At 41.0% G+C, this 104,768-nt stretch overlaps 2 long non-coding RNA genes across 3 annotated transcripts; both read right to left on the bottom strand.

The window, feature by feature from the left end:
• Window positions 1-33,303: 33,303 nt before the first annotated feature.
• LOC128312394 (uncharacterized) lies at window positions 33,304-68,189 on the bottom strand. Of its 2 annotated transcripts, none has more exons than XR_008291669.1 (4): window positions 40,311-51,061; window positions 39,272-39,468; window positions 36,009-38,753; window positions 33,304-35,761 (listed from the first exon to the last, which is right to left on the bottom strand). It is a non-coding gene; the product is annotated as an uncharacterized LOC128312394 (long non-coding RNA). The 2 variants fall into 2 exon arrangements; XR_008291668.1 differs by lacking the exon at window positions 40,311-51,061 and adding an exon at window positions 68,053-68,189 and having other exon boundaries at window positions 33,305-35,761.
• Window positions 68,190-75,925: 7,736 nt separating this feature from the next.
• On the bottom strand, window positions 75,926-94,924 carry LOC128312395 (uncharacterized). The gene is made up of 3 exons (XR_008291670.1): window positions 92,477-94,924; window positions 91,753-91,807; window positions 75,926-88,208 (listed from the first exon to the last, which is right to left on the bottom strand). It is a non-coding gene; the product is annotated as an uncharacterized LOC128312395 (long non-coding RNA).
• Window positions 94,925-104,768: the final 9,844 nt, after the last annotated feature.

Here is a 104,768-nt window from a genome sequence, read left to right on the forward strand (position 1 = left end):
GACGTTGGAGGAAAATAAGGACCTGGGTCAATTCTCAGCTGCATGGAATATCTGCCCCCTTGAGGCAGTTCACTGCCAGTTCAAGTACAAACTTTGAGATAGTTCAGGTAAATATGGGATTTTACCTTTAGAAGGACTTGGAAACTTGTTTGAGGAGATGGACTAGGAGTAGATACTGCATTTTGACCATCAAAATATAGACTAAAACATTAATACATGCACTACTCGCATCCCTCACCCTGTACTTCTGATCTTCATCCATTTTGACCCATCCCAACCCCAATCCTAGGAGTGTACTTGGTGTCAGGGATCAGGCACGGCTGAGCCCGTTCCCACATTCCTTGGTACATGATGTATCTAAAATAGTCAAAGTCAGGGGCGCCTGGGTGGCTCAGTCGGTTGAGCGTCCGACTTCGGCTCAGGTCATGATCTCACAGTCCATGAGTTCGAGCCCCACGTTGGGCTCTGTGCTGACAGCTCAGAGCCTAGAGCCTGTTTTGGATTCTCTGTCTCCCCGCCCTCTGCCCCTCCCCTGTTCATGTTCTGTCTCTCTCTGTCTCCAAAATAAATAAAAACATTAAAAATTTTTTAAAAATAAATAAATAAAATAGTCAAAGTCATAGAAACAGAATGGAATGGTGGTTACCAGGGTCTTGGGGAGGGCAAAATGGAGTTTTTCTGTTCTGCAAGGTAAGTTCTAGACATCTGCTATAGTTAATGCCATAGTTAATTAAATTTTAATTGTTAAAAATTTGTGAAGAGGATAGATCTCATATTAAGTATTCTTACCACAATAAAATCACATAAAACTAAAAAGCTGAAATAATTTATCACATTTAAATTCAAAAGGGCCTTCCATCCAAGTGACAGAGTCACTTACCTCAAATTACCTGTCAAAAAATAGTAGCTTCATAATATCAGTTGCTCTTAGTACTTCAATCTCTCATTTAGTCCTGGGAACAGTCATGATAGTAGTTAAGACTGAAAGCCTACGGTGTGTCAGGCACTATGGTTAACTCGGTGCATACATTATCCCATTCAGTCTTCTCATGGACGTTCTTTCACAAAGAAGGACTGAAGCACAGAGTGGTTGCATAGTTTGCCTTGGGTCTCACACGTGGTGTGTGGTGGAGTTAAAACTGAACCAAACTGACTCTAGAGCTCATGCCCTCCTTTCTGTCTGTGTCTTGAGTGATCATTCCATGTATCTGAGCCCGATCTTCCAACAGTAAAATAGGGTTTATTTTGCCTGCACAGAACATCACTTATAAATGCTTTCGGGGTGATGGAAAGGCAGAGTCTAGTAATAATGACAGATGCAACCAGGCATAACTGCCAGCTCTGGTGACATGTCTTCACTTCAGGTACCCGGTCCCAATTCGGGCCAGCGTATATGTGTGATGAGCTGAGGACAACGTCTGTAGCAAATGTCTGCACCCTAATCCCACCTACTAATTCTTCTGCAATTTCCTGAGAGGTAGAAATGTCAGATTTGATTCCCACAGCAGCTGATTATTTCTCCATCTGGAAAAACAGAAATAGAGTCAACACTTTTTCTCTAAGGTAGAGATTCATTTAAAGCAACCATTCTGAGGGCCCTTTATCTCTGTGTTTCTGGCTGAACAGCTGCTGTAAGTCATGGTCTCAAACTTCTTAATTTTTATTTCATCAGAGCGGAAGAAACACTGGAAACAAAGAGGAATCAGGGAGGAACGCAGGGGGAGATTTCTCACTACATGAGACACACAAATTCTGTGAAATTCTTAAGGTCAAGTGCAGCCTTCAGAGTGACAGAAGACCCGTATTTCGACAAGCAACGGTTTGACTGTGTTGGGGGCAAGTTACATGAGGTCCCACCTCACCTCACTGTCTGGTTCTGGGATATTCCAGGAGACTACCATGAAAGTTTTTATTACAGTTTTTTTTTGTTTGTTTTGTTTTTGTTTGTTTGTTTCATCCAAACCAAGATAGGTTAAACTAACACCCTGACAGAGGCAAATAACGTGTTTGCATACATAGCAGGTAAATATCTGCACATTTAGAATGTTCTTCACACATAAATGTTTAGAAAATTAAAGAACAAACCTTTAGGAAAAGTAGCTTGAAACCAGACAAACATTCGGGCAAGGTCAACACGTTAGCGTCTCTATAATGCCATTTGTTTAATAGACAAGAGATGGTTGACACGGCTCTGTGGTCATTCTGGAGCCCTCCACTTGTCTTTCTTATCTGCCAACGGGGACAGGTCTGCTTCGGTACATTGCTGCCATTTCCAGATGCCTGGTGGTGTTTGCATAATGGCTAAGAGTCTTCTGTGAGGAAACCGTTGTGATGCCAACCCCTCAGCACACCAGAGGGCCATTATTCAGTCAGTGCCCCGATAAGGACGTGGCCAATCAAGCGAGGCTGGCATGTATGGTTGTGGAGTACAATGATGCCTGAGTTTTTAACCTTCCTTATCCAAATGCCCAGATTTCTTTTTGATGAGGTGGTGAGGGAGTATCCTCGATTTCATTTAGCCGTGATTAAGGCCTTTGGCAAAATGCTAGACGTTAGCACATCGAGCACTTTATGAGAAAGACCGAATTACGATTTCCTCACTGCCGGCTGTAGTTTCAAATTCCCAGTGGCATCTATTTTTCTCCATCAGCCTTCATAAGCTTCATTACTTTAAACCCTTTATTATTGTCTGAGATAGAAGGCCAAATCTAGTTCCTCAGGCCACATTAACACTTATTTTAAACGCCTGTTGTTAGAAGGCACATACCACCGTTATACTGGCCCATTCACACCACCATCGTTAAGGTTGAGGCGCGGCTTCTATTTAAAACACAAAGCAAAACACTGTCCTAGTTCAGGCCACCATAGCAAACTACCATGGACTGCGTGGCTTATAAGCCACAGAAATTTATTTCCTCAAGTCCTGGAGTGACAAGTCCAAGGTCAGGGCTCAGGGCAAAAACCCTTCCAGGTTGCAGACTGCCACGTTCTCCTCGTGTCCACCTGGCACAGAGGGAGGAAGCAAGCTCTCTGATGACCAGTACTAAGTACCTCTAACACCTCCTAATCCCATCCCAGGGGCGGGGGGTGGGGGGAGGCGCCAGCATCTCAACATATGAACTGGCGGTGGACACACGCGTTCAGTTCACGACAATCATACAAGATGGTGTCCAACGGTAAATTGGTTGACATAGATTTTTGAAGTCCGGGATTACTGGATATAATTACAGCTGACATTAGGATACTAAGAGGGGGAGAGAGTATTGAATGTATAAATGTAGGATGAATAACCGAACTGACTAGAATCTCTCTGCTTTTTATCATCACCATGAACTAAACATTCTAAACAAGGGCACTGATAAAATATACCTCCCCAGGGGAAGGAAATACTTTGTTGTCCCAAGTGCCAAATGGTTGCTGTGGTTACTAGTGAATTTTAATAATAAATATGTGAGCTACAAATTAACCCATTTTTATCACACTTCTTTAACAATCATGGTCTACATGGAAGTCACGTTTGGGGGATTCCCAATTATACAGTTTTCCCATGACATTGGTGCCGTTGGAGCTACAACTCTGAACTGTGTAGTTGCTTCAGACGCAGTTCATGCTTTCTCTGTTCTGCAGAAGCTGCATTGAAACGATATATATGGAAAGACAACACAGTGATGGTAAAGACTAAGAAAATGAATCGAGTTACTTCATTTTTGTCATTCTCTGTGACCATTTGGAATTTTCTCTTTATTTGGGTTTAAATTTTAATACTGTGAAGCAGTTTCAAGTGTGAGGGATAATATTTTTGTTTAGTAAGAGCAAATGTTGGTACAAGCAGAAAACATTTATAGAAGACATTACTGGATTTGAATGACTTTACGATGGATCATGTGTCTTCCTTTATAATTGTAAATATTTGTCCTAAAACTAAAGAATGAACCAAGGGATGCCTGGGTGGCTCGGTTGGCTAAGCATACGACTTTGGCTCAGGATATGAGTTCATGGCTTGTGAGTTCAAGCCCCGCATCAGGCTCTCTGCTGACAGCCGGGAGCCTGGAGCCTACTTTGGATTCTGTGGCTCCCTCTCTCTCTTTGCCCCTGCCCCACTCACACTCTGTCTCCCAATCTCTCTCAAAAAATAGATAAAAATTAAAAAAATAAAACTGAAGAATGAACCTAGAAAATGAAATGTTTCCTCAGTGGTATGATGTGGTAGTTATCTAACCTGCTGTGTAGAGAGGCACCTGTTAGAAAGTGATCTGCTCAGGGGCGCCTGGGTGGCTCAGTCAGTTGGGCGTCCCACTTCGGCTCAGGTCATGATCTCGCCATCCGTGAGTTCGAGCCCTGCGTCGGGCTCTGTGCTGACAGCTCAGAGCCTGGAGCCTGTTTCAGATTCTGTATCTCCCTCTCTCTCTGACCCTCCTCCGTTCATGCTCTGTCTCTCCCTGTCTCAAAAATAAATAAACGTTAAAAAAAAAAATTAAAAAAAAAAAAAAAAGAAAGAAAGTGATCTGCTCAGGGTGTCAAATTCAAATGTACTGGTCACGCCATTGTCTTCAGTGTTTTTCCAATTACTGAGTTTGACAAGGTGAATCTCTTTCACTGCAGGGAAAACCTGAAACTCCATTCTAGCTAATACTGATTGTGGCGAATTAACCGAAAGGTAAGGGGAGTCTTTGTGTTAATGAAATTTGACACTGCATTTCCAAACTGATTTCTGCAAACATGACATATCTCCGTAGCAGGAAGACCTCTTGGCAATGAAGCCATTTGGTGATCTGGGAAGTGGCATCTTGTCTCTTATCTTCTGCATAAAACACTGTTACAATCTGATGCAAGCTAGGCTCAATTAAGCACCGTCAGAGCTCACCAAGGGTGACTTTCTGGGCAATGTGCAAATTGCTTCATTCTCCAGAATGACCATCCAGATCTCTGTCTGTAAAATGGGGATGGTGATATTTCTCTTTGTCTTGCTTACAACTGCAGCCAGGGACTCGTGAACAAATTTCTCTAAGCTAACTTTGAGCCCTTAAAACTAGACGCCTGTTTGACTAAGTATCGAACTGCACAGCTTAGAAAAAATAGTTTCTTGGAATGGTGTGAATGTGAAAGAAATAGGATTCCCCGCTCCTTTGGTTATCCAAATGACTGGAATGATTCAAAATTAGTAAAGATCTTATTTCTGGAGAGATCAAGATTTAAAATGATTTTTAATCTGGTAAAGATTAAAACACATTAAAATATGTTTCACCCTTGGTTTTCTGTTAACCCAATGCCACACACTCTTTCTGGGAAATGCTCTCATAGTTTTTGTTATCAACTGTATGCCAGTGACTCTTAAATCTGTATCTCCAAACTTGATCTGTCCACTGAATCTTGGACATATTCATACACACACACACACACACCTGCAAAACATCTTCTCCTGGCTATCTGTGGGCACTCAAAGTCAGCCAGAACTATTTTATTATCTTTCCTCTGTATCCATTCTTCTAGAGTTTTCCTTTTTTTTAAGTTTATTTATTTTGAAATAGAAACAAGGGAGGAACAGAGAGAGAGGGGGAGAGGGGGAGAGAGAATCCCAAGCAGGCTTTGTGCTGTCAGCACAGAGCCTGATGTGGGGCTCGAACTCACAAACCATGAGATCATGACCTGAGCCGAAATCAAGAATTGAACACTTAACTGACTAAGCCACCCAGGTGCCCCCCTTCTAGCGTTTTCTCAGTTTCCAAGACCAGCTGATCCATCTCTTAGGACAGAACTCTGGGACTCACACTTGGGAACTCCTTCCCCTTCCAACTAGTCTGTGGCTGAGCCTTATAAATTTATTTCATCAAGATCAAGTTTCTCCAAATCCCTCTCTTCTTCCCTTCCTGCTGTCCTGCTACTGTCCTCTTTCCACATAATATCTTCCGTCCACATAATATCTCACCTGGATCACTGTGGTCGCCCAGTGACAGACCCTCTTGCCTGCTATCTTGTGTTCCTCAAACTCAAGTCAAAGCACTCTAGAATTATCCGTCTACACCCAGATCTAATCAGAATGGTCTCCTAACACCATTTCTCAATAGAGACAGCACTTGCTTGTCTGGAAACGTGTGTGTGAATGTTTGGCTATCACAATGATGGGGACAGAAGCCAGAGGTTCCAGATGTTTTGTGACATGTGATATATCTTGCCCATAAACACAAAGTACTTGTACTGTTTTAGTATATGCTGATATTTCCCAGCAATGCATCTACTTTGCACTTTGCTTTATTCTGAAAGATAGCAAATGTTATTTAACATTTTAAGAAATCACGTCACTGCAATGTTCTCGTGGCATTTGAGTCATTGGTATGATACACCTGTACCAGTCTGCGTTTGGAGCTGTCACACGTCCTATTATCCCATGTTTCATTTAAACCACTCAGTTTCATCGTGTTTCTTAATGATATTATATTCAAAGACTTACATCCTTAAATACGTATTACTTTATTACAAGTTAATTTTCTTGTATTTTTTTCACATCATGGTAAAAGCATTATATTGATTTTTTAAATTAAGGTTGCAGATAGCTTATAGGATCTGCAGATTTCAACACAGTAAATAGGGGTGTTTGTAAACATCCATTGTAATTCACAGAGACTGTGCCTGGTAGGGATGAGACCCTCTGTCTTACTGGAGGAAACCCGAGCCACTTTTTGAAGGCAATCAGTGCCCTCCACGACCAGCCACCTATTTCTTTTTTTTTTTTTTAACATTCATTTATTTTTGAGAGACAGAGAGAGACAGAGCATGGGCAGGGGAGGGGGAGAGAGAGACACACACACACAGCATCCGAAGCAGGCTCCAGGCTCTGAGCTGTTTGTTAGCACAGAGCCCAAAGCGGGGCTCAAACCCATGAACTGCAAGACCATGACCTGAGCCGAAGTCGGACACTCAACCGACTGAGCCACCCAGGTGACCCGACCAGCCGTCTATTTCTCCAGATCCGTCTCTTATCAACAACCAGCCCCTCTTGCTATTTCATGATGAAGCTCCAGTAGTACCGACTGCTCATAATTCTCCAAGGCACAAGATTGTCTCTCGTCATCTGCCTTCAATTATGCTTTTATGGCCTAGAAGACCTTTTCTCCATATTTTATTTGGCTAACTCCCACTCCACCATGGAGACATGTTCTCATTAGGGCACCGGTACAGGCTGCACTGATTGCACATCATCCCATATAGCAGGCTGAAAGTGCTTCTCTTCCAGTACACTGTGAGCCCACTGAGAATGGTCTCTGTTACTTGCCTTGTGATCACCGGTGCCCACGCAGTGCCCCACAGCAGGCAGATGTGCATGTGCCGAACGTGCATACTCATGTGTGTGTAGATGAATGAGTGCATCTGTGAACAAATGTGAAACTATTACAGAAAACAAGATAACAATAAAGAATCTCTCATACAATAAGCAAGAGAGGCAGTGGTCTCCTCGATATAATCAAATTGACAAGCCCCATCCTACCAGATCCAGACATGTCCTTCTAGAAGCTTGGCAAAAAATGGGCAGCAACACTGTGGCACAGATGCAGAGCAAGCTGAAAACATATGCAGTGCTCCTCATATCAAACTTCTATTTATCCTGCAGCCTGAACCTTCTAAAATAAAACATGTATGTTTTCAAACGATACCTCACCATTGCCTAAGCCTTACTTAACGTTGACCGGCCAAACAAACACACTCAGGTTGGGTTTGTGAAATGCACGGACCACATTAGCAGAGAAGTGGTCATCTCATGGCACTTGAAAGATGGTTCTACTCAAACGATGAGTCACCATGGCTCCAAACTGTCTCGTGCAAAACAAAGAGCCAGTGGAAAAGCCAAGAAGGACATGGAATCAAGGAATGAGACTGGGAAGAACAACTTCATATGATGCCTCCAAATAGAAGCTGCGGGAGCCATCACCCAATGGGCAGTGGTAAGGAATCACTCTCTCACAGACAAAGCCTTGTGTGAATTGGGGGCCAATAACTGCCCACACGGCACTTGAAGTAGGTAAGTCCAAACATCTAATAAAAAAGAACCCTGTGTATCTTGTTTCTAACTGTTAATATCACTGAACTTATTTAGAAGAACATCACTATAGGGCCAAAATCTAACTCTATAATGGCCAGCTACTTAAGAGGTCATCCACAAATGAGCAAACAACAAAAAATCAACCCCTGACTCAAAGAAGCCATGCATAAGTCTTAGGACAGATTAGAAAAAATAGAAATTTGCCAGTAACAGAAAAACACCTAAGAATAGATTCCTGCTCCCCACCCCCCAAAAGTCTATAAATAATACTAGCTTCACCATAAGAAAATTTAATTGAGTGTTTTCTTGGAGTATCATGCAGTCAGACCATATCACTGATAGACAAAATTTTCTCATTTCAACCCAGCATTTCATGTTGACATTATGTAGACAGAGACTGAGGAACAGGAACTCTACATAATAACTGCTAATCAATTAGTTTTCCTGAGACTTATAAGGATTATACACCGTGCATTGAACCTCCTTTAACATAGTGTGAATACACACATAGCCAGAGAAAGTTTGGGTGTAATGTGAACTTTCCTAAAAGACACAAGAGCAAACAGAGGACAAGAGATTTGACCCAGGATGTAAAGAAGACCATGGCAACTGTAAGGGGGAAAGGTCAAATATTAACTCTTCAGTCTTTTATCAGCTGTATGGTTTTGAGAACACAAGATACCTGCAAGAGTATTATTTAAATAAGAGTCATTTGGTCTAAAACTAGTTTGATTATATGGCCATAGAAAAACAATTTTCGTATTTGAAGCAAGTTTGAGAATTAAAAGCAGAGTCCAAGTGATTTCTGAGATACTCAATCTTAAAATTAATGCAAAAAAATCAAAACCAAATCATCTTTCCAGTCCATGAAATTAAATGTAGAAAGTGTCGTTATACATTTTAAAATATTCCAAGCAAAAAAAATTTTTTTTTTAGAGAATTTCTTCGCTGAGCCATAGTCAGATTGGTAGGAAAATGTGTTTGCAAGGTAGACATTAATCAAAGAGAGAGATGTCTGGGGAAAGAGAACAAACCCCTCAGAATTCTAACGTGGTCAATAGAAAGGGATAGGTGACTTGTGTCGATGGTTTCACAGCTAAATGGCTAATGAAGGTGGATGGGTAAAGACAGAAGATATTCTCTCTTAAATGACATCATGAGCTAAACTGCACAGCCTCAAAATTCAGATGTTGAAGTGCTAACCCCCAATTCCTCACACTGTGATTGCATTTGGAGACAGGGCTTTTAATCAAGATAAAAGGAGGGCATTATGGTGGGCCCAAGTCCAATATGACTGGTGTCCTCATCAGAAGAGAAATTAAGATGTAGACATGCATTTGCACAGAAGAAAGACCACACGAGGACACAGCAAGACGTCAGAAATCTTCAACCTATGTGGAAAGGCCTCAAAAGAAACCAACCTTTTCTGGGCTTCCAACCCCCGGAACTCGGAGAAAATAAATTTCTGTTGTTTGAACCACGATGTTTGTGGTGTTACTAAAGCACTATGTAGCTAATAGGCCTGTTTTGATAAAAGCTCAGTCAAGATAAAATATTAGTGAAACTCGTGATACAGTGCTCTAGACTCTCTGTACTCAGAAATGGCGATTGGTCAAGGTTAAAGTATTACTCAAATCAGTGAGACAGAATGTCTACAAATAATCTCTTTTTATTGTAAAATTATTTAATGTCAAAACTAGTATAATGCTTAGATTTTATTTTCAAGGAATGTGTGTAAATTGGCTAATGTGAAATATTATTATCTGTAATCCAAAATATTAATTGTATGACTTTCATGTTAAGATTTCTAGAAATGCCAGAGCCTCAAGAAGTCATGGATATTTTACATATGCATCTTTCTATTTATACATATTCAATCCCACATTCTCTCTGCTCTCTGAAATGTACTCCATAATGGCAAAATTCCAGCAGGCCCTTGCCCAGACCAGGGATAAATATACAAGGATCAGAGAGAAGCCTGGAACTTTGCTCAAAGGAAATATAAACAATAGCTGTCACCATGTTATCAGCAATAACAGCACTTAATAAGTGTTCTTAATATTAAATATTTATTATTTACAACAACCCCAACACACAATTGTTCAAGTGGTATTATTTTTTATAAATTGAGTTAAATAGAGTTTATTTCTAAAATTTACTGCACTTGTTTCTTTTAAATTTATGTACTGTGTTCGCCGGAATATTTTAAATATGTATATGTGGTTTGCACTGAATTGCTACAGGATAGTGCTGATCTACAAAATTGGGTTTCAGGCTCAGGTTGAAGGGAGATGAGATTTGACAGGAAAGGAGAAGAAAAGAGACAATTTTTGAAGAATGAAGTTTTTCCTTGAATCTAAATAAGAAACTGAAGTTTGAAATGAAAGAAGGAGGGAACTTATCAGAAGAGTACGGAAATCAATTCTGGGAAGGTTGCCCAAGAACGGGGAGGGTCGGCTGCCCTGGACTTGAGTGAGCAGACCTAGCAAAGCCCTGAGAAGGGCACCGTTTGGGAACCCAAGGACTGTGGGAGAGCTCAGAGGTCACCTGACACTCACTTGATCAAAGACCTTCTTTAAGTCACCTCGGATACATTGCCACCCTTATTTTCCATTGGCATCTGGTGGGGGACTCATCTGCATCAAGCATGTCAGCTATGTACTGCCCAGCAGAAGCGACACTTACATGGGTTGTAAAATTTGGCTCAGTCTTCCCTCACACCGGATTTCATGATCTTATGGAAAAGGTGACAGTACCTAGATGACTGGTTGATGGTGAGAAGTTACCCACTTGTGCCCCGGCAGCAGAGGAGAACTGAGAAAATCAGCAGTCCCTGATTGGTAAAAGACCTAATGACATCCCGGCTGTATAATCTCTCAGAGCTACACTCATTCACACCATGACTATGTCGACATGACTTCCAGCTTACTGAATGTAAAAGGAGTTCTTACGCCTCTAACCAGGTCCCTCCAAAGCCCAGCGACTTGGCTTTACTACTGTAAATCCGACCATTGAACCATTACTGAAATGGGAATGAACATAAACCCCCAAAGTCACAACTGCTTGGGAGGTGAAAATATTTCCCCTCCATGCTTCTCTCTGCCTCCTGGAGGGCCAGCCATTGCCCTTGTTGATGGTAGGGACAACACCTGATATTTATATTCCTTAAATACTCACCCTAATGCCCATGGCCTATGTGATGCTCCACAAACATTTACAGAATTCAATGGTCACGTAGACAAACCCAATTTCAAACTGCTACTCTCGCTCAACAAATTCCCAAACCATGCTTCTACAGAGAATGCCAGAGTATTAACACAGACTGAGACCCAAAGAAAGCCTCACTCTTTAGACTAATCTAGGCAAAGTTTGCCTTGTACAAAACAACTCTAGTGCCTACACCTCAGTACCTTTTGCAGGGAACACTCCTGGCTCTTTACCTTAAAAAATAACTGTCAGTCTAGCTGAAACTTGCCTTGTCAGTAATCAAGTAGCTGAGCTACATACGAGCATTCCCATTTTCACCTTATTTAGGACAGCAGAAACTAACACTGCAGGTGGAATCTAAGCTACAGAACGGGGATTCTCCACCTTGGCACTATTGAAATGTGGGGCCAGAGAGTTCTTTGTTGGGGAAGTTTTTCAGGGCACTAGAAGATGTTGAGCAGCAGCCCTGTCCTCTATCCACTAAATGCCGGTAGCATCCCCAATTCTGACAATCAAAAATGCCTCCAGACATTGTCAAAGACCCCCTGGGGAATGAATTCACCCCTAATTGAAAACCACTGCAGTAGAGAAAGACAAGGTATAAAAGGAGGGTATTTTCTTGCACCACGATCTGAAAAAAAATGACACTAAATAGGTAAAAGGCAAATGGTCGCTAAGCAATAGGACGTTATCACATTGATACTCTGCTTTTTAAAATAACTCTATCAAAGCAAAGTATAAGATTGGCAAAAAGAATTACACCATATAGGCGGATCAGTCAAGCAATGGGTTACGTTGGGCCATGTTGGAGTTAAGTAAAGAATGGAGTTAAATGTACGGTAACTTGATGACACCTTTGCGATCACCAAGAATCCATAGGTTTCAGGAAAAACGAACTAAAACTCATTCACTTTGGATTCATAATAGAAGTTGGATTAGCACAGTTCAAACAGTCCTACCCACACTTTATGATTTAAATGCACTTAAAGTTTCAAAGACCTAAATGCACAGCCAATTTATTTATAGTACTTTATAGTACAGAAACCCAAACATTGCAAATTCTGCTTCTGGTTCATGATTTTAAATGAATTCCAAAGTTTCTAACTTTGGGCAAAAATCTCAGGTTACCACTGCCAGGGTTGAGAAAGCCTTCGCATACACTACAGCAACTTTTTATGGTACGCTTCATCTCCTTCCTTTTTAGGAACTATGTGTACGAATTCACCCACCTTCTTACAAGTCCCTGGAGCCACTGCTTTCAGGGCTTGACCTGTCAACTGGAAAATGTTAAGTCATTTCTCCCCTCATTGTACTAGGTTCTTAATAATATTCAGCTGTAAGGTATAATTTGTAATTCCAGACTATGAAGTCCAAATGATGTGTGCAAAATACTCAAAACTTATGAAGAATGGAAGTGTGTGGCTCTCTGTTCAGAAATTATTAAGCATTTCAAGAAAATGGCTGCAGAACATTAAACCAAGCATGGGCCCCTAGCATGGGAGGAGGCTGTGCAGACCTGCATGGGTCTCAGGCCATGTGCATGGCATTGAGGCAGCTTTGCCAGTGATTTTCTGTGCAGCCGTGGGGAGGACCCTTACTGTCTGCACATTGTCCCCTACCCAATGAAAACACAACATGGAAAATGGTACCTTTTTCATCCAAGTATGATGAGTCTTAATAAAATCTGCTACTTTCATCCTGGTCACATTTGGCATGCCATACTCCAAGGGCTGAGCTAGAATATTCATCAACCTATACTCAAACCATTATCATTTCTGCCCAAATTCACTCCACCTGGGTTACATTAATTTACCTTCCAAATAAAGGAAGACTTAGACAGGGTGTCTACGCTATCAATGTATTAGACCTATAAAGTAATGAGAGCGGACTGCATAGGCCACGGAGGAAAAATCCAGTCTCATTGTTGTGCAGCAGGGCATAGACAGATATCATTTTTTGTAGTCAAGGATTTCTCTGCCAGTGAGGGTTTTTATCATAGAGAAAAATATGACTGAGAATTGAGAGGGGCCCCTATCATGTCCGTAAAAAGCCTACTTTGAAAAAGTATAGTTGCAGCCACTGGCTAAGGAGTATAATATTATGTGAGCTTATGGAATTGATAAGAAGAGTATCAGAATTCAGAAAGCTCGTATTTCTGAAAGCAGAGGGGAAATGCTACCCCAGGCTCTCTTCGGTGTTTTATATATACTCCTTTGCAGGGACCTACGAACTAGAATTTAGACCTACTGTAAAGTCTCTTACATCCCTAAGCGTGGATATTGTCTTAATCAGCTCCAGCTGCTGTAACAAAATACCATACACTAGGTGTTTATGCAATAGACATTTGTTTCTCATGGTTCTGGAGGCTGTGAGTCTGAGATCAGGATTTTGGCAGTGCCAGGCTGGCAAGTGCCCTCTCCTGGCAGAGACAGGATGCTCAGCTCTCTTTCCTTCTCATACGGACACCAATCCCACCAAGGGGGCCTCACCCTCATGACCTCGTCTAACCTTAATCACTTCCCAAAGGCCCCACCTTCTAATGCCCACACTGTGGTAGGATTTCAAAATACAAATTTTAGGAGGACACAAGCATGCAGTCTATTACAGGGATTATCCAGAGGGAATCAGACTTCTTCCTGTAATGCTTTGGAAGGAATCTCTCAGAAAGGTCAGGGATGACGGGGCCATTTGTAAATGGAAGTCTTAAAAAGTGGACACAAGCTGCCCAAGGAAGAGGCATAGGTGTGGGCTGAACATTGGCAGGAAGGATGGCAGGAGGCCGCTCCATTGCGTCGGTCAGTGCTTGGTACCCAATGCAACCCAGACAGTTTGAAGATACTCCTTTGCAAGCCAGCTTTGACTGAGTGGCCCAGGAATGGAACTCTTGATTTCATCAGTCCCTTTCATTTGGTTCTGAAGAGTATGTGGAGCTAGCTGTCCTCCAAGAGATGCATTTGATGTTCAAAGTGGAATATCTCAGGCACAGTCCCTGGGAAACACACACATGAGCCATAATTCAACACTAGCTCAGGGCAACTGGTCATCAAGAATCACTCTTAAGAAGGAATTTAGGTCCATCTACTCACGTATTGGAAAGGGTCAAATTGTCTTTTGCTACCTCCTCATACACTAGGAAACTTGTGGGGCTGCAGACGTAGCTATCTAGGGGAGCAAACTGAACATCTGGGACCAGTTAGAACTCCGGGGCGGGGGCAGGGAAATGGATGTTTTTGCATTTATTGTTCCAACCATTTCATTTTGTGCTCATTTTTCTGTATTACTGCTTAGGCTTTAAAAAGATCTCTTCCATTTACTGTCAGAGATTAAAGAGCATCATGATATTAAAAGTGTGATTTGACCAGATACGTGTCATAGGGACTGGTCTGAACAAGAACTGAGGTGTCTCAAAGCATCAATCCATCCCACATAGAGGTCGATGGACTGCCCATCCGTCAGCGTGCATGAAGGCTACAGATGACAGTAGACATGCTTCTTTGTATCAGTGCTCTGGATTGTATTGATTCACAAGACATACCTCCCCTGATTAAACTCTCTCAGCAAACAGCACTTTGCCCTTTACTCTGAATAAAAAACATGTGAGGGAAAAACATAATCACAAAGTTAGAAAACATTAAAACTGACAGGTCCTCTCAAATTTCTACCTCTCGATATCTTTATTTTTATTTAAAAAAAAATGGATGGGCACCCAATGGCCAGTAAAGAATCACACAGTGGGGAGCGCCTGGGTGGCTCAGTTGATTGAGGAACCGAATTCAGCTCAGGTCATAATCTCATGGTCTGTGAGTTCGAACTCCGCGTCGGGCTCTGTGCTAACAGCTCAGAGCCTGGAGCCTGCTTCAGATTCTGTGTCTCCCCCTCTCTCTGCCCCTCCCCTGCTCACTCTCTGTCTCTCTCACTCTCTCAAAAATAAATAAACATAAAATATTTTCTTCAAAAAATAAATAAAAAAATAAAGAATCACACAGGGGCGCCTGGGTGGCTCAGTTGGTTGAGCATCCGACTCTTGATTTTGGCTCAGGTCATGCTCTCATGGTTCAAACTTGAGTTCAAGCCCTGTGTCAGACTGCTCTGACAGTGTAGAGCCTGCTGGGGATTCTCCCTCTCCCTCTCTCTTTCTGTGTGTGTGTCTCTCTCTCAAAGTAAATAAATAAAATTAAGAGAATCACACAAATATTAAGTGGCAGACCAGAGACCAAATCCCAAATATCTCTTCAATCCAATATACTTCCCACATACTAGAACTGAGAGCCCTAACATTGCTAGTAATCTTAATACAGAAGTATTGTTTTATGTTGCAAAAATAGTGCTTTCTCAAATTTCTTCAATATTCCATTAAAACTCACTAATAGATAAATAGGTAAGAAACAAGGGTTTTGACTCTCTTTTCCTCAATCATAGGGTCATGTCAATTGACCTTCTCTGCATTTTCCAAATTTCTCTCTCATGCCCACTACCACATCTTAGTAAAAATCCTCATCATTTCTATTCTCCACTATTTCCCATCACCTTACCTCTTTGCCCCTCTCCATAGCCTCCAGAGTGAACAAAATCCCTTGTGTAAAAACACATCCATGGCTCCCCTCATGTCCAACCCTCATGTCCAAGATGGCTGCCTTTTTAGCCTCACCCACTACAACCCATTGTACATTCCAGTGTAAACACATGGTCCACTAGTCACAGGAAGGTTCTAGGCTTCGCTCATTGTGTCCTTCACGAACTCCCTTCTTGTCCTTTACCTCAACAACTGCTTTTCATTTCTTAAGAAAGCCTGTGCTGTCTATGGGCCTCCTCAGTGCATGGTGTTTTACCTATATGCTCCCCAAACACCTCACCTGCCTGTGAACCTCATCTGGCCATCATTGATTTCTGAAGTATCCTTCCATCACAGGGTGTATTGCCGGCCCTCTGTCTCTCTCAATGCTCTATTCCTCCATCCGATTTAACACTAGATGGATGTAAAGACTTTGTTTCTTTACTGTTGTATCACCAGCCTGTAGAAACATGCCTGGGACAATGTACATTTTCAATGTTAAAAATCTGTTTCATGAATAAAAATTAGCGACAATATTTTTAAACTAAATACAAAAATTCCCATTTGTACTCTTGGAGAAATATTCTCAGCTTAATTTGTTTTAACAGTTTCAGGTCACAAAACTGTATGTTTTCTATCTTTATTGCTTTTTTCCTAGTTTTTTTTTAAGTATGATTGCCAAATAAAATTGTACACACTTAGGTACATGATGTTTTTGTTTTGTTTTCTTAAAGTCCATACATATACATTGGGAAATGATTGTTGCCTTCAAGCTAATTACATACCCATCACCTCACATAATTACCTTTTTTGTATGGTGAGACCATTTATGATTTACTGTCTAGCAAATTTCAAGCATACCATACAGTATTGTTAACCATAGTTACCATGCTATACATTAGATCCCCAGAACTTATTCAACTTATAACTAAAAGTTTGTACCCTTTGACCAACATCTCCCCATTTCCCCCACCTCCAGCCTCTGGCAAACAATATTTTCCTCTCTGGTTCTATGAGTTCAACTTTTATAGATTCCACACATAAGTGAGATCATGTGGTATTCATCTTTCTTGTGTCACTTAGTATAATGTCCTCCAGATTCATCCATGTTGTCACAAATATCAGAATTTCCTTTGCTTTTTATTCCTGAATAATATATAATATTTCATTGTGTGTATGTGTATGTGTGTGTGTGTGTATATATATATATATATATATATATCACATTTTCTTTCTTTTTTAATGTTTATTTATTTTGAGAGAGAGAGAGAATGATCAGGCGAGGGGCAGAGAGAAGGAGACACAGAATTTAAAGCAGGCTCCAGGCTCTGAGCTGTCAGCACAGAGCCCGACATGGGGCTCAAACTCAGGAACTGTTAGATCATGACCTGAGCCAAAGTCGGAGGCTTAACTGACTGAGCCACCAGGCGCCCCTGCATTTTCTTTATATATTCATTCATCACCAGACACAGCCTATTTCCATAGTTTGGCTATGGTGAGCAGTGCTTAGTAAACATGGGAGTGCAGATACCTCTTGAGATCCTGATTTCATTTCCTTTGGATATATAACCAGCAGTAGGATTTCTGCATCCCCTGGTGGTTCTATTTTAATTGTTTGAGGAACTTTCATAGAGTTTTCCATAATAGCTGTGTCAATTTACATTCTCATTAACAGTGGACAGGGTTCCCTTCTCTCCACATCCTCAAGAACACTTGTTATCTCTTGTCTTTTTTATAATATCCATTCTAATAGCTGTGAGGTGATCTCTCACTGCAGTTAGAACATAGTATTTTTCATCGAAATTAAAATTTTTTATACATATTAGTAAGCACATTCTGGGTTCCTTCTTCTGTTTCAATTCCATATTGTTTCAACTGAAACAAAATAATGTTATGTTTGGACAGCTGCAAATACAGTAGTAAGCTTCCTGCTAAGACACTATCGAGAAACTGCGAAAGGAAACTATACCAGAAGAGCGATTTTATGGCATCAAAGAATTCACAGTCTACGCTATCTGCTCATTCTTCCAGTTCAAGTGGGCAAAAAAGCTCTTTTACCAAAGGATAATTATGAGATGAATTTCCTCTCATTGTCCCTATACTTTACCACTTTTGATAATCACACCCAAAAATATCTCCTGGTAATAAGAGAAGGATAAAAGTAACAAAAGATTTCGTGTAGAGGACAATTACTTTTCTAAGTTTTTCCTAGAAAAAAAATGCAGTGCTTCGATTTCTTCATCTTTTCTATTCAGGTGCTAGAATAAAAAGAAGTACAATGATCAAATAACTTTCCATTGCCTTTCAGTCTCCTTTTACATTTCTTCTGGCACTCTTCGTATAATGGCCGGATACACTCTAGAGATTATGGGTGATGACAAAGTAGAGAAAGTCGTTTAGAATAAAAGTAAAACAGGTACTATTCTCTGAAGCAGTAACATGAAAGCAAATGCAATTTAGGTGGCAAAATTGTTCAGAATCTAAAAATGCTATTCTGAAAATTAAAGAAATTGTAAGGACTGTGCACTCATAAATGTTGGTTGAATGAATTCACTTTTGAAAACCATTTTAAAAATCTTTTTAAGTTCTATTTAAATGGGTTGTAAGTGTTACATTCTGGGCACAGAGAACCATTTATAAGCTCAGTTTCAAGAGTCAACTTCTAGAAAATTAAAAACAGGTTCAAGGAATGAATTTAAGTATCTGCTAGAAATTTAGAGACTCAAGCTTTAGAACAAGGGAAAACCAAAACAATTGACATAAATTTCCATAAGGAAAACTCTCTAAGAAATAAGGGTTTTAAGAGGCAGCCATGTCCTTTGCCATTTATTTCTCTCTTTTAAAATATTTATTTATTTGTTTTGAGAGAGAGAGAGAGAGCACAAATGCTAGTGGGGTAGGGACAGAGAAAGAGTGAGAGAGAGAATCTCAAGCAGGGATCCTGCCCTGTCAGCACAGAGCCCGACGTGGGGCTCAAACTCATGAACCGGGAGATCATGAGCTGAGCCGAAATCAAGAGTTGGAGGCTTAACTGACTGAGCCACTCAGGACCCTTGCTTTTTGTTTCTGTAGGAGGCAAAATATTCAGTGGTCCCAAGCAGGTGTGAGGCAAATTCAGCCTAAAGCTTATCTGAGGAGTAGCAGAAAACAATTCTAGGAAAAACATATTTTAGTGGCCAGAGTTTTAACAATGTAAAGAAGGGATCAATTATGGAAGGAAGACATCAACCCAAAAAAATTCAGTTAAATCTTCTCTAACCCTATAAAAAATAAGCTTTATTTTGGGAATACATGAGTTAAACACATCAATGTAGATTAATACTAAAGCCTATTTTATTTGTGTAATTGTTATTTTTCCAAAGCTCATTCTAAACATCACTGTATTTTTATAGATAACAACACCAAGAAATCGTATGGTTTTATATGTACCAAATTTTATTTTTGTCACTTTCTTTGGCTAAAGTTTTTTGTTATTGCTAATTATTGAGCTATAGAAAGTAGGAATTCCTTTGCTTATTTGAAACTGGTGTTTTTTAGCATTATGGGAAACCCTCATGAAGGAAAGGTTTACCCTTCAAACTTACAGCAGACAGACATCTAGGGTAAGATAGAGACCTGTGACCCATGCCTAGGGTGGTGAGTGTGTGTGTGTGTGTGTGTGTATGTGTGTTTCAATACTTTATTTACACACAAAGATTCTCCTTTCCTGTTCCAGGGTGAGCTCTTTTGTAAGTAGTTGGCGACTATAAACAAACCAACAATGAGATACACTTACCTATTTAATATGACTCCCCATGTTTCCTGGGAACATATGGGACAAGCAGATGATTAAAGGATAAAGCCACATGGACAGGAGGTGTCATAGCAAAGGCTTCAGTAGTGTTCAGCCAGAGGGAGGTCTACAAAGGGCAGGTCCCTTGGGGGCATGTGCATCCCTGCCCCTGGTGGGGGGGGACCCACCTGGCCCATAAAGCCCAAGATGTGGTTGGCACAGGAGTGGCCGGTACACTGAGCTAAAATTTAGGCTTCTTGTGCTGATGCTGTCAATTAAGACTCCTTTCCCAAAATAATTTGGCGAACAGAATGAATGCAAATCAGTCTTCTAACAGCTAACTATTAGACAGTTTTACCACCCACTCCTGCGTGCTGCTATTTCAGAGCTTGGAGGCAGAGGGAGGCCGTTGGAGGATTACATAACACTAATTGTGTAGACAGGCTATAATTCCGGAGGTTTCTACCTCCATCCTTAGAGAACCATTTCCATAGTCAGCCCGTAAGAAAGCAATAAAGTGGTCTATAAATAATGGGGTGATAAGATTACTTCATAAAGGAAAAAGAGAGAGAGAGAGAGAGAGGCTTTCATTTACTCCTATACATTTACTTTCTTCATAGTTACACCTATAATTTAAGAAAATTCATATTGAATCTGCCATTTTATGATACCAGTATCAATTAGATTGTGGCCTGCACTTCCTGCACCCAAGCTCTGGTTTCTGTCCCATACCTCCCACTCTAAGCCATCGTCTCAGTAGCTGAAGAACATGCTCACCCCTGCAAACAGCCAAGACGGTTGCTGGAATCCCTAACTACCTTCCAATGTGTATAAATGACTCCCAAGCTCATGGTCACAGGGAATGCATCTCTGTATCCACTTTGAGGATTTAATATACTAGGTCCTAATAGTGAGCAAATGCTCCTGTGAGATAATAGAACAAATTCAAATAGGAGTAAAAACCAGCTTATTCATAAAACTGTCAAGATGTTGATGAACATATTGACACCAGCCAAATTTATACAAGATAAAGCTTTCCTCCCAAAGTGGCCAAAAATTGAACACCTGCTTCAAAGTCAAATAAGGGGTTGGAATCCAGCCATACAGTTTTGAATTCATGCATTTGCCTATTTTTTTTAAGCACAAGGACACTGCAGTGAACAAGACAGAGAAGACCCTTCATGGATTATGTGTTCAACCATTGGTAAAAGGAAGAGAGAGAACAGAAAAAAGATCAAATCATTACCGAATAGAATGACAGATAGTGATAGCTATGATGAAGTCAGCAAAAACCAGAGCAGGAAGTAGATGGACCAGGAAGCAGGTGGGTGCCTGGTGAACTCCATTTGGAGAAGTTTGCCTCTGAGCTGAGATCTGGATATGGGGATCCAGCAAGACCTATGAGCATCTGTGGGAGCACTGAGAGCAGAGGATCCACAGAGCAAAGGCTCTGACAAAGAGCATGGGCTGGGCTGTGTGCTCCAGGAGCACCCAGAGGTCCGGTGGGGCTGATCAGGCAGGTGAAGATGACAGTGGTCTGAGATGGAGTCTGAGGGCTGGGCCCACATGCCCATGTAGGGCCTTGCAAGCTCTAGCAAGGAATTCAGAATTTTTTCCAAGTGTGATGAAAAGCCATTGCAGGCTTCTGAGCAAGGGAGTAAGATTCAATGTAGGTTTCAAAAAGATCAATCCTTACTGGATGTCTGTGCCCTAATCTTCTCCCCTTATAAGACAATTACATTGGATTAAAGCCCACCCTAATGACCTCATTTTACCTTAATTACTTTTTTAAAGGTCTTTTCCTCAAATACAGTCACATCCTGAGGGTCTGGGGGTTAGGACTTGCACGTAGACATTCTGAGGGGACACAAATCAGCCTATAGTAGGGTATCCACAGAGTTATAATGAGAGATGATCATGCCTTGAACTAAAGTGTTGCCATGGAGGTGGTGAAGCCTCATTTAGAACATATGTGAAGGTAATCCCAACAGCCTTTGCTGGTTCTTGGATACATTGTGTGAGGGGAGCAGATGGCTTCAAGATTGGGGCTGTGGAAATGATGTTAATGGCAGTGCAGCTTTCTAAAGCAGAGAAATGTGGAGAAGGATCAGGTCGTGGAGCAGGGATTGATGAAAAATAAATCTCATGTTCTGATCTGGCCATGTCGACTTTGAGATGCTAAGGCAGCTGTCCAAAGTCTGGAGGTGGGTGGAGGGGTGGGAAGCGGATGGGCCAGAGATATAAATTTGTGATCCCTGGGGTAATGGATCATGTCTCAAGCCATGGGACCACATGAGGTCATTCAGATAGAATGTAGCTGGAGAAGAGGCCTGGGCACTGCTGCCTTTGAAGATTCAGCTATTTGGAGAGTGGGAAGAGGAACGGGACCATCCAAGAAGCATGAGAAGTGAGGAATATCCATTCGAGAGGAAGAAAGAAATCAAGGCAGCGCCTTGGGAGCTGAGCAAAGAAAAGGTCCCAAGAATGAAGGAAGAGTGATCTGCGTCCAATGCTGTGGAGACTGAGTAAAAGAAAATGTGGTTTGTCAGCATGGACCCTGTGGTTTGAGTAGGGAAAGATGAAAGCTATCTAAGTACTTTTACACATTGTGTGCACTGAAAAACTCTCAGCACCAGGATCCTTTATACATTCTATCCCCACCTCACCCCTTCAATCCACCCTGAAAAGAGAGTTCAGAGACAACATTCACCAGCAGTCCAAGTACTAGCAGGGATCACTGTGGGCCAGTATCTCTACATAAGCAGGAGTCATCTGAATCCCACACAAAACCCAGAGCTCAATTGTGGTAGTGGTTATACAGGGTGATGCTAGACGAAGCTCAGGCTCTTAAAAGGGACAGGGTGAACAAAGAAAAAAATAGTTATTGTCAGGCTGTACATTTCAAAGATTCAGACTAAAGGGGAGTAGAGCCAAGCTTGATCATAAGCCAGTCACGCACCAGAGTGTGCAAGTGGCCTCCAGGTTTTATGTCTGCATACGGCACCCACTGTACTTAATAAAGGTCCTTGATGACCAAATCCTGATGATAAAACAGTGAAAGTCGCAGAAAGCTCTTTGATTGCACTCATGTAAGAAGTACTGCAACATTTTCTAGGACTTCCTTAAAGGAACCAATGCAAAGGCAATTTTTAGAAGCCATGTTTTAACATTTTATTGAGATTTGTTTCTTATGGAATCACAGGGGATTGCAAAACAAAAAAAAGTTCACGGAGGTCCTTCCTCCAGCCTCCCCACTGAGAACACCTTGCATATCTAAAGTGCAATACTTAAGTCAAGAACTTGGCATTGGTACAATCCATAGAGTTTATTCAGGTTTTATCATGTACACATGCACCCCCGTTTGTATGTGTGTGTATAAGTCCATGCATTTTTATGACATGTATCACCCTGTATAACCACTACCACAATCGAGGTACTTTCTCTTGTCACCAGAAGACATCTTCTCATTGCCCCTGTACAGGTGCACCCATACCCTTCCCCCCACCATCCCTGACCCCTGGAAACTGCCAATTTGTTCTTTATGTCTAAAATTATGTCATGGGTGTTACATCAGTGAAATCATGCAGCATGTATCCTTTTGATACTGACTTTCTCCATTCAGCACAATTTCTTGCATTTCATCAGAGCACCAATCAACTGTTAATTCCTTTTCACTACTGACTAGTATTCCATGGTTTGCATAACCATTTACCCATTGGACATTTGGGGTGTTGACCATTATGAATAAAGCTGATAAAAACATTTGTGTACAGTTTCCTGCATGAAAATAAGTCTCCATTTCCCCCTGATAAATGTCCCCAAAAAGCAACTGCTAGGTCACATGCTAACTCGATGATTCATTTTGAAGGGAAGGGAACTGCTGATGCAGAAACCACTTTTAATATTATCTCACTAAATAGAAACTGATTTTGTGGTGCTACCATTTTCTTTTTTCCACCTGCTAAATATTTCTTTCTTTTTTTTTAACATTTTTATTTATTTTTGAGACAGAGAGAGACCGAGCATGAACGGGGGAGGGGCAGAGAGAGAAGGAGACACAGAATCGGAAGCAGGCTCCAGGCTCTGAGCCATCAGCCCAGAGCCCGACGCGGGGCTCGAACTCACAGACCGTGAGATCGTGACCTGAGCCGAAGTCGGATGCTTAACCGACTGAGCCACACAGGTGCCCCTGAATATTTCTTTACAACCTCTACAATCCTAAATAAGTTACCCTTCTTCAACTTGTGCCTTGACTATTGCGAGGGCCTGCTGATTATCTCCCTGCCCCTAGTCTGTCTTTGTTCCAACAGTCTGGAACAATATCTGGAAATGGACTTAAAATGAGGAAGGGGTGATATGAATCTGCCAGTCCCTAATGTGGCTTTAAGAGCCACAGTTCATCTCTCCAATTTCAATTTCACCATTCTACCCCAAACTCCTGCCCTTGCTCTCTAAATCACTCAGACCTTTTGATTCTTTGACAGAAGATATACTCTCTCACCACTGTAGACTGTGCCTACTTCCTGGAACATCCTTCTTTGCCCACTTGCACTCTCTACCAACTCATTTGATAACTCTCATTAATGTCCCAGCTGACAGCTTCCTCTGGGAAGCCATCTCTGACCCCTAAACCTATGTCAAATGACTCCTTTTGTGCCTCACTGAAACTTAGACTATGGTCCTTATTAGAGTTTATTTATTTATTTATAGTAAAAGAGAGAACAGAGGAGGGTCAGAGAGGGAGGGAGAAAGAAAAATCACAGTCTCCACACTGTCAGCACAGAACCCAATGCAGGGCTTGAACTGACAAACTGTGAGATCATGACATGAGCTGAAACCAAGAGTCAGATGCTTAACTGACAAGTCACCCAGGCGCTCTCTTATTACCTTAGTGCCTGCTTATTCATCAATATCTTCCACTAGACCTTCACTCCCCAAAGAGGCAGCCACTACTCACAGGTGACTACTGGACACTTGACATATGGCTAATCCAAATCAAGATGGCAGTGTAAAATATACACCAGGTGACATCAGCAAGATGGCTGACTAAGATACCCCTCATCATATCCCCTTGTCAACAACAGCAATCTGGCATCCACCCACAGGCAAAATTGCCTTTGTAAAAATTGTGGGAGCCAGTACCGGAGGCCAAGGGACCCGGGTAAAGCCTTGCCCACCATGTTTCTGGTAATCTTGGTCCCAGCTGTGCACTCTGCAGTGGTCTGTGAACTTGCCTCAGACCCTCTCAGATGTGGTCCAAAAGCCCCTGGAGAACAATAACTTTGACAATCGCCCACAGACAAGAGAGTCTTTGTGTAAATCCACCGCAGTGGAAAAGTTCTAGCACAAGTTTATAGCAAAAAAACTTCTGAGTTTGGATGCATTGCGGAGAGAAGATGAATAGTTTGACTTTACCCATGTCACCCCTCTTCCAAAGAGGTGGAGCTCAGTGCCAAGAGAGCCATTATCGGTCCATGATTTCTCCCATGGAGGAAAATAAGCATGTAAGTTAGTGACCGGCTTTCCCAGCTGTGAGAGACGCTGACAAAGAGCATGTTTCTCTTTCTTCCCCATCCAGAGTACTGAGTCATGAGCTGCACAATTCAGGGAGGGCAGGAGTAGCTGGGAGAAAAGCCAAAAAACAATTAATAAGATGGTATTAGTAAGTCTGTATCTATTAATAATTACTCTAAATATAATGGATTATATTCTCCAATATAAAAGAATAGAGTAGCTGGATGAACAAAAAAATAAGGCCCAACTATATGTTGCCTACAAGAAATTCACTTCACTGTAGGGATACATAGACACTCAAAGTGAAGAGACAGAAAAAGATATACCACACAAGTAGAAGCCAAAAGGTACCTATTTATATCAGACAAAATAGACTAATTCAAAAGCTGTAACAAGAGACCAAAATGGTCATTATATGATGATGAAAGGGTCAGTTCATGAAGAGGATATAAAAATCATAAATGCATATATAACCAACATCAGAGCACCTAAATATATTAAGCAAATACTAACAGATCTGAAGGGGAAAATAGTCAATGATACAATAATCATACGGGACTTCAGTACCCACTTTCAATGACTGATAGATCATCCAGACAGAAAATCAATGAGGAAACATTGGACCTGAACTACACTTTAGACCAAATGGACCTAACAGACAACTACAGAACACTCCATCCAACAGCAAGAGAATACACATTCTTCTCAAACGCACAAGGAACATTCTCAAGGATATATCATACATATTAGGTCACAAAACAAGAAGATTGGAATTGCACCAAGTATTTTTTTCAAAAAACAGTGCTATGAAACTAAAATCAGTAATAGGAAGAAAACTGGGAAAGTAACAAATATGTGCAAATTAAACAACATATTAATGATCTATTAACACTTAATGGATCCAAGAGGAAATCAAAATGTAAATCAAAAAAAAAATATCTTGAAACAAATGAAAATGAAAACATACCAAAACTAATGGTATGTAGCAAAAGCAGTTCTAAGAAGGATGTTTATAGCAGTAAACACCTACATTAAGAAAAAAATAAAGATCTCAAACAAACAACTTAACATTATATTTCAAGGAGTTAGAAAAATAAAAACAAACTCAGACTAAAGTTACCAAAAAGAAGGAAGTAACAAAGATCAGCACAAAAATAAATAAAATAGAGACCAGAAAAACAATTTTAAAAATCAACAAAATTAAGAGCTGTTTTTTTTAAAAAAAGGTGAAACAAAACTTTAGCTAGACTAAAAAAAAAGGTTAAGACATTAATAAAATCAGAAATGAAAAAGGAAACATTACAACTTATACCACAGAAATATAAAAGTTAATAAGGGACTATTATTGACAATTATAAGACAACAAATAGGACAACCTAGGGAAAAAAATAATGAAGGCCAAGAAACATACAACCTGCCAAAACTAAATCATGAAAAATTAATGAAGGCCAAGAAACATACAACCTACCAAAACTAAATCATGAAAAAAAAAAAAAATAGAAAGTCGAAACAAACCAATAAGAAGTAAGGAGATTTAATCAGTAATCAAAAACTTTCCAAAAACAACAATAAAATCCCAGGACAAGATGGCTTCATGGGTAAATTCTATCAAACATTTAAAGAAGAATTCATCACAATTATTCTCAAACTACTCCAAAAAAATGTAATAGGAGGCAACACTTCCAAAATCATTTTATGGGGCAAGCTATACCCTAATATCAAAGCTGACAAGAACACTACATTAGAAGAAAACTACAGGCTAAAATCCCATATGATTATAGATATAAAAATATAACAAAATATTAACAAAATAAATAATACATTAAAAGGATCATACACCATGACCAGGTGGGATTATCCTGGGGATGTAAGGATGTTTCAACATACGCAAATCAATAAATGTGATATACCACATTAAAAAAAATAAAAATAATATAACCAGCTGAATAAATGAATAAAAAGCATTTGATAAATTCAACACCACTTCAAGATAAACACTCTCAATAAATTAGGTAGAGAAGAACATACCTCAACATAATAAAGACCATATATGAAAAGACCACAGCTAACTTCAGACTCAATAGTGAAAGTTTGAAATTTTTTCTTCTAAGATCAGGAACAAAACATGGATGCCCACTGTCCATTTATATTCAACACAATATTAGAAGTCCTAGCCAGCTCAATTAGGCAAGAAAAATAAAAGGCATCCAAATCGGAAAAGAAAAAAATAAAAATGTCTCTGTATATGATTTTACATTTAGAATATAGTAAGTACTACACACACACACACACACCTGTTAGAACTTATTAATGAATTCACTGGGGCTCCTGGGTGGCTAAGTAGGTTAAGTGTCCAACTTTGCTTAGGTCATGGTCTTGCAGTTCATGGGTTTGAGCCCCATGTTCAGGTCTGTGCTGACAGCTCAGATCCTAGAGACTGCTTCGGATTCTGTGTCTCCCTCTGCTTCTCCCGTGCTCACACTCTGTCTGTCTGTATCTCTCTCTTTCTCTCAAAAATAAACCTAAAAAAATTTGTATAAAGTTTACAAAAAGAACTTATCAATGAATTAATCAAAATTTCAGGATAGAAAATCAACATATGGAAATTAGTTATTTCTATACACTAACAATAAAATATCTGAAAAAGAAATAAAGAAAACAACCCCATTTATAATAGCACCAAAAACAATGAAATATTTAGGAATAAATTTAACCAAGGATGTGAAAGATCTGTACACTGAAAACTCTAAGGCTTTGATAGAAGAAATTGAAAAAACACAAATAAATAGAAATACAAATAAATCTCCTTACTTATTGGTTCGTTTAGTTTTTCTATTTTTTCATGATTTAGTTTTGGTAGGTTGTATGTTTCTTGGACTTTACTCACTTTTTTCTAGGTTGTCCAATTTGTTGTCTTATAATTGTCTAATCCATTCTGAGCATAGATCAGAAAAATTAATATTCTTAAAATGTCAATACTACCTAAAGCCATCTATAGACTCAAATCACTTTGTACCAAAATTCCAGTGGCATTTTTCACAGAAATAGAAAAAAAAATAATCTCAAACTTTGTGTAGAGCCACAAAAGACCCCAAATAGCCAAAGCAATCCTGAGAAAGAAAAGAGTTGGAGACATCTACTCATGGTTTCCAATTATATTACAAAGTTATAGTAATCAAAACAGTATGGTGCTGGCATAGACCATGAAACAGAATTGAAGGCCTAGAACTAAACCCATATATATAATCAACTAATATTTGATAAGGGAGCTTACTCATTAAGTGAAGAAAACTGATAAATGGGAAAACTGAAATCACAGGTGGAATAATGAAACTGAACTCCAATCTTATACCACTCCCAAAAATCAGTTTGAAATGGGTTAGAGATAAACATAAGACCTGAAACCACACAGCTACTAGAAGAAAACAAATGACAAATATTCCTTGACATTTTTTGGATATGACACAAAAGTACAAGCAACAAAAGAAAAACAAATGCCATTGCCAACTGGTAAAAGAGCAAACTAAAAAGCTTACGCACAAACAAGAAACCATCTAAAATGGAAAGGCAGCCTTTCCATGGAACAAAATATTGGCAAATCATCTACATGATAAGAGGTTAATATCCAAAATATATAAGGGGACCTCATTCAACTCAGTAGCAAAATAACAAATAATCTGATTTTAAAATGGCAGAGGACCTGAACAGACATTTTTCCAAAGAAGACATAAATGACCAACAGGCTTATGAAAAGATGCTCAACATGACTAATATCAAGGAAATGCAAACCAAATCCACAATGAGACGTCACCTTACACCTGGTAGAATAGCTATTAGCAAAAGGACAAGAAATAACAAGTGTTAGGGAAGATAAGGAGAAAAAGGAATCTTTGTGCACTATTGGTGGGAATGTAAATTAGAATGGCCATTATGGAAAACGATGTGGAGTTTCCTGAAAAAAATAAAAATAAAACAACTACACGATGCAGCAATCCCATTTCTGGTTATAGGTCCAAATGAAGTGAAACAATCTCAAAAAAAAAATCTGATATTTACACTCTGTTTGTCACAGCTTTATTCACCATAGTGAAGATATGGAAACAATCTAAGTGTGTGTGTGTGTGTGTGTGTGTGTGTGTAATGGAATTTATTATATATTATTCAGCCATGAGAAAGAAGAAAATCCTGTCATTTTTGAGAACGTGGATGGCATTGTTCTAAGTGGAATAAGTCAGACAAAGACAAACACTGTAAGATTTCACTTATATGTGAAATCTGAAAAAGCCAAACTCAGAGAAACAGAGAGTAGAGTAGTGGTTACTAGGGTTTGGGAGGTGGGGAAACCTTCAGTTAGAGGATGAATAATCTCTGAGGATCGAATTTACAGTATGGTGACTATAGTTAAAAATACTGTAGTATATACTTGAAATTTGCTGAGATAGCTGATGTTAAATTTTCATACACACACACACACACACACACACACACACAATTATGTGAGGTGATGGAGGTTAATCAACCCTATTTGGTAATCATTTTGCAACACATAAGTGTATCAAATCATTGTGTTGTATACTTTAAACTGCTACAATGTTATCTGTCACTTATATCTCAATATATAACCTGGGGGTAGGTTCAGAATTCTTCATTCAAAGTGGCCTGCAATAAGAACAAAGATTAGAAGAAAAACTTAAGACAGAAATAAAATTAGTAAGACTTAGAAAAAAAATCTGGTATATATATACACCAGATTTTGAGGGTTTAATGCCAAATAAAGAGACTATGTCAGTGATAACACTTTAGGGTGTATATGGTTTAATAAAATATACAATTTAATTTATTTTACCTCTTTTGTTTAAGTTCTTTTTTAATGTGGCTACTGCAGAATTTAAGTGTACTTAGGTGTCTCATAATATGCTTCTATTGAACACCCCCACTCAACTAGTACCTCTTTAGGAATATTTTTTTTTCCTTCACCAATTTTTACCCTGCACCGAGCAAAGTCCCTGGATATTTAACAAATGAAAGAAAGGGAGGAAGGGAGTAAGAGAGGAAAGGAGGAAAGGAGGAAGGAAGGAAGGGAGGGAGGAAATGAGGAAGGATGGGAGGAAGGAAGGAAGGAAGGAAGGAAGGAGAGAGAAAGGAAGGAAGGAGGGAGGGAGGGAGGGAGGGAAAGGGGGAGGGAGGAAGACAAAGAATCAATCCTACATTGATGAGATTTACAAGACTAGGAATGATCCCATGTATATAAATTAATTCTTCAAGGGCAGAATAAGTGATTCTTCCCTTTCATTTACCCCTCTGCCAGAAATAAATTGACAAGCAGCTGATTTATTCAGGAAATGGAACCTAAAAGATGCTGATAATTTTGCATTGTATCTCCAGGAAAATTAAGAAACTATTCCTTTCTTGAAAAGATTTGGCAAAGTGCATCGCAGAGCTGGATTGTGAAAATCTGCCAAAGGTTTTTGTCAATGTGGGCAGAAGCCTCCCTCCCATGCAGCTGGGTCTCTATTTGATGATGGCACACCACTCCTGGAGTGCCAGGGTCCACGCCTCAGCCCGTGGGAGCCAGACGCCAATGGGTTTCTTAAATGCCAGAGGTGACTTTCCTCCCATTGTTCCACCTCTCCTGAGTTATTTTTAAAGAATAATGAACTGAGATGACTCACCCACAGCCCTGCCGGAGAGGAACAAACTGAAGTGGCATTAATGTCTGGTTTGCGGAATCAACTTTCGAGAAGAAGCAACCCTCCTTGTTTCTCTGCCCCTTTAGCAGACTTTCCTTCCACCTCTGTCTTCAACTCTAGTGAAGGACTCAGCCATCAGCAGGGACAGTCAAGATGAAGGAGACACACAGACTTTCTCTCCTACTTTTCTTTGGGTTTGAGAAAATCCTAGTGACCGTTTCCCATTCCTGTTTCTCTATCCCTTACCTGGCAGATACTTCAATGTGTTCATGAAACCACTTTCCTTCGGCTGAGCACACAACTGGCCGGCATGCCCCTGTCTGTCTTACAGACAGGAATAGTCATGTGATAGCTCTGGGCAGAGAATTTGGGCAGAAGTGATGGTTCCTCCTTTGAAGATTGACCCATGAGGCCCTCCCACAACAATCCCGCACTCTCCCTCTTTTTCTCACCTGCCAGCCAATGCAGAGATTCAGGGCACTGGGGCTCCTGAAGCCACAAAGCAGAAGTGACCGGGTCCCTGATATACTACATGGAAGACTGCTTGTTGAATGCCCACATTGTCCTGTTACACGAGCAAGAAATAAACTACTACTACTGAGATTTGGAGATAGTTTATTATGACACTAAGCCTACCCTATAAAAACCTCTTTACCAAATTTAACAGAGGTAGTGGGAAGCAGTATTAGGTCATTGGATCCTACCATAAGATTCTGATAATTACATGACAGCTAGGTGTTTTCGGGAATCTGGAAACCAAAAGAAGTATAATTTGGTCCCCTGGAAATTTTCTAAAAAAAAGGACCATAATTTGTGAAAGATTGACCAAGCCCCGGTTCCATAAAAGAAGTCTTCGAATGGCCACAAAATATAACAGCAAGAGATGGTCCCTGGCCCCAAGGTGCTGATAACCTAGTAGGAGCCATCTTATAGCCATTTATACAAGTACATTTATTACCTAGGTGTTTTCACTTCCAAAGTCCCTATCATATGACAAGTAAGAACAAAATTATAAGCAAAGTGCTTTCCAAAAACATGAGCAGGTTGCAAACTGAATTCACTTACATTTCAAGCCTGCTGCCACCCTCTCCACGCCATCTTGCAAGTGGAGAATAAATGCCAAAGAATCGACACCAGGAAGAAGAGAGGGAGAGTCAAGAGGAGAAAATCCTCAGTTCAGTAACTGGCTTTGATTCCTCGGCCAGCTAACCCTTCCCAGAATGTGAGTAATTGTATACTTCTGTGCTTCCCTAACTTGAGAACTCCAATGGATTTTTAAGAATGCTACAAAAGGGGTTAAATGGCTAGATCATGTATGCCCAGCCCAAAATAACAGAGTTTAAAATCCAGGCTAACTCCAAAGTTTGCATTTCCATTCCAGGGCGGTAGTGATGCCTCTTTACTCTCAACTATTAGCAATTTCCGTACATTTTCAGCCATTATCCTCAAGGAAACCTACTGTTACTTGGCATTCTTCTTTAAGGAAAGTGTGGGTCCAGCACCCCCTCGTGCATTCAGGGCAGCCCAATCTTTGCGTTACTGTTCCTCACACTAGAGTAAGTAATTTTAAGTGATGCTGCCCAAGGCTACATTTTAGTCAACTTAAAGGGTTCCCCATTCGCTGATTACAAATACTGAACTTGAGCTCACTACACAGTTGAACTTTCTATTGCATCTTATCTTCTATTGTAGGCTCTGTTTCATGATTTTAAAATCTTTTCCCCAGTATCTTCAAATAGCAAATAGCAAAGAAATGTTTCAGGCAGCAGGAATAAATTCGTGACCACTAACAACTGCTAGCAAAATTGCTGAAGGCAGAGGGAATGTGGGGATATTACTGAACTCTCATTGAGGAAAATAACCAAAGGCAGAGGGGGAGAAAGCCAAGCAGGAATCAGAGAGAAGTCGTTTACATGTCGGTTTTTCACTCGAAGGTGAAATGCTTTACCTTGTTATTCATCAAAGGAACACAGAATTACTTTACACTGGGAAGTAAAGGTAGAACAAAGGCAGAGGTTGCTGTGGATCTAAAGCCACATTAAGCATGGCTCTCTGAATTTGTAGGGCACAAATGCACAGAGAAATAACGTTGAGTTGTTAGTGCCTTTGATTAACCTGAAAAGTTATTACTATAAATGAGTAAGACAAGACCAGCCCACAGTCTGTTTCACCCTTTCGTGCACCGAGCCCCAGGAAGTGCCTGGGCAGGGCCCAGAGCCTGTAGGACGCTGGCTGAGTATGCTGTCCAGGCAAACACAGAACTAGGGGAGTTAAGCTTGCATCCAACCCTGGGTCTTGGCTTCATTATAACATAAGAGACCTGGAATTGATGTTTGTTGTTAGGGTTCACTTCAGTGTTAACATCCCATGACTCACTATCAATTCATTTGTTTCCAAATCCAGGAAGACTCTTTTTTTTTTTAATATATGAAATTTATTGTCAAATTGGTTTCCATACAACACCCAGTGCTCATCCCAAAAGATGCCCTCTTCAATACCCATCACCCACCCTCCCCTCCCTCCCACCCCCCATCAACCCTCAGTTTGTTCTCAGTTTTTAAGAGTCTCTTATGTTTTGGCTCTCTCCCAATCTAACCTCTTTTTTTTTTTTCCTTCCCCTCCCCCATGGGTTTCTGTTAAGTTTCTCAGGATCCACATAACAGTGAAAATATATGGTATCTGTCTTTCTCTGTATGGCTTATTTCACTTAGCATCACACTCTCCAGTTCCATCCACGTTGTTACAAAGGGCCATATTTCATTCTTTCTCATTGCCACGTAGTACTCCATTGTGTATATAAACCACAATTTCTTTATCAATTCATCAGTTGATGGACACTTAGGCTCTTTCCATAATTTGGCTATTGTTGAGAGTGCTGCTAGAAACATTGGGGTACAAGTGCCCCTATGCATCAGCACTCCTGTATCAGGAAGACTCTTGCTAATGCTCATGAATTACATGTTTTCATTCACCTCTCATGGATTTTCTGGAACACACCTTCAATGGCTATGCTAAACTGCTTTGCTTTCCCTTGTTTTAACGACACACTTCTTTGCCCTAGGATCTAACCCTGTGTTGCTTGCTAATTCATTGGGCTTCTCGTTAATTATAGAGGAGAAAGCTGCTTTGGTTGAGACCTTGGAATTTGGGGTCTAGTTGGGTCTGCAGAGTCAGCAGACATCTCACGTCTAACATCTTTCCCACGCGGCCACCCCTCACTCACATCTCTTTCCAATACAAGTTCTCTCCAAGCTCCCAAATTCATCACCTAAGAAAGGGACCCAAAGGATTCCTTACTTTTCGTGATGGTTCTACCACTGTCACTCTAAAGACCACTCTATTGGAAGTCAACACCACCTGCTCCAACAACCCCGTGTGCACCCCCACTCCGTCAACCTCCCATCTCTCAGAACCCTCTGCGGCCGACGTCTCTACTTACTTACTAGAGACCCACAAGGGGCATTTGGCAAAAGTACTAAACAGGGCTCTCCGGTGAAATGTCCTGATCGTTCAGTATTTTTAAGAAGTACTGATACAATTCTTATGACCAGGTAGGAGATGCTATTGCTGTTGCTGTTGCTGTTGCCTTAATAGTCTTAAGGACATGTGGGTTAGCTTGCTCCATACCAGCTGGTCAACCTTCTGTGAGTTCTGTAACAAGCCTAACGCATACATATTCAAAATGAGGATAATAGCAGCTTCCTTCTCATCACTCTCCTGTGAGAACTAATGATAGAAATTGCTGACCACAGCATCTCATGTCTAATCACACACACCCACCCTCCGCTCCCACCTGCTTAGGAAGTTCCAACAAGGACCTCAGGCCCCAGTCATGTGCCTCCCACATCCCAGGCTGGTAGTCTCTGTGACTCTGAAGAGCTCCAGTCTCTCTCAGGTTCTATAGGTAAGTCTACACCTCAGTCTTTGAAAAGCAGGCACCAAAGTCTCAAGAGAGAGAACTGTAGAAATAGAATGTAGTGCTGAAAAGCACAAGTTTGTGGTCAGCAGGGATTTCAAACTGTGGTTTTGCCAGTTAAAGCTAACGGGCTTTAGACAAACTACTTAATGTATTTTTTTTAATGTCCCAGTTTCTTCAACTGTAAAGTGGTGGTTTATGAAAACCTGCTTCAATAAATTGTAAAAATTAAGTCAGGTATTAATATAAGTAGCATTTATCGGGCATAAAGTAGATGCCTGCTAGGAGGTTGCTGATAGGCTCAATGGCATACATGTTTGGGAAATATAATTAAGAATAAAACCTTTCAACAAGCTCGGAACCTCTCCACAAAGGTAGAAGAGAAAGAAAACAATTTTATAATTGAGTGACTATTAAGGCAGAACATTATATGCATCACAGATATCTCCCTGGAAATTGCAAAGATGAAAGAAATCCCACCTTTGTATATCCAAGCAGATACAGCCCATTGCATATATGTTCTCGAGAGAAACACTGACTAGTCCTCCAGGAAGAGGATGCGACACACCATGGTCACAAACAGCTCATCCTAGATTCACCTGGTAATGGGGGTGATTGTCCGCGTTGGCTAACTGGCTTTGTGCAGAGGAAAAATAAACTTCTGTCTTCCTATCTTCATAACAGGAGGTCGTTTGGCAACTTGGAGCAAGAAGCCCACCAAAGTTAGGCTCCTACCCTCCCACAGACACCGGGAGATGGCTGCATTTCGGAAGGGTGATTTCCGGGTCTTTGAGAAAGACAGTCTTGGGTCATGAAGCTGGCTGGAGTCTTACTTAGTTGTTTGTTGTTTGTTTGTTTCCATAATACCATTTATCTCCTATGGTTGGTTTTTTTTTTTTTAAGTGTATTTATTTATTTTGAAAGAGAGAGAGAGCAGGGGAGGGGCAGAGAGAATCCTAAGCAGGTTCCACACCAGCAGCACAGAGACTCAAATGATGCAGGGCTCAAACTCACAAACCATGAGATCATGTCTTGAGCTGAAACCAAGAGTCACACACTTAACCGACTAAACCACCTTTTTTTTTTATTTTAATTTATTTTAATTTTTTTTTAACGTTTATTAATTTTTGAGACAGGGAGAGACAGAGCATGAATGGGGGAGGGTCAGAGAGAGGGAGACACAGAATCTGAAACAGGCTCCAGGCTCTGAGCTGTCAGCACAGAGCCCGACGCAGGGCTTGAACCCACGGACCGCGAGATCATGACCTGAGTCGAAGTCGGCCGCTCAACCGACTGAGCCACCCAGGCGCCCCTTAAACCACCCATTTTTAAAAAAGATCTCCATACATTGTAAAGAGACAGGAAAACTGCTTACGAGTTTTCTACGGTAAAAGCTCTAAAAACGGGACGTAGTAAATCTCTCCTCATATTTTCAGCAGAGTATTAGCCTCTTAGTTAAAAGTCTGCATTTGCTCCGACAACGGGTTAGCTCTAAAGAGGAGGGGAGGCCTCTAAGAGGAAAGAAGGGAAAGAAACTGAGGTCACAAGCGGCGAACGGATGTATCACCAGTGTGATGGCCTGACCCGGACGGTGTAACAGATGCTAAGAGTTGTCTGCCGGCAATTAAGAAAAAGAGAATTCATGCAAACCAGCATTGTTGGAAATAAAGACAATAGGGAAAGTGGCGTGGATAATGTTCAGTAACAGTTATAACTGCTTCCTGTGCCAAGCATTAGATTCCGTGCTGCTGAAACCATGGTGCACAAGGTCACCATGGCCGCCTCCTCGTGCTGAGTGGAAAGACACCACAAATGCAACAATGACAATGGATTTATTTGCTGCAGGACCATTTTGCCGAGTTGTCTCGGCTGCTTGAAAGCAGGGTGAAGACCTTAGTGGTGGGTGTAGAGAAGACTGAGGTTAGATCAGACCTCGAAAATCTCCAGGACCAAGAAGCAACCAAGATTCTTGTATTTTCAGAGATATCCTTTTTCCTCTAGCAGATCTGACGTCAACAAAAAGCCACTCTGACTGCGGACTGAGCTCAATGTACTTTTCTGTTACCAGGTGAAACTCAGTTTTTGGTCTACCTGTGAATGATTTAGTAACATGCTGCTTAAGTAGCACAAATTAGACAGAATTTACCATGGATATTTCTTTTTTTAACATTTATTTATTACTGAGAAACAGAAAGACACAGAGCATGAGCATAGAAGGGGCAGAGAGAAGGAGAGACCCAGACTCCCAAGCAGGCTCCAGGCCCTGAGCTGTCAGCACAGAACCCAACGCAGGGCTCGAACCCACAAACTGTGAGATCGTGACCTGAGCTGAAGTCAGACGCTTAACCAACTGAGCCACCCAGTTGCCCCTAGCATGGATATTTCTAATAAAAATTTTTAAGCTTGGAATTGTAACTCTTAGACATGTTTGGCTGTATACCCGGTCTATATTTTTTTGTTTTTGGTTTTTTAATTAATGTCAATATATTAAGCTAGCCTCACTATTCAAGGCAATCAAAATGAATTGCAGTATCATAGGCCCACGGGCACCTGTATCCTTGGATAACTGGGTATTTGATGTTGTTCCCATAATCAATTGTTCTTACAAGAGTTTCCAAAATGCCGCCAAGTTGTGCTACTTTCTAGATGCCTGATTATTATACCTTCAATCATGGCAACATTGAATCACTGACTTGGTTTACTTTCTGTTCCTTATTGGGATCTGGCACGACATCAAAGGGCAATCAATAAAACAAGCTTACGACGCTTAAGACACTTTCCTAAGATCCCAGACTCTAAGAGCTGACCCCAGCTTTCAAGTCCAGAATGTGAGTTCTAACTATCACATGAAGGGCAAGACACACAAAGGGGTCACTGTGGTCCCGAACTGCACACTAGCCCCCTGGTTAATGCTGCAGTCATGTTGTTCCCCATTAAAGGTCTCTGGTCAGTACTCAGTCTCCTTCTTTCTGACCAGAGGCAAAGACAGCTTTTCACTGTTACATCTTTGTTTTTGCCTTGGCTCATGAAGGTTCATTGACAAAAGGGTTTTGGTTTTGTTTTTGTTTTTTACTTCCCCCCCCTAAAATAACTAAGTGGCATTGAAAACATATTTAGTCTTTGTCAAAAGTATATTCTTCAAAACATACATTTTATATTTTTAAAAAACATGGTATTAACACTAGGCTATCTTAGTGAGAGTACTCAATCAAGAGTCAATGTTTTAACCTAAGTTATAATATTCACTGCCTGCTTAAGTCTGCAAGATTTTATTTAGTGTCTCTGTTAAACGTTTTTGATTTCTAAGATTTGTGTCTGTCGTATACTAGTGTTGTGAATTTTGACCATGAAGCTGAACATTTGGTGGAGGCTGAGACTATGTCTCTTTTTATATTTATGTCATTTATGCCATCAAGTAACTCACCTGCCGCATGACAAACGCACAGCCTATGCTTGCTGAATGAATGTTAAAATAAGGCATGCTAGCCGCAAAGACCAAAGGAGTGAATGGATTTGAGTACACCCTGACTATCACAAACTGACACGTACCTGCCAGGTATTATTTTGAAAAGCATTATTGTGACCTGTCAGGAGAGGACATGCCAGTGGACCAGAACACCAAAACGTCTCAAACATACACCGCTACAAAAGGGGGTCCATTTCTTCGCGGTGATTTGATTTACATATGAGTTTACAAAGACAGTTGGAACGAAAGACGTGTAAAATGGCTTTCTGTGGTTCAAGTTCTCCCAACTCTCCGTTCTCAGAGATGAACTGAATCAGGATGCTGTCGCACCAGCGCTTTCTCACTGGCCTGCGCTGGAGCCTCAGAACTATCAGTGGCACCCGGGCTCAGAATGCTCACTGATTCCTCCTTCCACAAGCCACCTGCTAGGAGTACGGTTCTCTGCTTCGGTATATCGCCTCTTACCTGCGTGGGAGCTGCACTTCACCCAGCATCTTATGAATGATTCTTTTACGTGCTTGCTTCCCAAATTAGATCCCAATAATCCTACTTCTCTTTCCATACTGTGTTGGTGTTTATTCGTCTAGATTTAAAAACTCACCTAAGTAAAAGAAAAAAGAAAAAAAGGAAAAAAAAGAAATCACATACATAAGATAATTGCCAAAAGAACCCAAATTCTTGATATTATAAAACTGAGACAGGGGCGCCTGGGTGGCTCCGTCGGGTGAGCATCTGACTTCGGCTCAGGTCATGATCTCACAGTCCATGAGTTCGGGCCCCACATAGGGCTCCATGTGGACAGCTCAGAGCCTGGAGCCTGTTTTGAATTCTCTCTCTCTCTCTCTCTCTGTTCCTCCCCTGCTCATGTTCTGTCTCTTCCTCTCAAAAATAATAAATGGTATTAAAAATTTTTAAAGCATAAAATAAAACTGAAACAGAATCATTAGTACCAGAGTGAGAAATGTAACCTGACTTCACGTTGGAGGTGTTCGTCCTTTGCATTTAAAAGGGATCTCACAATTGGGCCTCAGTTCTGTAGACTAACTCATAATTATGCTAAACCTTTCATCAGCGCATCCATCACAGAAGGTGAGAAAGCATCCCTTTCACTTCGTTTACCAGCATTCAAGTACTCCGGTATAATTCCACAGGCAGAGTGGGTACTCAAGAAGCATATGGATGGATGAGGATGCTTACTGCCTCTGCCATAGGTGCATCGCAGGACCTGCCACAAAATTGTCACATGACTTCTCGAAAGCTATAGCCAGCCTTGTCTTCGGACACATTCTTACAGAGTATGAAATGTGCCATGATCTCTACACAGAAAGAGAAATGGGAATGTGATATATAAGATAGGGAGGAAAACTTCTTTCTTTTTTAATTACCTCCCATCTCTAGTGAGGAGGAAAAGGAAATGAAGGGTAACACCTCTTAATACGTCTCTTGGTATCATCCTTGCTCTTAGGTGGAACAGACAGAAGTTCCACTCATGCTGTAACAAATTTAAAGGTAATATAATTCCATAGTCAACAAGTGCAGAGCAAATCATACTACAACTGTACTGAATTTTTTATGTAAGATAAGAAGAAATATATACGAAAACAGAAAACAAAGTACAAATACACCAGCCCACACAGAGCTGACATGTTATAGGAATAAAAATCTGATCTTTTGACTTTTAAGGACCAAGACTTTTAAAATGATGCTATGTTTTGATAACCATATGACAAGGTATGGAAATCAATCTCATATTTCAGGAATAGACATTTTAATATCCAAATCATTCTACAGTATCCCAAGTGAGTTGATAAAGGTGTTGTGCTTCCAGCCCCAGGAACTTCTGGTTTCACAAACTTGCAACTTTTTATAAATATTTGCCCAGATCCAATGGAAATGCCTACTTTAAAATGAGCTTATTAAAATCTTTATGCCAGCAGACCCATGGATTTGTTCCCACTGGGGGATGACTAGAATTGTAATAAGTTAAATTTCAGGGGTTCACAGTTTATAATCTTTTTCTTATGCTTCTCTACCCTAAAAGCATTTCTTTCCATGTGACAACATAAAAGATACGTTAGGTGTATTAGCCAGCTTTTGATGCAGTAACAAATATCTCCCAAATCTCCGTGGTTTACAACAATAAACATTTATTTCTCACTTGTGGCTTTGTGGTTCGACTGGAGGCCACGCTCCAGGGTATGAGCAGAGTTCAGGCCTGTTTTCTGTCTGCCCCATTCCACAATCCAGGGTGAGGGAGAGGAAGGTACCTAGGACATGATCTTTGCATGCAGAAAACAGGAGGAAAAAAACAACAAACCAAACCACACAAGCACATTTAAAGCCTCTGCTCCATCCATCATTTTTCAGTCATGCACGTTCCAGAACAAGTTCCATGACCAGGCCAACATCTCTGTGGCAGAGAAGCATAGTCCTCCCCCTTGGGGGAAGAGAACTGGGCATCTTTAGAAAATAATATAATCAAGCACAATTTGCTCCTAAAAGGTTTATTTAATTATTCATTATTAAAAATTTTTTTTTGAATGTTTATTATTTACTTTTGAGAGAGAGAGACAGAGCATGAGCAGGGGAGGGGCAAAGAGAGAGAGGGTGACACAGAATCCAAAGCAGGCTCCAGGCTCTGAGCTATCAGCACAGAGCTTGATGCGGGGCCCGAACCCACATACTGTGAGATCATGACCTGAGCCGAAGTCAGACGCCCAACCAACTGAGCCACCCAGGTGCCCCTATTTATTCTTTATATCTTCTTGTTTGCTAATCAACCAGAAATATGTTATACACTTCATTTCAGACTGCTTCCCACCAAGGCAAAGAGACAAACTCATTTCTCCTACAATCTCATTTAATGCTTACGGCATCTTAACAAGGCATCCACTTACAAGGTGATCTCTGAGTCGTGCTCGCTGGTTAGATGTGTTTTTGGTAAGTGGCTGGGTCAGAAGCCCCAACCAGGGCTGTCTGACTCTGGCTCCTGTGCTGTGTCTCTCCCCTGTATTGTGTCACACTCTCACCGTATCACACCATCCTCGCACTTTACCCCAAGCCAGAGCCGACGTACCTGGACCATCACCCCTTGGATTTGTTACAATGCAATAAAAGACATTCTCTTGTACTCGCCACAGATTTGTCACATCTGCTCAGAGACATACAACATTGATTTAAATATTTAGTGATAAACAGAGCAGTTAAACCCAACACTACTTGCCAGAAAACTAAATATGCCTCTACGTAAATTCCAAAATACGTTTTTACTACTTCTGTCTTTATCTGCACCGCATTTTTTCTGCCTGAAATATAAGACTAGCAGAGAGTCTCAAGACCAAATTTAGCTTGATTGCACTTTCTGAGATTGTGACAGTTGCAGAGAATTCAAACTGCTGCTCTAAACCCTGAGTTATAGAATTCTTAGTCCATGTGTCAGGACAGATTCTTATTTAGTCTTTCCCTCTCTCTTCAATATTGGAAGAAATGATAACCAGATCATAGAGAAAGTCCTTTTTATTCACTCCATCCAAGTCTGGAATGTACCGAGTTCCCCTAAATCAGTGGTTTTATTAGCAGTGGAATCCTTTCTTCAAATGACATGTTACAGTGTGAGACACTTTCCGAATCTTTTTATGTGGACCAGAAAACTCAGGCTGCTGTTTCCTTTGCCTGCCATGACTCTTATGTCCTGGCTCCCTCTATACAAACTTAGAAGCTCAAGTCAGATGTTTTGGCCCCAGAAAAAGAAAATAGCCCCTTCTTCATATTTGCTTATATTCAGCAAGTTTGGGACATTTCACAATATGCTACGCCCAATTCTATCTTGCTTATTTCCAGTAGCAAACATTCTCTTTCTTCAAGGTAAGAATAGTTTCCCATTCACCAACATAAGCTCAACAATCCCCATAGGATCTAGTGTGGAGTAGGCTAGATGTCATCAAAGTCATTTGAATGGAGTATTCCCATATATGCTGAAATGTGGCTGACATTCTGGGCTGGGCCATGTCACCTTCGGTGTATTACTGGAAGTACAACCTGTGACCCCATTTTTCCACCAGGGAAACACTGATCGGTGCCCTGTTGCCCTTTAATTTGCAGTAAAAATTGATAGAATCCTCCTAACATTAAGGATTACAGAAACACTAGGAAAATGTCGTCAGCACTTGGAGCATTTGGTATCAGAATATGTCTCTGCCTACTTGGCATCTAATTTGTCATTCTGTCTGTCTCCATGTTAAAATGGAGCAGGCATTCGCTAAACTCATACAGGATTTACGAGGACTTTTGTTCAATGTGTTCCTTTGCCATTCAGTGGTTTAGCGTCTTATTTTAGGAACAAGCTCCTTGTAATCAACAGACTGTGCAAAGCATCAGCAGGAAAAAAGAAAGGATCATGAGGAGAAAGCAGCTATTTAAATTTCCTGCTATAGGAGTCATGTAAAACTGAATTTATGGTGATAAGTGCACTTTCTCCAGAAAACGCCTTCACAAACAGCACATCGCTTCCCGAGGTGACCAAGGGTCCAGAGGAACCTGGTAGCAGACCCGCCAGACTTCAGGGGCAAAGCACGAAAAGACCGCCCACGCTCATTTTAGGGGTGTACCCATGCGTTGGGAATGAATGAACCGCAGAAGAAAATTCTGGAAACTTCCAAGCTACTTTTAGTGCCATACATTTTGGAAACGAGAGAAACAATGTCTGTCGTTTCCAGAGTTAGCGATCCCACATTGGTGCAGATGTTGGAACACTGTTAGTCAAAGGAGAAGATAATCGCGTCTAATACAATGTAATTAATCGAATTAAAAACGTGTTTTACGTTTCCAAATAGATTTTCCTCTAAGGTGTGTCAGATCTAACTCAGCAGAAGATTGGCTCTGGCACCTACGTTTGTTACAACCAAAAATGACCTAAGTGCTTCTATCTGCTTCAAGCCCGCCATAGTGGTAACAGGTGCGGACTGAGCAGCTTGGGGCCGGGTGAAGGACCATGTCTGCAAGGAAAACCTAAAATTAATCTCTCTGCTGTACGAATTAACCTGGTAATCTGGTGGGTTCAAGTGGGGGATAGTGGATAGAATCTCCACTCTCATATGCTTTATATGTCATGCCACTCCTTGCCTTATTCTTTTAAAAAAAAATTAATGTTTATTTTTGAGAGGGAGAAAGAGAGAGAAAGAGACAGCGTGAGCAAGGGAGGGGCAGACAGAGAGGGAGACACAGAATCCGAAGCAGGGTCCAGGCTCGGAGCTGTCCGCATAGAGCCCGACGTGGGGTTCGAACCCACGAACCCTGAAATCATGACCTGAGCTGAAGTCAGACACTCGCTCAACCCAACTGAACCACCCACGCTCTCTGCCACTCCCTGCTTTAAACCCTCCATACATGCCTACTAATTTCCCATAGGATGAAACAGAAAATCAAACTATAATCCCTAGGGAGCCAAAATATGAATACCAGGTTTTAGTTTTTCCAAGACATTTTAATAACAAGTATTAGGGAAGGTCCTGATCGTAGAATAAAGCACATTCTTTTAAATTAGCTTTATTAAATGTTAATAATTTATGTTCATTTTTCTTATTTTTCAGTTGACCAGTGAATGAAACCTTTGACATAGAACCAGACCTCCCTCATCAAGGGCTCTTTGCATATAGATGCTGGTGACTCACACACACGTCTGTCGTCAGCCAGGCTTTGTCCTGAAGCTTCCAGACACCCGCCCAAGAAGAGAAGTACTTTTCCACCGGGATGTCTCACGGTATCTTTAAATCAAGAGTCAAAAACTCAAATATTTCCCCCCCCCCAAGTTTTCTCCTCCCACGTTTCGTGGCTTAGCAGGTGGTCCCGCCATCAACCCGGGTTGCAGAAGCACTTGTGGTAGGAGGGAGAACTCACTTCCTCTCCTCCAGGAACAAACCGAGCTGGTTGCTCCCTATCAACCTCTCCTCCCAGCTGCTACCACCCAGGTTCAGGCCACCAACATCTGTGACCTGGATCACAGCAGCCCCCTCTCCACCAGCATCACCGTCCACAGAGCCGCTCCCCTAAAATCGACTTTTGACAACACCTTTGTATCTTTTCAATATTAACTCTTACGATAGGTTTGTAGGTCATGTTGGGAATTAATACTCTCGCTAAAGTAAACAAGAAGAATCCCTCCGGGGTCTTACCTACTCCTACGCACAAGCTTCACCAGCAACACCCTGGAGCAATGGCCTAGGAAGAAGTGTTACTCTCGGAAGAAGGTTCCACAAGGAATATAGCTAGCGTGATTTTTCTCTTCAGAGCCAGGAAGACTGTAAACTCCGTTGAACAATAATTCAATGCTTGCTTATTAAACATTCACTATGTTAAAGCATATGAAGAAAATTAAGACACAGTCCCCAACTTCTGTGGGTTCAGGATTTAGAGGCACACACCCCCCCCTAAGAGAAGACACATGGTTAGTGCCAACATATAAATGAAAGCCTCCCAGGGGATCTAGATCTGACGGGTGGGACCACGGCAATACCATCTCCATCAGGAGGTAAGATTCCAGCTGGCTTTAGAAGAGCCACAGAAATCACCATCTTGCACAAGACATCAGAAAACTTTTCTTTCTTGAAGCACCAGCAAGGACCCCCTTCTTGGGCTCTAAAGGTGACTCTTCAGGGAGTGATACAGGGGCATCTGGGGTTCTCAATACCACAAGAAAGGGGTGCACCCAGGACATCCACTTGTAATACACGGGGGACAACAGAAGTGAGCAGGGAGCCCTGGGAAACCACAATTGTCCCATGTGGAAGGTGAGTCCCACACCCAGGCTTCCAGGCTGCAGGAAGTGGGGGGGGACACTCTGCTGTAAGGAGGAGAGGGGGGCCAGGGCCACCCTGGGGGGGGGGGTGTGATTCACACACAGACCAGGGCTGTGCTCCCACCAACCAGGCCTCCGGCCCAAGGAAATCCCGACAGACATTGGAGCCTCTTCTCGGTCTTCGGGAGTCTGCCTTCCTCGGAACAGGAACAGGCTCCGTGCAATCAGGGGGTTCCCTCATGGCCGCCCAGGTCCCCTGTCCCCAGGCCACCACACCAGCCTAACTGCACAGACCCTCCAGATGAGGGCACAGCAGAGCTGGCTCACTTCCCCTTAAGGAGCAGCTGCCTTTGTGTGACTGGAGGGATCCTGGGTCGCACAACAGAAAGTGGCTTTGGGAAAAAAGAAACTCTCGTCAACTGCAAACCTCCTTCCCGACTGATATCACATCACACTCTCTGTGTATTAACAGCCTGTCAGATTGTATTACAGATAAGGTCTGTTTATTCTCAGGAAGATGTTTGAGATGGTCTGGAAAAAACAGATAAGGGGGAAGCTCCTTCTTAATTACAACTGACCTACTAAGCTCCATGGATTTCCTGTCACCTCCCTTCCAGGTCGCCTTTCTTCTAACAGCCTGGGCACCACGGTCCCCCCCGCACCTGCAGAAGCTACCTGGGGAAATCCGCGTGCCCCAGCTTGCCCGACACACATCTGGGAGGAGACCCAGAGGTCAGGGCTTCTGGAAGAGCCGTGGAGCTGGAGCTCTGAGCAGGTGACACGCACAGCACAGAAGGCACAGCACAGGGCGAGCTGGCAGCGCCTTCCCCATGAGGCCGCTCACCCCTCAGTGGCCCCAGGAATAGCCCTGATGGACAGCCACTGAGCCAACACTAGGTTTGGGCTCTGAAGTGTCTCTTCGTGTCCCAGCTCTCCTGTCTTCAGCCTAAAGGGCCACCCGAGGCTTTGTTACCTGACACCCGGAGCACAAAGTGCCCAGGGGCAGTGCCACAGAGAGAAGCATCCCACAGATCTACAAGCCGGGTGGCTGTTGTGGCTCACGGGGAAAACACACATACACTCACGCACACGCACACACATACCCCAAAGTGGGGAATTCGCCATCATCTCTCAGCCCTTTCATTTGTTGATTCCCTGTTGACCAAGGTGGCCTTGCTGTTCCCCTCAGCTTGACCAGCCTTCACACAGGCTCCTTCCAAGCTCTAGGCCCTGCCCTGCCCTCCTCTTCCCTCTTGAGTATTATCTTTACTTATTTATTTTTTAGAGAGAGGGAGAGAACACAAGCAGGGGAGAAGGGTAGAGGGAAGAGAGATAGAATCTTTTTTTTAAGTTTATTTATATTTATTTTGAGAGACAGAGAGAGAACTGTGAGAATGGAGGAAGGCAGAGGGAGAGAGGGAAAGAGACAATCCCAAGCAGGCTCCTCACTGTCAATGCAGAGTCCAACCTGGGGCTCAATATCATGATGGTGAGGTCATAACCTGAGCCAATATCAAGACTTGGATGCTCGGGTGCCTGGGTGGCTCAATCGGTTAAGTGGGGGACCTCGGCTCAGGTCATGATCTTGTGGTTCGTGAGTTCAAGCCCCATGTTGGGCTCTGTGCTGACAGCTCAGAGCCTGGGACCTGCTTCAGATTCTGTGTCTCCCTCTCTCTCTGACCCTCCCCCCACCTCTCTCTCTCTCTTTCAAAAATAAACATTAAAAAGAATTTTTAAAAAATAATCATGTTCTACATCAAGTAATAACTACTTTAATCATTATATTATATGCCCTGTTAAAGGCAAAATAAAAATAAGGTTTTTAGGGGTGCCTGGGTGGCTCAGTCGGTTAAGCACCTGACTTTGCCTCAGGTCATGATCTTAACGGTTCCTGAGTCCAAGCCCTGTGTCGAGCTCTGTGCTGACAGCTCAGAGCCTAGAGCCTGCTTCACATTCTGTGTCTCCCTCTCTCTCTGTTCCTCCCCTGCTCATGCTCTGTCTCTGTCTCTCAAAAATAAATAAATGTAAAAAAAAGAAAAGAGTCGGATGCTTAACCAACTGAGCCACCCAGGCACCCTGAAAGAGAGAGAATCCCAAGCAGGCTCCACGCTCATGACTTGAGCCAAAATCAAGAGTCAGCAGCTCAACTGACTGAGCCACCCAGGTACCCGTTCAGCATTTACGTTTTAAAAAAAACTTATAATTGCAAATGCCCCTTTGAGACATAATCTTTTTAAAAGCCTCGTGTCTGTTTTACAACCTGGGGCTGCCTTTTTCAGGGACTTGGGTCCCTTTGAAATGTCATCATCAAGGAACATAGCTCCCCCATCCCCCAGGCTCTGTGGGAAGACAAGAGCCAAAGTCAGAGGCACCTGACTGAGCTGTAAAACTACCTTCTGACTTGAGCACGTTCATTTTTCCTTGGGGAAAGCCCAGCTGATGAACACGTGTGGCCAAGGAACCCCCACCCTAGCTCTTAAATCTGTCTAGCCTTTGTTTCAGGGGAGTTCAGCTCAGAACGAGTCCTGGCCCCCTTTCTGTTGCAGGAGCCTTGAACGAAGTCTTCCTTCCATGTCGAACTGTGGCCAGTGCAATTTTTGCATTGATGCTATGCAAGGTTTTAGAAGTTGAGATATCGTATCCTCTACAATTTCTTGGAAGAACAAAGAAACATTTGCATTACAAAACCAATTGTGTTGGTTTATATGAAACAAGAAGAAAAGGGAGACTCTTTAAATGAAAGCAGACTTTTTTTTTCTAAATAAGAGAGAACTATTTTAAAATGTCTACATACTTTCAGGATGGCTCCCAGCTTGTGAAATGAATACACAGGATTGTGAGCAGATTCCTTGGCTAAACTTGGATTCTGAAGGGCATAGATCTGCCAGGTTCTGCGAGGAATCAGGTGCACTTTGGACAGTCTGGGGCCTGGGGCTTACCTGATAACCCCGCGGCAGCCCCGGACACAGCTCTTGCAGTCACCGCCAAAGTACCCGTGAAAATGCGTAGAAGGATGAAAACTAAAAGAACATTCGCAAAACAACCAACAGGACCAGCAGTTAACCTGAGTGAATCTGTTCTCAGTATCGGAGGAATGGCCACTAACTCCAAAGGGAATCAACATAGATGAAGAAAAGAATAAAGTCAGTGGAAAACACTGGCTTTTCGGCTGGCAATGCTGGCTTTGTCTGCCGAGGACAGAGGAAGACGGTGTCTGCCCTTGGCGTCGGCCTCCAGCTCTGAAGCAGAGTCCACAGCATCCCGAGGCCAAGAAGGCCTTCGTTCCGGAGGTCCTACTGCTAAATCCTCTCCAGCATTGTGCTCATGGCCATCACTGCCTTTTGACTCCAACTCAGATCAAAGGCCACGCATCTTCCTGGAAAAGGCTGGGACAAGGCAGGACACAGGGGCCCTGCATTCTGGTAGTGTGGTCTCTCACAAAGACACAGGAGGGCAGGGACAGGAGTAGGAGCGGCGGTGTGGGCATCACTCGAAAGTGATAGTTGTGAAGAAGAGAGAGTTAGGAGGGGCAGGATGATTTCGTCTCCTGAGCTGGTTTTCACAGGACCTAGCAGGGCTCCTAGCTGAGGACTATCAAACAGGCTAGAGAGAGCATGACCCAACCACATGCATGCTGGGTATGTACGGGCCCTGAGAAACCCCTCTGGCCAAGCTCCTAAAGAATGTATTGCAGGATATTTGAATATCAAACGTGTGAAGTTCAGGAGACAGACAAGAGGAGACTATGCGGGCGGACAGGTGCCTGGACACACGTACACGCATATACCGTGTGTATCCGGGGTAGAACTCAAACAAGTTGCTGTTTCTGATGAAAAAGAGAATTAAAGTCCTTGATGCAGCGGTGCCTCTGGGTTTCTTGGCCTCCGTCCCGCCCTGCCTCCTTTTCAAAGACACGTGCTGTCAACCTGCTCCTCCGGCTGGTCTGCTTCTCTCTACCACCCCTCCTCTGGCTTCCATCACCTGTTGTTGCTTTCTTGCCTGGTGCTAACTCCATGTGGCTTTGCAGATCAAACCTCAACCACAGAATAACCATCTTCTTTACATCTCTTACTTCAAGTTACTCAGAAAGACGGCTTAATTAGTCACTGACCAGCCAGTGGACTGGACTGTGTGTTTCACAGCTTGGCAGCTCCAGACCACAGGGTTGGGATTATACTTCCCTTGTCAAGCTGAGCCACACCACATAGATGATGAGGTTGGAGAGAAACTCTGGCCCATGCCATGCCCTCTGCCTCACTGTCATTCATGACAGGAGACGATCAAAAGACATTCTCAAGGACGCACACGTTGAGAAAATACTACCCACAAACTATTCCTGAGATGCTTTGGGGAATAGACCCTATCAAAAGCAAGTGCACAAAAGTTCAGTAGGCACATCAGGAAGACGTCTCTGGAGAAACGACATTCAGGCTGACACCCAGGGAATGGGAGGAATGTGAGGGAAAGCATTTCAGGCTGAGAAAAAGGCATATGTGAAAGTTGGATGAAGGTTGGCATATCTGAGAAACTAAAATATGGCATTTACGAAGGGACCAGACATGGAGTGGCCCGAGGGCCATGGGAAGGAGTTTAAGGAAACTTGTGGTGCCCTGTGAAGATGAGACTTTAGGGCTGGGGGGGGCGGCGGAGACAGGGAGCCACTTAGAGGGTTGGCATCATCCAGATGACATTCACGGTCAACCACACCAAGGGTGCAACAGTGGGGATGGACAGAAATAAGCAGATACGAGAACTACACACTATAAATTACTTGAGACAGAATTGAAAGCACTTGCTCACTAACAGTTTGGATGTGGAGGGTGAGGAAGAGAGAAATCAGACAGCATGGTTCGTTCATACTAAGACATGATCTTTCTCCAATTTTACCACCTCTGGAGTCACCGTGCATCTGAAATGACTGTGTCTGGCACAGGCACAGAGCGGCTGCTGTTGCCAGGGCTGCACAGCCTACTCGCAGAAGGCCTCCAGGAGCTGGGGAAACGCCCGGAGACAACGGTGGGCTATGACTCACCTGCGCACCATTGATTGGATGATGGTGTTGTGTGGACCACAACCACATGGGGTCTGGAGACCCAGGAGACTGTGGCTCCAGGATGTGAAAGAAATGAGGAAATCCTTACATTTATTTTACATACATTCTTATTTGTTACATACAGTAACATCGGATTCTTTCAACCTGTGTTTCTAAGAGATCTAAACAAGTTTTTAATCACTATGCAAGAAAAATGCTAAGTGACAAGATGCCTTTGGGTCACAGTTCGACAGGCTTCATTTTCCTCCTTTCTGACTGGCACACAGACTAATGATCTAGTTTAAGAGTCATGGTATTTTATATTTGATGGACCAAGGTAACTCCTAAGTTGCTTGAATAACTGGGTATATGATCGTGTCATTGACTGAAGTGCAGGAGACAGAGAGACCTCAGGACACCAGAGGCGGTCACAAAGTCTCTCCGTTCACCTTTTGAAGTTAACGTCACTCTAACATGAAAACCTAAAACAGATAGAAAGACCTAGGCCCTTTTACTTATATGAGAGAGGCCAACACTCTAAACAAAATACTTACAAACCCAAATCAATAAAACATTAAAAATACATTACCCTGTGACCAAGTAAAAATTTAAGGACAATAGATTATTCCAAAATACATACATATAATGAATCATATCAAAAGATCCAGAAAGACACTTAGAAAAAAATATGATAAAATTAAAAATATACTCCTGGAAAAAAATTCTTTTGGGAAACCAGGAATTGTAAGATGCTTCTTTAAACTGACTATTATTAATAGCCCCTGCTATTTAAAACTCTTTTTGAAGTTCTAGCAAATTAGCAACATGTGAAACAAAATAAGAGCCGTAACTACCAAAAGCAGGGGGAAAAAATGCCTGCACACCATTTCAAACAGATTCGTGTCATGACAAGGACGAAGAGAGGGAGGACAGGGAGAAGAAGAAAAATAAATGCTTACTGAAGACTTATTATTTGTAAAACAATATGGTAACCATTTCATATATACCAGTGTTCTTCAACCTTCCCCAAATCCCACAGAGTATATTAAAAATAATCTCTTCGAATTGATAAAAATGTTCAGCTATGCAGCTGAACCAAAGAAGAAAGAACAAAATCTCTTCCTATATATTGGCAATCAACTAGTAGAAAACATAATAGCAGGGCACCTGGGTGGCTCAGTTAGTTAAGCGTCCTACTCTTGATTTCCGCTTAGGTCACGATCTCGTGGTCATGAGACAGAGCCCTGTGTGGGGCTGCAACCTCAGTGTGCAGCCTGGTTGAGATTCTCTCTCTCCCTGCCCTCCCCCACTTGTTCTCTCTCTCTCTCTGTCTCTCTCTCTCTCTCTCTCAAAACAAATAAATCAACATAAAAGAAAAAGAAAATGTAATAACAACAACAACAAAATCAGTTTACAGCAGCAACATTTAAAAGAAAATACCACTGAGTAAGCCTAGTAAAGAAATTAGGATTCAAAACCTTTATTTAAAAATACTTGAATACAAAGAGAAGCATACTGTGACTTGTAATGAGAAGGCAGCACCATGGAAGAATAAGGATTCCTCCCCAAATTAATTCACATAGTGACTTTACTACCAATCAAAATCTCAATATGATTTTTAGAGAACATAATAGAATGATTATCAAGCTGATAAGAAAAAGGCCTGCATGTTAAGAATAGCAAGGCAAATTTTAGAAATTAGATGAGGGGGTAGTTTCCTACCTTATATTAAATATTTTTAACATTACAAGAGTTATGCCCAGAGTCACAGATAGGTAAATATCATAAAATCAGTAGCTCAGAAAGAAAATTACTGTGAAGTTAATTTAAATTACTTTTGTTTCTTTTGAAACCATCAAATACTTGTGCGCACCTATGGAGCAGGTGCCGTGTCAGCTCTGGGTACACATCAGAAAACAAGAGATGCGGTTCCCAACTTCGTGAGTCTCTCTGTCTAGTGGCAAAGATAGATAGATAGCAAACAAGGGAATAATAATATATAACTTAGAATTTTTAATGCATGCTGTGAAGGAAAGAACAGGATAGAGGAGACCAAAGTAACGGGCGGGAGAAAGAACATGTTGTACGTCAGGTGGTTGGAGGCCGCTGGTGCTGGTGACCTTGAGGCAGAGCCATGAAGGACAAGGAAGGGGCGAGATGGGTGGAGGGGGGGAAGAGCTTTCCAGGCAGAGGAGCCAGAGCAGGCCAGCACTTTGGGATGGAGCCAGCGTGGAGCACTTGAGGAGGGAAAGAAGCCATGTGTGGAATACACTGAATGTGTCAGGGGACATCTCCATAAAAGCTACCACTGAGTGGTGTGAATCAACACACACTTATCACTCTCAGTTCGGTTAAAACTGCTCTCATTCAGGTCTTCCTGGGCTAAAACCAAGGCATCAGCAGGGCTGTTCTCCTTTCTGGGGCAAAGGGAAAGCACTGGTTTCCCTGCCTTTCCCAGCTTCTGGGGGTCACCTGCACCCCTTGGCTTGTGGCCCCTTCTTCCGTATTGACAACCAGCAAATGGGGTTGTCTTTCTCGTGTCCTATCGCTCACTCTTTGCCTCTCTTCCACTTAGAAGAGCACCGTGGTCACATGGCCCTGGGAATCTGGGAGAACTTCCCTCGCTTAAGGTCAGCAGATGAGCACCACTCATTCCCCTTTCCACATCAACTAATGCAGTCATGGGTCCCAAGGATTAGGACGTGGGCATCTGTTGGTGGCATTATTTTGCCAATGACAGCATTCAATGCCCTCATATCAACTCAAGGAGAATTTCTCTGTCTCTCTGTCTCTCTCTCTCTCTGTTTTTCTCCTTCATCCAGAGGATAAAGGTATTATCTTATTTTCCTTCCTTTTTCCTTTTAAATATTAAACATTACACATGTCTTACATTGTAGAAGAAGGTGAGTTACCAGACGCAGGTAATTCTGTTTGCAAGGAAGGAAGGGGAATGAATTTTGGATGTGCAAACAGAGGTAAGCTGCATGCTGTGCTTACAGAGTCGGTAAGAATACTCTCTCCTGGTTATCAGCAGCTTTCTTTTCAGAGACTTGATGCTCGGCTTCACTACACCAGGAATTCTTCTTGATGCTAAAGGAAAGTTTGAGGGCTGATTTGTCTTTTTTTGTTTGTTCTTTTTTTTCTAAACAGGACAAGGCATATACACACAAACACTTGTTTCTTCCCAACCTAATTCCTCTTTCTGAAGTGGCTTCAATCCCAGATTGTTGACTTCTAAACAAAAACTAATCAGTCTCTGGCAGGAAGAATTCTGCATCCCATCAGGGTGTGACAACACTCCCGGGCAACAGTGGGGAGCTGGAAAACAGTCAAGAAACAAGAGGTAAATGGGAAAGCTACCTGAATGCTACTAACAGACCCCTCCAGACACCTGCACAGACAGCTTTAGGGTCACCTCAAGACCACTTCGCTTGTCCCAGCCCGGATAAAGCATGGCAGGCGAGGAAGCCCAGCCTGGGATGGCATTGGCTCCACATGCTGGGAATTGGCCTGCTCTGTGGAGCCACGATGGAACCCAAGAAAGCTCACTCAGGAAAAGTCAGCATTTAGCAGTAGTTGCCCACAGACAACACCTGGACAGGACACCCAGTCAGAAACGTTGATAGCAACGCTAACTTCATTTTCCTCAAATTTCCGTAAAGGCTGTCTCTGATTTGTCCATTCCCACACTTAGACTCAACTCCTAGACAGAAGAGGCAGGAATGAATATGGGCTCTTTCCAGTTTTCTAATCTCTTATAACCACCTAGCACCTGACCTGTTGGTGTCTGCTTTCTCTCTTTTGCGCTTTTTGGTTTAGTCTATTTAGCTCTTTCTCTCTGGCTGTACTATTCAGAGAGAGGACTTAGCAGCAGTAAACCATAATAGCTACCAGATATTAGCTACGACTATGTGCCTGCCTTTTATACACAACATATTTAATTCTTCTCAATAATCCCTAAAATTAAGTTAAGTCAGAACCAGAACAATGGTGTTGGAGATGGGGGAAATGAAGCGTTCTTAGAATGGTTTAGACTTTGTCCCCACCGCAACGTGATGCACCTGTATCTATTATAGCGTGAATGGCCAAAGTTCCTTGCTGATTAAAACAGCCTTACTCTGGAACCAAACTTCATACCCGCCCTTTTGTGCCTTCTGATCATGTCTTTTGTATGGGGGTATCCTTTCTGTTGGAACAGAAGGCAAAGAAGTATTACGTGGAACAACTCTGGCAGAAACTACAAAAGGGAAAATGTGACAATATAATTTTGGCTTAATAAAATTTATTTTAAGAAGGCATATTTATTATGTATTTTATATATGGTTTAACATAAAACTTCTATCTATTAAGTGGATATATTTTCTGAAAGTTTAACAACCAGGCAATTCAATGGTAATAAATGAATTAAAATGGAAAATAGATTCTGACCATGGTCATTCCAAGCAAAACATATGTTTTCCATCTCATAACTAACTTGAAACTGACAAACCAGTAGGATGTCTGACTTGGTTGGTGAGTTACCAGGATTGACTTTACCAAAAAAGGAAGTTTTTAATTTGTGGTATTTTAGTATTTAGTTTGTGGTATTTTCTGTGGATGGAAGTGATACCTATCCGAATATGTCCCTTGAAGCTACGCTGTGCATAAATATGGATAGGTTCATGAGCTTAAGGTCAGTCACAGGAGAGGGTGGGTGTGAAGAGAAGTTAGCTATCCATTACAATCCAGTGTGAGAAGTGCCATCAGGGGACCACACCACTTGTAATTCTCAAGAAATCACAGAGGACAAAAGAAATCATAGAGGAAATCATGGAGATGACAGATGGGTCATTCCAGATAGGAAGAAATAATCCAACCCCAAAACTAAGTAAAGGGAGATTGATGCAGATACCTGGCAAAGTTTCAGAAGTACTTTTAGCAGATGGTTATAAAGGTAAAAAGATGCTTACTAGGAACCAGAATGGGTTCTTCAGTAAAACCATTTTCAAATGGCTTACTCTGCTACAAGATGCAGAGAATATAAAAGAAATCGTGTGAATTGATTTCAGCAAGACATTTGGCCAAGTTCTTTATAATATTTTAGGATCTTATAAGGAGATGTGGTTTGAAAATACTTGAGTGGGTTTATATCTGGCTGAATAAATTGAGGTAGAAAATACGATTCTTATCAACCAGAAGAGGAAGCTCCAGAGAGCAGCTGTTAGTTGGATAAAGATGTAGGAATCATCTTTATTAAATTTGCAGCTGACACAGGCTAAGACGGATGGCCAATGCCTCAAACGACACAGCCAAGATTCAAAACAATCCTGATAGACATGAATGATGGACTGACACCATTAGCATGACATTTAACAGGGGTATGTGAAATCATACTCAGACAAGACAGGAGAGACAACTAAACATCAGTGTCACTTAGAAAAAGGTGTCGATTTTGTTTTAGTTTACTAAACGCTCAAAATGGATAAACAGTATGCCATAAAAATTTTACTTTTCTCTAATAAAAGAATAATATCCAAGCAAAAGATGTAACAAAATCCTACTATGCTATATACAGGTTTTTTTCTGCTTGGGATTCCCTCTTGTAAGAGGAACATAGAGAAATTTGCTCAGAAGAAGGTGATCATGAAGAGATCATGAAGGGATCATGACCATCCCACATGAAGACTGAAAGAAACAGGGATGGAGCAGGTCTCCAAATATTAGAAGGATTGCAGAGAGAGGGTAAAAGAATGAGCTGTTGAAATTCAGTTCTAATTGTGTTACTCTCCTTCAAATCCCTCAAGAGTTACCGACTTTCATTCAGTGTACGTTTCTTTCTTCATCCTATAAAAGCCCTTCATTGGCCTCCACATTTTGTCTTCTTCCTGCTTTCCATCCCTCTGCCATGGCCCCCCACGCTGCCATATTCCAGGTCCCAGCAATTCTGAAATTCACTCAGTTCCTCAAAAACGTATTCTGCCCTGTCTTCAGGTTTCTAGGCTTTCTGTTCCTTCTGTTTCGGATTCTCTTCCTCAGTGGCTCTGCTGCACCAGAGTGTGCCTCCAAGGTCTCAGTTTGATAACTTCCTCCAAGAAGCTGAAATTGGCCTGTGGTCTCCTACATAAACATAGGCTTGGTGGGGATCTCTGCTCTCAGAACTAGGCCCCCAATCTTTGAACTAGACTCCCCACCCCCAGGGGGACTGTTTACACTGCATCCTATCATCTAAAACATCCCCCCATACATGCACACGGGGCCCTGTAAGGTCGTGAAAACAGAGGCCCAAATCTCTTGTACCACGGCATCCCCATTACCCAGGGCAGCAAAAGGACTAAACAGACAGACATTCGTTTTTCAAGAGAGGGCAAATTAAGAACCCTGTGGGAAAGCCATGGGAAAGAAAATCGTTGCTCAAATCTGGAACACACTTCCCTTCCTCTCTGCCCTGATTTCCAGGATTGAGGCAACTGCTTCCCCCCAGACCTTCCAGCTCAGCTAGTTTGTTGTCTTGTACCGACTCACCCTAGGAAGGAACGTTTGCTTGACCCTCTAGGCCCAGCACCAGACAGGCTTCTGTTCTCCTATTATTCTCTGCACTGTGGAAAACTTATAAATTAATGAAATAATTTTTATTTGATTCTTGAGGCAATTCCTTAAAAAAATATGTGTTCTTTCTGAACAATTGACAGCCCACATTCTGAATCTAAATTCCTCTCCAGGTATTGAAGTTTAGAAGGAGTAGCAAACCCATTTACAATATGCTATATTTAGCATGGCAAAAAATAAAAGACTTATTTGTTGAGAACTAATAGCTTCTCCAAAAATACACACTTCTACTTTGTAAAAACCTTGAGGGTTCACAAAGTATACTAATTAAGTGTGTGGGTCTGAAAGCCTTTTATTCAGATCCTTATTTTTCCCTGTGAAGTAAGAAACCAACAGAAATAATTTACATGAATCAATAGCTTACTAGTAATCTCTAAGTCTATACTAACATAATGACGAGCATGAGTTCTATTCATAGTTTATGTCCCTAAGCATATGTGATGTAGGACACGACAAAAGTCCCTCATGTGATGTGAGTGTTTTTCTTCCATAACTGACCTGTAGGGAAATGTCTGTTCATGTACATGCACAGTTTATTTATATCAGTATCCATTAAAAATCTCACATTTCAAAAACACATCTGGAAAGTAGTAGAAATACTCTTTGTCTTTTTGTCTTTCCATCTGCTTAAAGCACAGAGCATTAATTTGGAATTGGGCCCCAAAAGCAACTGAGGGAAACACATCGAAGAGATTCTGTTTTGGGTGAGCCTGTAGGACACACACTCCTCCCAGTTCTATTCCTCTATGTTCTGACTCTAATGCCCACTCGGTGGCACCAAGCCAAATTCCCTGCAAAGGTCACTCTGGGGTAAGGATTGGGAAGCAGGAAAGAGCTTAAAAGGAGGAGAATATAATTACCAAATGTCCAGTCCATTTTATAAAAGCTTTTTAAAGCCTAATAATAAAATGTCCAGATTATAAATTGTGGGATTATCTTTTACAGCAAACTGTATTCCAAACAACACTGGGAAAATGAATTGCTTTATCTGCATTTAATCACTACACAGTATAAACTTTTCAATTCTCCTGAAAGTGTACAGGACTGAGGTTTTTAGTTTTTTGTGTTTTTTTTCTGAAAAGAGCATTTTCACAATGGAGTCTGTTCATAAATTTCTGTGCTATGTTTAGTCGAAAAAAATTACGACAAAATTTGCTGAGTCTTCACCTACTAATGCCAGAGACCCTGCAGTACCCCTATCCCCTGACACTATAACATAGAAACTGTGACATTTTAATGAGCTGTAGTGTCCTCAGAGCCAGAGCTCACTTGATAATGACCTGCATTTGATTTGAGCTCAAATTGTGTGGGCATCCCTGCCGTGCCCCCACTTATTTTATTAAAGACAATCACATTTCCAAAGGAGTTTTGGCAGTTATTTTTAATGTTTCTTCTCATCCTGAGAGCTTTTATTTCTTGCACATCCAAAAGGCACTCAAAAGGTTAGAAAAGACAGTCCAAGGTGCTTGCAAAGGGACTCGGCAGAGTTCAATGAAAACTGCAACCAACATGAAAATAACCAAAGACAGAAGGGCTTTCAAGTGAATCACATACAGCCTTTCTCAATTCTGCCAGTCTTGTTTCACTCTCCCAGCACATAGTATGATACCACGTGAAATATTTTTTCTAAGTGCAGTATGTGTCTGGAAAGGTATTATCTTTTAGAATGCTCATGTGAAAGCTAAACAGTTTTTCAAATGAGGCTGCTAGTGTCCCAAATAGATGTAAAAATTCACTTAGAAGAATTGATTTGTGGCACAATGCACAAACAACATAATGAAAACATGAATTTTATTATTTTTACTTGCCCAGTTTTACTAATCAGAAAGTATGCTGTTTGGCTTAATCAGTACAGTTGGTTTTATTGGTATATTGGCTTTATTTTATGGAATATGGCCAGATCTGAAATTCACCCTCTGATGGTAACTCTTACTGTCTCTATGAATACTGGAAGGAATGTGCTAATCCTTCTGAGGATCATCCCAGAAGATCTACATGTCACATTCTGAACTTAAACATCTCCAGAGGAAAGTGTAGGCTCCTGGATTGCTGTTGAAGGGGCATTGCTTAATCTGAGATGCAATTGTGGGAGATACAGAATTCATTTTCCTAAATATATAAAGGTAAATAAGTTGAAATACCGAGTGACATTGGGTGGAATTTCTGGAATTGTTTTTAAGTTAGTCAACATAGCTTATACTATATCCCTTAATGGGTTTATCTCACAATACCATGGAGAGTAGATTCCCAACCACATGGTAAGACTTAATTCTTTTGGAGACCAATGTCTAAGATACAGTAGTAGGCAGAAAATTATAGTTTAAAATTTTTATCTAACATAATGTTACATTGTTGTACTTCAAACAAGAATTGTGAGTAAAAGCAAACCAACAAAGAATACATTCCAAAGGGAAGAATAGAGCCTCATCAAAGCTTTCTTTTTTCACAGACTAATCAGTCAGATAGTACAGAGTTGTGAAATCCCTTTTTCACTTTCTTGAGCCACCTTATCTAGGAAATTTTTCATTGCTCTTAAATTACCAATACTTTTCTTCTGATTTGAAGTAAAGAAAAACTAGATTGATGGTTAAAGAGGAACTTAAAAAAGATGTCGGAAGAACCAAGTAGGGAGAAACGTTGTTTTCCCATATTGGAAAGAGGAAAGAAACAACTTCTATAATTGACATGATTGAGAGGTATAGGGGCGGTGAGGGTGATGATGCACATCTCACCTCTCGGCTCCTTGCTGTCTGGCTTCATATCCCGTGCCATTTGATTCAGAGCCTTCGGGTTGCTCTGCTTGCTCCTGGCAACCAAGCCAATCCTGCAGTGCTAAGTTAGGAAATGTTCCTACACAGCAATTCATTCCGCTTCCGGTCCCAGCTGCTGCTGTGTTGCTGGGTTGGCTCCTATTACTAGCTTTGGCAGTCATATCCCAAAACTATTTTTATATACCATACCATTTTTTGTGAACTTGTTTTTGAGGAAAACTGCATACCTAGTGCTGAAGTTTGATCTGGCCAATAAATCATTCCAAATATATATGGGAACTGGCTGATGGGCCCTTGGAAGGGTACTAACAATATGAAAAACTAACTAAAGAAGTGTTTAGTTACGATCCAAGGAACTCTCCAGGCACAAAATCAATCTTCTCATAATCTGGAAAAAAAATGAGCTGAGAATGACCACAAAAAGAAAAGGAGATGAGGAAGAACAGAAGGAGGAAGAGAGTGAGAATTTTATGGAGGAAGAGTAAAAGCAAATGTGATTCTTCTTCAAAGTTCTCAACAGGCTTATCTGCTGTGTAAAGGTGCTGGGTATAAAAATCATCTGCCCATGGTGGTGAGGTCAAGGTCACAGTCCAAGTTTCATTTGAGAAACTCAGTTTTTTGCACAAATCCTTTCCAAAAAACCTGAGATCACACTTCAGTAAGTCACTACTAATATATACATGTGTGGATGTGTGTGTGTGAATGAGCATGTGACATTAGGAAATATGTCATCTACTGTTCTATAGCTAATGAGACTATAAGGAAGAATGAAGGAAAAGTAAACCTAAATTCATGTATATAAAAACAGAAACTTCAGCCCAGCAGGCCAGGGTAGACAAGCTGAAAATCAGTGAGCTAATGAGAAGGCATGCAAGGAAGTCACATAAAGGACAGAAAAGTACATTCAAAGAAAGTAGAAGAAAGAAAATAATAGAAGAAGAAAAAATATATAAATTATAAACAAATATACAAGACAAAGGAACAACACAATCAAACTTGGCCTCCTTGAAAAAAACTAATGGACTTTTGAGGCACCTGGGTGGCTCAGTCAGTTGAGTGTCTGCCTTTGGCTCAGGTCACGATCTTGCAGTTCATGAGTTGGAGCCCCACATCAGGTTCTGTGCTGACAGCTCAAAGTTCGAAGCCTGCTTTGGATTCTGTGTCTCCCTCTCTCTCTGCCCCTCCCCCACTCATACTCTATCTCCCTCTCTTTCTCAAAAATAAATGAACATTTAAAAAAACTTATGAACTTCTCATGGTAATGATCAAGAGGTAAAACAACAGAAGGTCCAAATGATCAGTATTGTAAATGAAAAGAGGAACATCCTAATAGAAACTGAACATATTGAAAATATTTTAAAAGGATATTTTGAGCACATTTATGCCAATGAATATTTAAATTTAGGGAAATTGGCCAACTTCTAGTAAAATACAATTTATGAAAGCCAATTAGAAAGACAGAATCAGGTGGGAGGGAGGGGAGGGTGGGTGATGGGCATCAAGGAGGGCACCTGTTGGGAGTAGCACTGGGTGTTGTATGGAAACCAATTTGACAATAAATTTCATATTAAAAAAAAATAAAGCCAAAATAGTTGTAAAATGTGCAACATCCCTACAAAGAAAAGTGTAAGACTTTATGGAAAGAAATTAATGAAGATGTAAATAAATTAATGGACAAAATTAAAGACTCAATATTCTAAATCTAACATAACAATTTTCCCCAAATTGATCTATACGTTTAATACTATCCCCATAAAAATTCCAATGGGTATTTGTGCATGCATGTGTGCCTGTGTGTGCGTGTGTGTGTGTGTGTGTGTGTGTGTGTGTGTGTATAAACTGATAAACTAGTTCTGAAATTTATCTGGAAATACAGTGTCATAATACCCAAAACAATATTTAAAAAGAAGTACAAACCTAAAATGCATATTTCTAAGTGAATGTAGCCTATCTGAAAAGGCTACATGCTCTCTGATTCCGACTCTGTGACATCCTGGAAAAGTCAAAAGGTTAGAGACAGTACAAAGATCAGGAGTCACCTGGAGGTGGGGATGGGGTGCACTGAACAGGCAGAGCACAGAGCAGTGAAAATACTCTGTATGATAACATAATGATAGATATATGACATCCATTTGTCCAAACCCATAGAATGTGCAATAGAAAGAGTGAACCTTGAGGTAAACTTTGGACATTGAGTGATTATAATGCATGAATACAGGTTGATCAACTGTGTCAAATTACTAATCTGGTGAGTGAAGCTGATAATGGGAGAGGTTATGCATGCTGGGACAGAGCGTATACCAGGAATCCCTGTACCTTGTACTCATTTTTGCTATGAGTCTAAAACTGCTCTAAAAAATAAAGTCTATTAAAAAAAAGTACAAAGTTAGAAAGTTTACCTTACTGGCTACCCAATGATTATAATGAAATAGTAACTAAGACAGTGTACTATTAATGCAAGAGTAGAACTAAAGGCCAGTGGAATGTAACAGAGTTTTTAAAAACCATCAGGGAAAGCTAGTACATGGAATTAGGATAGAGTTTGGCTACAGGAGGAGAAATGGGTAGTGGTCAGAAGGCAAATCTTACAATTTGCCCAGAAATTAACTCCAGACTGAGCGTAGATGTTATACGAAAAGCAAAACATTGAACTTTTAGAAGATAATACATGCAGATCTTGTCATGACCTCTACCTTGGGAAAGATTTCTTAGACACTTCCCAGAACAACACTGAGTGTAAAGGAGAAACGTGACCCACTTTGCCACATAAAAATTAAGAACTTCTGTCTCTCAAAAAAAATCACAAATAGGCAAAAGGTGAACTGTTCACAGACGGTGAAATTGAATTCCAATAAGTTAAACGACTTCCCTAAGATCACACAACTAGTGAAAGCTGAGACGCAGACACAAAATGGGCCCTCAGGCCCCGTGCTCTCTCCCTGGACATCCACCCCGGGACGGAACTCCCTTTGGACCAAGGGTTGTAACACAAGGTTCATTATATTTTACCGTGTTTCTTCGGCAACTGCTACATGCCCAGAGCATCATGTTCAGACATCTGTTTCCCCAGTTCCCCAGGAACTGGCCCGACACAATGTCCTTAAAATCCCAGGATAGGCTTGAGCCACAGGTTCACAATGACAAACATAACATGTTTCTAAACTCTCCTGGAAACAATTTTCTTCCTTTTCAGTCAGGAAGCACAAAGATTGAAATTCATTTAAATTCTATAAAGCAAAGCAATTTTTTTCACCCTAGACTGTATCTTACAACATCCACTATATGGAACACTATCTCCTGTGTTAACCTTCAGTAAATGCTGCCCTCAGATCCTGGGGAAGTTAACGTCCAGTGCAAGAAATTATATTCATTACAAATACATTTACATGCTAAAGTTGATCCTTAAAAGCCAGTAATTCTACACACATATTTAAATGGGAGAGGGGAAAAATTGAAGCTATCAGTTACATTTTAATGGAGTAGGGCTTTTATTCCTTGTGCATAGTTTTAAATCATATAGCAACACCAAACATGTTAAAATAGAGATAATCAGTTTTATTCACAGAAGTAACCCATTAATCCGTTACAATATTTTTGGAGGACCCAGTGAGAGAATGCCTTGGGCATCAATGCCTGACTACCTGAATTTAGCAATAATATTGGAAGACTCTTTGTACATATGCAGGAAATGAGTATCTTGATTATTAATCAGTGCATGCCCTACCCTGAGAATGTTCCACATTAGACTTAACAAAACAGTAATACCAAAATAAGATGTAATTCATGTTGAAGAGCAGAGAAGTAGTTAAGTAAAAGGGACTTTTTGTAAGGCAGCAGAAACAACCCATTAGACTTTTAGAGAAATTTTTAAAGTCCGAATTTAGGAAGAAATGGCTACTTTCTCCACAGCTTTGTAAACTATCAACTGTTATATACATGTTGACGTTTCAAGGTGATAATTTTATTCTGTTAAGAGTTGGCACCAGAATTACTTTTGGAACTCCCGCTTCCTGACAAGATGGAACCAGAATTACCCTCCTCCTATTCCTTGAAAGTGGTTAAACAGCATACCTTTCTCTGCAAACCATCTGCTGCAGGATTCAGATGTTTCCAGCAGTGGAGTTGAGTCGTGACCCTCAGCATATAGGTCTCTCTGACTTCGAGCTGAACACTCAGGTTGTGGGAGCCTGTCTATCACTGGGTCTTGGGGTTAGAGGCGTGACTGTCAGACATCAGAACATGGAAATCAGAGAAGCCGGATTGTGGAGGCATATTTGGGCCCCTTGACACAGGATTTACTGCGTGCTGAAAGGACTCAAGTACATAGAGTAAGAGTTTATCCTGGTCACAGTGAGACCAAACTTGCCCAAAGCCATTCATTCCAGCAAGCATTTCTAGGCTCGCAGGAGGAAGGTGACTGTATGGATCTAAGAGATGTCGCTACGGGACATGCCTTGCTTAAGTGTGATACAGAAAGAACTCTTCTCCCATCAGGGAAGTAGCACAGCTTGGGAGGATCAGTGGAGAGGCTACATCAAGGCAGGAACAGCTGAGGTGGCAGCAGGGGCAGGGAGGGCAGCTGAAATGCTTGGTTAAACCAAAGCAGCAGCATGCACTTGACCCATTGGGTAGCCTGGACCCCAAGCGCCCTGTGTTCCTGCGAAGCCATAGGCTCCCATGGAATCACTGATATCAGAACCACCTGCGACAACCCAAACCATCGATACGGGTAGCTTGACCAAAATAGGACTGTGGGATGTTACACACCTGAACTTGGCTAGCCACCAACAGAACAATGTGAGAGAGCTACATCATGAATGCTCAATACCTGGGGCTCAAGCCAAACCCCCCTCTACCCACTCAGATGATCATAATGCAAACAGAAATCTTCTGCTTCGCAAGAACAATGAACCCGCAGGTGACAAGGGGTGACCAGGGGGATGGCGTCTAGAGCTGAGGACGGGTTTCTTTTAGACACAAATAAGCACCTGTGGGGATGCTCAGAGCCATACCAAGACAGGACTTCTCACCTTCAGGCTGAGGACGGGTTGGGTCTCAGGACATCAACTTTTGAATCCTGGGGTTCCCAGCCGGTGAACTGAGAACTTCAGGCTAAACAGAATAGGGAAGGGGTACCATTTAAATTTGGTCTTTGATAGGACTGCCAATAGTCTCCTAGAGCTCAACAAAGACAGCAGGGCGGCTTGAACTTTTGTCACAGAAATCCAAACGTGTGTGTCCCAGCGGCTGCCCTGACCCCGAGCTTTCTGTCTGTGACCTTCCACAGACATCTACAATCACTGGCATATAACCCGCTCCTTCCCTGCAAACCTAGACCCCTGGACAAACACTTAACAGCCCTCACATAGCAGCAGGATGGGCCTCAGAAGACTTTTTATTTCAATTATAAAAGAAGTGGGTTTTTATTTTAGAACTTTGACACTCTCCGAAAATGAAGACTGCTTTTCCAGTATTAGAGACAGAGACAGAGACAGAGACAGAATGAACTCCCCTGTTCTCAGTAAATCTCGAAATAGAACAACCACCTTGCCCAAGTGTACCATCTGCTGGCTGGTGACCTGTGCATGAACAGATGGCATGATTGTTCTTGTGTCTGGTATCCAGCAGATATTCGCATGACAAGACTGCCAGGTAGAGGGGATAAATATAGGCTGTCTGTCGGTCCCCTCCTGTTTAGAGCTATCGCCTTCCAGTGATCACTTGATGGGGGAGAGAAAAAATACTTAGCCATGTATGTTCTGCACATGTTTTATAGGGGAAATTAAAGATTCTAATTTGAAGTGGTAAAGATCCAACCCTTTCTGAAAGGCCTAAATTCAACAAGGGATAAAAGAGAAGTGTATTCTTGCTTTAAAAAAATTAGTTTAATGAGCAGTAACAGCTGTGCCACAGAAATAGGTATACAGATTGTACTTAGATTATTCTTTAATTAAAAAGTATAGGGGCAGCTGGGTGGCTCAGTCAGTTGAGCGTCTGACTTAGACTCAGGTCACGATCTCACTGTTTTGAGTTCGAGCCCCACGTCGGGCCCTGTGCTGACAGCTCGGAGCCTGGAGCCTGCTTCGGATTCTGTGTCTCCCTTTCTCTCTGCCCCTCCCCTGCTCGCACTCTGTTTCTCTGTCTCTTTCTCTTTCTCTGTCTCTCTCTCTCTCTCTCAAAAATAAATAAACATTAAAAAAATGTTGAGGATAATTTGCTGTAAACTATGGATTCTTTCATATAATTCAGCAGTCATTTGAAATCTGAATCCAGGAGCCTTTCCATTATTTACACGTGCCATTTTCCCTAATCTCTGCATTTCACTGAAGCCCGAAGCACAGTGCTCACGCCGGGCCCTGGGTGACAGGTTGAGGGGCTGATAATCCTCGTGAACATTTCCTCGGGCCGCACACTCACCTTGTGCCTCACAACAAAAGTGATTTCCCCTTCAGGCCCACCCAGTGGCTGAAACCCAACCGATAAGCGAGTCACAATAAAGTATTCCTGATGTGTAGCAGTGACAGGAGATAATCTTTCAGGATTTGTTTGTTTGCATTTTTATTGAACATTTTGCTGTTCAATAGGGTCCAGTGCAAGCAGATCTCTCCGACTGATTTCAGATTCCACAGCGGGATGTGACTTCCAGGTTCTGACCAAGTAATTGCTCATGAGGCTGGTTCTGTTGTGTCTTGAGGTCTTAGAAATGCTGGGCTGTATTTTTTTAACTTTATTTTTTTTATTAATGTTTGTTTTATTTCAAGTTGAGTTAAAGTAATTTTATTTGCAAATAGTGTTGAACATTAAGGAGTTCCAAGAAGTGTTATCACAAAACCAAAACTACATTCTTTGTCTCCTCATCTTCTACCTCATTCTTCTCCCCAGAGGAAAGCACGTTCAACTTTGCAGCTATCTCCCCCCTCCCTGATATTTCCAAAAGATATATACAGCAATGCAAAAATGCTTTTCCGATGACTCAGTGTTACGCAATAGCAATCCAAAATTCTCAGAACTGAGAATTTTAGCACACTGGTATGCTCTTTTTCCGTCTTCAACCTTTCAATATAATTTTATTTTTAATTAACCCCAAAGGAGTATCTATATAGTTGTACACACATAGCCGTTTATTTCTAATCAATATATATGTTGTGATTCTGTTTTCATTTTTATGCCACCTTGGATTTAAACTACAGTCGCTATGTGTGTCCTTTCATCATTTTCGCTCATTTTCTGGGAATGTTTACTCAGTCTTTTTACACCCTTTGACAGTTGTGCAAAACCCGCTCAACATTATTTTCCCAAACATGCAGGCACATCAGGTAATACATCAGTTCCATCTACTTCTCCCCCCGTCTCTATTTGCAACTCTCTGGACTGGTCACCTCTCGGCTTGCTGACCGGCTACTGGCCTGAACCGGGCTCTGCTGTCGCTGCTGAACTTACCCCCCTATCCTGTGTTATAGTTTCTGTCCCCCCACCAGTCCGTCTTTCTCTTTCTCATCCCCCAATCCCTTTCATTTTGTGGAAATAACGTCTCTCCTGAGAAAACATGCAGAAGAAGTTAATCCCTAACACTTTTCACATAGCCACATTTTTGTATTCTGCCCTCAACTCTGGAAAGGCAATCTGTTTAAATATCGAAGTTGAGTGTCACCTGGGTGGCTCAGTTAAGCGTCCGACTTGATTTCGGCTCAGGTCATGAGCTCACGGTTGTGGGTTGGAGCCCCGCATTGGGCTCTACGCTGACAGCGTGGAGCCTACTTGGGATTCTCTCTCTCCCTCCCCCTCTCCCTGCCCCTCCCCTGCACAGGCTCATGTGCACACACTCTCTGTCTCTCTCAAAATAAATACATAAATATAGAAGTTTAGGTTGAAAATACGAATTTCAGAAGAGCTTTTCCTTCATCTTCCAGATTCCAGTGTCATCACCGAGAAGCCTGATGTCTTCCATGTTTTCCAGATTCTTTGATCGTCCTCCTCTGGGGTTTTCTCAGAATTTTTCCTTATTATTGTTCTGAAATTTATGAGATGTAACCTGGGACAGGTCTTTTATTTTATTCATTGTGCTGGGCATTCAGTGGACTATCTCCCTCTGGAACAGGTCTTCATCGGCTCTAGGTATGCCCCCTGTGCTGTTCTGTGGCTTATCCATAGTTTCCTGCTTACTCTTCTTGGGGCTCCTCCGGTCAGATGCCAGACCACCTACATCAGTCTTCCGATTCTCCTTCCTTCCTCTCCAGTGTTCATTTCCATGTCTTTTTGTACCCAAACCTTAAGGCTTTCTTAAATATCATATTTAGGCTTTTATATATTTTGTATTTAGAAGAGCTCTTCTTTGCTATTTGATTATTTAAAGAACATCCACTTCTCTATTCATGAAGAGATTATCTTTCAACTTCTTGAGAATTTAACTATGGCCTCTCTGAAATAGTTCCCCGCTCCCTGTTTCCTTTGCACCCCCTTTTCTACTTATTTGTTCTTTCTTTTTTTTTAAAGAGAGAGTGTGAGAGAGAGTGTGAGCGGGGGAAGGGGAGAGGGGCAGAGAGGGAGAGAGAGAGAGAATCTCAAGCAGGATCCACACTCAGCACAGAGCCTGAAGCAGGGCTCAATCCCACAACCCAGACACCATGACCTGAGCTGAAATCAAGAGTCTACGCTTAGCCAGGTACCCCTTATTTGCTATTTGCTCTTGATTTAGCCTTTTCCTTCTAGCACTCCTTACCTTCTGATGATCCTTGTGTGTCTCTCTCTATTGGAGGGTGAAGCACCCAAATGCTGATTGGAAGTTCTCAGGGCAGGCAGAGCTGTAGACTGGGGAAGGACAATGGACAAGTTGGACCAATTTTTGTTGGGGATCCCCAGTTGTCAGTATCTGTAGGTCTTTTCTTTGGGGTGTTTCAGTTTCTCCAGAGAAAGATCTTCCTGTCCCTTATCTGGAGAGGCATCATCCTGGCTATAATCTGACACTGAGGGAGAGAGGAAGTGGAAGGGCTTTCATCCAAACTGCAGACCATACTTAACAACCTCGTGCCATTCAGCTCCTGTCACCTGCCCTTCTCTGTGCCTGACACCTGTGTCTGAAACTCTGCCCCCCCCCCCTACAATCCTGGTGCCATCATGTCCAACACTTGCCATTCTTGTCTTTCCAAAGTTGTGTGGCAAACCAGCTTTGTCTTACTCTTGCTTTTCATATCACCCCTCCACCTGCTCAATTCCTTTTCATTTTCACTGATGGTGGACTTTGTGTTTTCTGGGGTTCTTTTCTTCTTGTATTTTGGGATGATTGTTAAGAAAGAAAGAGGAGAGAGATATCTCTACTGTCCCATATTGAAAGCGAAGGCAATGGAATTTTTATTTAGTTTTGCCTTTTTAAGCCAGCATAAAACTCATTATTAATCATATTCTACTATTTCTTTCTTCTCCTAAAGCAGCAAATACGTGGCATTCTTGATGTAAATATTGATTACATCAAAGCAGGTCCAACGTTGGGCTATGAATCACTTTGCTAATTGGAGCTACAGGAAAAATTCTTGACACTTGGTCTCTTAGGGAAGCTTGTTACCGTCAGAATAAAAAAAAGAATATGATATTTTTCTAGTGGATTTTTCCATAATGAGCATCCAGGAAATATCATTTCCTACTGACCACTAAACCTGTGTGAATAATTTGGGACCTGAATTTTACTAGAATGTCAATTTAAAATAACCCATTTCTGTAACAATATTTTCATACTTCTACTGGTGTCACATCAGATATACTACTCTTTATATCTTATGATGTCTGAGAATCATGATTTCTGCTGAATCCAAGCAAAAGCTCTCATAACATGGCATGGGTAGCATGGAACCAAGTGGATGATAATTCCAGAGTTGACAGGCACCTGTTGAGATTTTTAGATTAACAACAAATAGTTTTTAATCATGTGTTTAATTTGAAAATCTGAGACATAATCAGAGATTTATATTTCCGATTATAATGCACATTTCTTAGGGGAGACATATTTTTTAAATCTTGAATGGCCCATGTACCTCTAAGTCCTGTAACAGCAATGCTGTGCTATCTGGTCAGGAAAAAAATCAAACATAATTTATGTTGAGAGAGAAAGGAAAGGAGAGAGAGGAAAATTCATTGCAGCAAGTGAAATGGAGCTTTTTAAGCTTTGCTGCAAGAATCTTGACAAAATAATTCATATTTTAGCATTTCATAGGAAACATAAAGTTTTCTAACTTTTCTCCTTTCATCCAGAAATCTGTGCAACTCCAAACACAGGAAAGATTTTAACTGAGAAGTATTTGCTACTTTTTACTTGTTTTCATACAAATTAAAATACTGTGATCACTGCAATTATTCTTGAGGTTTTCCTTTGTTATTAGGGAAAACAGGCTTTAATTGGAATGATGTAAAGATAATAAATAGTATATCGCGGGTATGGTTTCATTAGTATTGTTACCTTTCCAATGTGCCTACGAACTTACTAAGATGTGAAAAGCTACGTCATGAGATAAAGGAATAACAGTTATGTCAAGGAGGCATAAAATAGCCAATTATATTTCAAAATGATAATTTCAATGTGTATTTTGACCTATATCCTAAAAGTTTCTACCAAGCTTATCCCTTCAATATATATGGTTGATCCTTGAACAACATGGGGGTTGTGACACCAACTTCCCCAAGCCATGTATAATTTTTTTACTTCCCAAAACTTCACTAATAGCCTACTGCTGACCAGAAGCCTTACCAATAAATAGTCAGTTAACATCGATTTTGTATGTTATGCGTATTATATACTATATTCTTACAATAAAGTAAGCCAGAGAAAAAATATTTCATTAAGAAAATTGTAAGGAAGAGGGAATACATTTACAGTGCTGTACTGTATTTACTGAAAAACATCCACATATAAGTGGGCCCGTGCAGTTCAACCCATGCAGTTTGACGGTCAACTGTAGCTTTTATTTTCTTTCCCTTCTACCGCAACTACCACTGGAGAACTTGAACAAGAAATCAGGAAAACTGCAATTCTCTAGATGGGGACATGTTGACTTGATCCCACACACGGGCAGGATCAGCTTCCCCTCCAGGTGGCATAAGAGGCCCCTCATGCTCCCCAACACCCACCTCTCAAAACTTGACACCATAGCTACCCCCCTGGGTTACCAACCTGCAGAAACAATGCGGTGAGCTACGGTCACCTGCAAATAAAATATTTCCATGAATAAATGGTACACAGGTGGGTAAATGTGAGCTGGCAACACCAAGATGTTCAAAGATATCTGCATTTTTAACAAGCTCCCAAAAAGATTTTAGTGTGGATGGTCTGGAGAGCACTTCTGAGAAGCACTGGTCAGAGCACAGGAAATGGGGATGTGAGAAAGGGGCGAGAAGAGTCAAAAGACGGGTGAGATGGCCAGGCACACGCGGAAAGAGGAGGAAAGCGATGGAGGAAGAGGGAAGGGTGGAAGTTTGACACAGGAGCAAAATACAATGGATGGGAATGGAGATGTCATAATAAAAATAAACAAAGTTAAATAATCCACAATGTTTTCTGGCTCAGCCTATCTGCAGTTGTTCCTATAATATGCAATATTTTGACCTTAGAATTACATTACTGACCTCAAAGATATTAAACTGTATATACTAACTAATCATACCAATGTGTGACCCATAAACCAGTCTTGAGCCAGTTTTCTCTTGTGTAATAATCTTCTTTCCTGAAGATATTTTTTTTAATCTTGTAGAATTAATGGCAAGTGGATGAAGTGAGTATCAAATTAAACAAAATTTCTAATGCCTCTCAATGCATAAGTCAAAAAGAACTCAAACTTGGTCTTGATAGTTGCTCTTTTTTAAAAGTTTTTTTGTTTATTTGTTTTTGAGAGAGAGAGAGAGAGAGAGAGAGAGAGAGAGCACGAGTTGGGTAGGGGGAGAGAGAGAGAGAGGAGACACAGAATCGTAAGCAGGCTCCAGGCTCTGTGCTGTCAGCAAAGAGCTCGACGCGGGGCTTGAACTCACAAACCATGAGATCATGACCTGGGCCAAAGTCGGGCGCTTAATGGACTGAGCCACCCAGGCGCCCCTTGATAGTTACTGTTTTTAAATCAGTCTTAATACACAAATTTCTACCTAGGCTCATGGGATGTCAGTGTTGAAGATGAACCTGGGCCAGCTGCCATGGCAGCAGCACTGCTGAGAGGAGGCTGAGGTGAGTGTTCCACATCCACACATCCTGTAGGTCCCCTGGGCCCCCTGAGCACTCATCCAGACCTGGCTAACTGGCCCGGATACTGCCTGCCAATCACACAAAGATTCTGATTTCTCAGTAAGGAGCGGTGTGATAGTCAATGGTAGGTGTCACCTCGGCTAAGTCACGGCACCAGATATGTGGTCAAATACCAGTCCAGATGCTGCTGCTGTGAAACTGTTTCTCGGAAGAGATCAACATTTAATTCAGTGGACTTTGAATACAACAAATCTTTCTCCATAATGTGGGTGGGCCTCATCCCATCAGTGGAAGACCTTAAAAGGAAAGGACTGATCTCCCCCAAGGAAGATGGAATTCTGTCAGCAAATGGCTTTCAGACTCAAGTTGTGCCATCAAATCTTCCCTGGGTCCCCAGCCTGCCTGCCATCCTGCAGATCTTGAGTTCTACACATGTGGCAGTCCTCCTTCAAAGAGACACAAGTGATATCTGTTAGCAGCTCAAGTATGGCAGAAGCTGATGTTCACCAAGGTGCAAAAGACATCTGGTGCCAGGGTGTAAACGGGAGCCCTTGTTGAGTTGGCTGCCCCTTGACAAGTGGGTCAGAGAAGATTTACACGGTGTCTGGAAAAAGACAGCAAGCCTCTTCCCCAAGCCCTGACTGGCCTAGTGGGAGATTCTGACACCTACACCAAGGATGTGTCCATCAGAGAGAATTATCGCTATGAAGTAATGGAAACAGGAGAGTCAGAAAGATGGACCTCGGGGCTCCCCCTGACTCATTGAAAAGTTCCTGAGCATCACTTGATGACTGGTGCCAATGGGATCTGCAGACTCTCCCTCTGTCCTCACCAGGAAGCCTGTGGATTCTAACGTGGCCTCTGACAGAGGTCTGTCCAAGGAGAGAAGATGCGTAAGTCCACCCAAAAGACTGCCAGTTGTCTCTACGGGAATGTTTATCATCAAGAATAAGTAAACTGGCATCTCCCATTTTAGCCATTATTCTGTGTACGTGTTATCATTATGAGTCAGCCCCTGAGAAATGGCCATCCCCTTTGCCTGGTGACACTGAACTCAGCACCCGGGTTTCCTTGAATCTGCACTGGCAACGTAACACTGGGCTGTGCACCAATCTCTTTCTTTCCACAGAGACTAGTCAGATCATTCCAAAGTTTTTCTTGGGATTTGGACTGTTACAACCTTTTCTGAAGTTCAGGAACAATTAGACTGGTACAAGAGTTGGGGAACAAAATGGCAGCCTTATTTGTGGCATTGATGGATTGGAGGATGAAGCTCTAAGACCAAAACAGCTATGGGTATGGCCCTGGAGAGAAGCTCCCCATCTGAGGCACAGGAGGTGTCTCTGTGCTGCGTGGTGGGTCCTCCTTGCAAGAGGCTGCTGGAAGACAGGACAACACCTGCCGTGGGTGGGTGGGCTGCCATAGTGAACCAGGTCAGGCAGTTAAGTCAGTCCTTGTCTCATGGGGAAAAGACAGGGATGGGATGAAGACATGAAACACTGAAGATTTCTCCTCAGTGCTTCCCAGAGAAGCATAAAAAGCTCCTTTTTATGGTTCAAGGTAAAATAGGGGAGAAAGAAAAAGAAATTGTCCCCAGTACATGATAATTATCATTCTAGCCAATTTCCCATACATGTCAATTTCCAAAAAAAAAAAAAAATCCACAATATTATTTTTAGATTAGTGAGTTACTTTTCTTTGAATGATTCAGAAGGTAGTTTGTATCTGTGATATCTCTTAAAGGCTTCATAATCATCCATAGCCATGTCTAAGTTCTATATTTCTATACCTTTATCTCACTTTTATAGCTTTTAAAGATTTTAGCAGCTTATAGTTCCAAATCTTTATCTAAATCCTTGTAAGTGCTATAAATTTTAAATATTTATCATTAACAGGCAATCCTCTGGATATAACTTAAGGGAGGGGGAAAAAGCTCTAACTTTCAAAAGAAAAAGAAAAAGTTAACTGAAAAATCCTAATAGGGCATGCTTTTGGTTCTTTATAATTAGATATATAGACGTTGAAAGCCCTACCTCTGTATTCCAATTGAGGAAAATTGGGCCTCCATTTAGTTCCAGTTACAAGCGATACTCCAGAAATAAAGCTAGATGCTCTGCTGTAGTATAGCACTTTTGCCTTGCGTGGCTCATACACCCAGTATTGTAAAAAAAGGAAATTAAGACGTCTATAAGAGCCACAAGTAAGCAAAAGAAGCCAAAAATACAGCTTACAGTAAGAAGAAGAGTCTGGATGGAACCGGAGGGTATTATGCTAAGTGATATAAGTCAGTCAAAGAATGACAGACATTGTATGTTTTCACTCATATGTGGATCCTGAGAAATTTAACAGAAGATCATGGGGGAGGGGAAGGGGAAAAAAAGTTACAGAGAGGGAGGGAGGCAAACCATAAGAGACTCTTAAGTACTGAGAACAAACTGAGGGTTGATGAGGGGTTGGGGAGAGGAGAAAGTGAGTGATGGGCATTGAGGAGGGCACTTGTTGGGATGGGCACTGGGTGTTGTATGGAAACCGATTTGACAATAAGTTATATTTTCTAAAAAAAGAGAGAGAATAGCAAGTACCAATAAATAAATAAATAAATAAATAAATAAAGTAAAATAAATGTTACATACCTTCACTGTAATATTCACAGTCAAGTGCTAAAAAATAAAAGAATAAATATTAAACTAACAAAAATAAAAACCTAACAAAAAAAGAAGAGTCTGCTATTTATAATAGGTTACTGCCATAGGTACTGCCATCAGTGAAAATAAAACCAGACTATAAAAAATAGAGGGAGAGAAAAGAAGGTTCAGCCCAAACTTGAGTTTTGGGAACGTTTCCCATAACATCCCATCTCTGTCTTTCTTGACTTGTTATGACTGGTTGAGGGAGGGGTTCACTGTAAGAAAAGCTTTCTTTCATGCCAAGAAAAAAAAGAAGAAATGTTCTCAGGGTCATCTTTAGCTTCACTAATTGGTATCTGTGAAGACGTTTTATTCATTCATTCATAACATTCCATACATTTAGTTTTAAAAGAAAGGGCAAATTACAGAGGAAAGCAAAACATTTATTTTCAAAGCAAGACGAATCTCGAGAAAAATAATCAAATACATGAGGTTTGTCTTCAGCCCTATCTCCCCTGCTTAGTCTTTCAAGAGAGAGAAGCTCCCTGACCCACTGGTCAATGCCCTGTGCTTTTCCGCCTCGCCCCCATACAAAGTGCTTTAAGAGATGATATGACGAATTCGGTCACCTCAACCCATGCGCAGTAAGACTAGGTGGCAGTAGAGTTACGTGCATTAACATAGTTGCGAGTGTTCACATCCAACCGGGGAAAAAGCCTCAATCAAACAAGGAGGTGATGGCGGCACTTCCAGAAGCCAGGAGAGCGAGAACGATTTTGCAAGACAGACTCTCAGAAAACATCAAAACACGGTGTATAGACACATGCTCCGTCTTGAGGATATAGGTAATATTTATTAATGAAGCCATTGTTTATTTCAACTGTAGAGCATAATACAGTTTCCTCTAATTAAAGGCTAAAAGCCAACAAATAACTCGGGCCCATAAGGGTCTGCTATTCCCAATGAAGAACCTTTCGTCTGAAAAAAGCACAGAAAACAGAAAACAATTTTTCCCCTAGTAGCCATTGTAATTGATTCCTGGCATGAGAACATCTGCTATAGATTATGTGCAGACATTTTTGTGATGTTAATGTGGTCAGAAATAACCAAAAGGCATTTAAGCAGATGAAGACATGTTATTTCCATTTCAAATAGGGATTTAATTCTAGGCGAACCACTGAACAACAACAACAACAACAAAGGCTTATATTTATGTTGACCAATTATAGATTCATTTGTAGAAACTGGGAAATGAAAAAGAGGAGCCAGCCGATGAATTAGCTGCCGTAATTATAATGCCTTGTGGGGAGATTGAGGAGAGAAGGTTAAATGGCATTTGGTTTCAACCTTAAAATAACTATAACCTTTCCCTTTAAAAAGCCTTAAACTCAATGACATAACAGCCTATTGAGATTCCACCTCTCCAGGCCAGGTTTTGAGTGTTGTCCCTTTTAACCTTCGTGAGATGGATAGATGAACGCAATGATCTATGGGGAGAAACGTTGGGAAGTGGTGAGAAATCACTTCGCCTTGCATACAGTGGCAATCCCGAGAGACCCACCTGGGTGCTGTGCAGTTAGTCACAGCGCCCCACCCCAGCTGGCTGGATTTATAATGGCAGTTCTCATCCCCTAGCTGAGCCCCCCCATCTCTCGCCTTTTTTATTACTTGGGAGAATTGTATCAGAAGGACGTCAAGATTCACATTTTCACTTGATTTAAGAGTATGTGGAATAAGTCACTAGAAAGAAAAAGATGATTGAAGATTGAGGCAATATTTTTGATAAGTTGCTGCTGTAAAACGTCACTCTGACCCAAACAACACTAGGGGAACAGGGAAATGTGAAGGATTGAAATTCCAATCCATGTCAGAATTTTTGAGACATCAGTTTTCCCATACTCTATTCCCATCCTTTAATAACAAGAATTAATGAATGCAAAAATTGCCCTATTACTAGAGAATGTTTAACCCAGCCCATATGCTATTTGTATTTTCTATTTGAATTATTACACTATTCAGGATTGGATGAGAAAAATCCTATCTCTGTTGATATGCTGATCCCCTCTCCTTTCCAATTCAATAAATAAGATCTCAGTGTCTTAAACAAAAGTATAAACCTCATGTTTAAAAGGGGTAAAGACCATTCATTAATAAAGGACATTCTAAGATTCTTCCCCTCTGAGCAAAAGGCACAGGCACCCATGCGTAACATTCTACACATAATATTTCACTTTCAACAATTTTTAACATCAACGTTGATCAGCAAATTCTCTTCTCCATATTGCCTACTTTTAGTTCTACATATGTGACCCATCTTTCCCTAAATGGCTCCTGTTTCTCTTTGTGGAGTCCACCTCAAACATCCATCCTTGACTGGCTTTAAGTCTCTTCTAATGCACTTAATCCACCTGACATAACAACAAACACCTCATTATATGCATACTGGCTTCTAATGCAGCTGTAACGAATTAGCACACAACCTAAAACAATGTGAATTTATTATCTTGCAACTTCTATAGGTCAGAAGTTTGCATAGACTTGGCTGGGTCCTGTGCCCAAAGGTCTCACAAGGCTGAGACCTTCTACAAACAGCATACAGTTGGATCTTGTTTTGTTTTATTTACCCAGTGTGATCGGACTGTTTAGTTCATTCATATTTAATGTTATTATTAATATTGTTGGGTTTATGGGGGCACCTGGGTGGCTCAGTTGGTTAGGTAACTGACTTCAGCTCAGGTCATGATCTCACTATTTGTGGGTTCGAGCCCTGCGTTGGGCTCTGTGCTGACAGCTCGGAGCCTGGAGCCTGCTTCAGATTCTGTGTCTCCCCTTCTCTCTACCCCTGCCCTGCTCACACTGTGTCTCTCTGTCTCTCAATAATAAATAAACATTAAAACAATTTTTTAAAAATATATATAGTTGGGTTTATGTATGCCATTTTACTTTTTGTTTTCTACATGTCTCATGAAATGAGTCTTTATGTTCCAGATGGTGGATTATTGTAGCCAGAATGACCCTCCAAAAATGTCCAGATTCTAATTCTAGAGACCTGTGAGTACATTTTGCCCCATGGCAAAAGGGACTTTGCAGATGTAATTACAGTCATGAAAATAAGAAGATTATCCTGGATTATCCAGGTGGACCTACTCTAATCACACAGGCCCTGGAGTCAGAGGTATACTGTAGAAGGGGAAGTCAGAGAGACTTGAAGTGTGAAGGACTGAGCCCACCTTTGCTGGAGGGGCTATATGGAAAGCATGAGTAGGAATGTGGGTAGCACCTAGAAGCAAACACCAGCCCCTGGATGACAGTCAGTTGAGGAATTGGGACCCCAGTCCTACATATGCAAGAAACTGAATTTAACCAACAACATGAATGAACTCTGATTCTTTTCCAGAGCCTCAACAGAAGCTGTAAGATAATAAATTCACAGAAGACACACAGTAGATTCAAAGATACAAATAGGCTGAAAGTAAAAGGATGGAAAAGAGATATACCATGTGAACAGCAGCTTTAAGTAATCTGGAATGGCTATACTAATATCAAACAAAATCGACTTTAAATAAAAATGTTACTAGAGATAAAGAGATAAATTATATAATGATAGGGGGGCAATCCATCAAAAGTTATAAGAATATAAACATAAGTGCATCTAATAATAGTATCCCAAAATTCATGAAGCAAAAGCTAATAGAATTGAAGGTAGCAAAAAACAATTTTACAATAATAGTTGAGGACTTCAATACTCTATTTTCAATAATGTATAGAATGAGCCAGGAGGTAATCAGCAAGGACACAAAAGACTTAAACAACACTATGTACAAACTGGACCCAACAGACATCTGTTAACATTCCAACTTACAAGAGAAGAACGCACATTCTTTTAAAGAGTGCATGGAATGTTCTCCAGAGTAAATTGTAATTTAGGCCATAAACTAATCCTCAATAAATTTAAAAGAATTGAAATTGGACAAAGTATATTCTCTGATTACACTTGTGTAAAATTAGGAATTAACAACAGAAAAAATAGAAAATTTATAAATATGTGGAAATTAAGCAACATATCACTAAGTAACCAATGGATCAAGAAGAAATCATATGGGAAATTTAAAAAATACTTTGAGGAGTGCCTGGGTGGTTCAGTCAGTTAAGCATCCGACTTTGGCTCAGGTCACAATCTCATGGTTTGTGGATTTGAGCCCCGCATCAGGCTCTGTGCTGACAGCTTGAAGCCTGGAGCCTGCTTTGGATTCTGTCTCCCTCTCTCTCTGCCCCTCCCCTGCTCGTACTCTCTCTCTCTCTCTCTCTCTTTCTCTCTCTCTCTCTCTCAAGAATAAATAAACATTAAAAATTTTTTAAATACTTTGACATGAATTAAAATTAAGATACAGCATACTAAAATGTAGAGGATGTAGCTAAAGCATTGCCTAGAGGGCAATTTATAGCAGTAAAAAATATACTAAATGTCAAAAAAGATCTCAAGTCTACAACCTAACATTCCACCTTGAGACACGGGGGAAAAAACGAGCAAATCAAATCCAAAATAAGAAAAAGGAAAGGGGGGAAAATGGGATTAGAGTGAAATCAGTGAAAGAGAATAGAAAAACAATTGAGATCGACAAAACCAAAAGTTGGTTCTCCAAAAGCATCGACAAAATTGACATCTTTCACTAGACTAACCAGGAAAAATAGAGAAAACTTAATTTACTAAAATTAAATGAAGGTGGGACTATGACTGTCAACTCAAAAAAGAATTATAAAGAAAGTCTATGAATGACTGTATAATGACCTATTTATATAATTTAGGTAAAATGGATGAATTCCCCAAAAAAGCACAAACTACTGAAACTTACTCAAGAAGACATAGAAAATCTGAATACCTCTAAAATCATAAAGGAAAATATGGGTGAGCATGGGTTTGGTGGTATCTTAGTCTATTTTGGTTGCTATGACAAAATATCACAGACTGGGTAGTTTGTAAACAAAAATTTATTGCTTATAGTTCTGGAGGCTGGAAGTTTTTGGGTCAGGGTGCCTGCATGGCCAGGAGAAGTTCCTCTTCCAAGGTGTAAGTTGGAACTTCTCTAATAAGGGCACTAATCCCCTTCATGAGGGCTCCACGCTTATGACTTACTAAGCACCTACCAAAGCCCTCACCTCCTAATACCATAATTTGGGGGGCTAGGAACTCAACATATGAATTTGGGGGTGGGGGGAGAGAGATTCAAACAATAGCAAGTGATGAGTTTTTAGACATGACATCAAAAGCCCAATCCAAAAAAAATATATTGGTAAGTTGGAATTTATTAAAATTTAAAACTCCTCCTCCTGTTAAAACATAAGCTAAGCCATAGTTTTGGATACAATGTTCTCAAAACACATATATAATAAAGGATTTGGATCCAAAATACACAAAAATTCTTTAAAATTCAACAATAAGAAAACAACAGCCAAATTAAAAAGTGGGCAAAAGATCTGAACAGACACTTCACACTGGCAAGTGTACAGAGGGACTCTCATCCATGCTGTTGGAAGTTCAAAATGGTGCAGCCACTTTGGAAAGCAGTTTGTCAGTTTCTTACAAAACTACACATACTCTTACCATACAATCAACAGTCTCACTCCTAGATACTCACCCAACTCATTTGAAAACCTGTGTCCACACAAAACCTGCCTGTGAATATTTATAGCAGCTTTATTCATAATAATCAAAAACTGGAAACAACCCAAATGTCCACCAGGAGATTAAAGGATACACAAAATGTGTTTATCCATACAATCAAATGCTACTCAACAACAAAAAGGCATTAAGTACTGATATATACTAAGCATTTATCTTGAGTAAAGAAACTGGATACCAAAGAAGTACATGATTTCATTTATAGGAAGTTCTAGAAGAGGCAAAACTGATCTCCAGTGTTATGAATTATATCACCAATGGCCTGGAGAGGGGGTTAAAGGATTCTTGTAAAGGATCCCAAAGAACTCTTTGGAGTGCCAGAGTTGTTCTACGTCCTGACTGGGGTGGTGGTACATGACTGCCCATATTCTCAAACCTCATCCAGTTGTACACTTAAAAATGAAAACATTTTATTTTGTGGAAGTTGAAGAGAAAAACTCTATAACAAATAAGAACCCCACGTTGATGAAGAATCAATAATCCTCATTTTAAATTCTCTTTCAGTATCTGAAAATCTGTGCTCTTGATTGTTAATTTGACCCCTATGTGGCCATTTGTTGTGGGGGATATGATCACCCCATATCTCCTTGGAATGGTAAAAATACATGGAAAATTTCAATCTTAACTAAAAATCTCAATGGGCCAGACAGATAACCCCATTCTCCTCTTCACAAATTAATCCTGGTAGGTACTAGGAAGACCCTTTATTGCTTCTTTGAAGTAATTTATACTTCTTTACTTTTCTGATTGCAGCCTTCATTTTTGTATAACTTTCCACTCCATATAACTCATGATTCCTTTGATACTGGTAGTGGCTACAATTTTCCCAGTGTTAGCTTTGTTTGACTATCTAAGCAATAAAATCTGAAAATAATTCACTAAAAACCTATTTGCATTGTCAGCTACATAATCCTCCCTTATTGGCTGTGTGGCTCTAGATATTTGGAAGAATCCATACCTTTATGATTGTTTCTTTACCATCCAAATTAAGTCATCATGTAAATCCAGCCATCATTGTCTGTTACCTAGAATGTAACAGATGGTCTCCTGCTTTTCTGTCTGTGCCCCCGTAAACTCTCAGGCAACTTTCTCCCTGGCATGTGACCTCACTGTCACCTAATCAGAAACAGATAGTCAATACTGAATCCCTTTGAAAGTCATTTTTTTCAGGGCAATTTTTTTTTAGTTCTTGCTTCTATAAGATAATCATTTAAGAACATTTGTCATTCCCCTAAAGACATTTAATGTATTTTTGCAAACACAAAACAAAACCAAAAAAAACAACCTAAATGGGCAGTAAAAACAAACTGTCACAGAAGGGTATTTAATGGCATGGAAAGACATTCACAACATACTCTTAAAAATAGAAGTTGCCAAATAAATGTCCTGTATGATAAAAAAAAAAGACATTTAAAGTATAGTCAGTACACATATATAGTCCATACACATGTGATGCAAGCCAGATATGTAATAGTAACTTTTCTAGTAGCTACAGTATAAAAGTAAAAAATAAACAAGTAAAATTAATTTCCGTAACACATTTTCTTTACCCTCATGTATTCAAAGTATTCTCATTCAACATGCAACCAATTAAAAATTATCAGTAAGATATTTTACACTCTTTTTTTCACCATAAGTCTTAGAAATCCAATGTCTACTTTATGCCTGAAGCACATCTCAGTTCAGGCTAGCCATATTCCAGGTGCCCCTAACACCATGGGGCTGTTCTCACAAACAGCAGTGCTGTGGTGATGGGTTTCTTCGGATAGACAAAAATGTGGCTTCAGAAGCAATTGAGTCTGTAGTGCCCAGCCAGGTCAGGTAGAGTCTGCACGGTGAAAATCAGCACGTTTCCCTTTGCTTAGATCCAATTCTTTTAGTTATGGAAAACTGGGAACTTTTTCGTAGACACCGTCTTAGAAGTAGGTAAAGATCTAGGATTGTTTAAAACCCAAATTTTAGATGCACACATCTGCTTATGTTTCTAGGGCAGAGGTCTGAAAAATGGAAGGAAATGTTCTGACACAAGTCAGGGGGAGAAGAAGAAGACAGGATGGAGAGTAGGAGGCGGAGCCTGGCTGCTTACATATGTCATGACAATGTCTGGTCTTTTTCACCTTCTGGTCTAATGTATACCTTTGAGTTACATTAACTCTAGCGCTCTGGGCCATGCAAGGGGTGAATGATAATCTTACAAAGAGACAGTCTGCATGATGTATGTCTTATAAAAATGCAAATAAGCAGGGTGACCTCAAAGCTTTGATGAACTGTCGCTCTTGATGTCTGTGTATAGACATTTATTTTGGACCGAAGGATTCTGAAATCCTCCTGCTGATCAAGGACCTCCTTCCTACTGCTTTTAGGACAGCTGTTAGGAGCCCTCGTATTCACTGATGAGGACCAAAACCAAAAGGTCACTGCCAGGAGACCCAGCTGGTATAGAAAGCCACCTGGCACAAATAGTGGATGTCAGGACTCTGCTCACAAGAGAGCTTAGGGTGAAAAGTAGGCAGAGGAAGGCCAGAATACTTGGCTAAACTGACTGAACTCAGATAAAGCCCAACTCTGATAGAAAATTCTGGAAATTCTGTTATCTCAAGGTCAGTATTACCATTAACATTCCTTTTTTTCCCTTACTTTCTTACCGGGTTCTCAGTTTCTATAGCATGATTTACCAGGACCATTTTATAACCAGACCTTTTGGTTAAATACTTTTGATAAGCACCTACCTATAATAGTCTAGAACATTGATAAGTCCATGCCAATATTACAATCTATAATTTTATATCAATTAAACATTCTATAAACATGCATTTATACCACAGTCACAAAAATGGTCAAAATAGGAGATCTCATTCAGGCAGATACATAAAGTTCTCATATATCCACTGGACTTGGTCAATAGGACTAACCTTCCTAGCTGCTGTGATATTGGTGGGCTTTCTTAAACCTTACCTGGCCCCATCTTCTCGACACAGTTACTGAGTTAGCAATAAACTAATTTCACCTACATTTGTCCTAGACACATTTTCAATTGACACTCTCAGCTGCCAATTCTATGTACCTCCTTCCTGGACTCAAAAATGGTCGGCCCATCTAAAATACTAATTTCCCAAGTTATACATATGCCTTCCAATAAAGTTCAACTCATTATAGAACTAGACTACCTTCTGTATTCCCTGATTAATGAAATGGAGGGGTGGTGGTGAAGAAGGAGGAAGGCGTTAGGAAGGAGTATCTTCACCTCCCTGACAGCAGTGGGGACTTGCCGGCTACAAAGGCAGACCTAAGATTTTGGGAATTCACTTCAAGTAAATTGCCTCAAGGTCTCGGATTCTAGACGATGTAGAAAAGATGAAATGAGCACTTTGCCAATCGCCTCTTCTATATCTCTACCTGAAATGCTAATGATGCAAGAGCTGAATCCCCTCATTCAACAAGGAAAATGCACCCCATCGTGAACACCTGCCAAACATTTCTCCTTCCCCCACACACTATTCAGGTAAAAGGAAGAGCCTTCATTTTTCCTTCAGGAAATGCTACCAGATCCAGGAGCTTCTTACCCTTGGTTTCAACCACCAGGTCCGAACACCCTTCCCCTATTATGACCACAGCTATGGTTTGCCATTTTAGTGAAGCTCTCCTTTTAGGTCACTGAAGGGATGACATTCTGAAGCCAATCTTGCCTTCGTGGAGTGGAGCCAGGTGGCTCACATCACCGCATGTTCTCCTGAGCACCGTTAAGCAAGCGCAGCACAACCCTCCCACTGAGCACCGTTAAGCAAGCGCAGCACAACCCTCTCACTCAGCACCGTTAAGCAAGCGCAGCACAACCTTCCCACTGAGGTTACCTTTGTAGCGTGTTAAAGGTCACCCCGTCATTTCCACAGGAAAGGCAAAACAGCTCAGAGCCTTGTCCCCTGGCATTGCCTTTGCTTCCAAGAAGAAATTAGATGTGCAGGAAAAATTCAATGGCGATAGCAGAGAGGGAAAGGAACCCCAGACACGCTCCAGAGGACGTGAGAGCTGCTCACTGACATCTATCCAGCCAGACCCGTGCTATCCCAAACCAGCAGGATTTGTGGATAGTAGGTTAGATAAACACATTATTAGAGCCATAAACATAAGGTAGTTCAGTCCTTGAACTGGCCAAAGCATTGGAAGATATATGACCGTGCCTTGCTTGTTTTGTGAGCATATAGTTGTTTTCATCTCTTTCTGGGGGCGTGCCTGCTGTCTGCTAATCGGCGGCCCTTCCAGTAGATGAAGACAAGACAGTACACATGCCCAGAGTGCAGTAAGATGGGTAAATCTTTCGCAAGTGACAGTGAATCCTCAGAAAAACCAACTTCTTATTTTTCCCCTTTTGCAGACTAGGAAACAGAACCTTGGAGAGGCCAGCCTACTACTCAGAAGCACCCACTTGGGCTCAGATTTGCATCCAGGAAGTCTGGCTCTGGAGTTTAGATATACATGAAATGACTTTACTATCAGTTTTTCCCTGGGACCTCACCACGGACAGAAGACCTGGAAACAGACAGAACTACACTTAGTGAGCAGCTGGGACCTGGGCCCTGCAGCAGGGTGGTCTGTTCCCACAGATGGCAATTGTAGGATGGGAGGGGTCCCTGCCCCACAAAGGTCCCAGAGAGATACTCCCTCATCCATGTCCTCTCTCCACAAAGCAGCACAGACTCCGCTGTGAATTTTGAAACTGTTCGCACCAACACATGCTTCTAATCCCTCTCTCTCTCCCGTCTGCCTGTAGGAGATAGTCCTGAAACCCACATATTTATTCCATATTACCCTTTAACAACTTGAACTTTGCTCCGCTGTTTAGCCAACTTTCCTTGTAACTAATTCTAGAAAATGGAGGCAATAAATAGATGCTTGTTTACTTTGTAACATTCCAAGGTGTATTCATAATCAATTATTCACCCAATACTTAAAGAGCTATTATGCTTTGAGAGATGCTGGAGAAAATTCTGATTATACAAAACCTGGTGTTAATAGCAAATTATTTATTTACACACTGTTTTGTAATACTTTTTTACACCATTATTGCTTCCCACTAAAGTTTTTCTGGAATTTTTTTTTGTATCCTAGGCAAATATTAACAGTAAGTTCAAATCAACCTCTCCCCCTCTCTTTCTCTACACACACACACACACACACACACACACGTGCACATACATTTTCAAGCTACTCTTCAGCTGTGCAGAAGTAACATGACTATTTTTTCAATTTTTTTAATGTTTATGTATTCTTGAGAGAGACAGAGTGTGAGCTGGGGAGGGGCAGAGAGAGAGGGGGACGCAGAATCCCAAGCAGTCTCCAGGCTCTGAGCTGCCAGCACAGAGCCTGACGTGGGGCTCGAACTCATGAACCACGAGATCATGACCTGAGCTGAAGTCAGACACTCAACTGACTAAGCCACCCAGGTGCCCCTAACGTGATTATTTTTGTTTGCTGCACAAGTAAAGGTAAAACATCCTCACCATTCCTACAAATATTGGTAATATGCTAATGTGCATAAAATCAGAGTTAAGCTCTTTCCCCAGAACCCTACTCTTTAGGGAGGGCAGGGAGAAAGGGGCACAGGAGAGATCAGAATGTGTCTGTCCCTAAGAATATACACACCCCCTTGATGCAGTGGGAGGCACACAGAGTGAGGATGCCCCTTACCAAGCTCTGTGTGCCAGGACCTGTGCACAAACTGAGGATGCCTGTACTGAGCCTAGCTCCAGGAACTGGGCATCTGACACAGCCTGAACAATTAAACTGAGTTTTGGGGTGCTTGGGTGGCTCAGTCGGTTGAGCGCCCGACTCTTGATTTTGGCTCAGGCCATGATCCCAGGGTGGTAGGATTGAGCCCCACGTCAGTCTCCACGCTGAGTGTGGAGACTGCTTGAAGTTCTCTCTCTCTGTCCCTCTGCCCCTTTCCCCCATTCACATTCTCTCTCTCTAAAAGAAATAATAATAAAAACTTAAAATAAACTGAGTTTCATGATCCTGCACATGACCAGGTCTCTACTCTTTGCTCTTTATTAAGGGAAAAATGATATGCAATGATCATTTGATCATGTCAACTTCAGTATTTGAAGTACTTATGTAGACAAAGTTTGTCTTATATATTCACATTCTAAATGTATGCTATTTGTGGATTCAAAAATATAATCACATTATCGCAATTTTTGCCAAGTTTTTGCAGACTGGTGACCTGTTGGTCTTTCTCTGTTTTTCGTACGTGTTTGTTTAGCCAGAACCTCAGGTGGTTGTTTTTAAATTAATTTAATTTGCATGCTCTTAGGCACATTATGCATTTGGTAGTCTGTGGCTGTCCTCACTGGGCCCTGTGGCCCGATAGGGAATGTTGATGGCCAAGAATTTAGGTTCCAATTTATGTCCTTACCAAACCCCTACAGATACAGGAAACTGTGGCCCCATCTAGTTATAAGAACATCTCTTCAACAAATCATAGATCCTGAGGAATGTTTCATTTATGCCATTGTAATCCATTTTTCACCATTTACACCTTCAAAACTCTAATGCAATTTCTAAGTCTATAAATCTTACTTAGCAAAAATTATACTTTTAAGGATTCTAAGATTTAATTCCAGGACTTAAATTTAAAAACCGGTAGAAGTAGATTATTATTTAGAAATGTATAATGAAGCTTAATGTTCATATTAAAATCTTCTTTAATAGAAATGAGGCATTAGGTATTTTAGGAATTATAACAAAAAAATACATTAACCAATTTAGAATTTTCTTCATTGTTTTGCCCATTTTGGATGTTTAGACTTATAACTGTTCTATTTTCTTTGCCTCTGTTTAAAGTCACCAATTCAACCAATGTTCATCTACAGAGAATGTGAATTATAAGAGAATATTAAACACTTATTAATAAGATCGTAACACTCCTGAAATTATACCATTTTATATTATAATTATTTAAAGTAGGCAGACTTCGCTTCTCTTTTCACCTGAGAGTGAAAAATGTCTGCCTCCCATAGGTATTTTAATCCCAAAAGGGAAGGTTGGGTCCCCAACAGCAAGACTGAACATCCAGCTGGATTCTGGCTGAGCCCTCTGGTTTACATCAAATTAACTAATTAACGTCAACAAAATCTAATTCGGTTGTGAGCACCCAGAAGACGGTGGCAGTAGATTGCAGCCACTGAAGCCAGAGTCAGAAAAGTAAGACAGGCCAGGAAATGGAGAAGAGAAGAAACACCGGTATGAGGGGTGTTGGGCAGAGATTAGTAAAAACCAGAGCCTGGAGTGCTGAACAGGCCGAGCCACGTGCAAGGGAAGGGAGGCCACAATCAACCTGGTCAGTAACAAGCACTTCCGGAACAATACCATGCGTCTTTTAGGTGCCAGAGACTCAGCAGTGCTTTTAAGCCTTTTCTAGTTAAAACCAATCAGCTCTTAAATAAAAGGGGGACACGTGATCCGGCAGCAGTGAAAAGCCAGCCCTCCAGAGATGAGGTGTCACAAGATCTAAAGGTAAAGCACAGTGAGTGACCAAATTCCTGCCCAGCAATCCAAGTGCAAGTTAGGCTCAAGACCCAGGAAGACGTGATTTAATCAGAACACGTGCCCACACGAAATCAGGGGTCACTTATCCTGCAAAGGGGCAGAGAGGGTTGATAAAGCGTCTTCTCTGGGGTCCAGGGACTTCACAGGTCCACGTTGCTGCTGGCTGGGGGAGGCATCTCCACCCACAGGGTCTAGTTGACCTCAGAACAAGGCTAGCGTGGGGCAGGAAGACCTTGGTAGCAGCTCTCACAAAGTAGGGGTAAGAAGAAAAGAGAAGAAAAGAAAGACACAACCAAACTATATACACAGGAAATTTGTCAACAGGGTAAAGGGAAAGGTGTCCCATTTACCTGAAAGGTCAAGACTTATTGTTAGAAGTGATCCATGGTGCCAAAGCTTTCCTCTGTGGACAGCTGTCTTGGAAAGCATCCCAAACAACCAAGCTTGAACTGTGAGCCAGTGAGGCGCAGGGGTTTAAATAAGGTTGAGTCTTTACTTATTCTGCAATCAAGAAGTCAAGGAAGCCTCTTGGGAAAGGATGCTAAACAGAGTTTAGAAGAACAAATGACTCCTCACCTATGTCAGAAGGTATTAGCGCTCATGCTGGCTCTCCCTGTTTCATTTCCTGGCGTAGAATGTTCCGGAGAGATGCTTGGAGCCCAGACACAGAGTGAGGCTTCCCTGCAGTGTAGTTCACATGGTGCACCTGTACACATTGGTGGCAGGGCAGCCAAAGACCCGCCAACCTCAGGAACTCAGGACACACTTCATGTTGGCAGGTGGAGAAACCCCGAGATCTGCTTAGCCTGTAAGGATCATACCACCATTTACAATCTGCCGGGCAGGGGAAATGCAGCCTCTGAAGGGCACACTTGGGGCTCACTTAGAAAAGGGACTCACTAAGTGAATTGTCTCACAAACACCTAAACATTGTTCCCATGGCTTTTAAGGGACTAAAACTCTGAAGGACCTTCGACCTGTGTGATTTAGATACCACAGACCTCCTCTATTTTGTTGGAACTGTGGATAAAACAGAATCCGGGCCACAGACATTTCTAGCATCTTCAAAAATTCAAGTTAATACGGAAAACACACTTGTGGGGACAACCAGTGGCATTCATCTGACAACAGCACACGTTTTTCTACATAAAGATCTTTATCAAAAAAACTTTCCAAGAAACTTTTTTCCCCTTTCCTTTCTCATAAGTTTTGATGTCCAACCTGTCTTTTCATGTTTTCATCTGAAACAAAACAAAACAAAACAAAACAAAACAAAACAAAACAAAACACTGCAGTATACTAAAGATGTGTGCATATGCACTGTCTGCTTTTGACCATGCGACACGGCCAGCAAATCAGACTTGCTCCGACTCATCATTTCACAGTGTTGGTCTCCCGGCACCATGCCTGCAACATGACACAGCAGTGGCTGTGCCTTAACCTACTGGAGCCATTCTCGAAAGACGCCTCGGATGCCTTCCCTGATTTCAACCTCACCGTGCTTTTTTGATGATACGCTCACTGCCATATGGCGTAAACTAGTCAGTGTTTTCCAACAAATGAACAATAATATTCCACTGGGTTGGGTCTTAGGAGGGACTTGAGTTTTTACTTTTTCAAATTGCACCCCAAATCTTCAAAGGAACAGTATATTTCATTCATCGAATGCATATTTACCGATCACCTGCTCTAAGCAGCGATGATACAGCTCTGAAGAAACAGAGGTTTGTGGGTTATTGAACCTAAATCCTGGGGGGGAGAAGCATACCATAAACATGTAAACAATAAGACAGGTGTTCCGAAACAGTACATGACAGCGTGTACCATTGATGGGGATGGGAGGATTCAGCGAGGATACCAGGAATGCCTCTCTCTGTGGGCAGCATTGGAGCCAAGACCAGAACTAAAGGAAACAACCGTGGGAAATCATGCAGAGCATGACTGTGAACAGAGCAGCCAGGAGGAAAGGGGAAGTGTGAAAAGGTTTGGAAAAGTCAGGGAACAGGGTGAAGAAGGTGTGGCTTGAACACACTGAGCACAGGGAATCATAAAATGAGATAAAACTAGAGACCAAAGGTTGTAAAACCATAAAGACTTTGGGTTATTTTTGCTCTGGGTTATTGGAGAATTTGAAAAAGAGAGACTTCCTTATTACAATATCAAATGCTCACATAGATGCTGTTCTAAGGACCTTCATATGGTTTTATCTTTCTTCAGAATAATTATCACTCTTTGGAATTACAGCAGATCTTTATTCATTTCCTTGATCATTTCCTGCATCAGTAAGCAAACGCCATTAAAGCCAATGTTTTGTCTATCTAGACCACGGCTTCATCAACAATGTCCATATCAGTGCTTGCCACATAGTAGACGTTCAGTAAACATTTCAGGAAAGCAATAAATAAAGGGATAAAGACCTGAGAAGGGACAGTTAGGAGGTGAAACTCCTGTCTGTTGTGAGTCCATTGAGCATGAGGTATTTTCTCAAAGAGGTACATGAGATGTCAGGTGAACAGCTTGCTGTACAAGGTCCTGAGAAATCGGGACCCAAGAAATAAATTTGGAGTGATTCACATACAGACAGCCATAGGACTTACTGAGATAGTTCAAACAATGGAAAAAAATAATTCTGGTAATAATAACAATAATAGTATTATTTATCAAGTGCTTGTGACATGTCAGACACTTGGCTAGCAAGGCAAAACTCTTCTCTTGGCTTGGACTGGAGCCCACTTCTCATTTTGCTTTTTATTCCTTAAACCACACCTTGCAAGCACTAAAGCATCAACCTTTTAAAAATAATTGGAATGGAAAACTTCCAAAATAATTAGCTCCATCCTAAAGGAAATGAAAGCTTTGACTCCTTCAGAGCGTAGAAAGAACTGTACCTTTTAATGTCATAGTAAGTAAAATAATGAGCCTGAGTGTGCCTTCAAGCAAAAATGGACACCAGCAGAATGCATTCAACACTGTCCCATTCTGGTTCGGAGGCCACCATGATGCATTACATGAAAATTCGGCTTCACGAAGATTTTTAATGCCCTTTGTCCCCCCTCAATGCTCTTCCGTTCATATATGAAGATCGGGGTGAAAGTCTTCTCCTGTGAGTTATATATTTTTGTCTTTCCCTTCTGAGTACAAAACAATTTTACTGCTATTTCCCACAATTCTGAGAAGGAGGAACACGGAAACAATTCTGATAAACTTGGGGAAGTACTGCATCAATGCCCAAGGCTGTTCAATAAATGAAGGGAATTAAGAAATTAAAAACTCTCTCTATATGCTCCTTACAACTGTACTGCTGGTTTTTACAAGAATCCAGTAAGCTATATAAACTTTATACTCGTTTATTACTACTCAATACTGTTTCACAGACACCCACACTCAAGTGAGTCATCTACAGAAAGAGAAATCACCAGAGAGGGAGCCAGAAATATTGCATCCTGTTTATGTAATTGCTTCTCCTTCGGTTAGTTGTACAGTAGACCAAAGAGTATCCCTATGCCCATCCCTGGTTCTGGAAGGCTCTGGTATCTGGGACTCATCTGGACAGAATCCAGGTATTTAAGAGTTAATGGCATTTTGCCCAGTATTAGCCACACTGGGTTTCTTTTTTTTCTTTCTTTAAAATTTTTCTTTAGTGTTTATTTATTTTTGAGAGAGATGGAGTGTGAGCAGGGGAGGGACAGAGAGAGAGGGAGACACAGAATCCAAAGCAGGCTCCAGGCTCTGAGCTGTCAGCACAGAGCCGGACATGGGGCTCAAACTCAAAACTGTGAGATCATGACCAGAGATGAAGTCAGACACTTAACCAACTAAACCACCCAAGTGCCCCTAGATTTCTTTTTTAACATATAGAGCCCCTCTGGTTTGCCTGCACTGTCCCAGTTTATAACACCTGTCCCAGAACAAGTATGATTAGTGTCCTTCATGCTCAAAAATGACCCTAAGTAGGCAATAAATTATATGACTGTATAACCGTGTGGGGTTCATTCATGGTCCTTCCAGATGGAGCACATTTTATCCCCATGCTCACTCAGCAGACCTCCTCAGTCCCTGCAAGGGAACTCCCTTCCCTCACAGACTCCAAACACTTGAATCTCTGTCATGGGCTTTTCTTTAGGGATGGAAACGATTTTATTTCTCTAATAATGTGAAAAGTACATATTTCCCTTGGTTCAAAAGAACCTTTCACTTAACTGCATTTCTTGAAAGGTCACATTCCCCGCATATCCCCTTGAACATCTCTGTTAGGAGCAACTCGTTTACGTAATCTTAGCGGATTTGTAGCTTATAGATGGGATCTCTGTTGCCCTTCATTGCTTCTTCCTTCAATAAACGCACACATACCGGGTTCTTCATAAGGTAGGTTTTGTTTTCCAGACCAGTGGTTAGGATCCATAGCCTAAGAATTGAATTGAAACATATCTGGATGCTTATTAGGTCTCAACCAGAGGGTCAAGACAATATCAAGCTAGCATTATGTCCTTCCTTGGAGGATGCTGTTGACAATCAGCTGTGACATGCCTGTTTTTAATGAGGTTCTCTGTCTGCAAGACCACAGAAAGAAGGAAACTTCTCTCCACACTGCGCTCAGGATGTGCTGTCCCACTTAGCAGTGGTTAGAATGACAACTGAGTTTTTATTTATAATGCCTTTAATTTTTCTTTAAGTTATTCATCATAGCTCTCTTAGATATAGTAGAAAAGCAATAGCAATAACTAGTATTTATATAATGTTCCTATGTGCCAGGCACTGCTCTGGGTGCTATAAACGTTCTAGCATGCATACTCACTAACTCCCTGGGTGGTTGCTACCATTATTAACACCAGCTTAGAGACCAGATAGCAGAAGCTGAGGCTGTCACATGAGTTGTGTGCACCCACACAGCGAATCGGTGGCAGAAGTGGGACACAAACCCAGGTCACCTACTCCAGAGTGCCATTCAGCCTCCGGGATTCTAGTCCTTGCTTACTTTACTTTGATCTCCCTCCCCGAATATACTTTCATTTTACAGAATAACAATAATAATGACAAGAACAAGAACAACAAAACGTGAAAAGGAGTGCCTTACTTATGCCATTGTCCTCTGGCACAAGACAACATCAGGACTCCAGGCTGTCACCATCCAGTAGGTTACAGAAGCCTCTTGTCAGTGTTCAGCATGGGAGCTCTTTTCTTTCAGCTTGAAATTATATGTCTATGAAACTTGCAAACAATCCATGAGCAGTATTTGAGCATCTGCTAGAAAATACCATTATTTTCGCTGTAAAAGCTGAAAAAACTGCATCCTTCTGATATCATTGTGTACTTATCTGACTTTAGAAGAGAGAATCAATGAAACGAAAGGCAGGAAATGGAATAGGGAAGATCCTCTTGTGACATTTTCCAAAGTCTCTGAAGGGCAAATACTATAAAGGGAGAGGAGAAGTGATATTACTGGATATATCCAATAATAATTGGATATAATTAAATTTTGGAAGTGCTTTGGGTTAGGTCTTCAAGATCTATGGAGGAAAATGGTTTTAATGAAGTTGCTATGAGAAGACCTTGTTATATAAAGTTTGAGACTAAAGATTGGTTAATTGATTCAAAATCCTTTCATTTAATTATGCCGTAAGTAGTATCATGTATAGTGTAAATACATAGATATGTATGAATATAATATACATGAGTATGCATTATATATGGTACATTATATGTTCATATATATGAGTATATATTATAGTATTATATATTACATATAATGATATGCAAATATGTTTATGGTATACATATATATACTTATACTGTATACTTATTAAAAGGTGTCTGATCACCAATTTCTAATGTAGGGAGGGGGGTCCTCCACACCGATAATTCTTCGTGACACCAGCTGGATGTCCTACAATTTAACTCAATTCTGACACTATCTACCCCAAGATAGCATCCAATCCCACAGGTTAAGGTCTCAGACCTACAAAACTGCCCTCCCAACCCGATTCAGATGCCAGTTGTAAGTTCAGCTGTAAAACTAGCTATAAAATTAGAGGTTCCCATGGTCCCCTCCTCTGGTTTCATTAATTTGCTAGAGTGGCTCATGGAACTCAGAGAAATATTTTACTTACTAAATTACCAGTTCACTATAAAAAGATACAACTCAGTGACAGCCAGATGGAGGACATGGGAGCTTTCATGCCCTCTTCGGGTGCACCTCTCTTCCAGCACCTTCATGTGCTCACCAAGCCAGGATCTCTCCAAACCGCATTCTTGGAGGCTTCATTAAATGGGCATGATTGATTAAATAATTGGCCTTTGGTGATCAACTAAACTTGCAGTCCCTCTCCCCTCCTTGGAGATCAAGGAGTAGAATTGAAATTCCCAACCCTCCATTCATGGTTGGTTCCCTTGGTAACCAGCCCCCATCTTTAGGTGCTTTCCAGAACTCACCTCATTAACATAAACCCAGTTGTGGAGGAGAGGAGCTTGTTATAAATAACAAGACACCCATTCACCTTTATGATTCTGGAGAAATTTCTGGAACTGAGGACAAGAGACCAAATACTGTGTCAAAAGATGTTCCCATTGCTCTTGGTCTTTTGGCTTATTTTGGTCATCTGAATGTCCAAATATATATCTTATAAGTCACAATATTACACACACTAATAAAAGTGTATATATTATATATACGTATATATGTGTTTGTGTGTATACTTTTTTTAAATTTTTTAATGTTTTGATTTATTTTTGAGACAGAGAGACACAGAGCATGAGCAGGGGAGGGGCAGAGAGAGAGGGAAACACAGAATCCAAAGCAGGCTCCAGGCTCTGAGCTGTCAGCACAGAGCCCAACACGGGGCTCAAACTCACAAACCGTGAGATCATGACATGAGCCGAAGTCGGTCGCTCAACCGACTGAGCCACCCAGGTACCCCATTTGTATGTATACTTTTATAAATATTAGTGTAAGTGTATAGTTTGTAAGTAGTATATAAGGCTTTTCTCAAACTTAAAAGATTCATGTCTGCAGAAATGTACAAACCTTTGAAAGGAAGAAAAACAAACTTCCCTAAAATATATCTCTGGCATATTGATTATTTTAGGCTGATTATTTTTGAAAGGCTACAGACACAATAGAAGTTGCCTGTTTGTGAGGAAAACTTACATTTATAAGGGAAATCTCTATTTGTAAGGGGGTCTCCTCTTTGTACCAAGAAGAGGAGGATGACTAAATCTCTAGAAACTTTTATCAGTGGGAAGGCAAGGACTTGAATCTGCATAACACCTTACCCTCCTTTACTGTGTCTTTCTTCCATCACTGGCTGCCCCCCACCACCACCTCCCTGCATCCCTCCACATCTTTCCTTTGTCTTCAGCTGGAGATGCTATTTAAATTGGTGGCTTGGAGCATTGGGGAAGTTACTCAGTTTTCCTGGGGCTCTCCCATGTATACAGGAGGCATGCATGTTATTAAACTTCTGCCTGTTTTTCTCTTTTTAATCTATCTTTTATTACAGGGGAGGGAGCCAAGAAAACTAGAAAAGTAGAGCCAAGAAAACTAGAAAAGTAGAGAAAAACTTATTTTTCCTCCTCTACAAATATGAGTGTGTGACTTGGCTTAGTGGAGTGCCTCACTCTGTATCTTTGCCATGCTGTTGTTGGGGGAAAAAATTTCCTCTGCCTTTTAACATCCTTCTAGCTAGACTAAGAATCAAATTGACATGACACAGATTAGCAGGAGAAAATCAAATTTAATGTTCTCCCTACTGGGAATCCACACAGACAAGAAATTCCAAAGGCAACATAAGGCTTGTATGACATCCTGAGCTCAGGAGAGGGTTAGGGGATACATAGGGGAGGAAGACCACTAGGAGGAAAGTGAGAGATGTTTGGAAAACTAAGGTTGCCTTGTTATGCAGATAAGTTTCTTAGGTCAGGAGGAATCTCTGTTAATAACTCTATTCCAGGTCCTACTGGCAGTTGAGGGGTAGGTAAAGAACTTTTCCTGAATGTGCTGAATTTTGATTGCCTTTAACTCAAAATAATCTTCATACCAAAATGGCCCATCTTGGGGATGGACTGTCCTTGGACCCTAGGCTGCAAGTACAGCATGGTTCTACCTTCCTTTCACTACTGCTTGGTACCACCTCATGACTTCAATAAAACACATTTGTTACAGATGTAACACCACACAGATTCATTCTCGTATTGAAATGAAGATGCCTTTTTCACCCTGATGATGAATAGAACGTTCCACCAGGAACAACAGAAAACTCATAGGACTGTATATAAACTTTCAGAGTGAACAGCTCCTTATTTTCATCTTGATCATGGATGTACTATATAATGACAATGATTTGAAAACAGCCATTTAAGACATGGCAAATTCAATTTGCAATAACGTGGATGAAACTAGAGTGTATTATGCTAAGTGAAATAAGTCATTCAGAGAAAGACAAATATCATATGATTTCACTGATATGTGGCATTTAAGATACAAAACAGATGAACATAAGGGAAGGGAAGCAAAAATAATATAAAAACAGGGAGGGAGACAAGCCATAAGAGACTCTTAAATACAGAGAACAAACTGAGGGTTGCCGGTGGGGTGGTAGGTGGGGGAAGGGCTAAAGGGGTGATGGGCATTAAGGACGACACTTGGGATGAGCACTAAATTCTATTCCTGAAATTATTATTACGCCCTATGTTAAATTGGGCTGAATTTTTTAAAAAATGTAATAATAAGAAAAAAATTAAAAATGGCAAATTATTAATGCCTAGATTTATACTCCTGGTGCTATAAAAACAGTGTATATTATATATATATGTAAATATATGTATGTATATATATACATATGTATATGTATGTATGTATATATATACATATATGTGTGTATATATGTATATACATATAGATGTGTGTATATATATGTATACGTATGTATATGTATGCGTGTATATATATATATGTATGCGTGTATATATATATGTGTGTGTATGTATATATATATAGTATCACAATAATAACATTAAGGTTGCACTAGTGGAGGCTATATTGAAAATCCTCATCATAAGCCTTGGGTTTTAATTTACTCAACAGATAGAGGTGTCTTTTTAAAGCATCAATGACAGAATTGCTTGCGCTTCAAAAATATGACATTTTAGGTACTTAATCTTATTAGTAAATAAAAGTCAATATTTTTCCTCATTTAAGCATACATGCAAATTCCTTAGGCATATACCCTATAAATGTGCTCAAACCCCACCACTATTACCTGAAAACCAGATCCCGTTCATCCTCAAAGCGGTTGGGACCCCCCTGGGAGCAGAACATAACTGAAGGTGCTATTCCATTGAGCCTCCTGAATCACAGATCACAGGCAGAGACTAGCCAAGGAATACTGTGCCCTAAAGATAGCCTTGCATTTTCTTTTTTCTTTTAATGTTTACTATTTATTTTTAAGAGATAGAGAATGCGAGGGGGGGAGGGGCAGAGAGAGAAGGAGACACAGAATCCAAAGCAGGCTCCAGGCACTGAGCTGTCAGCACATAGCCTGATGCAGGGCTTGAACTCACAAACCACGAGATCATGACCTGAGCTGAAGTTGAACGCTTACCCGACTGAGCCACTCAGGCGCCCCTACCCTTGGCATTTTCATGTTTAAAACCGGGATGTGGGACATTCACTCGTTATTGGTAAACTGATGTCACGCACACTGCACTTTGGGAGCCCATTTTTTTCATCACATGAAAAAGGGCTAAAAATTTAGTAATTTAGTACTTATCTGTTTCAGGCTTTTCGTAAGATTGAAATAGAATAATATAGGTACCCAAAGTGGTCTTTAAATTTATAAAATGACAAATGCTAATCATTTCTATTAGAAGCAACACCAACTGGGAAAAAAAATGTGGATCTTTAATCTTTCCACCCCTTTAGTGAATGTTTTTAATGAGGTTAATTTTAGAACAGGATTCTATAATAAAGTAAAAACAATGATAATGGAAACATTAAAAATGTAGACTTGACAAGTACTTCTGTAAGCAGAAAGAGTTAGGGGTTCCCTAAAAAAAAAAAAGATGAGATACAGCTTTGTTGACTTAACAGAAGTTGTTTTAGGCCCACAGCTATTTTCACAATCTATAGCAACTGGCTCTATTTGCCAAAAGCACTTCCTGCAGAACTTCCTAGGAGGTGTTGGAATTACAAAGGGAGACCAAAACCTCAGGAGTTAAGAATTTTAAGGGACCAAAGGAATGCCAAAACTAACAGTCTCTACCAGGCCAGGAAATAACCTAGCCATATCAGAGACAATAAATCAGTGGTAAAACTCCCAGTACTGTTTAAGAACTAAAAGTTGACCCAACACACATTCTTGAGTCATTTTTGCAGGATTTAAACCCCTTTGAGCACTCAAACGCCGGCCTAACTGAAGCCAGAGAATTAATGATGCTGCCCCTTGCTGGCCCTCCTGATTTCAGTCATCCTTGACCTACTCTGTCAAGTAGGATGAATTTTCCCCAATTCTATAACGAACTCTCCTTTGCAGCCCCTTCGTGAATATGCACGCACCCCAATTTTGTCGTTCTGGGAGACACCGCTTTGGGAAATATCCCTGGTGTTCTCCTTACTTGTTCCAAGTCGAATTCTTCCTTTTCTGATCTTTGGTTGTGTCTTTTGGCTTGACGCCCACCAAGAGGGGAACCCAGATTCGGATGACGCTTTCATATACATTTATTTTCTTTCATCCTTTCCATAACCAGAACCCATGGAGAAGTCAGGCATCATCATGATCAGCATTCGGTTTTACAGGTGAGAGTATTGAGATGCAATTAGGTTTTCAAAAGTGCCTATGAAGGCTCATCAAGAAATGGGGCCAAATCATGCCTTTCATCACACTGCCCAAATTTGATAGTGCCGTATACAGTTATAGTTCATGGGTGCAGTGTGTAGGAAAGAGACGCTTGCTTAGCCATATTTGGAAGTGTCTGAACACAGTAGCAGAGAGGATCATCGATCCTGATCATTTGTGATGCTCAGCCATATGACGGGCAGGGCTGCCTGGCACACGGTAAGCTGGCCTGATGCCCCCTGGGGCGCCGCCTCGCCCTCTTGCACCGCGATCCCTCTGAGGTGGTATACAAGTTGTCTCCACTCGGAACAGAGGATTTCAACACATGTTTGTTGAATAAATCTAGCATTTGGAGGATAGGGGTAATTTCAAGTATTTTTCTCTATGATTTTGTTATACTTGAGAAGAAAGAGAAATCACTTAAAGGAGAACTGATGTATGAGGCTCATTTGTGCCTTTGAGACTAATTTTTTCATCAACAGAGTAGGGATGATAACACCTGCCAGCAGGAGGGTGAAGGAGGAGCCACACATTATCTCTATTGTTTTCCTCTGTCTTTTGTCTTATTTTCAGAGTCCTTAGGTGGGTTTTTCCTTAGGAAAAAAAAAAAACAAAAAAAAAAACAAGGAAGAAGTCTAAAAATTGCCAAGGCAGAATCCATTCCTTTAAGCCTTATGATTACAGAGTGTAATTTTGATTCACGTTATTGGGAGCAAACAGCACAAACTGAAAAGGTTTTCTTTAATCACTCAATTCTTCACAATGTTCCCTCAAAGGAAAAAATAAAACAGTCAATAATAGTGTTCAAATGTAGCAATTGCACGGAAGTAAAATACAAAAGTTCTTTTGCTCCTTGTTCGTTTAAGTATTCAGCTTTTCTTCTGAAAAACAACCTTTCTTTCAAAGCTTCACTTTGACAAGCATCCTCAAGATTGATGGAAAGAAGTAATCAGCTAGAACCCTGTTTTCAAATCTCTTCACACCTTTATTTTAAGGCTGTGGCTCGAACATGGAAATAGAAGACAGAGCATTTAAACGCATTCAAAGGTTTAAGGATGCAGAAATTTTATTAGAGACATATGGAAAAGAGAAGGGGGTGATTTTTTTAACAGAACAGAAAACACCAAGAGAAAATTTGTCAAAGGTCCCCGAGTCAGAGTAGTCAGATGTACATGGTTAACATGAAAATATATGAGACTACAGCCTTAAAGTGAGTGCCAAGTCTTCTTAGAGAAGTTAAGCAAAAGTACTTGTGTTCAGTTTTATTTAGTGTAAATCACCAGTAGGAATTATATATATTTAAGGTATACAACTTGATGTTTTGAAATACCTACACGGTGAAATGATCACTGCGCTCGCGAGCTAATGAACAAACCTATTGCCTCCCAGTTCCCATTCTCCTTCCTTTTCGCTTCTGTGTTTTGTGTGTGTGTGTGTGTGTGTGTGTGTGTGTGGTGAAAACACTTATTACCCTCAGCAGATTTCAAGTGTTCTCAACTCTCGTCATCATGCAATATAGTCTATCTCCAGGACTTACTTATCCTGCAAAACTGAAACCTTGTACCCTTTGACTGACGGCTCCACATCGTCCCCGTCCCCACCCCCACCCCCACCCCCAGTGTCTGGCATTCCACCATTCCACCCTCTGCTTCTGTGCGTTTGACATTTTCCAATTCCGCATATAAGTGACCTTATGCGGTATCCGTCTTTCCATGCCTGGCTTATGTCAATCAGCACAATGTCCTTCAGGCTCATCCATGTTGTCACACATGGCAGGATTTCCTTTTTAAAGGCTGAATAATATTCCCTTGTGCTATCCATTCATCCATCCATCCAGACTTGTCTTTGTTCACCTTTGTTGACCTCCATCCCTGCCTGTGCTATATAGACATTCAACTTCTAAAAGGAAAAAAAAAAGTCTATTCACAATATAAAACCTGGGTCCCAATTTTACTTTTACCAATTACTGTGTCAACTTGGCCATAAGTGACTCCACCATTAAAATCAGGTCGGGACCTTCCTAAGAAGTTATAGGAAAATTGCAAATAAAGTTCTTAGCACAGGACCCTGCACGTAGTAAGTGCTGAACGGGGTGGAAACTAGGGTGAGGCAAGTGAATATTCTTTATCTTGGTTGCTGAAATTTGGGCACCCCCTCAAGCTTTGCACCTGAGGCAACTACCTCCTGCCTTCCCTCTAACGCCAGCCATGGTGCTTAGAAATGTTAGATTAATGGGGTGCCTGGGTGGCTCAGTCGGTTAAGCATCTGACTTCGGCTCAGATCATGATGTCACAGCTCTTGAGTTCGAGCCCCGCTTCGGGCTCTGTGTTGATAGCTCGGAGCCTGGAGCCTGCTTCGGTTTCTGTGTCTCCCTCTCTCTCTGCCCCTCCCCTGCTTGTGCTCTGTCTCTCTCTCTCTCTCTCTCTCTCTCTCTCAAAAATAAATAAAAATTAAAAAAAATTTTTAAAAAGAAAATGTTAGATTACTATTATTACCTTGTGCCTTTCTGCGTCCTCGCATCTAAGACAGGCCTTACAGCAGGTGCTCAAGACATGCCTAGTAGTTTGAGAAGGACGATGAGGATAGTAGCACCCAGCATTTCTACTTTAAAAGATTAATACAAATATATGATATTTACTTTTTTTTTTTTAACATTTGTTGATTTTTGGGAGATTGCCAGCAGTGGGGGCAGGGGGACACAGCGAGGGGGCAGAGGATCCGAGTGGACTCTGCATTGACAGGCTGACAGCAGAGAGCCCAATGCGGGCTCAGACTCACAAACCATGAGATCGTGACCTGAGCCAAAGTCAGATGCTCAAATGACTGAGCCACCCAAGTGCCCCAGGTATATGATATTTAAAGACTGGTTTAACTATGCCCAATTCTGTCTGATAAGTGATCTCAAGAGAATAACATTTTATGTCATTCATACATTCACGTCTATATTTTATAGGCTTTAAGATAAAGGTGTGTTTTTAAATTTCAAATTATATAACAACTAAATAATATTCAGATTTGGAATTCCTATGGTTTTGTAATATATGAAACAGTAGATTATTCTCAGAAGATTATGTAAACTCTATTTTATTTGTGAATATAGGTTCAGAATGGCAGATGGTAAAAAGAAAACATTCTACCAAAAATATTTTATAAATACTATAATTTGTGTGTTAATGTTAAAGCTCACATTTCTTGTCATTATTTCTCAAATGCATTATGAACATCAGAATAGTAGCAAAAAGAGTAAGTTTTTGATATTTGTAAATTTTAGGAATGTAAATTTTTCCAAAAGATTACATTATGTATTTTTTTTAGCATTTCACGTTTTGCAAAGAAAGTAATTTGGACACAGAAGGAGCACAGAAAACAATCGGCCTAGCAGTTACTGCGAGTAACTGTGAGTTACTGCAGACATAAACTATTTAAGAGAAAAAGTGTGTTTTTTGTGCCTATTTTGGTCCCTTTGCCATATGAACTGACTTTCTTCAACAAAGACTCTTGATGCCTATTTAAATTTTAAATAAAATGAAGTTTCCTTTTGCTATTCATTTCACTTCTCCTGTGCCAGTAAACACCCCAAGTAATAATCAAAACTATCTCCTAATTGGAAGGATCTAATTTGTAATAAAATTTGTGGGAAAGTCTGTGCAAAGACAGTACAAAAAAAAAACCTAATAAACCTTCGTAGAGAGATAATAAATCTAAAGATTTAAACAAACTTCATACAAAATGGGCCACAAAAATGCCATTAAACTTGCACTCTGACTGGTAAATTGGCATATGTCTAGTGAAAATGAGGACAGCAATTCTCATTACAAGTACAAATAAGAGAAATATGGGCCAGCATTTCCTGTTGTAACACTGGATGGTTTTTATTGTTCATTATTTATTCACAGTAAGCAAGGGATGGAGAGTAAACTTACCTCACCTTAGACCTCAGATCGCTTAAAGTGTCAGGAAAGTGTTACGGTTCTCATTACAGGGAATAAAGAGTTACAGATTATTTCCACTCCTAACACAGAGAAAGCTGAAGATCAGTAGTGAAGTGTGTAAGGATAAAATTAAAAGTAGTTAAAACCCCATAATTTCTTTTGATGATGTTTAAGGTCAAGCCATTTAAATTAAAAAAAAAAAACACCCCCACCTCTTGATTATTTCCAATCTATTTCACAGAAATCATTTTCCCTCCATGTCCCCTCTGAGTGTTTTAGGTGGGCTCCTGGTGCTGGACCTTACTTAGAAGAAATGACCCTAGGCCAAAAACAGAGGAATTTCTCAAAATAAATACACCCATATTTTTTGCCAGGGCACCAATCGTTCTGGCTCTTTCTCAGTCTGGTCATGTTTATAGAACTTTATAGAACATTTGATTTCAGACATGAGAAAATTTTAACAATCCATTTCTTAAATATCACAATTTTTTGATAGACCGTTATATTTAACAGAACTTTCTAAAGATTTTACATTGAAAAACTTACAGACAATCAAATCACTTTCTTAATTGTTAAAACTATATTTAGGCAAGGCTGATGCCTCATCCGAAATGTATTCCAATTTTGCCATCATTAACCATGAAGAGCAATGCACTATGGAGGATAGTACATGTACTCCTCACCTGTAGCATTTGCAACCCAGGACCAGAGATGACATAATAGAAAACACTAAGATCCATCAAAGGTACAGAGATTTTCCCATACACCTTCCGCTCCCACGTGATCAACAGCCCCCACTGGAAGGGTACACTTCTCGCAGCTGGTGAACTTGCGCTGATACATCACAATCACCCAAAGCTTATGGTCTATAGTCTACCGTAGGGTTCACTCTGTACATTCTACAGGTCTGGACAAACGTACAATGACGTGTGCCCATCATGATGGTGTCAAGACAGAGCAGTTTCACATCACTAGAAATCCCCCCATGCTCCACCTATTCATCCTAGCAACCTTCATTTTTTTTTATTGTCTCCATAGTTTGGCTTTTCCCAAAATGTCCCACAGTTGGACCATACCATACGCAGCCGTCTCAGGTTGGCTTCCTTCACTAAGTGACATGCATTTAAGTTTCCTCCATGACTTTTCCTGGGTTGATAGTTCATTTCTTTTTAGTGCTAAATAATATTCCAATATCTGCAGGTACAGTTTATTTGTCCAGTCACCTACTGAAGGATATCTCGGCTGCTTCCAAGTTTTGGCAATTATAAATAAAGCTGCTGTAAACATCCATATGCAGGCTTTTATCTGGACATAACTCTCTTCAACTCCTTTGGAGAAATACCAAGGGGTGCCATTGCTGGATGGTATGGCAAGAGTAGGCTTAGTTTTATAATAATCATCAAACTGTCTTCCATTTTGCATTCCCATTGGCAATAAATGAGAGTTCCTGCTTCTCCACAACCTCAGCAGAATGTAATGTTGCCACTGCTCTGGATTTGGTGCATTCTGATTGGTGTGTTGTGATAGCTCATTGTTGTTGTAATTTTCATTTCCCTGACGACAATTGTTGGACAATTGTTGTGAAGCATCTTTTCATATGTTTATTCGCCATTTGTGTATCTTCTTTGGTGAGGTGTTTGCTAAGGTCTCTGGTGGGTTTTTTAATCAAATTGTTTGTTTTCTCATTGTAGAGTTTTAAGAGTCCTTTCTATACTTTGGGTAACAGCCCTTCATCAGACATGCTCACTCTAATAAATTGCCTTCATTGCTGATCCAGTAGTTCTGTGGATGAAACTTGGCAGGCCAATGTGTTGGCTTCCAACAAGGATAAAACCTCAGACCTCAGGGTTCTTGACAACAGTTATGTAAAATTTGCAGTACCTCTAACCGGCCAAATCTTTAGATATAAATACAGATAGATATAGATATAGATATAGATATGTAGATATAGATAACATCACACATAGATAAATATATAGATATATGTAGATATAGATATAGATTATATATAAAGAGATAGAGATAGACAGAGATAGAGAGTTTATACTCATCAACATAAACACTACTGTGCACCAAAAGACATACACAAAAATGTTGATGGCAGCTATATTCTAAGTATTCCGAACTGTAAACAATCAAAATATCCACCAACATAGAATAAATAAGCTGTGGTGTATTCATACAATGAAATACCACACAACAAGGAAAATAAATAAACTACTGATACCTATAAGAATATGTATGTATCTAGGGGTACCTGGGTGGCTCGGTCACTTAAGCATCAAACATCGGCTCAGGTCATGATCTCACGGTTCATGAGTTCAAACCCTGCATCGAGCCCCGCATCGGGCTCCACACTGGCAGTGCGGAGCCTGCTTGGGATCCTCTCCCTCTCCCCCTTTCTCTGCACCTCCCCTGCTTGCTCGCTCTCTCTCTCTCTCTCTCAAAATAAATAAACTTTTAAAAAATAATAAGGATGTATCTCATAAACATAAGATGAGGAAAAGAAATCTTACACAGAAGAGAATATATTCTATGATTCCAATGACATAAAATTCAAAATAAGGGGAAATTAATGTGACAATAACAATCTGAATAGTGATTG

The sequence above is a fragment of the Acinonyx jubatus genome, chromosome D3 (assembly GCF_027475565.1).
Source record: "Acinonyx jubatus isolate Ajub_Pintada_27869175 chromosome D3, VMU_Ajub_asm_v1.0, whole genome shotgun sequence".
NCBI lineage: Eukaryota > Metazoa > Chordata > Mammalia > Carnivora > Felidae > Acinonyx > Acinonyx jubatus.